Source organism: Schistocerca piceifrons, chromosome 3 (assembly GCF_021461385.2).
Source record: "Schistocerca piceifrons isolate TAMUIC-IGC-003096 chromosome 3, iqSchPice1.1, whole genome shotgun sequence".
NCBI classification, from domain to species: Eukaryota; Metazoa; Arthropoda; class Insecta; order Orthoptera; family Acrididae; genus Schistocerca; species Schistocerca piceifrons.
The window spans coordinates 455631252-455775430 of record NC_060140.1 but is presented as its reverse complement, the minus strand read 5'-3'; positions in this window follow the sequence as shown (position 1 = coordinate 455775430).

The following is a 144179-nucleotide window of genomic DNA, read 5'->3' as shown; positions in this document are numbered from 1 at the left end:
TTGGAATATTTACGTCATAGCAATCAAGAGCGGAGAAATGGGCCTAAGAAAAACATAGCTATGGTATGGGCACTCTTTTTGGCCAACTGCTGCTCAAAATAGTTTGCTTTTGCTTGATTCCTGATCTGCGTGTAAAAATAGTCCTTCACAGCTATCTATCGCTCCTGAAAAGTGTGAGACATTGCAGTTCATCTCACTTAGAAACACTGAACAAATTCAGCCTCTGGATGTTAGTTTTATCCATGCCTATATAACATATTATGGCACTATCTACAGCTTAAAGAAACAATTTTCTTTTCAGATGTTTGTCAACAGCATCGATATACTTGGAGAAATATATTTTACAGGCTTTGCTGCCTTACAATACACTTCTCCACTACCGGTTTCAGTCAAGGAACATCTCCACTATGGTGATGGTCGATGATCGAAACAATTAGTGAATAAATATGTTGTTAGACAAAAAAGTATGTAACATGCATTTTTTCAAGTACGCCTTAAAGGACAGCCAGTTTCACGGTAAGCTCCACGACAGACTGTATCGCAGTCGGGTGCATGCCATCACTTTCCATTAATTTTCATAGGCAGGTAACACAAATATGATTCTACATTCATTCTTTATGAGTTGATACCAAGCCGAACGTCCTGCGAGGTTTTGTAACTCCGAAAGAGTTCGCCTCGATCTTACTGGTGTGAACGTTTGTGATCATTGTGGCGCATCATTTTTCGTTCTGTGCTCATGCTGTAGGTTAGTGATTTCTTAAATGTCGTCAATGTCCATTTTGAGATGTGTAGGACATACATCCCATAGAAGCCTGATCTCTGGATCACCCGAACACTCATTTCCTGTCGCCATCGTGAGGCACATGGTGATTCATTAGCAATTAATGTTTTTCATATTTGTCAACACATTACTTTCAAATAAGCCTTACTAAAGATTGAACTTTCGATCTTGTACTCGAGGTGTTCCTTGTAAGAATCAGCAAAGACTAAACTCTGTCGTCAGGTTGGTTAAAATAACAATTTATTAACCATATTTAAATTACTGTTCTTCAGTAGTGAAGTTTCAAGACCACTTCATGTCAGAATAGTACTTTTCCCCCGTTAAGTGTCAAGATGTAATCAGCCTCATTCTTTACACTGTCGTTGCTGTGAACAAATTATTACATCAAGATACTTGACGTTTGAGGCGCCCTTTCACGGATTGCGCGTCCCCTCCCGCCGCAGGTTCGAGTCGTTCCGCGGGCATGGGCGTGTGTGTTGTTCTTAGCATAAGTTAGGTTAAATTAGTTTAAGTAGCTTGTAAGTCTAGGGTCCCTAGGAACTCACACACATTTGAAGTTCAATACAGCAGTTAGTTTGTTTACTGTACACTTGTTGGACATTACTTTTGTCTGATCGGGCTGTGGTCGCCTTTGATTTACATGACCACAAATTTTATTTTTAAACAATAAACCGTTGCTTCAACTTCGGTTCAAATAACTTTGCACTCTTTCAATACGTAACACTTCAGGTGACGAGCAAAGACTAAACTCCGATTATTTTTCAATAGCGTACTTATTCATGGTCAAACACCAACTTCTGTGAAAGAAATAGAATCTTAGGGGGGATTATTGTTCCTCCGTAGTGTAGTTTCAGATCGCTGGAATACTGTGTGTCATATTAAAGAGGAAGATAATGCGCCATGTTAAAGAGAAAGATAAGATGATTGTGCTGGTGTGCTTATTTGCTCCGAAATTAGCGGGTGAGAGAAGATACGGCGCCGAGACTTCTTTAAAAGAGATCCAGTAAATAATTAATAAATTTTGTTACTCCACAAAAGAGATCAAGGTATCAATTCTTATTGCCCACAAATGCGCATCGACTGAGTTTTTCACATGTTTCATAATGTAATTAGTTAAACTGGGAGGCAATTTTTAATCGAACTTTGAATTTAGTCATCGTATCATTTATACTAATAGCCAGCCAGTAGTGTTGGCACACATGATTACACACCAATAACACTTTTTAGTGTCTCCAGTTTTATTTTTAATTATAAAATTTTAAGTATGGTTAATTAACTCTCACAGTTTTACCTATAATTCTGAGCATGTTTTTAGAAAGAGGGGTAAAATTCCTGTAAGGAAGACGAGCCTTACACGTTAGTACTGCAACACTGAATGCACTGTGGTACTTTGCAGGGCGTTTCAAAAAGGACTTTACAACTTTAAAAATTCATAAAAATTTAATTAACGAGGATACATAGCTGAGTTTAGTGTTATTTTGTAGGAAAATATATAAAGTTTTCTATTTTAAACTAGAGGTGTTGTATGCGGCTTCCGTTGGTTATATGCACACACCCCATCGGAAGTCAGTTTCTTGCCAAATTCGCTGTAACCGGTGTAGCTTGCTCAGTGGCGGCGTTAATTCTTGCTTTAAGTTCAGATAGAGAAGCCGGCATATGAGATACTATCGCGATATCCTTGATGAATCCCCCCCCCCCCCAAAAAAAAAAAAAAATAAAAAAAAATAAAAAAAAAAGAGTGGTGTCAGGTCTGGGAAATGTGGGAGCGAAGCCGTTGGCGTATCACGGCTAATCCATTGACCTGGAAAGCTGTCACTGAGAATATCCTGGACGTCAGCCAGGTAGTGGGGGTGTTGCATCTTACATGAAGTAAACATTGCGTTCTTGGTCATCCTCATCGATCTTTGGCAACATCGTATCAATTATTGTTGTAGCATATCCAGGTACACTATTCCGATGATGGTTCTCTCACGGAAAAAAATAGACAGGACACTTTTTTCTTGCTCAATGCACAAAAACGTTCAGATTAGGGCTATGTGGATTTTCACTGCCTGAAATCCTACAGTTATGTGTGTCAACATTGCCACTTAAGTGAAAGGTCGACGCGTCAGAAAATATGATTTTGCACCAGGAATGTTCATCCTCATGTAATCGATGTAATATATCCGTACAGAAGCTCTTGCGAGCAATTTCATTGCTGGCACGATCGGCAATCTGTAGTTTCAAATGCAAACGGTTTTTCAGCACACGCTAACAGTTGTATGTGGGATCTGCCGTTCGCGAGATGCACGCTAGGTCGATTTCGTAGTGTTGTTGACAAAACGTTGTCTCACTCGCTCAACGACGTCGTCAGATGTGCTTGGACGGCCTGATGATTTGCCATATCTTACCGAGCACCCTGTTTCTGTAAAACGTTTATGCCACTCATAAACTGTAGACCTACGAGGATCTTTAGCGTACTTGATACGGAAATTACGCTGAACTGTCGGCGCCAACTGCGATTCTTCAAACCACACCACACAGCTAGCACGCTCAGGTCCAGAGAAGGCAACCATCTTTAACGCAACTGCCGCTAGCTCTCCTTACGGAGCAATTCTTCACTAGCGAACTATGCGAGACAAAACTTGCTGTATTTTCCTACAAATTGACACTACAATCACCTCTAGAGGTACTATGAATTAATTTATATGAATGTTCAAAGTTGTAAAGTCCTTTTTGAAATACCGTATACTATTCTCATTATTACTCCTAAAATCTTCTACTCATTTAAAATTAATTTGTAGATTTACAACCACATGTAGAACGAAGTATGAACGTCAGTTTTATTTAGATTTCTTGGGAAAATCTAATGAGGCAAATATTTTTAATTGTATTTGTATGTAGAAAGTTGTTCATTATGTCATTAAGTGACGTAGCGGGTCGGGGTTTCGGTGGAGAGGAAAGCTGATAGCTTAAATGAGCTGTGGCAGTGTTTGGGACGGAGTTCGAGGTCAAGACCGATGCTGATCTGAACGGTGATCCAGCTGAACGTGTTTCTGTGGTAGAAGTTCTTTGCGTCTTCAGCCGAGACAGTTCGAAAAATTTCTCTTCAGTTCATTAGGGACTTAGAGATATTTTGTAGTTGTCAGAACGCTGAATTATTTCAACCGACTGTTGAGCACAAATGGTAGGAGGGCGCGCTGAAAAATAATGCTTCCGAAATTCTTACGTGAAAACTCTTAAAGCTTTTAAATAAAATCTTCATTATTAACATTCTATATCTTTATGCTTTACGTCTACATATTTACTTCTCAACATAGTCACCCTGGAGATGAACACATTCTCCCAACAATAGATCAGTTTGCTGACACCGTCACTGTAGAAAGATTGATTTTGTTGACAGAGCTACACTTCACCTCTGCTTGCACCACTTCGTCACTATCAAAGTGAAGTTCTCGAAGATGTTTTAAAGTTTTACATACAGATGAAAATCGGATGCCGCTTACTAGGTTCTGTGCGGAGGATGATCGATAACAGTGAACCCAAGTTGTCGGGTCGTTGCAGATATCGCAGCGATCATGTTTTGTTGTCTGGCATTATCGTGCTAAGAGAGAGTTTGCTCCATTTGGGGACGAACTCTTCGAATTCGAAATTCAATAGCACCACTCTGTTCCTCACACACCGCCATGCTAGACGCTACAGTTCGGAGCCTTGTAGTAACAGAGGGCTCCAAATAAGTAGACACAAAGAACAAAGATGCAGAATGTTAATGAGGAAGATTTTATTAAAAAAAAAAGCCTTATGGGTTTTCACGGAAGAAATTCGGGGGCATTACTTTTCAGCGCGTCCTCGATTTTGCTTGTGGAACAGAACTGGTCTGTGAGTTAGTCACACTGAGTCTTATTTTTAACTCAGACTGCTAGGGCGGGCTATCAGTATTTTTCGCTATTGATCGGTACTCACGCTTAAAACAGCGTGTGTCGATTGGACTTCCATTTACTTGTAACAGTGCAGAGTTCGACTTAGACTGGTTTTTAGCTGTCAACACTGTCTGTGTTTACTAGCTATTTTCATTTTGTTTTATTTTTATAGTGTGTTTTCCAGCAACTGTATAGGGTATCGTGTGAATTTCAGTTCACTTAATTGCATAGCATTTTGTCACCATCCTTCTAGTTTTTGTGTGACGTTATGAACCACGAAATTCAGTTTTTAAAATTTTTCAGTTGTAATTGGAGTTTATTTAGATTTGCCGGACCAATGATCAGCCTAACGTCGCTTTGTGTCTGATTAGTACGTCAGACGTAATTTCAATATTTTCATTATTTTTTATTTAAAGAGACAGTAACTGGATAAGTCCACTCATCCCCACGATAGGCAACGAAGGAGTGGACTTCTGTCCAACTGTTATTGTGGCAGTGCCATGCAGTTTAAGACAACAAACTGATTAGACTAGATGTCAACTGGACGGATCAGTCGTTTTTCTCCGTTTCCTTACATAACACATAGTGAATGCAGGGATAGTTCCCGTGAAAAGACGACAACACATTGCCTCCTCATCTTTGTCCAATCTGATCTTATTCACGGTCTCTAATAATAAAGCTGTTAATGAAACTTCGCACCCTAATCAGAGATCCTGTACATGATGATTCAACAGCATTACAGTACTGATACTTGAGAGAAACTTAAACTGCTAACGGTAATACTCGTTGAAGTAGCTGAACACTCAAGTAAAGTGTCAGTGAACTAATAAATTCAGGTGAACTCATTTTATTTGTAACCAAAGGCATACGTCACATATATTTGTATAGCGCGCTGAGCGTGTGGCAGATTGTTAGGACTGTGATGGAATCATACATATTCGGCTTACAGATATCGAGCAAGCCCGTGCGTTGTTTTCCGTATGTGGGAGGCCCTGCAGTAATAGATTCACTAACGTCTTTCCTTTATTAATGAGAACACTGATTCGAACACAACGACTAATTCTACGTAGAATTAATGGTAATGTTTGTTGCGTAGATTTGCTTATGCAACGACAAATCATCGGATTACTCCACGTCGCTGCACATCTGACATGTCGCAATCGTATTTTAAGCAATGCGGAACACTGGTCTGAAACATTATCACCAAGTTGCTAATTGATGTGTTGCGGTTTATCGTGAGTAAATCACTATTAATGGGACCACCTGGTGTTCCACAAGCTGTGCTGCTGTACAACATGAATATCTCACGCATAATGTCAATGATGTTTCATACAGCAGATACGCCTCATGATAACAGAACGAGTAGTGAACTATGCTGTTAGCAGTCATATACATAAACCAATAGTAGCAAACAGATTTCTAAGTCAACAGCCATGTTAAAAGAAAAATCACCTCCAGCAAAAAATGTGAAGATGATGTGGTACTCATCTGCTAGCAGCTAGTGGCTATAACGTTGATGAAAACACAGAGTTTGATGTGGAGTATAAGGCCAATAACTTCTTTCATTTAAAAATTAGTAGTATTGATTAGGATACCTTTTAAAATTAATAGACAGCCAACATCCAATGAAGGGAATATTAAGAACTGAGACGGCGAGTCGTACATAGTGTCTTAGTAGATCATTGGCAACGAAAGGTAAGATTTGGGATAGGACTGTCTGTCTGACAAAGTTTTAATCTGCCAGAAAATATCAACAGCGCATATTGCCACCGAAACCAGCGTAAGACAACATGCGTTAGATACTTTTTCAATCGACCACGTGTAATTGCAGCGAACAAAAAAAAAATCGCCTACAATAGTTAAAATGATAGGTACAAGCAATGGAGTGATGGGCTGTCGAACAAAGTGAAAGCTAGGTTATCTTACTCCTAGCACATTACGGACATAAATTAATACACATTCACAATGTTTTAAGTACTCGTATTCGTAGCTATTTTTCAGTATTTGACGCTGTACAGTCGCATTAACGTGTCCATCGCATATGTCAGCGTGCAATAACCACTCAGAGACTGCAGTTGCCAGCACTAGCACTGAATGGTATACAAAGTGAGAGGACAGTGCAGTCGTTGTCGTAATGTGCAAACGGAACGCTATCCAAAACCGGTGCCGAGGCAATTAGTGCACTACAGGACATAGATGACAGGTGTATGCGGAAATGTGTACTGGGAACAGACGTACAACTCTTAAGCAAATGACCACCCAAATAAACAAAGGGGCTACCCATAATGTCTACTCAACGACAATCAGCGAACGTTGCTGCATGTGGGCCGCCGCAGCAGGCGCCTGATTCGTGCGCCCAAGCTGACTGCCAATCATCGCCGACGGAGGCTGGAATTTGCACACTTAAAACTTTTATCTCAATATCTATAAAAATAACTGTACAAGTAATGTTTGCAGTATAATACGAAGATGTTTCTCACGATTGTAACTACAAAAACGCAGAGAAAAACTTTTTACATATTTTTTATTATGATCATGTTCATGATTATCCTCATCATGACCCATTTGGCGTTCGGTACTATATAAATGCCTCCTCCAGACAATTTCCTGCTTTTCAGTAGTGTTTTGCATATCTGGATGCTTTTCCTTGTTGTTCTTTCATGTACTAGCCAGTTGGGTTAACATCACTGTCATTTCTTATTTCGTCTATCCCAATTTCACTTTAACTACAGTCATAATTATGTTCCCTATTCCAGTCTCCCAAATTTTATTCAATGTTTGCTAAGTATGACGAGTAGTTTTAATGATTTTCGCATTTACAGTCCATCTCTCATTGCTAAAATAAAAACCGATAGTATACGCTGATTGCAAATTTTCCTTGTGAAACAAGGCGAATGACTGATTTACACAAATCAGTTTTACTCACTGTTTATTTCTCTCTCTCTCTCTCCACTGTGTCGTTGCATTGATCATCACGAAATATAAAATCTCAACTACCAGTTTTGTGTCTTCACAGCTAACTTGCACTCTTTTGTTTTCAATATGATAATTACGCATTATACTTGTTATATCAAACTGATTTTGCTGTATATTTCCAATCTTGTTCTGTCAAACTTTCTCAATCTTTGTTGAGATTTATAACATTAGAGGAGACACCATCAATATCGTCCTCACAACCCTTGTGGCACGAGTACTTTCCTTCTTTTTTACAATTTTATGTGTCTTAAAACTTTCTCAATGTGGCTGCTAAAAAATTTAGTGAATAGCTGAAACATTACGAAGAGAAAGGCCATAGGTCGATTTAGTTATATATCTTCTCCGTCTACTTTAATTTTCAGTAAATAAAATGTATAAGTTGTTATCATTACATAGAGGTACTGACCCAACGTATTATTAACATTCTACCTATACGATCACCGTGAGGATTTGAGAGGTGCTGAGGAATAATCCCTGGCGGGAAAGCAGCCTACAGTCGTGATTCGTGCTTCTGCGTGAGCAGAACTCACACGCAGTTACTGAGGACACAGACCCTTCTTTGGAGTCGTCGAGGCGTGCTCGAACTCATTGAAGGACGTGGAGCAGCCTCCTGTTTCATTTCATAGTAAGAAAATAAACCGGTGTCGCTGAAAATGTTGTTAGCGTCTCAAACGAGGTAGCGTGGGCAACGTAATTCAACCCTCCTGCCCCCCCCCCCCCCCCTTTCATCACCGGCTAAAGTTTCGGCGTTATAATATGGATAGAACACATACGTCTCTGAGTAACATATTCTTAGGGACTGCTTTGCCTTTCTCATTAGTCATCATTGTGCAAAGGTGTATGCGTGCGGAATGCCAGTCTTTGTGTGGCCTCATACATGTACAGCTTTTGAATCACAGAGGAGGAACGTCGGTTGGTTTTAGTAATAATTCCGACGTAACGCATATCAACTATAGGTATAACTATCGCAGAATCAATACCGAATTTTCGACGTAATTTCTGCATAAGATAATTCACTTGTCATCATACCTGTAAAAAATGTAACTATTCTAGTGTCTGTCCTGGCTGCAGTACACCACCGATCATAGCACCTTTAACCACAGTAGCTCCAAGTATCTCGTCTTCAACAGTTCTAAAGTAATTTTTAACGTTCGTCTGAAGTTAAAATGGGTTACAAACAGTGAGTAGCTCCATTCCGAATGTATAGATTAATCCACGGTGGTTCATTACTGTTCATATTTTTAGTAAGAAATAAACCAAGTGTTCACAAATTATTCACTTTAAGTAGCAGAACGAATGGCTGACACCAGTGACCACGTAATAGGACATTTGTCCGAGTTCAATAAAAGCAACGTACGAGCGCCGGGCAAACCGCTGCTGATTTAAGACAACAGATTTACCGCCGGCTGCTGCAAGTGAGTAATGGCACACTGCGGAGCCGTAATTCTCAGATGCGGTGCTCGCCGCAGCCTCCCGGTTCCAACCAGCGGTATGAGAACGATCTGCGGTCAAGAGGGACCTACCACACGCTACATATGTGAACGAGCGGTTCTTTCGGGTGCCCTAAAGTCACGTCACGAATTCTATGGGACTAAACAATAATATTTACATTGCCTGGGTACACATTTCGGAAAACCCATTATTGATAATATGTTCTCATTGCACCGATTTCGGGAAAAGTAGTTAATATCAACGATCTGTAACAGTTTTGTTGACGTAGTCTTTACAAAGAAATACAACGCACTGTGTCTGCAACAGTGTTTCCTTGGACAATTTCAGGATTATCTGTGGTGACAAACAAGACTCCCTTCTTGTCCAAACCTTTCTTACGGGATGTTTCACTGATATAGTAAAGTGCTAACAGGGAGAATTGAAATGATGCTTCCCCTTATGTTTGTGACCATAGACGCTCTCCAGGAAGCTCGGATCAGGAGTTCTGTTGTAAGGAGGGGGTTGTAGGAGGGAGGGAGTTATAGCTTTTACGTTCTGTGCACCTTCCTTCCCAACCCAACAAATAAAATTTACCATCAACTCCACTTTTAACGTGCAACACATTCCTACCATTTGAATAAAATATGAATCAAATATACGTAAATGTTTTAATAATGTGACATTAAATTGTTCTGTTTCAAATATATACAAAAATGTTTTAATATGGGAATCACAATTTATTTAAATCAGACCTTGGTACATTATCTTTGCATGACGTATCATACACTGCAATTCAGAGACCTGTAGCATTTGAAATGCATTTGTTATTATTAGACACACTTGTTCTAAAGGTGGAAAACACCACTGGAGAGTTTCGTTTTTTAAGGATGGCAACGCGTTGATTATCCATTTTCGATAAAATGAAATTTTTCTTCTTTGTGTACAGTTCACTGTTGTGTTGTCTAACAATAGGTTCCAAAGCTAACAATATTTCCTGATAATGGCGCATTTAAAGGTCCCAGATAGATTTTAAAAATGGATTACAGGCGAAGGCAAGTACGGATATGCCCTAAATAAAACTATTATCTCTCGTGTAGGATATTTAGACCCATGAATCAAACAAATAATGCTATTTTACTGCAGGTAATTTCTAGTCAATGAATACTTATTTTTTGCACACCTTTTGGTATCACGGTGATAACAAAAGGAACTCGGTCTGAAAGAGCACTCATTACAGGTGAAAAATATGTAAAAAATGTATAAAGCAACGTGGCTTACATGTTGTGGGGATGTGGACCCTGCCTGTTATAATTGCTGAGAATTGTATTATATCAGAAAATCACACGTCAGGTAGAATGAAGGACTACAACTCTGCCTGCTCCCTCAACACTAACACCTACCTTTTCTGCTAAAATATCACCCGCACAACTTACACTATGATATTTACAATACACTACTATATCTACAATATCTGAAAAGGAAAGTTGTTACTCACCGTACAGCGCAGATGCTAAGTTGCAGATTCGCGCAAAAAAAAAAGACTTATAATTGTGACAGTCTTTTTGTTATGCCTATCTGCCACTCGGCATCTCCGCTATGGGGTGAGTAGCAACTTTCCTTTTCACAATATTATTACATTCCATTCTGGATTTTCCGCTATGATATTTACAGTAGTTAATGTTAATCTTGATATTGATTGCAGTGAAAACTCCATTAAAATTAACTAATTGCTCATTGCAAGTAATAAGTTTCGCACCGAATTATCGGGTGCTAAACTTTGAGTGCAAGTCAGGATATACCACTATAAATACGTGTGTGTGTGTGTGTGTGTGTGTGTGTGTGTGAAATCTTATGGTACTTAACTGCTAAGGTCATCAGTCCCTAATCTTACACACCCGAGGGAGGACTCGAACCTCCGCCGCGACCAGCCGCACGGTCCATGACTGCAGCGCCTTAGACCGCACGGCTAATCCCGCGTGGCTATGAATACGAGACAACACCCTTCTGACTGGTTTGATGCGGCCCACCACGAATTCCTCGCCTGCGCTAAGCTATTCACAGAGTAACAGTTGCACGCTATGTCTTCAATTATTTGCTGGATGTATTCCAATCCCTGTCCTCCTCTGCAGTTTTTACTCTCTACAGCGCCCTCTACTGGCATGGAAGTTACCCTCTGATACCTTTCTTAACAGATGTCCTATCATTCTACCCCTTCTTCTTATCAGTGGTTTCTGTACGTTCCTTTCCTTACCGATTCTGAGGACAACATCCACAATCCTTACATTACCCGCCCACCTAATTTTCAACATTCTTCAATAACACCATATCTCAAAGGCTTCGACTCTCTTCTGTTCAGACTTTTCCACAGTCCATGTTTCACTAACATACAATGATGTGCACCAAACGTATATTTTCAGAAATTTCTTTCTCAAATTAAGGCCTATTTTTGATAGTAGCAGACTTCTCCTGGCCAGGAATACCTTCTTTGCCCGTGGTGTGCATTTTGTGTTCTCCTTGCCCTTTTCCTCACAGGTTATTCTACTGCCCAAGTAGCAGAATTCCGTAACTTCGTTTACTTCGTGATCAGGAATTTTTGATGTTATGTTCCTCGCTTTTCTCATTTCTGCTACTTCTCATTACTTTCGTCCTTCTTCAATTTACTTATTAGACTGTTCATTCCATACAATGTCGTGTGATTAGGGCCTCCCGTCGGGTAGACCGTTCGCCGGGTGCAAGTCTTTTGATTTGACGCCACTTCGGCGACTTGCTCGTCAATGGGGATGAAATGATGATGATTATGACAACACAACACCCAGTCCCTGAGCGGAGAAAATCTCCGACCCAGCCGGGAATCGAACCAGGGCCCTTAGGATTGACGTTCTGTCGCGCTGACCACTCAGCTGCCGGGGTTGGACACTGCATTCAATACATCCTGTAATTGTTCCTTGTCACCGCATGGAGTGGCCGCCCTGTTTGAGGCACCATGTCACGGATTGTGCGGCCCCTCCCGAGTTCTCTTGCGGGCATTGGTTGTGTGTGTTGTTATTAGAATAAGTTAGTTTAAGTTAGTTTCAGTACTTTGTAAGTCTAGGGACCGATGACCACAGCAGTTTGGTCCCTTAGGAGTTCACACACATTTGAACATATTTGTTCTTCGTCGTCGCTGAGGATAGCAATATCATCAGCGCATCTTATCATTGAAATTCTTTCACTTCTTCGATGTACAGATTGAACAGTAGATGAGAAAGACTACATCCCATCTTACACCCTTTTTAATTCGAGCACTTCGTTCTTAGTCTTCCGGTCTTATTGTTCTCTTTTCGTTCTTGTACATACTCTGTATTACCCGCCAACCCCTATAGCTTGTCCCTGTCTTTTTCAGAATTTCAAACATGTTGCACCATTTGACATTATCGAACGCTTTTTACGGCCGACAAATCTTATGAACCTGTCGTGATTTTTCTTCAGTCTTTCTTCCATTATTAACTGCAACGTCAGAACAGCCCCTCTGCAAATTTTGTAAAAAATTGCAGCTTGACTAGTATGATAGGTAACACAACGTTTTTATAAACAGATTGAAAATAAATTAAAAAAAGCGTTGTGGTAATGTAGAAAATGTTTGACTGCCATTTTTAACTGTCAGTTTTGGGGGAAAATGTAGCCACTACTAATTTTCCTCAGTGAATCAAATTATTGAGCCGTTACGCTTGGAACGACCAAATTTCTACTACTATGCCTAAATCCTCTTAAAAGATATTAACATTATAGCAATAATCATACATATACAAATAGCAGTTATAAGAACTCTATACAATTCTTTGATTTCCTAGTTCATTTCACACTGGTTAACATTCACTGAATATCTGCCTCAGTTTCAGAAGAATTATTGATTTCCAGTAGCAAAGAAGAAGGTTCTAATGTTGGTACCCCCACACAGAGTGCGCTTCTCAATGTAATTAGCATCCGCCCCGCCCTGTCCTTCTGTCTAGCATTCGTTGTACTTCGAAATCTTCGAAACGTGCGAGAATCAGCCACTGCAGCTCACTGGTCCATGTTCCCTCTCGCATTCACAAAGTCGGAAAAGCTTATTTCTAGACGAAGAGCGCTCTTATTTATGCATAACATTGCAGATTCCAGAACGTGATTCTATTAAATTAATAAGGTCATAAAATCTACTAGAAAACCTGAAAATGAGAAAAAGAAAAAAAAAATGCTGAAACCAGGATGTGAATCGCCGACCTTTCTGTTCACAGTCTATGTCGCTATACACTAAACCACTTGTTTTATAAAGCATTTCATTCTTTGTACTCAGAAGAGCTATATCGATGTATAATTGTTGATAGCAAATTTAACCATTATCAGCACATCATTCACATTATTTGCATTGCAAAAAAGGGACACATCACACATTTGATCTTACGATGTCCTAAATGCTTTGACCACCGATATGTCTTCACGAGACTTTTAATTACAACGAATCTTAACAACCGATTTCGTAGCACACAAACTATGCTAAAAGCGCCAGACACGGAAAGCTTTTAATCACCAGTTGTTTCCCGTCATTTTATTTTAACCATATCGTACCAACAAAGGCGTAATTTGTAGAGAGATCTTCAGCGTATCGGTGCTTTCAAACAGTATGCATTCGCAGCGCACAGGCTATAATACAAAAACCGGCTAATACGGGCTTTAAGTGAAAGCTCATTGTTATATGCGACACGATCCAGAACTCCATCATCAAAAGACTGTTCATTGCAAAATTTAAGAAGGCACAATGCGCATTTGAAACTATAACATATATCGATTATCAAAAGTGTTATGCATGTCTTCAAGTGATCACTATTACCATTTAGAGAGCAACAGCAAGAGCTTTAATTCTTTTCGTGTGAAAGTTGTCGATTTGTTAGACCTAAATTTTCACATATTAAAATTTTATACTCTTGTAGTATAACACAACCTTTCGAGTACATCACAAAACAGTTTGAAATTACCTTTCATTGCATAGTAATTGTTTTATATCTTTTTATCAGTTGTTATAACGATTTATAACTCTTCGTCTTTGTTTCCTTTGTAGAAATTATACCTAATGCAGCTATGATTTGAAAGGTGACGCTTATTCACTTTCACGAAATGTATCATTGGTGCGTCACGCTGGTGACTCTGTATTGAGCGTGCCACTGAAATGTTTGCATCGGGGTGGGGGTGATGGTGGTGGTGGGCGGCTCCAAAAGCCTTCTGGAAGAAAGATAGAATACGTAAGTATTTTATTTCACATAATGTGCTTTAATTCTCACCCAATGGGTGACTGCAGTTGGGTGGATGCATGGGTGAGTAGAATTTGACGCATTATGGAGGCAGAGGAAGGAAAAAATACAATAAGGGCGGAAACGACGGTTTGATTTTCCACACAGAAACTTTAAGTTACTTTGGGCGTGACAAAGACTCGTCTATCTTGAGGAAGACGGCAATCTTTAACGAAAATCTCTCCCCACCACCTGAATACTTTGAGAGTGAGAGAGAGGCCTTGGACGAGGGAGATTACAAAACATGTAATTGCTAAAAAGGTAATCATTGGCATGTTGGAACTCCCCACCACTCGGTAGCGAGATCAGTTTTTGGAAATATTAGGAGAAATTCGTGTCCAGTACGGGTCTCTGTTGATGTGTTTCATGTCCACCGATCGCCTTTCCCCCCTCTACCTGCGTCTCAGTGCTGTTATGGAAACGATGAGAAAGGCTAAATGTGGGAGATTTGTAAGACTTACAGTGATTGGAGGTTTGAAAATCTAACGAGTTTTACTCTTTCCCTATGGATGGGAGAGAAACACTACCAAAAGGGTGGGGATGCCGAACAAGGAAGCTAAGTAATGATCTGGACGAGGACAGAAAACGTTTCATCAACAGGGAACAGGTTTATAAAGCAGTTATTACGAACTGTCCCAGTTGCAGTACATACATTTTGACGACCGAAATTGGCAATACAAACATAACTTATTGACGGTAGATAAACGTCACACTACGCAAATGCTCGCTGTACAAGTCACTGTATGATGTATGTACTGCCAATTTTAGATGGTTTTAATTAAGATTAGCACTTTCAGTGCATCCTTCAGTAGTTGAGGCTTAAGAAATGATCCGGTCGGTTCGAAACTAGTCGCCAAAATACACTGAGTCTTGGGAGAGCAATATGCAAATATACAGACGGATGGCGGTAGTATCGCCTACGCAAGGTATAAAAGGGTTTCGTATTGGCCCAGTGTTAACACAGTACTACCTCTCAACACAGACAACACAGTGGCCGACAGCCTTCTCTTAACTATTGACAGCAGCTGCATTTGCATCAGTGCTAACAGGGGGCAAAACTGCGTCGAATAATCGCAGAAATCAATGTGGGCGTACGACGAACGTATCCGTTAGAACAGTACATCGAAATTTGGCGTTAATAGGCTAAGGTAGCAGACGAATCGAGTGCCTTTGATAACAGCACGATATCGCTTGCCGCACTCTCCTGGGCTATAACCATATCGATCGGACTCTAAAGGACTATAAAACCGTGTCCTGGTCAGATGAGTCCCAATTTCAATTGGTAGGAGGTGTTGGGCAATGGATCCATGTGGTAAACAAGGCACTGTGGAAACTGGTGATGGTTCCATAATGGTGTGGGCTTTTTTTCGTGGAATGGACTGGGTCCTCTGGTCCATCTAATCCGATCATTGTCTGGGAAAGGCTGTGTTCGGCTAGCTGGAGACCATTTGCATCCATTCATTGACTTCAGGCCCCCAAAAACTGTATCATGTCACTGGGCCGCAATCGTTGGCAATTGGTTCGAGGAATATTCTGGACAGTTCGAGCGAATGATTGGTCATTCAGATCCCCCGACATGAATCCCATCAAACACTTATGAGACTTAACTGAGAAGTCACCTCGTGCACAAAACGAACAACTTTCGCAATTATGGTCAGCTTTAGAGGCAGTATTTCTGCAGGTGATTTCCAACGATTTGCTGAGTCCATGCTACGTCGAGTTGCTGCACCATACCAGCCAAAATATTATGTTCGACTACTTGAAACCCATTTGCAGCCATTCATGGACTCCATGTTCCCAAACAACGATATATCATCGGGCCACAATTGTTCGCCAGTGATTTTCTACAAGACGGAGAGTGGGCTTTATGTGTAGTGTGCAGCAACTACGGAGCGCTGCCGACGGCCGACATGAGAGACGGAGTATGACGACTTACGGCTTTGATGAGAGTGGCTTCTCGAGAGAATCAAGTCCTCTGTTGCTCTCCGAAATCGGTATTAAGCCACGTTAGTAGCATTCAGTAGCTTTCCCGTGTTGTGGACCTGATTCAGTCAAATGTTGGCTGCAATCTGGGTATTATTTAGTCTTAAACGACGTTGTGCTCAACAAAAGCAATCCCTCAGCGCCGTATTTATTCCTTACTCTGTCACCAATGTCTGAAATAATAGTCGGTAGATAACAGAGGTGCATGATTCTCGGGTGTGTCTGCAAGTTATGTGAGAGAACCACCAGTACTCCTTCCCATAGAAACGACATTACCCTCACATGAGTGTAATCCCGTAACTTTACAAATTAAATAAGTTAGAGAGATTACAACTAGCTGTATAACTGTTCACTAACCGTTCATTAGTGGGATTACAACTAGCTGCATAGCTATTCACTAACCATTCATTGCCCGTGATCTTTTGCTGAGGTTGTTCATGAGTTGTCAAATAAAATACCATTTGTTATGCTAAAACAATCATTCTCCTTCAAGCCTTCTGCCTCCACCAGCATGCGAGGATGCGTATCCCAGGATTTCGATGCTTACTATTTGGGCTGTGATTTAATAGCTCTTCCTAATATACAAAGCAGCAGCAGCTGGAGCATCGTACAGAAGTTAATGTTCCATTTACGTTATCCCATAGGAAACTATTGAAACCCATTAGTTGCTTCACATAAGTGTTTTCGGTTTAGTTTTTCTACTAGGATGGATATTAAAGGTGACATCCTAAAGAAGCTTCAAACACTATCCACCATATCTTTAAGTATATATTGTCCACGCGTGGCACTAGAGCACTTCCTTGGGGTATTACCATTTAACGATGCCGTCCCAATAAGAATGACACGTTGTAATATATTATAAAAACGTTATGATATTTTTCTTTTTGTCAGAGTAGCTGTTGTATCAGAAGTGGCAACGTCCATCGTCGGTCGTCTATGGTTCAATTTTCAATTTTATACAGTTATATTGTTCTGGAATTGTAATGAAAAAGGAGATGATTCTAAGAGATTCACTATGGTCTTGCAGATGGTTGTAGTAAGCCGCGTGTTTTTATTAGATACGATAATCACTATTTTGTCTGTACGCATTTCATTACTGATCGATTTAATTATTAAGGAAAACAATAAATGTCATCATATTGTGAACTAGAAATACATAAACATTAGTACTCGTATTGATTACCACCCTGGATATTAATCTTTTGATTCTTAAAGTTACTTACTGCTGGCACAATGTGAGAACTACTACAGCGTGCATCTTTGGAAACAAGTTCATGAACTGCTATTTCTGTTTGGGAATTATCATCGCCAACCATTATCTGAACAAGCATTGCAATACGCGTATCTCTATACGCCTAGTGCAAAGGAAAAGAGACAAACAAGTAATTTGATCTCCTTGAAATTAATAATAGTGCGAGAACCTCACTAAAAAAATAATATTTGAACATTGGGTTCTCGCTGCAAGGAATTCCTGAATGCAGTTACAAGAGAGTCTAACGCTCTGTAGGGTCGTATTTTGTTCACTAACCCACAGTACTTAACTGTATCGAAAGCCTTCCAGATGGAGGAACGTGTTAAATTTTGCGCTTTCTGCGGCGCTCTGATCTCATGGACGTACGGGACGAGTTTTCACAAACTGATCCTCGGAGAATCTACGTTCATTTCTGTAAAGAAGCTAACACCAAGCGGCCACATCACGGCTACAACTTACCGTCCTTACGTGTTCAGTCATCAGTTCTAACGTAATATCTCCAGCTACAGCAGCGATGTTTGGTCACTAAAAGGCATTTGACGTTCTGATGGAGTAGAGCCGTTAATATTTGTCTCATTTTTGAACCAAAAATTGGTCATAACACCCCGTTAAACAGTCACTAAGGAGTGAGCAAGTAATCCTGTATATCTGGCTGCATCATTGCCTTACGTAGAAACTGTGCTATCATAGTCCGGGCAACGAAGGAAAATTCGGGAAAAAATTGGTGTAGCCGCAAATACAGTATTTTTAGAATGGTCGGCGTGAGTGAGATGAACAGCATACAAAAATCCCCACCTGTGGTGTGGGGCCGTTGTGACGGAGAGGGATGAGGGACTTTCAAAAGTCATTGTAATTGGTTTTTCTTGAATAATTCTAAAACCGCGGCCTCTAGTGAAAATGTTTCCCGTTACAAAATTAAACTGCATTAAATTTCCTACATAATGAGTCATTTTTATTTTCTCTCTAGCTCTAATTGTTTCCGCGTTGCAGACGATAGAAAAATCGCAATTATTAAAAATAGTATGAGTAGTACGCAAAATGCTGAACAGGTCGCCGAGAAAAATTTCGTTGACTCGAAGCAAGAGGACTTTATTATCCCAACATTATGCGTTTCGGACATAACCATTACTAAATATCTGTTAAAAATAAAATAAAAATACATAACTAATACGAAATAAATTACGTCACAAAACCACCATAATCGGACACTCAAAATTATTACAAATCATTAGAACATCCACACCCTGGAACATCATGTCACACGTTGACATAAAAATTACGTGTTGTAGCGGTAACTATCATAAGCCGACTGATACAAGATTGCTAGCTGGAATATAAGGATACGAATTTTCAGCATCTGACGACGTTGATGCGCTGTGTACACGCCGTCGGGTGTTGCTATGCAGCACCTTAGTACGAATTTTGCTAAACTTAATAACCAAATATAGTAAAATAATTAGCAACAAAGTAAATATGGCATAAAACGGAAAATTTATTACAATATAAAATGAAAAATGAATTACTTAACAATTTCCGAATGAAACGTGGTCTCAAAAAGTGCCAGTGCAGCTACATGGACTATGGGCACAATTAATTAAAAGGTTTTGTACATTTAGTGCAAACATATTGGCACATGATAGTAAAACAAATAGTTCTTGCACAACCGCGTACAGATGAAAAGGTGAAGTGCGCAGTGGTAACTAGTATTATAATTAAAATAGTCAGTACATAAGATTTTATCTGTAGGAAAAAAATGATAGTGAAAATGACTTCAGGTCAGTAGTCAAATCGTAAGGTAGCACCACAAAAACAACCATTAGCTCTTATAAAGGTAGACATGCAAACTGTAAAAAATGTAAAAAGAGAGAGGGGTGGAAAGTGGAAAGGGGGAGCGTAGGTTATCAGCGTAACAGTTTAGATGCCTAATTTTATATACACCTGGTATCAAGAATTTATCTAACTTTCAGTATATCGACGTTTGTAAAAAGCAGTTAAATATCTTCCGTGTTCGGAAGACGATTTACATTTTAGATTTTGTAGCTATTTGTTCACGAAATTCTTTACCATGTAGTGTCAACGCACACTGTGAAAAGTAAACAGGGTCTGGGCATTTCTGTTTCATAAAGAGCGCTGCCGAGAGTCGATATAACTTTGTTGAACATCCTATAGTAGCTTCTTGTAGTGGGTTAGATGGAGTGAGGAATCAACTTCTTGCTCTTCAGTTTGCAGACCTATGATCGAGGGAAGTGTTTGACCACAATCCGCCGACCTACCTAACATCGCGCTTCTACCTTCCAGCTCCACCCGCTCCACCCTGTTACATCCCCAGAACATAATTTATTCCTTAATACGGCTCTACTGCATTTAGACTTGGTACACGCATTTAATAGTTGATCTAAACACACTTCATATACCAGTAAACATTTGTTTCATAATTTTTATTAAAGCAGTATTTACATAATCTGCTGTTTGTCTGTCGCATACAACGTGGAAGCTATAAGTTCTAGAGAAAAAATAGGAATCGATTTTGTAGGATGTTTAACGTAGTTTATTTATGTATTGAGATACATTTTCGCTAGAGGCCACGGATTTCGTGTTATTCAAGAGAAAAGTAAAAAAAGTGACCTTCAAACAACCCGCTCCCGCAGCGCTCACACACCATAGGCGGGGATCCTTAGTACGTCCTTCATGGTACTTTCTCCTACTACTCTACAAAAATATGAGACACGAATTTTTCCCCTATTCACCAAAAGTATGTGTGAAACCTTATGGGACTTAAATGCTAAGGTCATCAGTCCCTAAGCTTACACACTGCTTAACCTAAATTATCCTAAGGACAAACACTCACACCCATGCCCGAGGGAGGACTCGAACCTCCGCCGAGACCAGCCGCACAGTCCATGACTGCAGCGCCTTACACCGCTCCGCTAATCCCGCGCGGCCCCTGTTCACCCTATTTTGGTAATCGTTGACTGGGCTATGATGTTCAGAAATATTCCAACGAGCTGAATTGATTTCCCCTGATTTACTTGCAGTCTTCATAACGTCAGATTATTTTTTATTATAAAATATTTTCTGATCACGATGTTGATATTGATGGAACATAGAGCTCCTGACGTTCTTAGTTGTGGCTTTTCTTGCTTTGCAATATCGTGGTATTAATTTACATATGGGCCGATTGCTACACATAGCACAGTTCTCTAGTGATCTTATGAACTAAGTATTTTGTATAGTCGAATGACTATACCGAAAAGTTATTAAGGAACTTAAAGAAAATTACGTTATGTGGGCTGCATACAAATCAGGCGGAATGCCATTCTGTTCGTTGGGATACTTCTGAGCGTGATAGTTGATACCCAGAGATCACCAGAGCAGCGTGTTTCAGACTCAGATATCCACATACTTGAAGAGGAGTCCGCCATTCGAGAGCGCTGCGTTCCCAGCCCTGTCGTGGGACGCAGGCAGCGGCAGCGTTGGCCGTCGATGTCCGCACCACCGCACTGGACGGATCCCCGGCTCATTAAGTCAGGGTTTCCTCTCGCTCCACCGACTGCAGAATGGCTGTGCCGCGGCGGACAGCCAGCTCGCGAAATGCTGGACCCAGGTTGTGGTAACAATGAATATTTTTGCCTGATTTGACTCAGTTACGTCTCATTGGAAACGCTACAGTTCCGATTACGTGCTTCACAGTTGCGTAGTTTCTTTTTTCCTGAACGTTTTTGCCCATTGCACGCACTTAGGCCGTCACAATGCACGCATTATCAGTAAACGACTAGATAGAGCTGCCATCACACAAATGTGTAAAATTAAAGAATTTAAACGTTTCTGAAAGTAGTGAATGAGATCTAGGCACGGAAATAAATGATCTCGAAACACAGTTTTCAGTTAACTCAGCAGATCTTCTGGTCTCATTAGAGAGTAAAATACTGACTACATTTTCGAGTAGTTTTTAATTATCAAGCAGCGTGAAATTAGAAATTTAAGGAACTGAAAGTACTAATTTATGCTCTTACCGTAAACTAAGAAGCAATAAAGATCAACAGTGTGTACGAAGTACATACCTCGGACATGAGGCGCATCCAGATTCAACTTATTCAGTTTATAATGGAATGACAACGAAAGTTTGTGCTGAACCGGGAGTCGAACCTGAATTTACCGCTTATTGCGAGCGGTCGCCTTAACCTCTTTGCTTATCCGAGCACGACTCACGGCCAGACACAAACTTCTATGTCGTCAACCATGCGTCTACGATCTGGACTCTTACATCCATTATGTATATTCCAGTACAGTGGTGACATTTTAATTGAAAGTTGGCAGAGAAATACGATAGTGCAGTTCCTGTTTTGTTCACAAGTACGATGCAATGTTCCTTCTTGTGTGTATCGGCCGGTGTAACATCGTTCTTGCCTAACGTAGTTTGTTGTTAGTTTCTCTGGTGGCGCCGTTCTCTGCATGCGCCATGATGTCTACCGAGTTTCCCAAGAATATTCCTCGTGGGGGTACCGTCGTTTCAGTGTTAATAAGAGTACGCGGCATGTTCAACAAGTCTCTCCTAAAGTCACGATTAGCTGATTGATGCCATTAGTGTTACATATGATCTGGCAGGTACTGTTCATTCTAAGTCTGAATTGCACGAGTTTTTTTGTGAAGTTTCAAATTGTAAGTAGACCGGCTTCTCTCTCCTGCTGGTTCTCGGGTGAAGCGTCGTTAATCTAGTCGTTCTTGGCTGGTTAGAGTTTATAATTTTATACCCGAATTGGACGATTCATTTCCTACGTAATAAAAGTGGCCATTTCAGATCCAATTACCCGCTCTATATTCGGTTTTAAAGTCGTCCTATGAAAAATGTTGTCCGTTGACGTTATCTGAACTAGTTTGTTTGCAATCTACTGCCAGTACCTCTCCAGCCTTAGAGGCCGTTGGGGAGACATTGCTTCCCACTCCGCGCGACTTCCCGCCATTACCAGTACGTTCAGATGCGGCCCTTGATACGGTTAAAGCTCCGGCACTGGTAGCAGAATGTAAACACCATCCGACTCACTTGTCCGAGAGAGAGGCAGTGGTGTTTCGAACACTGACCTTAACTGCATTTTTTATTTCGCAAAGGATGACGAGGCTAGTTCCGTTAATGTTGGAATGACTGTTGCACCTGTGTCCTCTCTTAGACCCATAGGAACGGTTGTTCCTGTCGCTTCCGTTAAGTTAACAGAGAGGTCGTCTGCTGCTCTGGCATTGCAATGTTCTAGTGCAGTGCCATTCCTTCCTGATACGATAGACCAACAGGTTACCGCGGATTCTCTTCCCCGTAGTCAGATGATGCAGATAGCTTCAGACGCTGCATTTGCTGTCCCTTCTGTCTCTGATTATGATTTCCATTCTTCCCGGTTGTGTTTCTCGTGTTCCATATACTGCAGTGGGGATGCCTCCCACCTCCCACAGCGGACCTTGATGACCCCCAAACCTTCCGCGTCAAGAAGTCATGATGTTATGGACGGATGTGGAACAAAAAAGAAGGTAGGGATTCAAACCCTGTACCCTCGACTCCGGCGTCTGCCGATGTTGTGGAGTGCGGGACGTGCTACATACTTTCTTTTCCAATTCTACTTTCATGCTTTACATCTGTTAATAATGCAGACATATACGTTTATTACCCTGAATGTTAATAGGATAAGCTCTCCATTAAGCTGAAGCTGTGTGTTAGCAAAAAATGTTATTTGATGAGATTAATCTCCTGGGTATTCATCCCCATTACGGTCGGAGGAAGGCAATGGCAAACCACCTCCACTAGGACCTTGCCTAGCAAGGCGGCGCGGTTCTCCCTCGTCGCTCCCCTACGCTCTGTAAAGAAGTATGGGACTCATCATCATCATCATCATTCTATGTATTTAATGTTGGGCAGGGAAGTTCCACTGGCATGGCAGTGGTTTGTGGCATGGCAGTGGTTTGTACTTCTTTCGTTTTCTAGTGCTCCTTTTTTTAAAGAAAGTAGATCATAAAATTGTCCTTTAATGGATCTGTAGACAGAAAATATTTACATTAGTACACCTACTAAATTTTATTTGAATCAATGCTGCAGCGCTGCTAGAAAAAATATATATATATATATATATATATATATATACATACATTTATATATATATATATATATATATATATATATATATATATATAAAGCAAGGCATGAAACATGATTCACTGTCCATATGGTATTTCATAAGGCACTTAAAAATCTCTCAACTAGAAAGACAGTAATCAGGTGCGTAGGGTAAAAAAATTCTCATCATTTTGTAGGCATTTCAGTAAATAGAAAGTATTGGCTGCAAAATATAATCATATGTTTTTAAGTTTGAGCGTGTCATGTTTGCATTGCTTTCCACAAAGAAATGTCAATAACGAGGTTAATGGCCTCATTTTCTACATCTGTCCCTCTGAAAGGCATATACTAATGATTTTTTTTTCAGGCAATTGACGCACAGCCGGGCACCCACAGCACACCATGTCAAGGTCACTTACCTTCTTTACCGAAATATTTATGACGACAGTTCTGCTACAGTGACAGTCTCATATAAATAATAAGAATTCACAGGTTGAAAATTTACATTAGAAATGTGTAGAAACAAAATCTCATAAATAACAGCGTCCAAAAATTTCCATTGACATTGTGGCACTTACAATCATGCACACACTTACCCTTCATAATGATTACAACCACACCTCAACATCACAATACACATCGTTGTCGCAATAATAATATCATAACACCTTAATCAAATCTCAAAAATGTAGTAGCTTTCTTCAATAATTTCAAAGTCTCTAAAAAAAATACACTTATAACATCACGGTGGTTTCTAAAGTAAATATGAACAGTTCCCAAAATGCAGATAAAATACAATTTCATCAGTGTGAAGTTATCCAACTGTGTAATTACGTAAATATGTGTCACTGATGTAGTAAAAAAAAAAAAATGTTTGTCTTTCTCAGTTCAATGATCAGGTAGCTGTGTATTATGTGTTAAGAGAAATATGGTACTGATGGGTAAAACTGAATAAGCAAATGCCGTATTAGCTAGGACTCCTTGCACTTACCACATGCATAGTACACAAAGTAAGCATGTACTCCCCTGAGGCTATATGCAATTATGCCCTCAGATGATGAAATATATCACTAAAAACTTTCACTGTATCATTGTAAATCAAGAATCTTTCTAAAAATGTTCCAAGCACAAAAATTAATCACTCAAATGTGTGTCCTGTAGCTCTAATCTGTGCCTCTTGCTGTAAGATAGTTTCTGTCATTACTTAACGGTAAAAACGTGCCCATCTGTCGTAGTTATCTTCGTCCATAAGCAAAGTACTACAGAAGTCAATGTACTTACCTTGTCATAAACAAAAGTGAAATGCTATGTGTATAGATGTGGTAGTTATTACTCTCATTGCTGTAATCAAGAAAGTACTGTACTGCAACATATTGTTGTGTTACGGAAAAGCCTGTCTCATTATAACTATACCACAAAGGTTAGTGCTAAAACATGTTTTACTTTTTAGAAGAATGTAGAAAAACTGTGCAGACATAAAACAAATACAGCACAAAAGTAATAATGTAAATTGTGTCAGTCATTAGTAGCCTCATGACATAATAGTGTAGCTGTCAAACAAACCAAATGCTATGTCATCTGTAATATCTCGGAAAGTACTTTAAATACAAAATGTATTTTTAAGTAAACCAAAATTTTGCATTAAAATTTCATTAACAGTATATCTACCAAATATGTAAGCACTATAGTCATTACATAATCCTGCAACCAACAAACAAAAATGTACACCACTGTGTCGCCTGTACACTATAACAATGCATTCGTAATTACTGTCTGAATAAGTTCCCTAGGTTCTTGACTGGATAGTTGACTTTACCACAACGTTGCATGTTAACAGTTTCTCAGTGTGACAAAGCGTAATAGTGACATGAAGTAGAAATCTTAAAACAACAACTAAGTCAGAAAGCAAATTATCTCTCAATAAATGGTTTTACTTGAGAAATGTGGTGTAGCCCTTTACTTTTCCTAGTACGCAGCGTTTCAACTTTAACGCAATTATCATGTGGTATACGTGGGTAAACAATACTGAAATTTTTCTCATGGTTAGCTTATGTTACTTTTCTCAAGTCCATCCGGCTCACGTGGCCGCCTGCGGTGCAAGTCATCGTCTGTTAACTCTTTTTTGTCGCATGTCGTTTCTGAAATGGATATACTGTGTGGCTAGGGCCTCCCGTCGGGTAGACCGTTCGTCTGGTGCAAGTCTTTCGAGTTGACGCCACTTCGGCGACTTGCGTGTCGATGGGGATGAAATGATGATGAAAGACACACAACACCCAGTCGTCACGAGGCAGAGAAAATCCCTGGCCCCGCCGGGAATCGAACCCGCGACCCCGTGCGCTAGAAGCGAGAACGCTACCGCAAGACCACGAGCTGCGGACATGTCGTTTCTGGAATTTGGAGATTTAACTTCTACAAATGCAGCTTGTCGAGAGGGCACTGCCCTGTTTGAATCACGCCAATTTTGGTTAAATTCTGGACTATTGTTAAGTTATAACGTCTGTCCTCTTGTCAGTAGTTTCTATTGTTCCTTTCTTGTCGGTAACGTGGTGGACTGTTGCGTCTGAAGTCATTTTGTCCCCATTGATAACAATTGTTCTGGTTGTCATATTGCCTATTTCTACAGCTGTCACTGTCATATTCATTACTATGGAAATGCGATCTTTCTCTGTAACTATTATTACTTTGCCAATGGTTGTCATACGGTTGGTGTCTGCTTTGGTCACGATGTGTGTTATGAAAGTAGTCTTGTCGTCTCCAGTTATTATATCTGTATTCATGAAATTGTGACAGATACGACCTGTAATTGTTGTATTCATGTTTTCGCATTCCGCGACTGTAATTGTAAATTTCCAATTCTTGCAATAGTCCCTGAAAAGCTTCGATGTCGTCTTTGCAACGCCCTGCCAAAATAATATGTCGTAAATGTTCAGGCAATTTAATTAAGCAAGCCCGAATGACTTCTGAGGGACTGTACGGATTTGTCAAATACTGATTTTTGTGCACCATGCCTTCAAAATATTTCACCAGACTGGAAAATTCAGACTGTTCAAAATACTTCATCATTATGATGCTATGTTTTACTCGATGTTGAGTAGCTTTAGACTAATATGCTGAGAGGAAGGCATGATAAAATTCTTCTTCACTATGACAATCGCGAATGACCGATCGCGTTCTTACAGCTGGTTCATTCTCTAAGTAGCCACACATAAATTCTAATCTGTGTTCAAATGACCAGTTCGGATGAAAACAATGAGAGAATTGATGAAGCCACGCTTGCGGATGAATGTCATTACCAGAATTCTTAAATGCTTAGAATTTACGTGTAGTAATGAACAGCTTATAGCCAAAATCATCGTGTCGGCGGGTCGCAAAACGGTCATTGTTAAGTCGTGTCGACAGTTCCATCCCAAAATTCGGTGCACTTTGCCAATTTCTTTCATAATTTCCGAAATGCCCAGTGTTTGTGGCTTTTCCGTATTTCTAAATCCTTCTTCACATATCGGAGCGCGAGTCTCCTCTGAAATATGTAATTCTTGTATTACCTGTGCCAACTGATTTTGCACTTCTCGGATTTCTCTTTTGTGTTGCATATTAATTTGGTTCTGATTTTGTTAGGATTTCCTAATTTTCTCGTACTCTTCTGCATCGGTCTCATGTCATTCAGATCGTCATCTACCTTTGTAGATAAGTTCGGCTACGTTCTGCGATAATGAATTGATTTCCTCCGTGTGTTTTTCTGAACCAAATTTCAGAGTGTCTATCTGTGTCGAAAGCGTATCTACTGTGTCCTTTAGGTTTACCTGAGTTTTTGCAAGTTGGGTAACTGAGTCAGTTTTGGCTTGCAAGGTGTCGTGATTTTCATGAACAACAGATTGCAGTTATTTTATGGCTGCTTCGTGATTCTGTAATGCATTTTCATGGCGCGAAAAAATAGGTTGAAAATGCTCACAAATTTGTGTTTTTACGTCATTACAGCCTTTTTGACACTTAGATTCGACTTTAAGTAACTCAGCAGTTAAATCTTCATGTGTTTGTTCAAGCGTTTGTTCCAGTGAGTCTAGCTTTTGAAGCTGTTGCTGTGATTGTTTTGGACTTTATTCAAGCGTTGTGTCTAACTTTTGAAGCCTTTGTCCCATTTGTTTATGATTTTGCTCCATTCGATGCATGAATTGCAATAACAATATGTTAGTGTCTACAACATGTGCCTCTATGGTTTTCGGCAGTGCATTTGCACCGGAACATTCGCATTTTGAAAAGCAGGAAATGTGTCTTGACTTAACTGGGAAAGGACGCAAAACCTGAATGTACGGCATTTGCAAGATTTTGTCCTGTCATTTCCGATTCCTGAGGCGAGCTCTTGTCGACAGATCGATCGACAATACTTCCCTGTTCACAAATTGTTTCACTGTTCACATCATTATTTACTGTCTGGTCCAATCCCCGTCATCACTGTCATTTCTTAATTTACTTTGCAGCCTAGTGTTACGTTTTCACACGCAATAATTGTCAAAATATTTCACACGATAACACAGACGAGCTCAATTTGAAGAGCAAAATAAGAAAACACATTAAAATAGCAATGGAAATAATATCATATTAATTGCAAGCGCGGCTGCGAGATACTTGGTGCAAATCTACATGCATGTCACAACTGTTTTACTGTACAACAATGAAAAACTACAACTACAAAAGAAATTCTCTCTACAGTTTTTCCGTCAGAAAAAGGAAATCTGTAAATTTCCTTTTTCTGACAGACACACGTCCAGATCGTCCGCTCATATTAAAACTCATATTAACTTCTCAGAACTGTGGCATCTCTCTCCCCACATCCTCCACTGCTCGAGGCTCACCTCCAACTGCCCAACGCTACGAGCTGTTCACATCCCACTGCCAAACACTAGACGCGAAAAACTTCCAACAACGAGTCCAACAGCCACAGACTGCACACAGCACAGTCAGCGATTTTAATAGAGAGCACTACGTGGCGTTACTTACATAAAAACCTAAACAGCGTACTTACAAATTGGCCTTTCTTGCCAGGACGACGGAAGCGGCAATCTCCAGTGAGATTCGTGTCTCGGTTCAACCTTCTTTCCCAGAACTAAGAACAATACAGTTATGTGGCCTGCTGGGTATTATGTTCTTTACTTGGTGGGAGGCGGGTATGACTTGAGCCCTTATGCCTTTTACCAGTATATGGTTACGGCCCACTGGACATGGAAAAGGATACCACAGCATAGTGAGCTTTTTGCGAATGTGCTGTGACTGCTATTTAACCGTCAAGGTTCAAATGGTTCAAATGGCTCCGAGCACTAAGGAACTTAACTTCTAAGGTCATCAGTCCCCTAGAACTCAGAACTACTTAAACCTAACTAACCTAAGGACATCACACACATCCATGTCCGAGGCAGGATTCGAACCTGCGAGCGTAGCGGTCGTGCGTTTCCAGACTGCAGCACCTAGAACCGCTCGGCAGCCATGGCCGGCAAAACCGTCAAGGACTTGAATGAAGTGTAGAATCCCTTTTCTGTCCGAGCGTTTCTTTTCCGTTACCTTGGTTTTGGTAAACTTGACAAGAAATATAATAGCTTTTGAGTTAACCTGTCCTCTAGGTATTTTCCCATTTCAGGTGTATCCTTACAGAATTTCTTTCAATTCTGAGGCCCTGTTTGCCTTGTTTTTTGTTTAATTAATGAAAAGATAAAAAAAATCGATGCCGCCCACGACTGGAAATGATTTTCCTTTTCTTTTTTTAAGTGGCGGAAACCATGCACAATTAACTCCGATTTAGGGTTTTTGGGGATTAGTTGTAAGGTTTCCACAAAAAATGAATAAATGAAAATAAAAAAGCGCACCACCAAGTGTGGGACCAGCACAGTGGCATGTCTCCCTCCAGCTAGAAGCTGACTGTATCCGTTCCTTTCTGACGATACAAACAACATAAAAAAAAACAAAAAAGCCGTAAAGGGCTTGCCCGGAATAAAAAATAAAAGGAGGCTAAGGTGATTGCTCGCGATAAGCGGGAAATACGGATGAGTCTCAGTCCGGCATAAATCTTCGTAAATCCATTGTAGAGATGATGGTTCTCCATTTTCGCAACGGCGAACACATTCCATGTGTGGATTATGACGAGCTGCGCGACTACTGTATCGCATTCCATTTAACTGCCTGCGCACAGTCATTGTGCTCTGCTAGATTGACTGCTGGTGGCGCTTTGGAGCACACGAGTGATTCCTTCATCCGATTTCATGTGACCTTTTTTTACAACCAATGTTTCCGCCGTGCTCGACGATTCCTGTCGGTCACCTCATCTTCGTTTTTTTTGTGACTGTCAACAGCATTAATGTACTTGGAGAAATGGATGGTAAACACTGTGTTGTCTTACAGTATACTTATTCACAACCGGCTTCGATCATTGATCATCTTCACAGTGGAAAAATATTGTGACAACTTCGCATGTCATACACGCTATTCAACTAGAAAAGATGCCGTAGTTGACTTTCAAACTTCAGGAAAAGGTACTTAACTCCATAATACCGGGTTAAGCAAACACAAAACATTGAAAATCGAAACCATGTGACAGTGTAAGTGCACAGGACATTTGCTCATGTGTTTGTGCCTGAGGAATGATGATAGGCCGCAAAAGTACAACATTTATCTCGTGTGCGTTTTCTTCCTAGCATCTTTGGCGGTTTCAGCAACAGGAGAATTGAGTCGTGGATGGGTATGGCCAAATATTTTCTTGGAAAATTCTTTAGATTTCTGTAGAGGAACTACAAAGTGAGGTAACACTTCCGTCAGTCAATAATTACCTTTCAAAGTCCATCAACCACAAAAACGTTCTGTTGCGAACACTGTAAATTTATGCAGAATGTGGAGACACAGTACGTGAAAAAATCCCATTGCTGAGGCTAGGACCTTTTTTTTAATTGGTAAGTGAAAGGCGTTGCAGTTATTCCTAAATAACAAATCCTTAATTTTTTTTACAATAAACAGGAACGAAACGGTTAGACTGTTCTTGTTGTTCCTAAAGCACAACAGGAAGAACTACGACGCCTAAGAAAGAAAAAAGAAGGACAAATCCATCATCGAATTTTGTAAGCGCTAAGCAGGATAGTGGACGCTGTTCTCGGTACCTTCTCACTGTGCTCACAAACTCATAGAAAAACTAAGTGACGCTCTGTAATTCGCCGTTGCTCGAATGAACTTCAGTCTGTATGAATGCGCTGTAAGGTCTCTCATTAAACCACCTCAGACAATTCATAGCATGACCGCAACGTGTGCCTGGACATGCAGTGGCCGCTGGTGATCAGAGTCGATGTGATCACTCATCTTTACTGTGCATATTAATACGATCCATATTCACTTCAGGATAGACATAACGGTTTCATTCAGGGCTTCATTTCAAGAATGATTTTCTTACCGCAAAGACTCAAGTGCCTCGAGGGAGTTGATAGTCACTACTTAGGCAAGACACACATTAATGAGAAAATAATCAAATGCTTGCCCACACGGGTTGGTTATTGCTCTAGAAAACTACTGAGCCGTTGTCATCATACTGAACTCCTATCCGGAATGACGGCGGTCCAGTCCCCGGCTGGCCATCCAAATTTATGAATGTTGGGCTCCGTAAGGTTCTTTTTCTGTGCAGCGACCGTGGAACATAAAATTATAAAGAATGTATCAATCAGTCGCGGAAATATAATTTATTTATCTTGTTGCAAATCGATTTCGACTGATATCAGTCATCATCGGTGCATTTTTCTAACCGATACATGCCATAAGTAGAAGTACTATCCTTGGCAGATTTCTATCATTTCTAACATTTCATAATAGAAATCTGCCAAGGTCAGTACTTCTACTTATGGCATGTATCGGTTAGAAAAATGCACCGATGATGACTGATATCAGTCGAAATCGATTTGCAACAAGATAAATAAACTATATTTCCGCGACTGGTTGCTACATTCTTTATAATTTCATCCAAATTTAGGTTTTACAAGTTTTTCTTAAAGCACTTAAGGCAAATTCTGAGATGGTTCCTTGGAAAGGGTATGGTCGATTTCCTCTAGCTTTCTCTAATCCGAGCTTATGCTCCATCTCCAGTGACGAGGTTGTCGACGAGGTATTAAACATTAATCTTCCTGTTCCTTTTTTTTTCTAGGAACCTCACACGGCTTCCTAATGATCTCCATGCTGCACTTGTCGTACATAGCAAATCTGAAATTTGGCTATTCGCTTGGATCGTGGACTTTGGCTTGTCGTTCACAAAGGACGAGACAGTAATTGAAATCATCATCTAATACACTGCGTAAGAAAAGAAAGAAAAAATATCCTCCTTCAGCAATGTTTATTATTACTAATAATATTTTAATTTTCAATTGCATAGTACGTTTCGAGCCGTTAGAGAGTCGTTCCGTATTTAATTCTACAGAGCACTGGCAACTACTCTGTTTCTGGTGTCAGCTGCAAGTACTTTAAACACAGATAATTTTATTTCCAAAACAGAGTTTTACACATTCCACAGGCTTCATTACACTTGTTAACATTTTGATACCAACATCTAGATGAACTTTCTGTGCCGACATGTTGTTTTTGTGATGTTCCCGTTCAACTTATGTCATTCGCATTCGGCCATCGTCATAACTGTATATTAATCCAGTTCCCATAAAACAAATAACCATCGATCAGTTATTAAAGCAGTAGAATAACTTGCTATTAACAGAATAAGCTTTTTTTTTGGCTTCAAATGGCTCTGAGCACTATGGGACTTAACATATGTGGTAATCAGTCCCCTAGAACTTACAACTACTTAAACGTAACTAACCTAAGGACATCACACACATAATGCCCGAGGCAGGATTCGAACCTGTGACCGTAGGTGTCACGCGATTCCAGACCGAAGCGCCTAGAACCGCACGGCCACACCGGCTGGCTTTTTTTTTCTATCTTGGAACGTGTTCTCTCGTTATACGAAAAAATATCAGTGTATCTACGTCTATGTTTACTACACCTACATCTACGTGATTACTCCGCTATTCGCAATAAAGTGCCTGGCAGAGGGTTCAATGAACTACCTTCATGCTGTCTCTCTACCGTTCCACTCTCGAACGGCACGAGGGAAAAATGAACACTTAAATTTTTCTGAGCGAGCCCTGATTTCTCTTATTTTATCGTGATGATCATTTCTCCCTATGTTGCTGGGTGCCAACAGAATGTTTTCGCAATCGGAGGAGAAAACTGGTGATTGAAATTTCATGAGAAGATCCCTTCGCAAAGAAAATCACCTTTGTTTTAATGATTGCCACTCTAATTCACATATCATATCTGTGACACTATCTCCTCTATTTCGCAGTAATACAAAACGAGCTGCCCTTCCTTGTACTTTTTCGATGTCATCCGTCAGTCCCACCTGATACGGATCCCACACCGCACAGCAATACTCCAGAACAGGACGGACAAGCGTAGTGCAAGCAGTCTCTTTGGTAGACCTGTTGCACCTTCTAAGTGTTCTGCCAATGAGTCGCAGTCTTTGATTTTCTCTACCCGCAATATTATCTGTGTGATCGATCCAATTTACGTTATTTGTAATTGTAATCCCTAAGTATTTAGTTGAATTTACAGCCCTCAGATTTGTATGACTTATCGTGTAATCAAAATTTAGCTGATTTCTTTTAGTACTCATGTGAATAACTTCACACTTTTCTTTATTCGGGGTCAATTGCCACTTTTCGCACCGTACAGATATCTTACCTAAATCATTTTGCAAGTCGTTTTGATCATATGATGACTTTACAAGACGGTAAATTAAAGCATCATCTGCAAACAATCTAAGACGACTACTCAGATTGTCTCCTATTTCGTTAATATAGATCAGGAACAATAGAGGGCCTATAACACTTCCTTAGTGAACGCCGGATATTACTTTTGTTTTATTCGATGACTTTCCGCCTATTACTACGAACTGTGACCTTTCTGGCAGAAAATCACGAATCCAGTTGCACAACTGAGGCGGTACTCCGTAGGCACGCAGTTTAATTAGAAGACGCTTGTGAGGAACGGTGCGGAAAGCCTTCTGGAAATATAAAAATATGGAATCAATTTGACATCTCCTATCGATAGCACTTATTACTTCATGAGTATAAAGTGCTAGTTGTGTTTCACAAGAACGATATTTTCTGAATCCGTGCTGACTATATGTCAAAAAATCGCTTTCTTCGAGGTACTTCACAATGTTCGAATACAGTATATGTTCTAAAACCCTACTGGAAATCGACGTTAGTGATATAGGCCGGTAATCCAGCGGATTACTCCTACTTCCCTTTTTGGGTATTGGTGTGACTTGAGCAATTTTCCAGTCTTTAGGTACGGATCTTTTGGTGAGCGAGTGGTTGTATATAATTGCTAAATATGGAGCTATTTTATCAGCGTATTCTGAGAGGAACCTGACTGGTATACAATCTGAACCGGAGGCCTTGCCTTTATTATTAAAAATTTTTAACGGTGCTTGGCACTATAAGATAGTAATTACAGAACGAAACAACTTACTGCAATTTTACAAATTTGTTTGAATTTTTCAAAAATTAGTATTTGCCTCTCAGACTTACCACTGGTATCTCCGACCATTACAGACCTAATAAGAATAACAGTAGGCAAAGGAGGGTGCTCACGTAATGGAGAAGTTATGAGAGATAAAGTGATTGTAAATGCAAGTCCTATAAAGAGTTATTGAATATACAAAAAATATTAATCTAATTGTCCAATTTTTTAGCATAACTGCAGGAATGAAAGTTAACTGAAAAGAAGGTGAGCAGGTGTAGAAGGTGAAGGAACTAATGGGAGTGGTAAGTGAAAGGAGGTAGTTTTGGCGTAGCCTCCCCATCAACTGTTGTTCAGTTGGACAATCCAGAGCACATACTGAATAAGCACTCACCGAGAAAATCAGCGCTCTGAGTAACAAAATCACATTATTAAGGAGTGTAAAGAATCCGGAGGGCATGCAGTAAAAGCAACAACAAAATAACACAGTGCTAAGGAAAACCAAATAAGACTTATGATTTAATACAGGCAAAGCACTTTTAACTGAACTGCTCCGATCAAATCAGTCATAGTTACAATAAAGGAGTGCAAATGGATATACATATTAACAGCACAGAAGTAGGGCAGGAATAAGGGACAGCCAACCAGTTGCAAAAAATGGTGGTTTTCAAATAACCTTCACCGCGGTTTCGACGGATCTAAACCCGTCTTTTCAGAAGGACAGACAACTTCGGATTAGCAATTCGCTCAGTAAAAGTTGTCTCCACATGGCATTTATCATCAACGATCCGTATGTCCATACCTAAAGGTTAAGGCTCCTAGAATCAAGGGCTTCTCACATCAGTAAAACCAATCACTTAGAATATGAGACCATGTTAGTAGCTACATGGCGACTCGAGTCTGAATAAAACTCAAAATTTTAAAGTACTTTTTTTTGGAATTAAACACTTTGGTCATTGATATGCTTTAAATCATCATCATCATCATCAGCCATTTCAATCATTAGATGATGTGGCCTCTTCGAGTCGTGGATTCAGGTAGGCTTTCAGAAGTCTTCTCCAAGTGGGACGGTCTTGGGTAGTTCTCTGCCAGGTGTTACCAGCGATCTTCTTGATGTCTTTGTCCCACCTGTCTGGGGGTCTTCCTCTAGGCCTCCGGTGCTCTCTCGGACTCCACTCCAGTACTAACTTCGTCCATCTGTTGTCTTTTCTTCTTGCGACGTGGCCAGCCCACTGCCATTTCGAGGAACCTACTCTCTCTAAGATGTCATTAACCTTCGTCACAGACCGGATGTCATCTGCCCTTTTCCTGTCCTTTCTTGAATAGCCCAGCATTGATCTCTCCATGGCTCTCTGTGCTGTCCTAAGTTTCCCTTTTGTGAATGAGTTCAGTGTCCATGTCTCGCATCCGTACGTCATCACAGGAAGAATGCATTGATCAAATACTGCTTTCTTCAGATTTACTGGCATTTTTGATCTGAATACTTTTGAATTCTTCCCAAATGCTTGCCAGCCAAGCTTGATGCGTCGATAGATTTCTGGTCTTGTGTCTCCCTTCATATTTATAATCTGGCCAAGGTAGACATATTCACTGACCTCTTCTAGTAGACTGTCCTTGACTTTCACATCTCCAGCTGGGACCCATTTGTTGGATATTACTTTTGTTTTGGAAAGGTTCATGTTCAAGCCAACCAGCTGACATTCCGATGCAAGATCTGTAACTAAGTTTTGGAGCTCTGCGAAGTCTTTGGCCAGTAAGGCAATATTATCAGCAAATCTCAAGTTGGTAAGCCTTCTTCCATTAATTCTAATTCCCTTACCTTCCCAGCTCAGCTTTGACATAGCCATTTCCAATACAGCAGAGAACAGTTTTGGGGAGATGGGATCGCCTTGCTTGACACCCCTCATGATGCGGAATTCTTGAGTTGATTCGCCGATGTTAACATAAGCTGAAGAATTCTCGTAGATTTTGCTGAGCACTTCAATGTATGCTGCTCCCACTCCTTGCTCACTCAAAGCTTGGAGGACAGCTACATGGCTAACGGAGTCAAATGCCTTTTCAAAGTCAACAAAGGCAATGCAGAGAGGCAGTTGGTATTCATTCGCTCTGCTTATCACCTAACGGTCAGAATGTGGTCAATAGTGCTAAAATTGCTTCGGAATCCAGCTTGTTCTATAGGTTGGGCTGAGTCTAGGGTGGAACTAATTCGGTTTAACAAGATCTTTGTAAAAATTTTGTACAAAATTGAGAGCAAGCTGATAGGACGGTAGTTTTTAATATTGTGAATACTTCCTTTCTTGTGTATCAAAATAATCTTAGCCTTGTTCCACGATAGTGGGATTGAAGCATAGTGCAGGCAGGAAGTAAATACTTTTGCCAAGTGATTTATTGTTACCTCTCCTGCCAGTTTGAGGATGTCAACGCTGAGCTCATCATCACCTGGCACTGTTCCCTTCTTCATGCTATCTAGAGCACACTTGACTTCCGATGGGAGTATATCTGGAACACTAGATATATCATTTAAATTACTCTCAAATTTTCCCCTGGATTGCTATACAAATTGCTATAAAAGTCTCTGATGAACTTCAAAACCGCCTCCTTTTCAGTGATTCGACTGTCATTTCCATCGAGTGCAATAATCTGCTTTTTACCTATTGTGAGTTTGCGTTTGGCTGACTTTAAACTTGTCTTGTTCTCCAAGTTTGCTCGTAAGGTGTCTTCATTGAATTTCTGTATGTCAGTTTTCATTTCTCTTCGCACTGCCTTACATAGTTCGGAATACGCCACCATGTCACGATCGGTTTGGATTTTCATTTCTCTCCTCTGTTGTAAAAGGGTTTCAGTTTTGGCACTGAATTTCTTTGGTTGTTTATTTTTTTGGCATAGGCCACCGACTTCTTGTGCACTTGAAACAATCATTTCCGCCAAATCACAATCTTTAGTTACGTGGAACTTGCTTTGGAGGACTTCTTGGAATTTCGAGGAATGTTCTTCCAGGTTTTTGAGGTTGATTACCCTTCTCTTCCCTTTCATAAGTTTACTCCTTTCATTTCTTACATTGAGTTCGACCCTTGCTCTCACAAGACGGTGATCACTGCCAGTGTTGAACTGATATGCTTTAAATACCTACGTGTAATTTTCCAGAACGATGTACAATTGGTGGATTACGTAACTTTATCCGACAGAGATTTATTGGTACCATACCAAATAACTCATTTCATTGAAGAAGTATTTTCAGTTCACCTGTACGACCGATTCTCAAGTATTTTGATCGGTGATGCACCAGTTAGATTTATTGACGAAGTGAAGAATGTTTAAACAATGAAGGTCCTTACAATCAGTTTCTTAGCACGCTGTACGTTCTACGCTCAAGGCATGAAAATTGTTACGTCATATATCGGGGCGTGAGCGTGTGTGCACACCCTACTGCACACCCTAACCTCGGACAAGGAAAGAATATAGTAAGAATAAAAAAAAAAATAAAGCAGTCTTATGAACGACTTCAGGCCCTTTCACAATGAACAACTCATTTGTGTGTCTATTTTCTGACATAAATTTTATTTCTAGTTCCTTTAATTTTCAGTTGTGGTCCGTTCAATAAAAATCCCGGGAGAAATGTTTTTTTACTGCAATTGTTCCTGAAGTAATTAGGACCTGCTAGTGGAAGCATAGGAACACAGAAGGGACCACTTATCTAAAATTTGGCACTGAGCCACTATGTGAAACTCCTATAGGCAAAAGACATGGTCAGTTCCCTGTGTCACTGGAGTTAGACTTTTCTCCATGTTCCTCGACGGATTTTTTGGGTGGCGCCTATTGAGTCTAACTGCAGCGAGTCTCCCTAGCCCCATTCAGTTACAGCTTCGGTAGCAACCAACAGATGCAACTTAGTCTCCGTGGCGGACGCGTTTCGCTATAGGCATTTGCAATGTTGCACTTTGTAACGGGTTATCTTGAACATAACATGGCAATTTCGCCCTCTTACGCTCACCACTTTGTTCGCATGGCGAGCGCGACCGCCTACAGCCACGGACTAAGTGCGCCATCCATGCTGTGAGATAAGCTTCGACATTCTCCATCTAGCAGAGCACCGTCCTTTGTATAGCTCAACTAAATTTGCATCAGCAAAGTAGTTTCTGTGAACTTCATCTGAGTTTCCTATTCATGTAATTTTCTTTAGTAATGTTTAGCGTTAGTGAAGGCTGCTCACATCTGTATACTGTGAACCTAGAATCTCTGAATACATCCGGTTTCTTCCGTACTAAGGACCCCCTGCAACTAGAAACTTATCTGAAGTCTTAGATGGACAGAAACTGAACAGACGATCGTTATTTGAACCCCGGCGGCCTTTGGTCTTTACCGTGTCTGCATTCTGGGGCACGTTTTCATATTACCCGTTAGGTGTGGCAGAGCTCTTAACATAATGAATTTTTCCGTGGGCATATCATCCAATGCCAGGACATAAGCATATAACATTCGGGGACGTCAACTACATATAGTAATCTCGAGGCAGAAATTAAGAGGAGCGTATGATCCAGTACGTGGCCAGAAACATGTTACATATTGACGACGAAATGAAAGGGATTGAAACCTACATGAGAGCGTGCCTCCAGAGTAGTCCTGCCTACCGACAAAATATAATAGTAAATGGGATAAATAATGTTGGCGCAACAAGTACCTCACGTCATAATCTACATGACAACTAGAGAAGCAGTTACGTAGATACAAGTGAAAAACCGGCCAAGTGCGAATTTAAATCAAATTTTTTCCCGAATCAGGGTTTCAGCTCCAGTGAACCCTAGTTGGTATCAGAGGTGGTATACATTGTGAGTCTCCCTCTGCTCTTCCCCTTAGTCATTGGATCTAACACTGAAGGCAGCTTACAGCAAGAACACGTCTCGAAGCCTGGTTTCAAATTTCCTCGACATGGTTAAGTATTTTTTGACTTGTCGACCTGTGTTGCTCGTAATTTTATGTTGATTTCTGTTATTTTAGATCCATCTAATCACAACTCATTAAAACCGATTTTTCTCGCCATACGTGTTTCGCCTTTATTATTTGCAAAGCATCTTCAGTTGCCTGGAATAAAATGGCTCTGAGCACTATGCGACTTAACTTCTGAGGTCATCAGTCGCCTAGAACTTAGAACTAATTAAACCTAACTAACCTAAGGACATCACACACATCCGTGCCCGAGGCAGGATTCGAACCTGCGACCGTAGCGGTCGCCCGGCTCCAGACTGCAGCGCCTAGACCCACACGGCCACTCCGGCCGGCAGCCTGGAATATGTACATATTTGTGTTTTAACTATTTTGCTTCACATTTGGATATTATGTAAATTCTGCTACTTTCTGCTTATCTGAATGTACCGGCACTACAAATTTGCATTTAAAATTTCTTAGATGAGAGCCTACTTCTCTTTTTCCTGTTTTTCAGCTGTGCTTCTTATGCTTTCTACCATGCGAAACTTCATTTTCACAGTACTAGGAAATGAACGGTTGTTTGCATGGTGATAGAGGATTGCACTGAATGCTGTTAGCAGCACGTGAAAATATCTTTATGTCTTTTTGAAGTCAGTGATTTATGCCTGTCTGTCTCTCTCACTCTCTCTCTCTCTCTGTGTGTGTGTGTGTGTTGTAATTTTTACTATGATTAAATGATAAGTAATTATGCAAACCTTAATTTGAAGTGTGTGTGTGTGTGTGTGTGTGTGTGTGGTGTGTGTGTGTGTGTGTGTGTGGGTGTGTACGCATTGTTTTAACATGGTTGTATTTATTTTCTTAATAAGGTAGTTTGTATGCAAGGTGGTTTGTATGCAAGGTGGTATGTATGTGATACGTAGCAGAAGGTCTGGGTCGATCTGTGTCTGCTCATTTATCAAATTTTATTCTTTGGTTTGGTTCCCTGGATATGATACTGTTCCTGTATAAGGCATTTAGTGTGGGTGATATCCTAATCATTTTTATATCTTGTTGTTACTTGGTAGGATGGTCGTTTAACCGTGTCGGCTCGTTCTACGTTTTTACACCTTCGCCCACTGTCGTGATCCGTCCCTCTCTAGTCACCGGCTGGCGCTTCGGTCCCCTGGTAGCTAATTTTTTTTTTGTAGTTCTTTGGAGCTGGTGGTTGATGACGGGGGCAGGCATTCGGTCGCAGTCAGGGAGAGCGAAAGAGGCCCATGTGACCTACGGTGAGCTGTTCACGGAGCTTAGGGGCGCACGATTGTCTCAGCGGTGGGTGGTCGGCAGAGTTGCGTTGATCGGCATTACCTGGGCCTAATGCCGACGCATCCGGTTTACCCTGGATTCAGGAGGCATAGCTGCTGATGTGGGTGTTGGAGTGCTGTTCATTTTCTGGTGCTGTCTGTTCTACCCTATTGGGATGTAACGAACTATAAAATTGCCTACGACCGTGGTAAGCGAACGATAGCGGCCCAGTGAATCTTGGCTGTTTGGGTAATTAAGTTCCATTATTATGATGAGACTTCGCCTCGTTTAAAAAACTTAATATTTATTGTTCTAAATATAATTACTATTATAGTTGTTTCAGTGTTGGCCCTCAAGATTTGCCTTTTACCTTTTAAGTCACTTAAATTGATGTGTTGAATACACTGTGATTTCTTAGTTACTATATTGTCTAGTTGTTATATTTTATTGTTTGGTTAAACGGTTAATCCCTTTAGTAATTCTCATTGTAACATTCTTGTTGTAAAGCGTAAGGTTTGGTTTTTGCTTAGGGTCACGCTCGAATTGAGTTTCTTGTCTTGGTATGAGCATTTTCACATGTTATATGGTTATTATGCATGAATTATCCGTTTGTCTGTATGTTCTTGGCTTTCCGAGGTGTTCATAGCGTTTGGAGGCGCTGCGCCGGTCTGTTACATGTTACCCACCGGTTCATAGGACGTAGCCTGTCTGCCTCGGCTGTGTACGTGCGCGAGAGCGGAGCACCTCTTTCCTCTGAGACGTTGCGACCTCCTGGCTTGCTACGGCATCCCTCTAAGTTGAGTTTCTATCTCGCAGCAATCGGGCGTCAATTTAACTCCAAATGCCCGTTATTCTAAACCATCTTACTCAGACCTGTTCGGCTGTAATTGCCCCTTCCATGTTTTCCCTCTTTGAAGTTGGGTTTTAACGTAATAGTTTTAATATTGGTGCAATGCTCAATTTATCAAATAGTAATTTATTATTTTCTTACGTCAGTATCTTCATTATTCCAAAGGTGCTTCTCTGGTTAATCAAATACTGAATATTTGCGTTGCATCAAACATCAGTACCGAGCGAGATGGCGCAGTGGTTAGCACACTGGACTCGCATTCGGGAGGACGACACTTCAATCCCGCGTCCGGCCATCCTGATTTAGGTTTTCCGTGATTTCCCTAAATCACTCCAGGCAAATGCCGGGATGGTTCATTTGAAATGGCATGGCCCACTTCCTTTCCAGTCCTTCCCTGATCCTATGAGACTGATGACCTCGCTGTCTGGTCTCCTCACCCAAAAACAACCCAACAACCAAATCAAATGGTTCAAATGTCTCTGAGCACAATGGGACTTAACATCTGAGGTCATCAGTCTCCTAGAACTTAGATCTACTTAAACCTAACTAACCTGAGGACATCACACACATCCATGCCAGAGGCAGGATTCGAACCTGCGACCGTAGCGTTCGCGCGGATGACGGTGGCTTTCAAATAGTTTGTGAACAGGTTTATCAAACCTCATCACAGATGTCGGACGTCGTTGTCTGGGCAGACTGCGAACTTTGGCGGAATTGACATCAGACTTTAATGCTGGGCAGAGTACAAGTGTGCCTGAACACACAGTGCACAGAAAATTCTTAACAGTTGGCCTCCTCGGCTTACGACCCATATAAGTAGCAATGTTAACACCACGATATCGGCAACTAAGACTGAAATGGGCACGTGACCATCGGCACTGGACGTTGCCGCTGTGGCAGTGAACTGTATGCCGATGGGAGGGCGCGAATCCGTCGTCTTCCAGGGGAGCAACTGCTTGATTCCTGCACAGCGGGTCGGATACAAGCTGGCAGCGGCTCAGTTATGCTCTGGGTAACATTCACCTGGACATCCAGAGGTACTCGTGCAAGGCACCATGATGGCCAAGGAGTATTTTTCACTCTTTGCAGATCACGTAAACCCCTTCATGACGACCATGTTTTCCGACGGCAGTGGCATATTTCAGCAAGATAATGCCCCATGTCACAAGCACAAGAGTGTGATGGAGTAGTTTGAAGAAAACAATAACGAATTCCAGTTTATGTTGAAAGCATCATACCTGAATCCAACCGAACATATCTGGGATGTGGTGTCAGAAATCATCGCCCACCACCTCTAAATTTACAGGAATTAGGTGAACAGTGTGTGTGGATGTGGTGCCAACTTCCTCCAGCGACCTACCAAGGCCGCACTGTTTCCATGCCACGAAGCGTCACCACTGTTACCCCCGCCAAAGGTGAACATACTGGCTATTAGGTAGGTGGTCGTAATGTTTTGGCTGAGGGTGTAAAAATAGAACTAACTGAGAGTAAGTAGGAAAAGAAACAAAAGCATAAACAAAAACATTATAAACACAATGAGAACAACCAGAAAGAAGTATCTCCCATTAAAATATTGAAACAAAAGTTGAAACATCAGCATAACAGTGACTAAAATTTAGCAACTTTGGGTAATTCATCTTTTTCTTTAAATTGCGGATAATATTGCAAATACAATGAAAACAAAACACAATTTAAATAATTTACACGAGATGGGAAGAACATCAACAATAATACATTATGTTTCATGAAAAGGGGCACAGTTCTTTAAGCTGCAGTGGTTCACTCATAGGGCAAAAATTAATGACAGGGAGAAAAAAACTAGGCTTAGAATTGCTTTTATAAAAATGAAAAAAAGTGGACAGGACTCTTTACATTTACTGTTCCCATCTAAACACGTCAGTCGATGTTTAGACATTGTCTTAGATGTCCACCAGATCCAGCACCAAGTGCTAGCGCAGTAGCTACACATAATTGTACAGCTGAAACCGCTTGTCGTGCATATAGACTTATTTTCACCAACAAATTTATAGTTGTAGGATATAATGTGAAGTACTTGCTCCGGTGCTGGTTCGTCTTTAATCGGCAGCGCTATGAGCTGACTGGCCTGCATGCCCCAACCCCATTATTTATCCGGAAAGTGATTTTCCATCCATACCTGAACAGAAAGATAATGATGCAAATCAATTGAAGATGCTAGGATTTGTGTTTCTATTAGACGAAATCAACGAAGTTAATGGCTTCCTAATCTGGTGGTAAACTCGATACGAATCCTGTTTAACACACCGGATGTTGGTGTAACTGTGGCCAAACCAAATGTTGTTTGACTCATTGCATCGGAACAGTCCTGCAGCAAGGCCGACGTCTAGCGCTGTTTATATTATCTTCAGCATCATAGGCATACGAAATTTCGAATAAAAGAAAATGTTCTGCACCTGCTACTATTTCCTAGTGTATAACATCCGGTTTGTTGTAGACAGAAACTCTTTCCCTTAAACTTCCACAGGCGTCTTATTTGATCTTCTTGAACGACCTCTTTTCTTTTTTCTGAATGGAACAGAAGTTCTGTCGCATCCAGTAGCACCACTGAGTAAGAGAAGATTATTATAACATATATATATATATATATATATATATATATATATATATATATATATATATACAAGTGGAATATGAACGTGTGGATAATATTCATTCAATTATATAATTATTTCTTAAAAAGATGATTATTATGTAAAACAGAGACAATATTTGTCTCACATTATTTGTTAATCTATGTCATTCTTTTCTATTGTTTTGTACCTTTTTGTCGTCTTCTTCTGACGTACATCGCCGACGCAAGACGCGAATCGATTTGAGGTCTGTTAAATGAAAAACATTTAATGTAAAATTATTGTACTTTTATGTTCATTTGCTGGTAAAAAGAAATAGAGCCAAATGCGTTAGAACCATTTATGATTAATTATTGAAAATTCACTTCCTCTTTTTGTGGTGTCACCGCCAGACACCACACTTGCTAGGTGGTAGATTAAATCGGCCGCGGTCCATTTAGTACATGTCGGACCCGCGTGTCGCCACTGTGTGATCGCAGACCTAGCGCCACAACAAGGCAGGTCTAGATGTACGAAGAAGCACTCGCCCCAGTTGTACGGACGACCTAGCTAGCGACTAGATGTACGAAGCCTTTCTCTCTCATTAGCCGAGAGACAGAATAGCCTTCAGCTAAGTTAATGGCTACGAACTAGCAAGGCGCCATTAGCCTTACAGTGATTGTAATTAAAGTCTCCTGTGTATAGTCAAGAGCGATGTACCACAATGATTGATTAAAGATAAGTATTAATCCAGCTACGTACTTTTCTTCATAGCATTAATTACGTAGCCTGTTCCAGTACTTCACGCCCGTCTGCGTTAGTCTAGCGTGCATTTTCAGCCATCTCGATCTACAAGGTGTTGGCCCAGCTGCCGACACATCACTTTTAATTATAATTTTGTATCAATTGTTTTATCATAGCTGCAAGAAGCGCAGCCAATGTTAGTTGCGAGTATATAGCAACTTCATCTGTACTTCTAGTTGAAAATAGCATGGGTTTGTGTTAAACTAATTTGTAAAACAATTTGATAAGTTTTTTATTGGTGACATCAATTTAAATGATTAACTATTTATTGTGAAAAGGAAAATCCTAATTAAAAAAGAAATCTTCTATCTTTTGTTGGCCGCCATCTTAACTTTTATTACAGCGGCAAATTTAAATTAATTGAAACTGCAAACAATATTCTAATGTGTAAGAAATAAATGTGCACCGGTGGTACTGAACTCTGTTTATAAAAGAAACAAAAAATTAATCGAATCAGACTGCATTTTCTAAGAACAGTGCTGATGATATTTATTGAGCAAGATTTAATTGCTGATGTATGAGGCCAAAATTATACTACAAAATTATACGAATCACGCAGAAAAATATTTCTTGGTAGCATACGGCAGTGTTGTGTGCGGGTGGTATTCTGTGGTTCCTTTTCATGATCAATTTGCTAAGAATAATTAAATCCATCGAAGACAAAAAAATTATAAAAGCTCTGATTTACGATCTGTAATTTTAGTGATACGAACACAGCTTACAGTCAACATTGTTACACAACGTCAGGTGGATTTCTCGTGCAATTTGAACTACAACTTCTCCCGAATAATTATAATTATCCGGGAGAAGTTGTAGTTTGAATAATGCATTATACATGTGTATAATATTGTCAGTATCATTTACAAAATCAAATCAATGCAACTGCTAAAAAACAGAGTGAATTCAAACCGCAGAATACCATAGAGTATCCTATCATCCATATTCATTGCACTTGTACATGTTGATGATACACAATAACCGCCACATTATTACTAATACGATGATATCCAAGGGTCGTGACGAGCTCTTTATTGCTGAAAACCCGGGGTTTGGCATTTTTGTTTCCTGGTGTCTGCATTCGGAAGTCACTTCGAGGGGTGGATGTAGCGGCCATTAAGACGAGACTGTCGGTGTCGTCGCCAACTACCACTGACGCTGCATCATTGTTGACATTATGTTTAGCAGTTTCACCAACACAATATCGACATCCCCGGGAGCGTCAATTACCTCCATCACAGCTCGTGTTCGGTGTCTTGGCGAAAATGGTTCTAATGGCTCTGAGCACTATGGGACTTAACTTCTGAGGTCATCAGTCCCACTTAAACCTAACTAACCTAAGAACATCACACACATCCATGCCCGAGGCAGGATTCGAACCTGCGACCATAGCGGTCCCGCGGTTCCAGACTGTAGCGCCTAGAACCGCTCGGCCACACCGACCGGCACCAATTTCGAGCCGTCCCAAGAGGCATCGCTTCTTTGGTATGTACTTCACAAATCTCTCGAACTCTTTTTGTTGCTTTCGCATCTCTCTGAAATGTAAAAAATAGGAGGTGTCGACTATGATCGTTTGTTCCGCCTTAACAATCCATTTTAATGACCTGAGAATAACAGAAAGTATATTAGCGTGAGAAACTGAGCACACTATTTTGTAGAGCAAAAATTTCTCTATCGAACAATATAAAACTCATTGTCAAAACATTTTATTTTTATATAGGAATTTCTTTTATTAAAAAAATGAAAAAAAGCCTCCCATGACCTATGGGGCCAGCCCAATAATTAAACTAAACTCGATATTAGCGTACTAAACGTAACTGAAATACAGCTAGGGTAGTTTCTATGAACATTTTCATTCAATCAATGTTGATTTATGAAGTTTAATTAATTAGATTAAAGCGTCTTCTGAAGAAACAATCAAGAAAATTTATGGTAGCGCGACAGCAAATTCTGCCGTTTTTGAGAGATCAGTCATTTGCTCAGGAAGAGGTACTTGTTTCCTGCATAATTTCTGCCTATGAAGAATCTGTGTACATATGTGTGCTCCATGCTTTTTCATATTTTTATAGGAGACAAGAAACACTTGAAGTATGTCATTTCAAACTTTGGTTTGGAATTGCTGAATTACAAGCCAAAGATTATATGGCATCATTACTGTGTGGAGAAGAAGCAGAGGTGTAAATCACGCCTGAGAGGTTCTAACTGCATGATCTTAGCTTCCATATAATCTCGGCTTACTGATTCAAATGGCTCTGAGCACTATGGGACTTAACATCGGAGGTCATCAGTCCCCTAGAACTTAAAACTACTTAAACCTAACTATCCTAAGGACATCACACACGTTCATGCCCGAGGCAGGATTCGAACCTGCGACCGTAGGTGTCGCGCGGTTCCAGAGTGAAACGCCTTAGAACCGCTCGGCCACTCCGGCCGGCTCGGATTACTGTTCTTCGGAATAATCTCATGTGATTTTACATTTAGTAACACCAAAAATGCATAGTGCAGACAAAAAATTATCTGTCGTGTCAAGCAGTATTTAACAGATTTGAAATATTAAGGAATAGGAGAAAGAAAGATACTCTTTGCACCCAATTTACTGATCTCAGAAGGAATTAGATATGGCAAAGCTTATGATCTTTTATTAAAAACTTATCAGTGCATCTCGTTTTCGTTCCCTTTATAAACAGTAAATTAGTGAACCAGAACTGGAGTTTTCTAGAGCACTAGCTTTTAAGGAATCTAGGTTACACTGTCTACAAGTTTTCACACTGAGGCCTATATTGAATTCAGGACGGTAGCATTTCAAATCGCTTTTGACACTCACTTTATTGGCTGGCGGTGAAAACGCGTAAATACAAACTCAGAGACTTTTTCTTTCATTCTAGTGCCTGCTTCTTCGTGACGTAAAGCTCTCGCCAGCTTATCGGAAGAATGTGCATTTGCATTCAAATGAAATCTATAAAGCATAACATGCTAGCGCGATATCCATCACATTGTTCCCGAAAGCCATTGAAAAACGATAAAGAATATCAGCCACTGCCTCGTTACTGGAACTTATTCCATATTCAGTTTATACTTTTCAATGACACAGTCTAATTTCAACTGCCATTTTTTGCATGCGATATTATCAACTGAAGTTGCGTAAAACATACTCGACTGTAGCGTTTCCACAAACGGCAACTGCCAACATATAGGTCTCTCAACTGATTCGTATGGTATGGACGGCTATAGTGACCAGGATCGTTAAAGTGGTCACTTCGTTTTAGTATCTTTCAGACTCTTGGCGCCTAGTGCTTATCGTTTAAAACTTTTTCGCGGAGTTTCGTGGCGACAGCTGCCCGCGTTCATCTCCCGTGAATTAAGTTGTTTTCCCCACACCTGACGTAAAACAAGTGACAAATTCATTTGCGTTTAATAAATAAATACATATTCTGTGAGAGTTATTTGCTAAAATTCTGGTAAAACATTGTATTTTAACCTTCGAAACCAAGGTTACGTAATTTCTTATTTAGACAATATTTAGCGTAATGTCGTCTAGGTGGCCAGGTGACTAATCACTGTAATTTATCATGTATCAGGACAACTTAATTCATAATGAGATAAGAATATTTCGTAAAATGTGAATACTAAGTCATCAGTGCATAACAACTTCGTCAAAAGTTATGTTCTCTCATCATAGGCGGGTGTTAAGATTCCACCAAATTATTTACGAAAATCACGTCGACAATCAGGGGATTCCCAAGCCATGTTATAGGCACTGGATGCAGTAACGGAAGAAAAGATACTGCAGCCAAACTATATGCGTCTCAAGGAACAGAAGAGTTAGAAAAAACCGTGTTGCTACTGAAGACAAGAAGATTCTGGGGAACTTCCGATGTGTATTCAACCAAGAGAAATAACGATAACTCTTAAAAAAAAAAATTACCGTGGAATAAGAATACTGAAGTGACGTAAGTCATATGATAGCAACTTGCACATGTACAAATGGCGGTAGTATCGTGCGCACAAGGTATAAAAGAGCGGTACATCGATGGAAGTGTGATTTGTTCTCAGGTGATTCTTGTGAAAAGGTTTCTGACGTAATTATAGCCGCACGACGAGAATTAACAGATACTGAACACGGAATGGTAGAAGGAGCTAGACGCGTGGGACGTTACAGTTCTGAAATCGTTAGGGAATTGAGTACTATGTTCCGCGATCCACAGTGTGAAGAGTGTATCGAGAATAGCAAATTTCAAGCGTTACGTCTCATCACGAACAAGGCAGTGGCCGATGACCTTCACTCAACGACCGAGAGCAGCGCCGTTCAGAAAGAATTTTTAGTGCTAGGAGACAAGCAACCCTTCATGAAATAACCTCAGAAATCAATGTGGGACGTACGAAGAGCGTATCCGTTAGAACAACGCACTTGACAGTCCCCTCCCGGAGATCAGAATGTGGGACTATTCCGGAATATTTTGCCGATGGAGAGATGAATACGACACTTTTGCCATTATAGGCCACACGTCCTGTGGGTACACATTAGGCATCTTCATGGCGTTGATCATTGCTGATTTTTCCGCCATCAAGGGAGTTCCTTACCCCAAAGGCAAGAAATTGCCCTGAACCTATGTCCGCTCCTCCCCTCTTTGACAAGGCTGTCGGCTGAATGAGGGTGACTTCCTACGCCGGAAATCTTCGGCCGACATTTGTGATGATTTTTATTCGAAAATTAAGTGAGGGCGGATTTCGAACCCGAAACGGAGGAGGTATTGATTACTAATCAAAGATACTACCAATAGACCACGGGTGCACCAGACTCTTCCTAACTCTTCTGAAACCTGGCGTAGTTGCTTTGTACGCATTACAAAATCACACTTGTTTTGGGGATCTCGCTTTCAACATGAAATAATCTGTGTAGGAGTCAGGATGGAAGAAAAGGCTTATTACCTCTAAACACAGATTTCTAGCCAAGCATGGCAATGTAGAAACGGGTCTTAAGCTGCAAGACAGATTTAAATTTAATAATTGTAAACAAAACAATAAATAAAAAATGTGTACCACATACAGATTCGTCAGTTAAAAACATTGCAAACAACTGTTCTTCACGATTATGAACTTTACTTACATGCACGCAGCAGCAAACTACACTAAAATGGACAGAGAAAAGAGGAAGTCGAACATAAAAGATCAAGTACCAAGAAAAATGACAGCAGGTATCAACCGTATGTTCAACAGAAGATTCCCAAAAGCGGAATCAACTACAAATGACTGTTATTCCACGAACGGAAAGAAGTAACGTTTTCGTCTGGACCGCATGAGATCCTTTAAGAGTGACGAAGATGATGGAGACGGTTAAGAAAATCATTAATTTCATAATGCAGAAGAGGAACTTGGAATTAGGTATATGCTAATCAGAGTTTGAGGTGACACTGCAAATACATCAAAGCATCATTAACTCTAGGAAAGCAACAGTTCAACACATTCCTGTTACTAATCACTCTCGCAACACAGGTCCTTTACTAACCATTCTCGCAGCCACGTTTAGTCAGTACAATGTTGAATCTGTAAGCGACGTTTATTGCGGAAGCTTTACTTGCCAAAGATGTGCTTTTTTTTCATTACAAATCTGGTGAATATTTTCGTTTACTGTGGGGCCGTGCGCATGCATAAATGCAGCAGATCGGCTTCTGTTGAGTAAGTAGTTATTCATAAACACGATTCATCCGTCTGTACGCTGTGAAATTCGATGCAGATGTTGCTTGGAAGTACTTTTACCTTGAGGGATGGTACTTACCCTGGTAACACGAATTTCGCTAACGACGGAAGATGATATCGCACAGCATTATACCATATGATAGTGTGGAGGTCCTTAAATACTTCAGGATGGCGCAAATGTTTCAGCATCGTCAGAAACATTTTGTTTCAAAAGGAATCCTTGGAAGTAAAATATTTAATGTGTGTAAGACGTAAACTGTAACTGTGTGTAGCCTAAGTCAATACAAATGAGACCGTGACGATTTCCGAGTGTGTATGACAAGGACCATACATTCAACAAAGTATTTATGGATCAGCCTAGATTTTCTATACATCTTGCACAGACTGTTGCATCTACGATGATTTGTGGTGCAACTAGTCCACGTTACTGCATGAAAAGAATGTATTAGATTATAGCCGCGCAGGTTAGCTGTGCGGTCTGAGGCGCCTCGTCACGGTTCGAGCGGATCCCCACGTTGGAGGTTCAAGTCCTCCCTCAGGCATGGGTGTGTGTGTTGTCTTTAGCGTAAGTTAGATTAAGTAGTGTGTAAGCTTAGTGACTGATGACCTTAGCACTTTGGCCCCATAGTATTTTATCACAAATTTCCAATTTTATTAGATTATAAAGGCAGTGTACCCAGTGAACGAAATGACTTATCATTTTTTTAGCATTTGTAAGTTAATTTTCGTAGCATATACTATGAAAATTAGCTTGCAGGATGTCTTAGAACGTTTTTCCGAACGTCTAGTCATGGGGGTCAATTGTTGTTGAAATTTAAAATATCGTGTTCACTCCTCTACGAGGGGAGATGGTCATTGTCGCTAAGAAGTTTGATAAATTTCTCAAGAAGAAAAGGAAGTTGTTGAGTTCACTTTTATTTTTATTAAGATGCCGTGATGAAGGTATTGTTCCAAAATTTTCTAAATTTTCTCACTTTATTGGTACTAGAATGGCAAAAAGGATCAAGAAACGTGCTAGTTTGGCGTTAGTACAGGAGAGAATTGGTGCACACGTCAACAGTTGGATCTGATATCCAAAGAATTGTATTTCTTGCATTTAGAACTTTCTTCTCGTCTGTCTCCCGCATCCTGGAAGTGGGTTGATGAAGCTTCGTGGGTCTATTCGGATTCTACGCAGAACAACACTATTAAGGAACTATCTTCGAAACTTCTTCGACTTCGCCAGCAGCCATCCACATCCGATGACATTACTCGTCGTCGGACTGTTATTAATTTAACCGACAAGGAATTGGATGATGCTACTTTGTCGGTTTTGGAGAAAAGTATGAACTTTGTTCCTACACCAAGGAACCAGCCTGCTAATGATTTTATTAGCGCTGTTGAGCAGTCCGTTGCTCGCTTTCTTGAAGATGTGGTAGAGGAAATTAGACAGAAAGTTTCTTGAAACTTCCTGGCAGATCAAAACTGTGCGCCGAACCGAGACTCAAACTCGGGACCTTTCTCTTTCACATGTAAGTGTTCTACCATCTGAGCTACCCAAGCACGACTCACGCCCCGTCCTCACAGCTTTACTTCTGCCAGTGCCTCATCTCGTACCTTCCAAACTTGACAGAAGCTCTCCTGTGAACCTTGCGGAACTAGCACTCCTGAAAGAAAGGATATTGCGGAGACATGGCTTAGCCACAGCCTGGGAGATGTTTCCAGAATGAGATTTCACTGTGCAGCGGAGTGTGCGCGGATATGAAACTTCCTGGCAAATTAATACTGTGTGCACTTTCCCGCGAAAGGCAAAGGACCGGCACACAGTTTTAATCTGCCAGGAAGTTTCGTATCCGCGCACACTCCGCTGCACAGTGAAAATCTCGTTCTGGAAACATCTCCCAGGCTGTGGCTAAGCCGTGTCTCCGTCCTCAGCCCTTATGTTGGGAAATGTGAACATCATTTATCAAACTCGACATTTTATTGAACGGGTGAACTCTTTTGTGCATTGGAACTTCTGACCTTTTAGTTAGTTTTGATATGGTTTCCCGTTTTACCCAGGTACCTCTGGAAGAGTCCCTGTTGTTAATTGGTCAACTTTTGGGTGATAAAACTACTGAGCTGTGTCGCCAAGTGTTGACATCGACATTTTTTTATTTAAGTACGTATTTTTGAATAAACCGACCTCTTTCCCCTATTGTCGCCAATCTTTTTATGGAAGATTTTGAAGATATCGCACTCAGGACTTCTTCTCTTCAACCTACATGTTTTTGGAGATGCGTGGATTATATTTTCATTGTTTTGCGACATGGAATGAAAGCTCTTAATCGGTTTTTAGATCATTTTAACTGTCTTCATCCACGCATCAAATTTTCGATAGGAATGGAAAAAGATGGCAAATTACCTCTTTTGTATGTTTCAGTACACAAAAAATAAAATGGTTCCTTGGGACATCGTGTGTATTATAAACCTACATGTAAGGACCGCTATCTTTATTCTACGAGCTGTTATCCAGCACATCAGCGCATGGGAGATCTACGAACATTGGTCAAGAGAGCTTATGCCATTTCTGATTCAGAAAATTTTAGATAGGAACTGGATCATCTTAAGACTGTCTTGAAGCTCAACGGATATACCGATCATCAAATTAATCGTGCTTTTCAGTTTTGACCATCAAGTGAACCAGCACCGGATACTAGAAAATCAGTTGGTTTTCTGCCCTTTGCTCGAAGTATTTCTTCAAAAATTCCTAGAATTCTCAGTAAATATGATATTAAAAGTGTATTTTTGCCTTTGGCCAAGATCGTAGCCCTGTTAGGATTTGTTAAAGATGATTTGCGATTGAAAAAGCCTGGAGTTTATAAAATTCCATGTCGTTGTGGAAATGCCTATATTGGAGAGACTATTCGCACTATTCATGACCGATGTGTGGAACATCAGCGTCAAATTGCACCAGCCTGAAAAATCTGCCGTAGCCGAACATTGTCTCAACGATGAGCATAACATGTCGTTTAAAGAGGCGCAAATTGTTGCTACGGCTTCTCGTTACTGGGATTGTGCACTCAAGGAATCCATCGAAATACGAGTATCCGATGAGATTTTTTATAGAGACAGAGATTTCCCTTTAAGCAAGATACGGAACCCTATTTTAGCTGATATAAAACAACAACGGTCTGGTTATCGACCCGCTACATTTTAATTTGCGAATTATCACTTTCGCCAGTTTCTACCGCCTGCAGCACTGCAAATCTTTGCTTCGCAGGGGCAGTTCCTCCGCTTCTCGCGCAGGCGCAGTGAGCTGTGCCCGGCATATAACGGAGATGCATGTCTTCACGCCATTCGGCGTCTCTGGGCTAATAGTGACTAGGGTGCTCAGAGTTGAAGTCACGCGAATTCCATTAGGACGATCGAAGAAAACATTTCAGCTGCACTGTCCTTCAGAATCGACAAGAGAAGACGCCAAGGGAGTGGCACAAAGTGCGAGAATTTAAACTCTCGTTTCCTTGCGTCATTGATTCCCATACATTTTGCGTTGAAAAACGACAGCTTGCAATGCCACGAGTAACAAAATGACGTTCGTAACAACGTATAACACTGTTGTCTCACCCTCGACAATATAACCCTTATCTAAGGGCAACCCGCAATTTTTCCTCTGGTTTACAGCATGGAATCACTAATGCCCTCTGAAAACCATTGGACCATTTTTAACGTGGCCAGAAGCAGTAAACGGTGCTTATGATTTGTCAGATTTCGTGCTTCGCACCCTCCTGTGACGTGGTCATGAAGATGGGTGGGGGGGGGGGGGGGGGGGGGGGAGGCGGCGACTACGATATTGACACATATGTGACCAGAATGTCAAATGTTCCCCCAAGACCAGCCAGTTCGTCATCAGCCTCCGTTCCACCAAGTCACAAGTTTTGAGCATTTTAAAAGTGCAGCTGTACAGAGGTCTTGGCGTCCGTAGACAAGTTGCACTGTGGCTCTGTCCTATGCCAGCGGAATCGGAAGGATGGAGCGTACTGCTTGCCTGCAGGTGCCTGGAATTTTATCACAGATCGTCTGTGCAGGTGCATTTTTATGGTGTCAACAAAGGTGAACAAATGACTCCGAGGATGTTGACGAACTCGAAGATCTTAGAGGGAACATTTTCCGTTTTATTAACACACGTGTCAATATCTGAATTATCGCCACCCCCCCCCCCCCCCCCTCCCCCTATGTGATTCCTCCAGGGGATGAAGTGAAATAGGAGGGCAGTAACATCAAATGCTACTTTTGATCGCATTCCATTTTTTCCGAATGGTTTTGAATGATTCCCAGTTGTCCCACCCAATACACCAGGGCAATACTCCAAAGGGGTGCAATCACATTCACTGGGGTTGCAGATTGCAGATTCATAATGTCCTTGGAGGAGGGATGAAGAGTCCAGGGATGTCAGCAGAGCCAGAGTTTGTCACGAACATCGGCGTGTTGGTCATCAGAACTGTCGTTTTAGAGTGTGAAATGTGTATGAGTAAACAATCAGAGGAAATGGGTGGTTCCATTAAAGCCCCTGAGTTCCTTTAATGTCGATACTGAGCGATGATGTTTGTGAACTGTTTCCCTCAGCCATCCATAAGACAATCGCGTGGTTTAAATGTAGGGCGTCGAGATTTCGACTTGGAAGGGGTGAAATGTGGGTAAAGGGGTGTGTAACGACCTTCCCAAAATGGGAAAGTCAGAACTGCAATGCCCAGCGCTTAAATCACGTGGTTTCCTTATGGCTGGCTGGGAAAAACATTTCAGACATATTGCCGCTCTGAATCGACATGAAAATACACTCCTGGAAATGGAAAAAAGAACACATTGACACCGGTGTGTCAGACCCAGCATTTGTGCACCGCCGCCGTCAGTGTCAGCCAGTTTGCCGTGGCATACGGAGCTCCATCGCAGTCTTTAACACTGGTAGCATGCCGCGACAGCGTGGACGTGAACCGTATGTGCAGTTGACGGACTTTGAGCGAGGGCGTATAGTGGGCATGCGGGAGGCCGGGTCGACGTACCGCCAAATTGCTCAACACGTGGGGCGTGAGGTCTCCACAGTACATCGATGTTGTCGCCAGTGGTCGGCGGAAGGTGCACGTGCCCGTCGACCTGGGACCGGACCGCAGCGACGCACGGATGCACGCCAAGACCGTAGGATCCTACGCAGTGCCGTAGGGGACCGCACCGCCACTTCCCAGCAAATTAGGGACACTGTTGCTCCTGGGGTATCGGCGAGGACCATTCGCAACCGTCTCCATGAAGCTGGGCTACGGTCCCGCACACCGTTAGGCCGTCTTCCGCTCACGCCCCAACATCGTGCAGCCCGCCTCCAGTGGTGTCGCGACAGGCGTGAATGGAGGGACGAATGGAGACGTGTCGTCTTCAGCGATGAGAGTCGCTTCTGTCTTGGTGCCAATGATGGTCGTATGCGTGTTTGGCGCCGTGCAGGTGAGCGCCACAATCAGGACTGCATACGACCGAGGCACACAGGGCCAACACCCGGCATCATGGTGTGGGGAGCGATCTCCTACACTGGCCGTACACCACTGGTGATCGTCGAGGGGACACTGAATAGTGCACGGTACATCCAAACCGTCATCGAACCCATCGTTCTACCATTCCTAGACCGGCAAGGGAACTTGCTGTTCCAACAGGACAATGCACGTCCGCATGTATCCCGTGCCACCCAACGTGCTCTAGAAGGTGTAAGTCAACTACCCTGGCCAGCAAGATCTCCGGATCTGTCCCCCATTGAGCATGTTTGGGACTGGATGAAGCGTCGTCTCACGCGGTCTGCACGTCCAGCATGAACGGTGGTCCAACTGAGGCGCCAGGTGGAAATGGCATGGCAAGCCGTTCCACAGGACTACATCCAGCATCTCTACGATCGTCTCCATGGGAGAATAGCAGCCTGCATTGCTGCGAAAGGTGGATATACACTGTACTAGTGCCGACATTGTGCATGCTCTGTTGCCTGTGTCTATGTGCCTGTGGTTCTGTCAGTGTGATCATGTGATGTATCTGACCCCAGGAATGTGTCAATAAAGTTTCCCCTTCCTGGGACAATGAATTCGCGGTGTTCTTATTTCAATTTCCAGGAGTGTACCTCAAGGGTTACAGTGGAACCGTTTTCCTCGGGGTGATGATTCCCGCACATTTTCCGCAGAGCGATGAGCAACAGGCGACGTTCATGAGAACCTTTGACTCAGCTGCCACCCCTGGATGATTCATGCCTTCTCTAAGGATATCATGAGGCTGCCGCCTCTCAGTGTGATCGCACCCCTTTGGAGTATAGTGTGATCACAGTTTTTGCCCTGATGTGCAAGGTGAAAGAACTAGGGACCATTAAAGCTCATTCGGAGAAAGCTTAATATCCTACTCCAATTAAACTTTTTGAGAGAGAAATCTGAAATATGAGTGCATCTAAACGCAGAAAGTTCTTTTAGGGTCAGGAACTTTAATTGTGTCCTTCCACACAAAGCATGCTACTGGGTTACAGAGATCATACATTGCTGGGAAGCGTCAGCGATCATTTTATACCTAGCAGACGCCTCCCTCCATGACGTGGCCCATCACTACTAAACGTTTCATTGAAAGACTTTGAAATAGAAAGTGTCATTCCGTAATGATACTACAAACCTCTACGGATGGTAGCGAAGGGTACGCTTCTGTATTTGAGATAATGGAACCTATTCCACAAACGAACGAGTCCACAAGAGAAAATATAATCAACTTCTTTCCAAGCTTCGGACAATGATCTAACTAAAGGCCCCATCTCCCGAATCCTGATCAAGACGAAGAGAATTCTTGCTCATTTACTCCACGGCGCACTAAATTGATGTCAGAAATACTGAAAATCGTTCCGGCCATCTGGGTAGAGTGTATCTGACATATATTCCACTTTCAGAGATATAATTATTTTTACTGATAACTTTCGACTCAGTCGTTTCCGGGTGTAGTACCTCATTACCGACACTTATATGTAATTATATACTTATGCCGTCTGAACGAAATCGGTACGGACTTCGTACTACTAATACAGATCACACTTGCACCTATTCTTACTTGTAGGAAAATGTAACACAAAAAACACAAAACTTTTTGGTAAAGGACTTTCAGTAAAGGCTGTAATGAAAAGACAAAGATGTAGAAATCTACTTTTTCATTTTTAATCCAACAATATTTCCCTCTCAAAGCGAAAATGTCAATTATTATACAGACGCTGCTATCCATGGCCGACGGTATGATATAATCGTATAATGGAAAGGCTATTTAATACATATAATCACGGACAACCATGAAGGCACGGCAATACTCCAACGCATCTGAAACATGAGAGAGAGAGAGAGAGAGAGAGGTTACATGAACTCGCTGTGGGCTGCCGAGAGCAAAAAATTAGATGAGCGTTGAAAGTAATTGAAATTGGGCGTCGATAAAAATCTGAGTCGGTATCTTTCTACTTGCGGCCTATTCCTTATTGTCGTTGGCCGCTACTGGAAAAAGTGTATTCATAAGAATGTTCAGGGGGGAGAGTATACTACACAGACCAGTATCCCCCACCTCAAATTAATACATTTAGCATTCTCCGTCACTCCTGGTAGTTTCTGTAACATCATGACGGAATCACCCTGAATATCAATTGAACCTGAGATTTGTTGTTGCTTTGAAAATTGATGCTGTTTATACGAAAACGCAGCTATTCACTACACTATACAGTGGGGATACTGCTTAGGGATTACGTGTTTGCACTGACAGCATCTTCTCTTCCTGGAGTAATACTCACTTGCTGCACTTCGAGTTGTTCAGGGTGCAACACGGTGAGAAGTTATTCTCACCAAAAACGACAACTCGTTCCCAACATGCCAATTCAATATGTTTCTCCATGTCTCTTACCTCTTTCGAGCCAATGAACGGAACAAAAGAGATAAAAGTAGTACATCGAAATTCTCTTACAGAAAGCTGTTTGCGTCGCATGGCGAAACAAACATTTTCACAACAGCTTTCATTGTACACAACTAAACGTGTTGTATGTGGAAAACATGTTGTCAAAGCAAATTTATAAAATGCAACTTAATTTTTCCTCAACAAAAACTAATTTCATTTTGCTTCGTTAATGTTTTTCGTATTAGTATCAAAATGAAGTCTGTTTATTGAAGTAGGTGAGAGGCAGCAGGTTAATGTTTTTTTTTTATTATTATTGGATGGAGAAACTTTTAAACTACGAAAGGTTCATTCTATAATACAGCACAGACGGAAAATTCCTCATACCCCGTATTTCGATAACCCATTTTTCGTTTCGTTAAACAGGGAGAAATCTGTTTTTATTGACCAGTAGCTGCAGTTAACCATGATTTTTGAAGAATATTGTTTACACAGACATTTCCTTAATTAGACGTCAACTAGGACACAAATGCCTTCTTTCTGTTGTGTATGACTTCATACACAACGGCAAGGAGAGGTAGACTATAGAGTGATTTGGCTACTGTCATCGTAGGAATGCTGGACAGGAGCAGGAATGTTTAATAAAGAAATTAACACAGTAAACAGAAGATTTACTTAACTTGTCATTCTTCAAGCATAGTAAGACTCATTACAGAAAACGCAGCAAGAAACAGAGTCTAGTTATAAGTGTCAACTTTGATGAGGCTCCCAGAAGTAACGGTAGCGTCGTAGCGAAGAGGCTGCAAGTGGCTGCCACCGACCGCTGTGTGTTGTGGCGGCAGAGGGCGCTCGTGGTACTAAGCAACTGGAGGCATGTATCGGCAGGCGTGTACCATTGAGTCTGCAAGTTCCCGCGTGACCACTATCGGTTACTGACGGAAATTTTCAATTATACTGCCAACTTTGCGACGCGCGTAGGGTAGTATCGATACTTTATACAACAGTTCTAGTAATACATACTCCACTAGAAACAATAAATTGATGTAGATGCAAATATAACGTATTTTCCAATTCCATTCGTATATGGTAACATTCAGTTTTACGTGCTACACATCATTATCAGAAATTACAAACATTACTATGGAAAATTAAAGTTTTTCCAAATGTGAAGACTTGTACTTAAGAACAAACATTCAATGAAAATTTGAAAGCGTTGCATTCGAGAGAAGCTTGTCAGTACTCCCTGTATGTAATAGGCTTTCTGTTACATTATTACTCTAAAACATACCAAAAATCAGTAATTGAAATCAGTTTAAGAAGAAGTGTTATAAAAAACCAGTTACAAGCTCTCTGATGAAGTGATAGAAGAGGGAACAGGAGTCGACATAGGAGAGATAGAGGATCCAGTATTAGAGATATAACTTGAAACAGCTTTAGAAAACATAAAATGAAATGCAGTTGGAGGGATAGATAACATTCCATCTGAATTTCTAAACTGATGTGTGTAGACTGTATGGTATTGACGATATGCCATCAGACTTTCGTAAAAATACATTTTTTAAGACATAAAATTGTTAAGACATTAAAGAAACTCAGTATCACATGTTTCATGATAAAAGACGTTCTTCTGTTTCAGGGTACAAGGTAGTTCACTACTGAATAAAAGTATAGCTTAACATTCCATGTGTTATATAAACAGCTTTAATAACGTAAAGAATTTTAAGCACCGTAAAATAATATACCCGAAAAATTAACAATATATTACAAATAACTTCCATATATTATACAGTACAATACGAAAACATTTGCAAATGCTGCACAAAACAAAATCTCATGTCCAACAACAAAAACTACTGTAGAAAAAGGCGGAAACCGCTTTTTGCGACATTTTGTGCACAAATCTTCACGTGATGCTAAACTTAGTCACTAGACTGAAGAACTGTCCAAAATATGTCATGTGTTCCTAGGTACACTGTCCTCTAGGTACAACACTCTTTCTTTCGTCGGATGAGGAAACCTAACAAAATTCATCCAGTGTGTTCTTATGGAAGCGAGAAGTTGCATTGAAGTCATTGCCTTCGCTGTAATTTCGGAAAACTACAAAAGAAATGAAACTGGGCTGTAATTAGTGGGTCCAGTTATGTACGAAAAGCAAAATGTAGTGATATTGCAGCTGTTCTTTTATTTGCATTTGCCGTAATATTGGTACACACTTACGAAGCTATTAGATACAAAAATTTGGGACTTGTGCTTAGGACCTGTAGAAGTACGGTCCTTAATGTATGTACAATTATTTTAAAGTGTCATGCACCAAGCTATATGGATTGCTGAAGGAGAATAAAATCAGTGACAACACGTAGAGGGCTTTGATTTACTTACAGTGTTGTTCAAAGTGATCTAGATACTTACAAGTGATTGTTTGAGGTAAGCTATTATATGGTTATACGTATAGGAATAACAACTATAGAAATTTTTGTGTCATGATTCACCAAATTTCGGTGTGTCTATTATCCAGTTCGCCCCACAGTCGCATCAAGCGTCCACGACGATGTGACAACTGCCCTGATACGTCCACCTTTACAAACAGATCCTGCTTCCTTAAACCTGTGTCTCCACTCGTAAACGTATTGTCGGATAGGTGGACCCTTGTTAAACGTGGTCCGGAATTTCCAACTGACTGCACTTGCTAATTCGCTCTTGCAGAATTCTACCACTCAAAATGCCTTCTTCATTGGTTGATCTGTAAGCTGTGTTGCTAGAGATCACTAAAAAAATAAAATAAAATTCAAAGCGTCTAGATTATTTTGACTAAACCTGTATTTATATGGATATCATCATACTTTGAAAAGCAAAGTAATTCGCCAGAAGGCAGATAAATTAATATATTATCTGCCATACAAATTTAGTGAAGCGACTGTCAAATATAGCCCTGGGTAAGGGACTGAAGTGGGGTTTAGGCTTGTGGTTGTGCAAATATGAGCTTACACCGAGGTGACAAGTCGAAAGGTAGGCAGTATCGTGTACACAGGGTATAAGAGGGTAGTGCATTAGCGGAGCTGTCATTTGCATTCAGGTGATCCATATGATGAGATTCCCAACGAGATTACGACGGGAATTAACAAATACTGAACGTGGAGTGGTAGATGAAGCTAGACGCATGGCACATGCATTTCTGTAAACGTTAGGGAATTCAATACTGTATCCCGCTTGCAGTTTGTCTGATTATTTTAAGTCCTTCTTCTCTCCGTGTGAGCGTATTTTGCAGTTGCGACTTCACTGTCCTTGTCTTTGCGTGTTTTATTTAGATTCTTTCCTTATGACGTTTACCTTTGGGCTGTACATTTCTACCTCTACGTTTACTGAAGCTGCCTCGCTCTACAGATGAAGATGAAGAGCGACGTCTAGCTCCCACTGCTCTTATGTTACTTCGCATGCATACGTCCCGAGCGGCTTTCCCTTCAGATGGTCTGTACTTATAGTATGACTCACTTTCCTCTTGTTGTGTATACCATCTGATCTGCTCTGAAAGTTGACGATTTAAGGCTGGGACGAGGATTTTTATTTACTGTCAGTTTTCTACTTGACCTTAATCGTGTCGTGTGGATAAATTTATTTGGGAACCTGATAGCAGAAAATTTGCGCCGAAAGTGGAGACATGACTTCATATTGTTATTCCGGCACCGGGTTGAAATCGTGTTTCACGGGGCCACTGGCAACCTTACTATCGGAAGGTGTGTCGGACACATGTTCCTGTGTATCCCTTGTAGGTGACTGTCTCTCTTTGGTAGTGCCGTCCCAGAAACTCGTCCCTTCATATGTTTGTCATCTCTTATTAACTCTCACTGTGGCAACGTTTATAGGGATAGACTGTTCTGCGTCGGGTTTACTTGCCAGCGGCAGAGAATCTTTGTCACATGATAAATCAAAATCTGCTGAATCCCCACTGAACATAGCGAATCTTCGTTACGTGCTTCAATTTTAAGTTACGAAGTCTGCTAAAGTCAATTTCGTCCGTTGCTGCAAAGAGTTTATTTAAAACGAAAACCCGCTTAGGACAGTTTTAACGAAGGTGGCTGCTTTCATTACATGTGAAGCACGCAAAGCCTGAGTACGAAATCTGTCATAGTTTGAGACGGAATACTGACTTTTACACGCATTTTATCGACCGCACGCTACTAAATGCTCACATAATGTTTTTACTGCACCAGCTTTCATTATTAATTTCACCATACTTTGTTACTACTTCTCTCAGATAGCAATTTTATATTACAATACTGGAGGTGAAACACACGAACAATTTTTAAGCAACATTTGCGCTGGAAACAGGAACAATACCTACAGTTTCATCGTGATGAAATTTAGTTTCATTTCCGTGTTTCATCAGTAACCAATCCAATAGCATTGGATTCAGTAGTTTTACGAAAATGCTGTACTGTTCCATCTTATAATAAGCCTTGAGATCTTGATTACTTGTGATATCTATTGTATCTGTAATCCAAGCATTCATTTGAAGTGAACTCGTTTAAACATTTCCAATTCATACTGCGTGGTATGCTTCCTTGGAAACATGGCACAATAAACACTAATAACAGACACACACAAACACACACACACACAGAATGAGAGTGAGAGAGGGAGAGACGAAGTGTAATTGTTGATGACATGAAACTTGTTGACAACGCTAGATGCAGGAATACACAGTACATCCTCACGCTGGCGCATCTCAATCGGAATTACACTCATAGACCAGCTAAGAGGCAATATCTATTTAATTAACCCATATATACGTTTACTACACGTCTTTTTTGTGAGCTGTTTTATAGCAAACTTATTTATTCTAAGTAAGCCTTCTTACTTGCTATATAAATTGAATCGTAATCGTAACATTAAGAAGTAGTCAAAGTGAATACAGCATTACGCAATAAACATTAATTCTGTTAAATAATTACAGAGTTTAGTACTACGTATCAAATTCATTTATTTGTCAGTGCTGACACCCTCGTCCGCTAAATAATACAAATGTTAATTAGGCAACTGTGTTTTGCAAAAGGGTCTGATATATCTTTCCGGATCTTAATACCAGCACGAACTCTAGTCATAAATCACCAGGGAAATGAAATGGGGTGGTAATTCAATTAGCGTTGATTCAGTGCAGGCGCCATGATGAGCAGAACGGGACATTCCATGGGCGATGTGTCCAGCATCGCGATGTTAGTGTCAGGGTGAGAAATTGCAGTGGTCCGTGATACAGAATTACGGGTTACGGAAACGACGCTCTGCAGACCTTCAACATCGGTAGCACAGCATACCATCTACTGACGATGGCCAACTGCGTTCATTTAATCTGGATATTTAGAAACAGACGACCAATTTTTGTGTAGCAAGGGATCGTAAAATTCATACATTTAATGCGGCTCAGCACAATTTCGTTACATATAATGACGAACAAGAAAACTGATTTTTAACCAAACGAGTGCAAATACTTATTCCAGTATTTCATTTATTGAGATTGTCCCATAAAGGTATGGTGAATATTATGAAACACGTATGTAACGCAGCAGCGATGGCGAGGCATTGTAGCATCTGTGACCAGAGAGTATGCGCTTGACCGCGCGAGTGTTGCGAGCGGTTCTCAGTCTGTTTGTCAGTCAGTCGTTGCGAGTCTGTCAGTTCTGTCTAGTTGAGAGGAGTACTCAGTCTGTAGTCGTCATGCAGAGCGGTCGGTCAGTAGTGGCAGCCCAGTGCGGTTGTGTGATGTAGGCGGTCGGCAACACTGGTCAAGATGAGGAATAAGGTATACTGTTAATTAATATAATCATTAGATAATGAAAAATTTTATTTATTGTAATTATTCTCCAACAAGTCTCCCAATAATAATTTTTTATTTCAAAAGCATTTTCTCAAAAATTTAATTTTTTATTGAACTCAAGATCTCGTTGCACTTCCCATTTCATTCCACTTCTTTTGAAGAAAAATTCCAGTAAAATCACAAAAAAAGAGAATATTATTATTTGCAATGCAGTTCCTCCAAGCGGTGCGCAACAACAACAGCAGATATGTGACATTGATTTATTCTGAGGTAAGACTTTAATTCTGATTGTTTTACACAGGGCCAAAGACCGATATTTCGGTTTAATTGAATTTTCTTGTCACTGAACGGACTTTAAATTTTGTGAAGAATTTATATTTGAGTCAGATTGCGTATTTCACATTTTTGTTGCCATTGTCAGTACATTTCATTGTGGGCAGGTTACGCTTAGAGCAATGTCCATTAGCATTCATAATTAAATATTGTCGTGTTTCTTTCTTTCAAATTTTTGTGGGGAGGTTACACTCGGCTCCCATTTCTATTAAGTATTGTCATTTTTATTTTCTTTAAAAATTGCGGTGGGGAGGTTACACTTGGCGACACCCAGTCCAGGATCGTATTTCGTTGAGAGTCTTTTGGACAACAGTCAGATATCTGCTCTTGTTTGCTTAGATATAATTAGGATTTAGCGCAACGCTTTTAATAATATTGTGACTTTCTCTCTACAGGTCAACGGCAATTTGTTGCTTTGTTGTATTTGTGTGTTGCTTTTGCATTGTGTTGAATTGTTTTGTGAAAAATTTTGACTATTGTAAAAATGCCGCGAAAGACTGTGAATAGTGTATCGCGAAGTATTGTGAATGAAATTACCGACTTAAACAACCTGACCGATAGTAATTGTGATACGCAACGTAATGATGACAATCCTGCGTTCACTAACAATCAGTGCATTCCAACCATTAATGATGACTTTTACCTTAATGATGAACTAACGAACCCAATTGTCTCGTCTGTTAATTTGACGACAATTGATGACGCGGGACGCTCTATTGCAATGAGCGCTGCCGAGCTTAACACACCCGATTTGGAAAATTCAAGTAACATACAAACAAATTTTTCGAATGAAAATGGTCAGTGTAGTGAAAGTACGACGGATTTATTTAATTCCGAAATAGGGACTGACAGTGTATGTTTAACTGGCAAACCTTTTTGTAAATTACAGAATGACCAAATGGTCACGCAAAAAGAGACAATTCCAGATCGACCGTTGAACAGCACAGAGAATAGAAATGCTAATTTTGAATCGGATCCAATTATGGCATTTTTGCGGGAAAATTTCAGACAACAGAGTGAAGATTTTAAACAACTTAGGGAACAGAACAAACAAGATAACAAACAACAGAATGAAAACCTCAAGCAACTCAATGAACAGGTCAAACAACTTAGGGAAGATAACAAACACTTAAATGAAAAACTTGATAATAATGACGAAAATTTCAAACAACTTAGTGAACAAATTACAGCCGTTGCCGCGCAGTGCCATGACACTAAGGAACAGTTGCGCGTGGAAATTGAGGCTTGTTCACAAAAAAATAGCGAAGAAATAAAGTCTGTTGCGCAAGAATTAAGGGAAATGCAAACAGCCGCGACAAATACACTCAGAGACGAAATTAGCGGAGTCGCCAAACAGTGCTCTGAAAAAGCTACACAATTACGGGACGAGTTTAGAGCAATGACGGTAGAACTTTCGCGCACTATGGACGCAAAGATAGACACGAAATTCGAACAGCAGAACACTCAGATTAACGAGCGCTTTAATCAGCACATACAGAACAGTGATACGCGTTTCCGCAGATTTATTCAGGATCAAAACAAAGTAAAACGACAAGTCATGGAAACAATCACTGCACAGAGACAAGAGGACAAACGTAAAATATTCGCGAAAGCGAAGACGTATGTAGACAATAATATTACTACAGTGTCCGACAAAATTAATACCATAGAACAATTGAACGCGGAATTACGGGATGAAATTTCTGACCTTAAATCAAAAACAGATACACACACAGTAAATATTCAAACAGTGACAGATAGATTCGAACAGTTAGATCTAACACAGGATTGTGATGTTATCAAAGCTGATGTTAAAAAACTGAGCGAAACTACGCGCAAGTTGCAAAAACAGATTAATGCGTCTGATTCTAAAACCGATGATCAGGTTAAGATATTGACTGAAAAATGTGATGAATTGGCCAGTCGTATTGATGTTATCGAAAATGCTAATGACAATAAATCAGACGATACTGCACCGGTTTCATTTATCCAAACGCCTGAATTTCAAAATTTACAGCAGACTATTAATGAGATCGATTCATCTAACAACACGTTACGTAGGAAATTATCAAATTTACAACAAGAAGTAACAGAAATGAAAAACACTTCTGTTAATAATACACAACAGACGCCACTTTATGAACATGTGTCAGACTCACGCAGCGCGTATAATTTGGGTAATCTGCAGAGAGTACGGGACTTAGATTCCGAACAACCACAGTTCAATAGATACTCTTACGATCCTGAACCTGTTCCATCATGCAGAGATGATAACTTCGACTACAAACATTTTCTGTCAGTGAGAAAGTTTAAGGTTTTCAAAAACGATAGAACGCAGATTCACCCACTGGATTGGATTCAACAGTTTAGTTTTGCTCTTCCACCGACTTGGCCTGTAACACATAAACTTGAATTTATTTGCAGTTTTTTGGAAGGCGAACCGGCAACTCGTATGAGACCGATCGCGAGACAGTGTTACTCGGTAGAGGAATTTCAGAATGCTTTTCTGTCAGCGTACTGGTCGAAGACGACACAGCGCGGAATTAAAGACCAACTAATTAGTTTGCCAAACTATGAAAACTCAAATTTTCCCAGTGTAACGCAATTTTTTGAGCATATGGTACAACAAAACCAGTACCTAAGTGAACCGTACAGTGAATCCGCACTTATACAACTATGCATCTCTAAATTACCACGGTCATTACGAGTGTCACTTCTAACGGGCCAGCAAAAAGAAAACATTTCAGCATTCAGAGATCTTTTACAGCTCTTGGAAGTACAGCAATCTGATTATTCTTTTGTAAACAAAAACTTTTTGAGTAACAACCAAGGTCAACAACAGTACTACAATTATGATCAGGGACGTAATTCCAGTCGGAAAGATAACAGACGTTTTAGGAACGACAATTACCAAAACTTTAATAACAGGCAAAATTCGAATTATCAATACCGTCAAAATTTTCAGCAACAGGAACAACAGTTTAGTAACAATAGAGGTGTTTCACAACAACAACATCAAAACCAGCCGGTTAACATACCTAACCAACAATGGAATACACAAGGTCAACCAGGCTTTAATGTTTCGCCGCGTGGACGTATAGCCCCTGGTACAACAAATAGTAATGTACGTCAGCAAGGAAACAACTACGTACAAAGAAGACAGTATTTCAATTCCTATCGTAATGCACCGTATAGGAATGACTATTACGACAGACGTAAAAATAATGAGGACAATTTTCAGCGAACATCTAACAACAGTCGGTCATACCAGCAGCAAAATCATACGCAAGAACATATTCTCATGAATGAACCCGACAGTAGGTACCATCCAGAGCGTAACACGCCTGGAAGAAGTAATAGGACAGTTCAAATAGTCGAAATGCCACAGAATCCTCCTAATAATAATAACACGCCAGATAGAATCTGACTAAATACTGCACAGGACGCATCTTCTAGTAACACAAGCACTACCTTTGACACGCAAAATGTTGTTCACGAAAATGTAATTACTTTCGACGACATCAGAGACACTCTTTTACAGGAAAGACCAGTTATTCAGAAAACCATTTCACATCCTGTTATCGAAATTAAAATTGGTTCATCGAAATTTTCAGCAGTAATTGATTCCGGATCACCAATATCAGTAATAAATGAGGAGACTTTTAATGAGTGCAACAAAGAGAATACTTATCCGACATTACCATTAGGCAAAACAAAAGTGAAAGGAGCAGTATCGAGTAAAGGTGTAGACGTTAAATTACAGACGCATTTATCATTTTGTATTGGAGGTCATACTTTTCACTCTAATTTTTGGATTGTGCCTTTATTGACAACAGACGTTATTTTAGGTACGAATTTTCTGGTACAACACGACGCAGTTATCGACTTTCAGAATTCTTATTTAATGTTAAAGGATGAAAATGTACAATTGGCTTTAGAATTTCAGCACTCTTTATCTGCGGAAGAACAAACAATTAACCGCACAGAGGTCATTTCCGCAACACGTGACATAGACTGTAATCCCACATTGTTAACGGATACGTACGTACACAACTATAATACTCCAGATGAAGCTGACTACGACGTTATGCAGTTAATTTCTGATAAGGTTAAAGAGAGCAGTGCAACTACAGACGACGAACGAACGCAATTACACAAAATTCTTTTACAGCAAGCTCCAGTTTTTGACAACATTCCTGGTACTATGTCCGGATTTATGTATGAATTTCAAGTCAAACAGCACGATACATTTAAAGCAAAGCATTATCCCATCCCATATATTCACAGAGAACAGGTTAAAAAGGAATTGCAGGATATGCTTGACCAAGGAATTATAGAACCAGCAGTTAGTCCGTACATAAACCCACTACATATTGTTAAGAAAAAAGATGGCTCACTTCGCCTTGTACTTGATTCACGTCACATTAATGACATTATTATTAATGAAACAGACCGACCACAGACATTAGAGGAACTTTTACAGAAATTTCATGGTACAGCTATTTATTCTACATTAGATTTGAAATCGGGATTTTGGCAAATTCAACTTCATCCGAACTGCAGAAAATATACAGCTTTTCTCTGTTTCGGCGACTGTTATCAATTTTGCAAATTACCGTTCGGCTTAACTATTTCTTCTGCAGCTTTTATTCGCGGTTTGAACACAATACTTCCGACAGAACTTAAGGACAGAATTACGACGTACGTAGACGATATTCTTATCGCAGAAGCTAACTGGTATGAACACAATCTGATTCTTGAACAACTGCTGCAAACTTTTCATGCACAAGGACTTACAGTTAACCTCAGTAAATCGCATTTTGGCAAAACTTCCATAAAATTTCTTGGACACGTAATTTCAGCAGAAGGCATTGCGCCTGATCCAGAAAAACTTCAGGCTCTACGTGACATTAGTGTTCCTACGACGAAGAAGCAATTACGCAGTTTTTTGGGCTTAATTAACTTTTTTCGTAAATTTATTCATCACTCTGCTTTAGACACACCCAGATTATGCCATTTAACAGGTAAAAACAGTATTTGGTCTTGGGATAAGCAAGCACACTCTGAATTCATGAACCTGAAACATGCTTTGTTGAATGCACCACTTTTATCGCACCCTGATCTTACTAGAAATTTTTCCATTGCCACCGACAGTTCCAACACCGCTTTAGGCGTACATATTTTCCAGGAAATAGAAGAAGATGGTTCAACAGTTATTAAAAACGTCGCATTTGCAAGCCGCATTTTGTCACCTGCTGAGCGAAATTATTCCGTTACAGAACTTGAAACATTATGTGTTGTATGGGCTTTCACGAGATTTAGGCATTTTCTTTATGGCAGACATACCACAGTTTACACAGACCACAGAGCAATACAATTTTTACTTTCAGCTAAATTTACTCACGACAGATTAAGCAGATGGAAACTTTATTTGCAAGAATTTAATTTTACGATTGTTCACATTCCCGGCACACAAAATGTTATAGCAGACGCACTATCGCGTTCTCTCGGCAACAATCAGCAAGACGTAGCAACCAACTTCTGTAAAACAAATTTCAGTGTCATGTACATTCAGCAAGTTGCATTTGAAAATTTTATTTCATCGTCATTACAGGACATAGCGCAAGAACAAAACAAAGACAATGTGTGGAAAGAAATTAAACAGCTTTGGCAAGATAAGAATAATGTTACGATTAGAAACCACTACACTGTACGCAATGACATTCTGTTTCGCCGCTCTCATCCTGACAGCAACATTTGGTTATTATGCATTCCTGACGAACTGGTTAACAAACTAATTTGGTACACTCATTTAAGTTACGCACATTACGGAGCACGAAAATGTTTTCTTATACTGAGACAGAACTGTTATTTTGCCAACATGGAGAAACGTATACGACGAGTTTTAGCGTCTTGTAAAATTTGCCAGAAAGCTAAATCAGACACCACTTCACATATTCCTCCATTATATCCCATTATACCTGTTAAATTAAGACACATGGCTGCAGTAGATATTTTTGGTCCGATTCCGAGAACTAACAGAGGTTTTTGCTACATTTTTGTCGCAGTTGAGCTCACTTCAAAATTTGTTACTTTCACTCCATTACGCAAAGCTACTGCTAAAACTGTTTCGAAAGCATTCGTAAAACATTTTCTATCTCATGTAGGGCATGTAATGAAAGTAATTTCTGACAATGGATCCCAATTTCGTAGTAGCGTATGGACACGCATGTTACGGGCCAGAAACATTTCTCCGATCTATATATCCAAGTACCACGCTTCTTCGAACCCTTGTGAAAGATTAATGAAGGAAATTGGTAAACTGTGTAGAATATACTGCCACAAAAGACATATTGATTGGGATACACACATACTCTCATTCCAAGATGTAATTAATTCCATTCCAAATGAATCCACTATGCTATCTCCGACTGTTATACTGAAAAACGTTGAACCACCGAACAAAATTAAAGAATTAATAGAATTTCCCAAAAGTCGTCGCCTACGACACCACGAAATAATTGACATTGCGCTGAAGAACATCAAACGTGCCGCAGAGCGCCTGAGAAGACAGCAAAAACAGGTTTGTAAACGCCGAGACTTTCACGTTGGACAGAAAATATTAGTGCGTACACACTATTTATCCAGCAAATTAAAAGGTAAGTGCAGTAAATTTGAACTTCTATACGCAGGTCCGTATCGGATTCGCAGCATCCCTCACCCCAATGTTGTACACGTCGAAACTTTGAGAACCAGAAAATCGAAAGGCAATCACCATATCTCAAACATTAAACCGTTTATTGAGTGAAACCACTGTATGATTCAACACACTATGATGCCATTTACTAATGCAATTAATTCACCTGACTAATTACTGATGATTATCGTATTTTTTTCTTGGCAAGTGCCCGGCACGGTAAGGTTAGCAGGTCGCTTTTCTTGTCGTTACACATCAGACCGTGCACATTTTCCACTTTTTTTGTGTATATGATTGTACTCCAGTTTTGTTTGTATGTATTGTGAAATAGTTAAGATATAACACACAACAGTCGACTTTGACATTTTTTTTTTTGCCCTATGACATCTCAACATCGTGACTGTTTTACATTTTTTTTGCTACTGCATTGTATTATTCTGTGTACATTTTTGCATCTGAACACTGTCAACGTCTTTAACATATTACGTTTTCTGTCATGTTATGCTGTATGCTTAATTGCGTCACCATTAACCAGTCATTATTTAGTGGGTATATGATTTAAATGCAAGACATTAATCTTTGTTCATCAATTTCAGAAAGAATAATGCGTGTAAGAGATAAATTCAACAGAAATGGGAATTTCACCTACGGAATAAACGAAAGGAGATGCAATAACTTTATGAGGAAGAGTAAATGGATCAGGATTAACAAACATTAACAAGAATATACTATACTCATCACAGAATAGCAGTCTTAACTAATTTTTTCTTTCAGAATACAAGGTGATTGATGCAGGCTGTCAGAGAGAACTACACATCTTAGTTTTAGTGATGAAATATGCTAGAGATAAGGAATAGTTATGTAATGAGTAATGAAGTGATTTTTTTGCAGATGATAGTGAATACTGATGAATAATGATGAAGGATATGCTGTTATGAATAATGAAGTTTTTCTTTACAGGTGATGATAATAATGAAGTTATGATAATATGGATAATGAAGTGATGGATAATGAAGTTTTTTCTTTACAGATGAGGATAATGTTGAAGTTATGTATTTATGCTATGTAGTTATTTAGGTATTTGTTGCAGTTTGCTTTGACAGCAGGTGTTATATTGCATAGTAGGATGACGGAAAGTTTTGGAAAGGACAGCTATGGAACATATTTTATACATATTTCACTACCTGTTAATTCGAAGTTCACTACTTTTCAGCATAGTGTGCGTTTCTTCTTTCAGGTCAATAATCCGTTTTTGTATTTTTTCCAGGAGAAGTTTTTCATGACACTTACTAAACCTGTTACTTATTATACCTGTTCTAGTACTTGCATTTTTATATTTTTTACCCATTTGTGTCTATCGTTTATAAATGTGATCACATGTACTGCCTTGTTACATAATCTTGCTACAGCTGACTCATGACGAATGACGTTACCTATCCTCATTTGCAGCAATAGGTCAAAAGCAAAAAGTATTATGCCTCAGCAATTAATTATCGATCCCAACGCAATGCATTGCTAACAAAAAACATGTATTACCAGTCCCACATAATGTCACTAATTTATGATAATTCTGAATAATACTGATCAACTCTGAATAGTACGTCACTTGAGTAATGACCTCTTAATGAGACTATATTCAAAATAATGCTTTGTCACTAGCTAATAACTGCCACTGTCTATTATAATGATACTACGTATAATGCCTGTGATTATTAATGATTTGCCTGTAATTAACTGATTTTAATAATGACTTTGTAATGGTCTGAATACTACTGAAGGAGGAACACTGTTTATTGTAATGTTACCACTTATAATGCTTGTGATTACTAATGATTTGACTGTAATTAACTGATTTTAATAATGCCTTTGTAATGATCTGAATACTACTGAATGAGGAACACTGTTTATTGTAATGAGTACTTGTAATGCCCATGATTATTAATGCTATGACTGTAATTAACTGATTTTTAATAATGACTTCGTAATAATCTGAATAATACTGAATGATGATTTTATTCAATACTTGCTGGCCACTGAGTGCCAATAATTAATGTCACTCCACGAATTGTTATTAATTATGCCATTGATTAGCTCTTGTTTCCAATATTGATACTTTGTAATTTGAAATGAATGTGACTGTTTAATAATACTTTGTAATTAGGAGAAGGCTAATAATTCTTAATATATTGGAATTTCAAATGATTAATTAACGATGCCATACTTTGTTGTTGGAAATGAATGTGACTGTTTCATAATGCTTTGTAATTAGGAAAAGACTAATGATTCTTAATAGATTGGAATGACACATAATTAATTAACTATGGTACTGTTTAATAATGCTTTGTAATTAATTAAGGCTACAAATGATTAATTAATTAACTGTAATTAGACAAATGATTAATTAATGACAAATGATTAATTAACTGTAATTATACAAATGATTAATTAACTGTAATTAGACAAATGATTAATTAATGACAAATGATTAATTAACTGTAATTAGACAAATGATTAATTAATGACAAATGATTAATTAACTGTAATTAGGCAAAGGCTAATGATTATTGTAATGACAAATGATTAATTAACTGTAATTAGGAGAAGGTTAATGATTCTTAATTATACTCTGTAACTGAAAAGAATGCAATTATTTCATAATGCTTTGTAACTAGGAAAAGAAGACTACTGATTCTATGTAAAACAATTAATGAACATTTTTCTGTAATACTACATACTTGGTACAGAAATGTTCAATAACTGGGCTATGAATGCCGCACACTACTACTGTAATTGACAATATTATGTGACTTAATGTCCTTCTCCTCATAAGCTAACTACCCTGAATTACTGCAATGTCCATTTGTCCTGTTTATCCTAGTGATCATGGAGCACTATCTTTGGTTTTGCACTAATTCTACGTTGGTGTGCCTTGTAAGAATGTGGTGTTGACACGACATGCTGTCCACCACCATGAGCGATGAAGACATTATTATGGTCCCACTGTTTGGTGTACGTAATGTACTGCCAAAATGAAAACATGGAACATTACTACGACAGTTCAGTGTCTTGGCTACACTGATAAATTCTGATGGGAAAAGAACTTCAAGTTGTGTCACTTGGTGTTGTACTTCTGTGGAAAGATATGGACTTTCAGAGCAGCTGTGTGCAATCTAAAGTGCTACAACCATGATGCAATCCTTCCCTTTCCTATCCTGATTCTTGTCACATAAAGAAAAAATTTTTTTGGTAACATCATTTATGTTCATAGGTTATACATTTTTCGATTCGCTGAACTCCAATGCGAGTACACTTATGTCACTTGTCAACATAATATTTTTTGCCAGTCTGTTTATTTGTTCTGCATATGCTAAAGAATTTTTTCAGTGCCTGTGCACTTTATTATCTGTTAAATAATTTGTATATACTGTTCTGATTTGCTACTATGTTTTGTACTCACATTTTGTCTTTGTCTGATATATTTTGTACTTAGTGCGTGTGCACAACATTTACTTTATGTACTACATCTAATTATTCTTGCCAGTCTGTTTATTTGTTCTGCAAATGCTAAAGAATTTTTTTTTTTCAGTGCCTGTGCACTTTGTTATCTGTCAAATAATTTGTATATACTTTTCTGATTTGCTACTATGTTTTGTACTCACATTTTGTCTTTGTCTGATATATTTTGTACTTAGTGCGTGTGCACAACATTTACTTTATGTACTACATCTAATTATTCTTGCCAGTCTGTTTATTTGTTCTGAATATGCTAAAGAATTTTTTCAGTGCCTGTGCACTTTGTTATCTGTCAAATAATTTGTATATACTTTTCTGATTTGCTACTATGTTTTGTACTCACATTTTGTCTTTGTCTGATATATTTTGTACTTAGTGCGTGTGCACAACATTTACTTTATGTACGACATCTAATTATTCTGTAAATTGTAGAAGTTTATTAGTTAATTAAAAAATTTTGCCGCGATTGGCAAGTCCAAATGACTCACCATCGCTGCCAAATTTTTGCCCCCCCAGTGGAGGGTTATGAAACACGTATGTAACGCAGCAGCGATGGCGAGGCATTGTAGCATCTGTGACCAGAGAGTATGCGCTTGACCGCGCGAGTGTTGCGAGCGGTTCTCAGTCTGTTTGTCAGTCAGTCGTTGCGAGTCTGTCAGTTCTGTCTAGTTGAGAGGAGTACTCAGTCTGTAGTCGTCATGCAGAGCGGTCGGTCAGTAGTGGCAGCCCAGTGCGGTTGTGTGATGTAGGCGGTCGGCAACACTGGTCAAGATGAGGAATAAGGTATACTGTTAATTAATATAATCATTAGATAATGAAAAATTTTATTTATTGTAATTATTCTCCAACAAGTCTCCCAATAATAATTTTTTATTTCAAAAGCATTTTCTCAAAAATTTAATTTTTTATTGAACTCAAGATTTCGTTGCACTTCCCATTTCATTCCACTTCTTTTGAAGAAAAATTCCAGTAAAATCACAAAAAAAGAGAATATTATTATTTGCAATGCAGTTCCTCCAAGCGGTGCGCAACAACAACAGCAGATATGTGACATTGATTTATTCTGAGGTAAGACTTTAATTCTGATTGTTTTACACAGGGCCAAAGACCGATATTTCGGTTTAATTGAATTTTCTTGTCACTGAACGGACTTTAAATTTTGTGAAGAATTTATATTTGAGTCAGATTGCGTATTTCACATTTTTGTTGCCATTGTCAGTACATTTCATTGTGGGCAGGTTACGCTTAGAGCAATGTCCATTAGCATTCATAATTAAATATTGTCGTGTTTCTTTCTTTCAAATTTTTGTGGGGAGGTTACACTCGGCTCCCATTTCTATTAAGTATTGTCATTTTTATTTTCTTTAAAAATTGCGGTGGGGAGGTTACAATTATAATTTTGAAACATGTAGTACCTCTTCATTTCGTGGCAGCACTTGCAACCTACGTCCTCAATGATCTGTTGCATGTAGTCCTATCGCTTTCATATTCCATAGTTTTTACGCTATACTGCTTCCTCCAGTACCATGGAAGTCATACTCTCATATCTTATCCGTCTGTCCCTTATTGTCAGGTAGTTCAATATGTTCCTTTTTTCGCCCATTCCGCGGACAATCCCCTCATTCCTTTTTTAATCAGTCAACTTAATTTTCTACATTATTCTGTAACATCACATCTCAAATGCTTCGATTCTCTTGTGTTCCGGTTTTCCCACAGTCCATGATTCACTGCTAGACAGTGGTGCCCTCCAAACGTACATTCACAGAAATTTCTTCCTCAAATTAAGCGTTATACTTGATACCAGTAGTCTTCTCCTGGCCAGGAATTCCCTCCTTGCCTGTGCTACCCTCCACTTTATGTCCTCCATGCCTTATCCGGCACTGGTTATTTTGCTTCCGAAATAACAGCATTCCTTATTTTTGTGTACTTCGTGAACAACAAATTTGATGTTGACTTCGTCGCTCTTCTCATTTTTCCTACTTTACATTCATTCGTGTTTTTCGGTTTACTCTCAACCCTTATTCTGTACTCATTTCTTTATTCTACGTGCGTAATATCCCGCTTCATATTCACTGTCGATAGCAATGTCATCAGCGATCTTACTATCGATTTCGTTTCATACTGAATTTTAATCCCAGCCCTGAACATCACTTTCGTTTCCATAATTGTTTCTTCGGTGCATAGATTGAACAGAAGGGGTGAACACTGCATCCCTGTCTTACACACTTTTTAATCCGAGTGCTTCGCTCTTGGTATTCTACTCTTACTATTCCCTCTCGGTTCTTGAACATATAGCGTATTATCCGTCTTTCCCTATTACTTACTCCGGTTTTTCTCAGTACTTCTAAAATCTTGCACCATTTTATACTGTCTATTGCTTTTTCCAGGTCGACAAATCCTATGAACTTCTTTTGATTCTTATTCGGTCTTGCTTTCATTATCAAGCAGAGGGGCAGTTCCTACGTTGCGTTTCATAATGGGAGCAAGACCGAATACAAATCAAGACACGCCGATAGGATTTTTCGACCTGGAAAATGCATTCGGCAATGCAAAATGGTGCAAGAAGTTCGAAGCAGATTGATGAGCGAGTGGATACTCCATTGTTCATATTCAGCAGTTCCGTGTATTGACATATCCTTGGTGACGGAAATGGGCTGCGCTTGACCGCAGAATGTTCCATTGTTCCATGGAAATTCACTTACCACTCGATGCGAGCAAGAATTTCTAGATTAGAGGCTTGTTCTATTGGTAAGTCAGCATGTAGCTTCTCCTGGGCAAGGGTAGTTTTGTATGAATAGCAGTGCTACAAGTTTCGCAGAATTTTATGAAGCGTGCTCATAGGCATGTCCAAAGATCAGGCAACTCGTCGTGCAATGCATGTTTGTACACCACTGCTCGACCCCTCCTACAGTGCTTCTACTGACATTGGATCAATCGGTTTCCTCTCTCTACCACATAGCACGTCAAAAGTACCTTTTTTTAAAAATTTCGTAATTATTTTCTCCAGACCCTTAGCGGATGTCGGCCAACACCATTTTTCATGCGCTTGAGTGTAGGAGAGTTTTGAAGATGATGAGAATGACATTTGCTTTGTGGGGCGCTCAACTGCGCGGATATCAGCGCCCGTACGAAGTCTCGACCTGGACACAGTACAATCTTGCCACGTACACGAATGACAATGAAATGATGAGGACAACACAAACACCCAGTCCCCGGGCAGAGAAAATCCCCAACCCGGTCGGGAATCGAACCCGTGATCCAGAGGCAGCAACGCTAGCCACTAGACCACGAGCAGCGGACGAGTTCTGAAGAGCTGCTAGTGCACGGTCACCTTTCATGTACAAGAATTTTACCACCAGCGAGCGATTCTGCATTGATTCAGCCATGGAGAGCGTCTCATACGGAAACTAAGGTGCAGCCGTGTACCCCGTGCCTTTTATTATACGTTCCTTCACTTACAGCACCATCTAGTGGTAAAATTTTCGTTACATTTTTCCCATAACTTTTCCCATTTTCCGGTAATATTCCTTTAAAATTTGACGTTGTTCTGAGCAGTGGTTCGTTTTCTACAGTGTTTTGAAACGGGAATTTTAATTATAATTACCCTGTATATGGATATTGTCTGTAAGTTTTGTTCTATATTCTTCCACTTTCATTCGACCCAAGCGATCGGAATAAATCGCGAAATTAATCCCATAGTTAGTGGAGTCGACAACCCTGTTCAAGGGATAAATGTCTAAAATCACAATAATCTTTTGTAATGGTTCAAATGGCCCTGAGGACTATGAGACTCAACTGCTGAGGTCATCAGTCCCCTAGAACTTAGAACTACTTATACCTAACTAACCTAAGGACATCACACACATCCATGCCCGAGGCAGGATTCGAACCTGCGACCGTAGCGTTCGCGCGGCTCCAGACTGTAGCACCTAGAACCGCACGGTCACCCCGGCCGGCCCTTTTCTAATGTATCCAACGTGACCATCCCTGTTTCCTTCTTGTTCCGCCTCTGGATCGATTCTTACAAAAGTCGTAGGTGTGAGCCCCATCGAAGCCAAATGAGAACTTGCCTCCTTCAATCCGGAATTAAGCCCATGTGTCGGGTAAAATTTCACCCACAGAGCAGAAACCGACCAATTTTGTGCCAGCTTGACTTTCTTCACCCAGGTAAAATACTGAACCCTCTCCTGGATGGAACGTTTCCTAAAAATTTCATTTTCCCAGAATTTGCTACTATGCATGGCTCTTACTCGCCAGTGAGCTCAGGTAACTAGCATATTGTCAGATAAAAATCTTCGTTAAGAAGGCTGAGAGATCTCACGATATCCAAAAGTGCACATATGGGTTCTCCATTAAAATTCTCACACACCAAAGCCATCATTCAACTAGTCGTCGGCATGGGCCTTTTACAAGATATGATCCCAGATTCCATACATGTTTTAAATTTTTGTGTTATCAACTTCTGGACACCAACATCTCTTTATAATTTACGTTGTCAGCAAAAGAAACCCAACTCTTCTGTTCTTTTAAATTTTTATTGTGGTGGCCATAAAGTACCACTAGCTTGATAGTGCGAGTCATTAAAATGTGTTTAAGTTTTGAAGAGTGTGCTAAAGGGTATCTTCAGGTTCTGGGCACTACTCATACATCAGTACCCTTTTAAAAACTATGTTGTTAATAGAAATCAACAACAATTATCGAATTCTCTTTTTTTAATTTTTTAGAGTAGACATCAGGTACCCCCACCAACCCCTCATTAAAGCGTGTTATGGAAAATGTGTTGGTAGTGCTAGAATTAACGTGGCACCTATAACACCTGAAGTTGGGTAAGGGCTTACTCCTTACTCCGTTCCCGACTTGAGTGTCATCAGCATGGAGTACGGACTCCACCTCCGAAATTAATCTTTCCAACTGGTGGATGTTCCTAAATGGCCCACTAAAATTGACTGTATATCTGTCAGTGGGACGCAGTCCCTCGAAAACATTTTAAATAATTTCGTATTGCTGAAAATCTATCTGTATACGTCTAACTTTGTCCATTCTCTTTAAATAATTCTGCAATAACAGATCGTGCCTCTGCGCTCCGAGGTAGTTCTTTTCTATCAACTGATGGTGCACCTGCATTTATAAATAGTTCCCACATACTGTCCGCATAAATACCAAAAAGGGCAAATTACTCACCATGTCCTTCTTCAAAGACTCTTCCAAATACCCCGTGACCATTAGACACAAAATTAGGTAAAACTGTTCATTACTCAAACAAAAAATTTCTCCATGATCGTGCAATTCCAAAAGAAAATACAACCATCGTTGAAACTACTCACTGCACTTAACTGACAGTACTCCCCCTACCCACAGAAATCCAGCTGAATGATTAAGCAGCTTAGTAAATGAGCACACTCATTGGTTCCGCTTATAAGGCGTCTTATCTTCCTCCATCCCGGAGTCACTATGCATTCTCACGACCATCTCGTCAACTAACCCCTGTAACTGTTTAGAATGCTTGTCTTTCGTGTTGGTGGTACGCAAATCACTAACCATGTTTGTATATCGCACCATACGTGCCCTAGTTCTACTAATTTTCGAGAGTGAAATCTCTTCCAATCTGAAAAGCGACACTAAAGTAACAAGCTTCACAAGTTCAGACTGAATGCTGACGATAGGCTCACTTAACGGCTGGTTCCAAGTTAGAAGTGGTCACGGCGCGGTCAGATGCCTCTGTCAGTCCATACACCAGCTCAGTCGCGCTCCCAGAAACGTCGCAACTTCTAATGACAAGTTCATCGGCAATTCGTGCTCTCTCAATTCAACGCCACCGGCTACCTCAATCGTAGACATTCTAAAACAAAATTACCCATAAGAAGTGTCTGTGTGTGTGTGTGAAATCTTATGGGACTTAACTGATAAGGTCATCAAAAAAATGGTTCAAATGGCTCTGAGCACTATGGGACTTAACTTCTGAGGTCATCAGTCCCATAGAACTTAGAACAACTTAAACCTAACTAACCTAAGGACATCACACACATCCATGCCCGAGGCAGGATTCGAACCTGCGACCGTAGCGGGCGCGCGGTTCCAGACTGTAGCGCCTAGAACCGCTCGGCCACCGCGGCCGGCGATAAGGTCACCAGTCCCTAAGCTTACACACTACTTAACCTAAACTATCCTACGGACAAACACACACACACCCATGCCTGAGGGAGGACTCGAACCTCCGCCGGTACCAGCCGCATAGTCCATGACTGCAGCGCCCTAGACCACTCGGCTAATACCGCGCGGCTAAGAAGTGTCTGGAACACGAAAAAAAAAACAACATTACAATCCGGAATATTTATTACATTTGGAACTCAACACCACCGACGCTACTAAATTCCGGTTACGTACACCGCCCACCACAACCAAAATTATGCTCTGCAACCGAAATGTTAGTGGGAGTGATGGTGCCAAGTTGAGAGGTGTGCGCAATAACAGTAATATCAGCTGAAAGACATGCATTTAAAACAAATCCCATTCACGAGAGGGAACTCCAGTTAGCCTTACAATGTCATTACAACAATGTACAACAATTAAAATAAGACTGAGAGCATATATTGGTAAAACATAGAAATTTTTAAGGCATCAGTATCCAAAGCTCTCACATGGAGTATGAGATTCAGGTTGGCATTTACACAAACCAACTCCAGTTCGTGGAAGAAGACTAATTTAATTGGGCATATGAAGATGGTATCTGTTCTTTCGGACATTCCCGAAAGAACAGATACCATCATCATATAGTTAAGGCTAACCGGCCATTGACCTTCTTCTGTGCTGGATACACGTGCATTGCCCGAACTCTTACGGGATTCGGTAAGATTGTCTGCCGCGAATGATGAGTGTAATGGGCAGGGGCACTACGAATGTAGTTTGTAGACGTTAGGTTGGGAATGTGGGTCTCATGGGGAGCGTGCAAAGTATAAATCCCTGCAGTCGCACTATCCTCTGTGCTCTCGGTGGCTCAAATGGATAGCGCGTCTGCCATGTCAGCAGGAGATCCCAGGTTTGAGTGCCGGTCGGAGCACACATGTTTAACTGTTCCCGTTTATGTGTATCAGCACCTGTCGACAGCTTAAGGTCTTGGTTAAATTATCATTTCAATTTAATTGAGGACTCGAAACGCACGATAGACATTAAGGGGTAAGAGGAATGTTTTAATAATTACAATCGTTCTCGAAAGGACTACGGCCACTCAATAGGCCACACAAATAGACAAATCTTGCACTCCGGCTTGACAACGGATAAGAAGTGTCTATACCATAAACAGTCAGCATTTTACCTTGGTGAAACCAAACGAAATTCAACGTCCGTAAATCAGTGCACATTAGTATGAAATAGGTGAGCCGAAAGTCCAATACACCTTAAGCCCATAGGATCAGACGACGGCTCCACGTCATACACAAGTAGTATTTATTGATGGGTCTCACTTGTCGCCGGATCCAGACACATAGAACGCGCCCGTATAGCGAAGGCTGTCGATCAAAAGTCGTCTTGTTGGCCACTCGACAAGAGATACCCCTGAACACGCACCAATTTATCTGCTGACGAATTTGACCAGTTTCTTGGCTTCCTACACAACTTCCGACCGACAGCATTCAGCGGTTACAGCGCCGCCTTGTCGTTAAAGTTAGCTTATCTTAGGCGCGATGGCTTACTTTTTACGAGAGCCGTTTTGATTTTACACAGAAAAAAACGGAGTTTTCCTTGTCTGGTTTAGAAGTAACAAGGCCAAGAAAAGCTGAGAGGAATCTGTGGACAAAGACGTGGTTAATGTAAAGAAAGAAAACAACCCACGCACTCTTACTTAAGGAACTGGGAGCCGATGATTCTCAAAAATATCTAATAATGGATTAAACATGCATTTTGGAGTGTCTGAGCATCGTTAAATCATTCTTAAAGGAGGAGGGTCAGCCACTGAAGAGGCTATAAGCTGCGAAGAGAGGCTGTTAGTAACGTTACTGTTTCTAACTAATGACAGAACATACGAGGCCCTCAAATTCAGCGCTGTTCTATCCCACAATTATTATATAAAATTATTTCTGAACCTTGCAATGTGATTTACAGCTGCCCTAGAAAAATACACAATTGTAACGAAAAAAAAAATAAACAAAAGGTATTCACGTGCACTTCGTTAATCTATTTATGGGTGTAGCAAAAGAGACGCCACTGTAAGTTCAAGGAAATCACTTCGAATGTGATGATGAAAGACGGTGCACATCATCTAATAAATACATAGGAAAAGAAGCTGTTAGGACTGTAAAAATAGTTCTACACTTTGCTCTTCATAACAAAAGTCTTGGATATAAGCTGGAAGTTCTTAACGCATAACAATGAAATAAGCATATTTTATGAATAAACTTCCATTGATAGTCGACATATAGGTTTTACTGGTGCTTCCAATATATATCTTAAATGAAATTTAAGAGCTAATCTGCCTATATTTCGGTTTTTAGATATCGTTTCCGATAAACATCGGAAATAAAACTTAAAAACTGAAATATGGACAGTTGACGATGAGCCGTTGCACTATTCAGTCAGTAGACTGTTCTATCTGGCGCCACTGGATCAGGTCTAGTATCGACTATATCTCTTGCGGCCCCACTGCCAATATATGTGTGGAACATTTGGTATCTGTGGGTTGTGTGCTTAGAAGGTTTTTAGTTGCCGATACATGTATACGGGATTCGCTGGAAGCACGAAGTTCGGAGATTGGCGGTAGCGTCGCGACAAGAGGTGGTCACAAAGTCGGAACGAAGGAAGCCACGAGCTGCGCAAGGAGGGGCTGCGCACAGCGAAGATACCGGAGTACTTCGCCGGGGTCAGCGTCGAATGCAAGCAGCAGGCCCACATCCCTTGGGCTGGTTGTCAACAATAGTGTCGGACGATCGCTCGTGGGCTGGTTGGACCTCTTCTACACGGCTGTCATCGGCACCACTCAGTAAACGCTACGACGCACCGCGGATCCATGGACCTGCTTGTTGAATATGGGGAGTAACATTCTGTAATCCTCGTGGTGATTTGTGTCATAGTTTACCTGCCCTCGATATTATTTTCTGGTTTCTACCCGACCCGCAGAGTTTTACTGGATCGGCTCTTTGATCGTAAATATAGGCCGTAGTATTGTACTAATTGTAAGACACTAGTCGTTTAAAAATTTGTCCCGCTTTTATATTGCCTTTCCTTATTATTTTCTGGTTTGTATCCAACCCTCTTAGTCGGTCGGGACTTTGGTCGTAAATACAGGCAGTAGTATTGTACTAAGACACTAGTTGTCGTTTGAAAATTTGTCACACTGTTGTATTGCCTTTCCTTTCTGGTTCATACCCGAACATTAATGTTCTAATTAATCAGCTCTTGGTTGTAAATGCAGCCGGAACAATTGTACTAAGACACAGCATGCCGTTAAGCGAAAGAGGGGCCTTGTGGTTAGATTTAGCAGTTAACCTGTTCAATTGTTTGATTGTAATTGGATTTCTCAGTCATTAGTTATAATCGGAACCACCTGTTGTACGAAGGCACTTTAAGGGACCTGATAATCAGGTTGATGACGCCCTTAGCAGGATGTTCCAAAAGAACGAGCTTGTTGAGGAAACGCCGGACAGTCACTTAGTATGTACCATCCTTACCAAAGTAGCCCAACTGTTTAATAATCTGAAAACTGAACAAGACCCGTTATGGAGGGGCTTCAAGAAGCAAATACTTGATGGACAGGAGTCCAGTGACTATTGTCTGAAGAACGGCATTCTGTATAACCGCAGGGGTGGGTCTGGGGAACCTTAGTTATTCTGGTCTTCCGGTACTTCCATGACACTCCAAACGGAGGACATTTAGGTCTTTATAAAACCTTAGAGAAGGGAAAGGAGCAGCTGACCTGGCCGATACTTTATAAACAAATTAGAGGTTTAGTCAAACAATGCTGAGACTTTAAGAACGGAAAACCAAGTAACTCCATGGCGAGCGGATTGCTGCAGTAGGAAGGGCAAGAGCATCTGCTGGACAAATTATTTGTTGATTATGTGGGCCCGCTTCCCCTATCGAGAAAGGGAAATTGGTATATTCTCGTAGTGGTGGACGCCTTCTCCGGGTTCGTTTGATTGATACCTAACCGGGGTGTGACTGCTCTTACCACGATCTCTCATCTTAGGTGGTTCGGGCCTCCGCGAGCGTTGGTTGCGGATAATGCTCCTGGCTTCCTGGCAAGGTCGTCTATACTATTCTGTTTTGGCAGTGGGATAAAACATGTTACCACTACACCTTATTATCCTCAGACTTCCTTTGCCGAAAGAATTAACAGCAACTTGAAGTCAGTGTTGATTATTTACCACTAGAAATCGCCCAAGAAGTGGGATACCACCTTGACCTTAGAGTTCAACTTCTCGCGGCTTGAGCATCCCAGGCCACTCCAGCTAGCCTAATGCTCGCATATCCCAAGAACTCGCCGCTCACAAATTTATCGGAGATAAATGATCTTTTACCTCCATCTATCACTCCGGAAGCTCTTAGGGAGAAATGATGGTGAATATTAGGAAAGCTTACGATCGTCAGGTCTGTCGCTATAATAGAAACAAGCGCTCCTTTCAAGAGAAGATATGCGATCTTGTCTGTATCAAGAACGTTCCTGGGCGGACTTCCCGGGATAAACGCTTAGGGAAGCTTGTCCTGCGTTTCCTAGATCCACATCCCATTGTCAAAATTTTAAGCCCGGTCAATCTTTAGGTCAGGAATACGGGAAAGGGGAAGCTCATAAGGGTTCATCTCAGTGAGAATATTCCAACGGAATGAGGGGTTCTTAGTCCAGGGGGAGACTTGTTCAGAGTTGAGAGGAGGAGGTTGAGCCGTGGCGTCATTGAGCTAATAGACTGTTCTGTCTTGCGCCACTGGCTCAGATTTTGTATCGACTATCCCTCTTGCGGCCCCATTGCCAAAATCTTTGAGGAAGAATTGGTATCTGTTGGTTGTGTTCTTATAAGGTCTTTAGTTGCCAATGTATGTAAGGGGCTTCGCTGGCCCGAAGTTTGAGAATTGGCGGTAGCATCGCGACAAGAGATGGTCACGAGGCCCGAGCGGACGAAGCCACGAGCTGCGCAAGGAGGGCCTGCGCACAGAGAAGATACCAGAGTGCTTCACCGGGGTCAGCGTCGACTGCAAGCAGCAGGCCGACACCTCTTCGGCTGGTTGTCAACTTTAGTGTCGGACGATCTCTCGTGGCCTGGTTGCCCTTTTCTACCTGGCTTTCGTGGGCACCATTGAGTAACCGCTGCGACGCACTGGTGACCCATGGAACTGCTTGCTGGTAACGGGGAATAACATTCTGAAATCCTCGTGGTGATATGTTTCATTGTATATCTGCTCTGTCCTCATTATATTCTGTTTTGTACCCGCCCCTCAGAGTTTTACTCGGTCGGCACTTTGGTCGTAAATATTGGTAGTAGTATTGTACTAAGAGATTAGTCGTCGTTAGAAAACTTGTCCCACTGTTACATTGCCTGTCCTTTCTCTTTTGTACCCGATCATTAATGTTCTAATTAATGAACTCTTGGTCGTAAATAGAGCCGGTACAATAGTAATAAACACAGGTTGCTGTCAAAGAAAAGAGGGACGTTTTGGTTAGATGTAGTTGTTAATCAGTTCTATTCTTTGATTGTAATTGCATTTCCCAATTATTAGTTATAATCTAAACAACCTGTTGTACGAAGCTGTTCGTTTCCATGTTTGAAAGACCGGATCATTATTGGTGTATTTTAGCTGGATCGTGTGGTTTCGTCGAGTGAGTTCTCTTGTAATAAGTGTTCACAGGTGATGTTCTAAGACGTTCCTTCAGAGGGGTGTTAATAACTGAAAATCAGTTTAACTTTGGCAATATTAAAAGCGACCTGTCGCCCGGGATTTAGTCAATTGTTAGGAGAGAAGGGTTGAGGTCCAGTCGCACCTTGGTTGTCGATGGAAATTAAGAGGTTGGTTGCTTTGAAGTAAGCCTTATCATGTCATATTGTTTGCTAATCTGTTTAAGCTTTAAGCACAGGTGCGCATCTTAACCCCGAACCTTTCGACACACACACAGCTTTCACATAAAAGTTAAATTTGTTTTGAGTAATTGAACCACTCTTGGCATCAATGGTGCTTATATAGTTTTCATGTGTTGGACAAGGGCATTTAATAAGACGGATTGTGTCCAGTACGGTAGCAAACACCGCTGTGTCATCCGATAACGGGCAGGTTACGGGTCCATCCGTCTTATAATCATTATCATATTGATTGCTGTTTTGCAATACAGCATTTCACATTTCTTTGCAAAGATTAAAGGCATTTCACCTTAGGGTTTAAGATCAAAGGAATTTTGCAAATTTTGTTCATTTTGTTAAAGAAAATTTTATCGTTGAATGCTTCGATTAACCGTAAGGCACGGTTTTAATATCATTAAATAAACCGATTGCGTGAAAGAAAGTTATATTGGTGGGTCCTCCCTTCCACGTTCTCCTTAATTACAGTAGATAGTTACCACGTATTAGATGAAACTTTTATTCATAACATATATATATATATATATATATATATATATATATATATATATATATATATATATATATATATCTTATACTCTCTATGATCCACATAAACTATCATGCATTCGTTAAAAAAATGGAACAAATGTTTCATTTCTTGCATTTCCATTGCTAATATCTTCGCACAACGTGTGGCACATATATCTCCAGTCTGTAAATTTCCTCAAAAATCTCGCTCGCCCCGCACTGTGTGGAACAGCATTTAATCCCGCGAGTAACAACAGACATGAGCACCACTCCGGCAACGCAGGTTGAGTCGCATCCGTTGGAGAGGTATTCAAAGTGGCTCGCGGATGACACAGAATTGAACGGTTACGCTAAAAATCTAATCTAGTGAGGGTGAACGAGGCACACTGTAAACAACAATGTTCTTACCTATCGTATCCCATCCCATCTGACCTGGCCTGTATTAGTACAGTACAAGAATGTGTATAATGCATGTGTACTGTTTTGCAAGACAAGTTATTTTGGATGGCACTAACTTCCAGATTTTTATACAGGATTTATACAGGATTGAAAAGCTTGTAAGAGTGTTGCAGGAGAGGAAGTACTAAGAAATAACTGTTCACAAAAATTCGATACGTATTGCCACTTAGCACTGATTATACAGTGTGTTTCTGCGAGAGCGTGCAAAAGTATAGCAGGACATAGAGAACGCTCCGCTGAACAATTTGAGATAGAGAACCTAGAGTCAGAGAAGCCAGTTTAAGGGGATATGGATGTAAACTTGTCTACAGCTTTCTCTAGCATTATTGTTTTCCAGCTTGTTTACAACTAACAAGCGTACAAGTTTACACCTACTGTGTTGTTTATTTACATGTACTTTCTTCATTTCCTGCAAGTAAACTAGGAAGACGGTCCTGATTACTAGAAAGTCCATCTGGCTGTCTGAATTTCCACCTGTTCTTGAATGCAAAGAGTTCTACCTGAGTTGCTGGAGATCGTACCTTTGGTTGCTAGTGACTGGATATTAATAGAACATGACTGTGCTCCACCTCGCTTCAGTGCACAAGTCCGCAATCATCTCAATGATGTATTTCCTAATTGTTGGATTGGAAGGGGATCTCTTATTCCATGGCTGCGCGATTACTTGACCTGAATCCCCTTGATTATTTCCTGTTGTGATATCTCTAGTCACATGCGTATGAGACCACAGTGGATACGGAGATGGAATTAGTTGCCAGAATTGTAGCTGCCTGTGATGAGATTCGGATCACACCATGAATATTTATCAGAGTGTATAAGAATCTGGTGATCCGATGTCATTCTTGCATTGAGGGTGATGGACGTCAGTTTTAGCACATTTTGTAAGACGCAGTACAAATGGTACGTTCATTGTGTGTCATGGTACTTACAGCTAACTGTAACTAATGTAAATAAAAAAGTACACAGTAATTTGATTGTATTCCTATTATCTCAAAGCTGGCTTCTCAGACCCGAGGTTCCTTACCTCAAATTTTTCAGCGGAGCATCTTCTGTGTCGTGTTAAATTTTTCCACGCTCTCACGAGAACACTCAGTAGACAATCAGGCTGGTGCGCACTCAAATTCAAGTGGCGCGCCAGATACTATTAGTGTCAGTTGTTCTCATATGTTGGTGATAGCACACGGGACCGCTCAGCTTTTGGCTCAGGTTAGATCGTTACTATTGTCCCATGTCCAATTTTTCTATCTCTTTCTTGTTTAGTTTTAGGAAACCAAAGGACACTATTGGCGACACCGTCGCTGGCGGCCAGCTTGATTTTCCACTCTCAACGGCCTGACTGTGTAATGTAAATGATAATAAACTAGGAAACGACGCAAACATACATGTTTAACAATTATTTCAAAGCATAATCTATCCTGAAACTCATTTACAAGCTTTCCAGAATTTTTCTGATGATACTGTATGTTTCTTTGATGAATATATTTTTTTCTGTACGGGTTTTATTAATAACAAAATTCCACATATCTTAATTCCTGCTGGTCTTTTGTGTGTTTGATGGATTTTCATTTGCGACACGAAGATGTATGAAATTTGCAGTCCTGATGGGTTATTTAGGTGTAGACGAGAGTTTTATCCCTAGGTCTTGTAATGATTTGGCAACCGTTTGCGTTAATCGTCGATTGGGCTTGACACACTTGAGTACAACCGACGATACCACCACTCATCAAACCTAAAAGCTTCTAAGTGAAATACGATACGTTTTTCCTAATAGGAAACATATATTTCCTGTTAAGAATACGAAGCACGTGTGCGACAGGTGAAGTGGGCCACATTACCATCATCCGCATTCCCGAGTTTCCCAGTTACCTCTACCAAAAGCTTAATAGTCGTGCCAAGGAGCTGCGTTATACCTCGCCGATGGGTGCTGAGGACGAGAGGGGTGCCGGCCGGTGTGGCTGAGCGGTTCTAGGCGCTTCAGTCTGTAACCGCGCGACCGCTACGGTCGCAGGTTCGAATCCTGCCTCGGGCATGGATGTGTGCGATGTCCTTAGGTTAGTTAGGTTTAAGTAGTTCTAAGTTCTAGGGGACTGATGACCTCAGATGTTAAGTCCCATAGCGCTCAGAGTCATTTGAACCATTTGAACGAGAGGGGTGCTTAAGCCGCAACAGGTGCGTTAGACCTTCAAAAACCCGGCGAGGCAAAATTTAACTGCATTGTTTGCTCCACCCAGCAAGGGTTCCCCCGAGTAAAGTCTGACATGCATGAGTGTTGCCACAAATTTACGAGCACCTGGGGACAATATGAAACGAAGCACATACTTTCCAATTGCAAAAGAGCCGGTCTGATATTCAAGGGCTTACAACTCAGAAATTCAGATAAATATTTGGAGCCACACCCAACAATGTAAAATTCGCTGGGGAGAGTAAAGTTCGCACTGGGAACAGCTACAACAAGGAAGTACGTGAGAAAGAGACAAGAGTTTCCTTACTCGCCAGCCGCCGCAAGATCAGAAATCTGGGCTTTGCAGTGGACTGGGAGGTGTGGTTACGCAGAGTTAATCATTCGTTTGTTATTGTACAAGTGTCAGCCAAGGAAAGATCAGGTGGTGAGTAGTCAGTGAGCAGATGGTCAGTTACAGAGCCAGTCAAGATGCAGTAAAGACACAGAGGTTAGATAATTAAATGATCAGCCGGTAAACAATGTGAAGAAATGGCCAACAAAGCAGACAGCGAACAGACAGCAGCAGGCAAAGATCAGACAGTTTACAGCCAACCAGTAGAGTGATGAGACGGTGAACAGGCAGGCCCAAGGATCAGAAGAGACCGAGATTTTGCCTTGTGGTGGCATGGTATCGCATTGTCGACTCAGTAGTGACATTTTGATTTTATTCCAATGTCATTATCCGTTCAGTATCGAATGGGCTTAGATCTTGAAGCACCCGAACTCGTTTCCTTGACTGATTATATCCTCCAAACCTTATGCTAACACAGGTTCTGTGAGATAAATACTACAGAGTGAACACAAAATAACATCGCCTCAGCTACTGATCGCGGTATATGTAAGGTGATTAAGTCAGCTGGCTAAAAGGACGTTCGGGTTCACCCACCCAGGGCAGTACCACAAGAGAGTGGAACACGGAAGATGTATGTGCCGTGCAGCGGATATCTCGATGGTTTCTTGGTTATCGATATACCCGTGGTTACAAGCTACGAGGGCCTTTTGTGTCAACTTGAGGCCAGAAGGGTTTTGAGGAGAGCGTGAGTGTGGAGAGGGGAGGTGCCGGGCAGTGCCGCTGTAGCTGCTGGAGTGGAAAATGGAAATAATCGTTTGGCGTCATTGGCCGGGAGGCCCCTGACGGGGCAGCTCCGGCAGCTTTGGTGCAGGTCTTCTTATATTCGACGCCACATTGGCAACCTAAGCGCCGGATGGGGATGAAGTAATGATGAACACAACACCTGAGCGCAGAAAAATCCCTGACCCAGCCGGGAATCTAACCTGGGCCCGTAGGACGGCAATCCGTCACGCTGACCACTCAGCTATCGGTGCGGACGGCTGCTGGAGAGACGGCACGGAGTGGAGGCGAAGGGTAATTCTGCCCCTGTCGAACTGCAAGTCTCATGAAAACTCCACTTTTGGAAATATGTGTCAAGCCCGTGACACTGTAGTGAGAATTGCTTAGTTTATGTGCGTCTGCTAGTATGGTTACTGTACCTTTATTACTTGAGTATGTATGGTCAGACATTCTCAGAAACGATTATGTGCATGTAGTGTTAATTAATCTAGGTGAATGAAATATTAGCCCGTGCTTAGCATTTACAGTACCTAAATAATTTGTATTGGGTTTTTCCAGCAAGGCTTTTGTGATTACTGTTTAGTGTTAAAATATTTTGTGAGCGTGTCTAGCTTTCGTTGTAAGTTTCAGGTACCGTTTGTTTAGTTTGGTACGAAAGCGCACGACATTTATGAACCTGTTGTTTTTACGAAGTTTGTTAATCTTCAGATGCACCTGCAGTGAATGTGTTAGCACGGGACTCTGTCCACAGATGTCAATACTTTGTGCTAAGGTGAATGTATTCTGTTTTTTGTATTTTACGTAATTACTATAATTTGATGTGGAGTTCCGTGTACGTGCGAAAGCACAGTTACTAAGTTAACAAGCACCACTGAGCCTGGGCGACGGTTTGTCGTTGGCTTAGTTGTAATTTGTGTATCGTTCTAGCCATTCTACATTACAGTGCGACGTGTTCTCTCGTCGCTGGTATTGATAACTTTAATTAAGGTGCTTGTGTACAGGGCTGTTGAGACTCGGATCCAGCTGATCCGGTGAGTAATTTAGTTCCTTGAATAGCATTATCTTGAGGATTTAATATCTTGTTTTAGGGCTAACAATATTATTTCAGCAGCAGGTGTTGTACCACGCAGTTAAAACTTAACGCCTTAATAGAAACCTGTTCTGATATTTGATTACGCCACCGAAGTAATTGGTATTAAGCCTTTATTGCTAAGGCTCTCTTATGAGAGATTATTAAAAATGGAACGGTGATAGTTAAAAAATTTTATAGATTGCTTTAATATTTGCCCTGTATTTGACATTTGCCGCTGTTTATCTCACAGATATGCTTGGCTGTTACAGATTTCTCGTTCGCCGGCCGGGGTGACCGAGCGGTTCTAGGTGCTACAGTGTGGAACCACGCGACCTCTACGGTCGCAGGTTCGAATCCTGCCTCGGGCATGGATGTGTGTGATGTCCTTAGATTAGTTAGGTTTAAGTAGTTCTACGTTCTAGGGTACTGATGACCTCAGAAGTTAAGTCCCATAATGCTCAGAACCATTTGAACCATTTCTCGTTCCATTCTCTGTCGAGGCGTGGGCGGTGTTACATTGTTTTCCACTCCTGATACGGGTATAAACTGTTGAAACAATAATAAAGGGTGAAGACTTGTCCCCTTTAATGGCACCGCCCCTCACAGTCAGTTAATGTATAATTTGAGATCATTTTCATTAAGGAAAGTCTCTTTCTGTAAACCATAGGTTGACGTACGTCATGTCTAACCTGTATCGTACCCTTTAATTCTGTTTAAGTAGAGTTCTGTTTGCTTAAAAATGATATGCCTCACGTTTAACCACTTGTCTCTTTTGGTTCTGTTTAAGCAATTCCTCTTTCTTAAGAGTGACATATCTCACGTTTGGCTGTTTGGTAACTTAGATTCAGTTTGAGTAAAAATTTGTCTTTCTACGAGGTGAGAAACAGTACTTTTATGATCTTAAAGTAAACATTTTGTCGGGGTAAGTGGCCATTTTGTTTAAGGGACACAAGTGTCCATCTGTGCTTTGGAGTATTTGTATATAGTAAGTTTTGATAGATCTAAGACACTGGTCTGTGATAGGATACTTAATGTTTTACTTAAAACGATCTGTTACTGTTTTATGAAAATTGTTTATATCAAGGAAAAAATATACAAATGAAACTTAAAAAGCTGGAAATTGTTTCTATTTTGTCTGGTGCAAAAACCATCGACACAATCCTCCCGTTACAGAGAAATCCGTTGCTGATAATCCTTGCAGTCGATGTAGGTGATACGGATAGCAGCGGTTGTCATGCAAGATATACATAATCGTACTTTGGCTTATACCATGGTGACGGGCCACCTGCGTGATGCTTGTACTTTGGTTCGTCTCAGTATGCTGTAGAATTCAGGCCTCCCAACCCTGTGTACCAGCAGTGCAATGCCTCCGTGCACGTTCGTCTGTCTGAAAGGACCCCATGATCACACAAACGCCCAAAAATGGCTTGAAATATTGTGTGATGTGGTTGTTGTCAGTGATTGTACTTATTTTCGTATAGCAGTGCTGCCTGTCGACCATATGAAAACACAATCTCGGCTTTTTCCTGTCATGAATAACGGACCATTCTGCTGGTTAAGCACGCTAAGTCAATCACACAGCCTGCAACACACAAGGAACACAAAGCACATGTTCAGAGCAACTTTCATAAGTCAGCGCTATCCACCGTCGCAACGATGCATTCCCGGGCAGATGTTCGTAAGATTTTCTCCATTTCTTGCGAGGAATCCGTCCCTGCAGTTTGTCGGTCAGCCGTGCGCGACTAGTGTTCGTGCCGTGTGTTACTTGACATCTTGTCTTTGCGGTCCCGCCAACCCGTTTCTTATTCGATACACTGGAATTACTAAGTTGCTCTCCTGCCTGCCCGTGAGTGGCAGCAGCAGCAGCGCTATCGATGAAAGCACTGTCGTACTATCTTTGGAGCGACCTCTAGTATTTCCGGGTCGTGTTGTGCGTTGAGTTGAGTCCAGATGGAGCTCCAGCGAGGTCAGGTCAGCCAGTACTCGCCCGATCGCTAGCGACACATGCACTGTCCGACAGAAGGAGACTTGGTTGGTCGTTCGGTCGGTCGTCTCATCGGACTATGCGTATTTGGTCTCTGACCGCTTCTGGGTTCTCCGTGCGTGTGGATTTGTGATTCGTCCTTGTTGTTCCATAGCGACCATTTTAGTATTGTTCGAGTTATTTGTGGAGGTGTTTCGTGCAACCGTGTGTAGCTTGTGTTGTTTTGCCTGAGCAGTTATTTTAATGATGTCTGCGTTCTGGATTTAGTCAGTCGGTTGGGATGGAGCAGCAAGGAAGTCTCCGCGGCTCGGGCCCACGCCGAGACCGCTGGCGGCGTGCATGCACTGTCAAATCATGAAGCACTAGTTGTGAGAGCGACAAGTTCGTTGCCCATTGAACCTGGAGGTGTAGTGCTGTTCGTATTCTCGTCCTCAGCCCATATTTTCCATCGTTGTGCCGTTGGTCGGACAGAAAGCAATTGGTTAAATTGTTGGTCGGTCCTTGGGCCGTCCCTAGTTTGTGTTGCCATCCGATTACCCAACTTCAACTCTTGGCTGCCTGCCTCACCTCACCTTACGTTGAGCTACCTTCCCAGGCCGACCCTTGGAATGCTTCTGAGCATCACTTGTTCTGTTTGTTTTAAATTGTGATTTTCATTTTAGTTGAAGTACTGTGCAAGGCCTTTGGCCGTGTACTAATTCAGTTTTGTTTAAATTTTACATAAAGGCCTTCAGCCGTGTTAAATGGTTCAAATGGCTCTGAGCAGAATGGGACTTAACTGCTGAGGTCATCAGTCCCCTAGAACTTAGAACTACTTAAACCTAACTAACCTAAGGACATCACACACATCCATGCCCGAGGCAGGATTCGAACCTGCGACCGTAGCGGTCGCGCGGCTCCAGACTGTAGCGCCTAGAACCGCTCGGCCACACCGGCCGGCCCAGCCGTGTTGAATTAAAATTTTGAGCATTGATTGTTCCAGGAAAAAAAAATTTATTCATAGAAATTGTTCTATCTGAAATTGTTTGTAATTCAGGCCCTAAGTCGTTAGTTGTACCATGTTATGTGTGGCCTTCAGCCGAGGATTTGCGTGAACCCCATAATGAGGCCTTCAGCGATGTGTATTCTTTACGGGAAAATTTTTTAATATTAAAAACTATTTATCTGACTTATTGTCCACGCCTTTAGCCGTTGTTTCAAATTTGTTTGTGGCCTTCAGCCGTGCAATAAGTTAATATTTCCTTGATGAGGCTCTGGCCGTTCTGTTGTTAGTTCAAAAGGAAATTCCTTGGTTAGAAAAATTGTTTATTAATGTGCTTTAATGATAGTTGTCCTTCAGACGTCTAATGTAGGCCCTCAGCCGCTAATTGTTTTCTTTGCATTTTTTTTTTAATTTTTACCTTCTATTTTTAGCTGCTTTTGATTTCTAAGGCAGGACTTTGCTGTGATTTTGGGGCCTCCAGCCCGGAAAGTATTTCAATTTTTCTTTAACTAGGCCTTCTGCCGTATTGTTTGATTGTGATATTTTAAGCCAATGTGTAAATAAATGGTTCTTAGAAAATAAGTTATTTGTTTGATTGTGCAACCCACAGTAACTGTTCACGGCCCCGTCCACAGCCTAAAATTTATCCTGTGCGCTCTCTGTTTACCTATGAATCAGGTCTCAGTCGGTTTTATTAATGTTCACCCTGGATAAACATTTCCATGTTTCAATCCCTTAAATTAATTTGTTTTATGACGTTGTGGTGGCATGAGTGGGTGTATCTGCATATTAATTTTCTTGAATTTCATATTAGTTAATACGATTCACTACAGTACTTTTTGAAATAAGCATAAAAGCAGCAGTCTCTTGCACTAGTTATTTAAAGAAGTCTTTGAATGTCCAGCACTTCTTGCGAGTATTTCGCAGCAGGGAACGCACCTCTCTAGATGGACAACAATTCGCTACATGATGAATTTTGAATGAATATAAGTGAGCCGTAGCGCAGAAGTTCGATTTAGCTTTGCGTGATTATATTCTTTGCCTCATACACCGGTAGGGGTAAACACTATGGTTGCTACCAGTGCGCGCTCTCTAGAGCTCGTTTGATGAGAGAGAAAAACAAGGGTGGATTGCATTCGTTGGGATGGCGTGAGGTCTGCGCGCTATTACTGCAAGTTGTGCACCTGCTACGGAATGTAGTGTTGAACGGGTGGAGCGCGCCTGTACTGGTTTGGTGTTCTAAAACGAGTCTCGGCGAGAGAGTTCGCTGTCCTGGGGCACAGCGGACAGAAGCTTTTATTGCACGTCCTAGTAGGAGCCACGGCTGTTTTGGTATGGCAGTGCGATGGAGATCTCTCACATGGACCGTCAACACCTGTGGATCAGGCTTGATTTGTTCGCTTGTTGAGGATATTTTCTTCGTTAAATGGTGAGCTGCGACAAATTTACTTGGGAAATTGTTATTTTTAAAGGGAAGCCTACCAGCCTTATCGCAATCTGGTCTTTGGTCTTTGCTAAAAGGAAGAGGGCCTGAGAACGTGTTAAATGTAGTTATCTGGGCTGTCATAAAATCTGAACTGATGCTCGTGAAGTTACTGAAGTCAGATGAGCGCTAGTGTGATAGGTGACTGAGATTGACGCAGAGCTCAAATAATTACCTACTTGTGTAAGACGCTGGTCGAAGCCGTTGACACATTTGAATGATTATTTTGCACCCCTTCCGTAATCAGCAAGATAGATGCTAAAGCTGCAAGTCAGAAAATTTTATTCATTTGTGGAAATCTGAAAGGTTTTCTTTCTTTTAAACTTCGTGTGTTCATTTCTCTCAGCCAGTGCTTGTAATTCTTGCATTTGTTCCAGGTAGCTTCATAAATGTAGTTCTAAATCCTGTAACTTGTACTGATGGTTGACGAGCGTTACATGTTTTATGGCTTAGTGGTCCCTTCTTACCGCTAAGTGTAATTATGGCTTCACTTGATGCCAGGAGTTACGCTCGCTGGTTCTGGGCGTGATGCGTATTAATACTGTGATTCCTGAGACGACGTGCAATCTTACTGATGCGTAAAACTTAATTTTTTAATAGCTTGTAAGGTAATTCGTTTAACAGAATGCTGTGTAAGATTTTAACTTTATTTTTAACTCTGTTAGTGTCTTGCAGTTTTGCTTTGGTCATAAGTAAATTTTGTCACAGTAAGAACTCGTTATCTCGTAGCCGCGGTATTTTCCTAACGTTAATTGAATGTTTCAAGGTTTCAATGAGAATTTGTGGCTGAGTTATCTTCTTTAATGCCGGCTTGTCAAAGTCCATTGAGGACATGATCAACTAAATAATTCAGATCCTGTTTAACCCTGTTTTATCTGTAATATGGGTTTCAAAGTGTTATGTGGTTATCAGCTAAGCCAGCCCCTCACACTCCATATTCTAGCTCCTGGCTCTGGCGACAGTACAGAGGTCAGCTTGTATTTTTTAGGTTGTAAATTGTGGCCATAATTGATAAGAGCCGTGTGTTGGGAATATCTTATTTAAATAAGTCGCAGCTGCAGTACGATTTGGCAATTAGAAATGTGGCTACGGAAGGAAGCCTAGCTAAGTTGCGCCAGAGGTGGCATAGCGCAGTGAACCAACCCTACAGAACAACAACAGCCGGTATTGGCCAGGTGACTGACGCTTGGTCTGCTTATGTTTGGCCTCCGGTGCGCGTGCGAAAGTGGAATTGTTGCAACACAGGGTTCACACTGGTGCTCGAGCTTTTCGAACATTGGCCCAAGTGTCTCATCTAATTTGCCGAATAAAAGATTTATCTAGGGTTAATACGAATTCTAATTTAAAACCGTGTGCCGAAAAATTACGAGAGGATAGTATTCAGTTAGAACTGCAAGAGAATTTACTTAGTGGGGAAGGTAGTACACACAGTCCATCCTACAGAAACGTAACTGATGTGAAATAAAACTAGAGACGTTGGTTTTTATAATATACAATCGCTTTTTTAATTCGGTATGGTTTCCTTGTGAGTCAATACACAACTGGCAGCCTTGGAAAATGGTTCAAAACAATTATGATAGTCAACAATTGGAACACCCTTCAGGATACCAAAAGTCGTGTCGAAACCCCGTCCTTTCATCGCCATTTACAGTTTGGGAAATAGCAAGAAGTCTCACGGAGTTAAATCTGGCGAATAAGGACGGTAGTTAAACGCAACGGTACCTTTTTGAGCCAAGAAATAGCCCTAGATTTTGCTTTTGTGCGCCGGGACATTGTCGTGCAACAAACATGATGTTCCTTGGTTGTCATGTTCTGGTCTGACTGCCGGCCGCGGTGGTCTAGCGGTTCTAGGCGCGCAGTCCGGAACCGCGCGACTGCTACGGTCGCAGGTTCGAATCCTGCCTCGGGCATGGATGTGTGTGATGTCCTTAGGTTAGTTAGGTTTAAGTAGTTCTAAGTTCTAGGGGACTGATGACCACAGATGTTAAGTCCCATAGTGCTCAGAGCCATTTCTGGTCTGACTCTATCAATCCATGTCCATAAACGAGTTAGAACACCCAAGTAATAAGGTGAATTTACCATTTCACCTTCTGCAGTGAATTCTTTATAGATAATACGTTTCTAATCAAAGAAGACTGTGAGCAGTGTCTTGACACGTCTTCCCTGCATTCGCATTTCGGACATTCTGGACTTTTCCATTCCGACTTCTAGCGCTTCGTAAGTGCCTCGTACTGAAAACACCACGTTTGATCACCTATTACGATGCATGACAAGAAGTCTGGGTCCCCATCGGCCGACGTTTCTGCAGTGTTCTACTCTGCAATGTTTCTGATCGTACGTGAGTGAATGTTACACTGCGATGCTCAGTGGTTTCGGGAATTCCAGTGAGCTCCTCAATTAACCTGGTAGATGCACAACGATCGTTTCGAAGAACATCAGCCGCTTTTCGAACTGTCGCTGATGCTCCTGGACGTCGATCCTCTTCAGTTCTCTCTCTGCCATCACGAAATCTTGCATACCACTCAAAAACGTTTTAACGACTCATTGCTTCACTGCCACAAACACACTGTATCATTTCAAAAAATTCTGTGGCACTTTTATCTCCTTTGAAACCCAAATTAATGTTTGCACGTTGCTCTATTGCTCTTTTCACGAACGCAGGTCAAAACATATTGTTACAGTTTTTTCTTTTCTTTAAATTGCAGGTAGTCTAAACACCATGCTACTTTATTCCTGCATCAGATCTCACATGGTAGTAGTGGTTCCGTGAATATTAAAATGTCACATTTTCTAAGGGCTTTGAACCGGTAGTGGGCTCAGTTCCTGCGTAGGGTAGTCAATGCGAAAGGAGGAATCGTTTGGAAATGAATATTAATGAGAGGTGGAAAATGTTCTGGAAACTGCCAATACCACTCTATTCGATGTAGCAAGAGATTGAAAATTTAGACATTGATACTAATGATCAAATAGCACATGTTTTGTAGTTCAAATCAAAAATGGTTCAAATGGCTCTGAGCACTACGGGACTTAACATCTGAGGTCAGCAGACCCCTAGAACTTAGAACTACTTAAACCTAACTAACCTAAGGACATTACACACATTCATGTCCGAGACAGGATTCAAATTTGCGACAGTAGCAGTCGCGCGGTTCCAGACTGAAGCGCGTAGAACCGCTGTGCCACAACGGCCGGCGTTTTGTAGTTCTCCGTGTGATTAGAACAGGCTAGGTCCCTGTGCATCGCCGACTATACAGTGTTTCAAGTTATGTACACCTTGGCGCAAGGGAAATTACGAAGAGTAATTAGTGAATTTTTAAATAAACAGGATTCATTGGATGAATTCCGCAAGTGGATGATCCAATATTTATCAGGTGGGGTAAGGAATGAATTGGAAATCAGTACTGTTCTAGAGCACAAGTTAGAATATCAGATCCAGCTGACTGAAGAGGTTGCCGTGCAGTAGTCACCGTAGACCCTATCGCCGCTCTAAATGCGGAAATTAAGAAAAATACTCGATCAGCAACCGTTTCCCCATAGGAGCCCTGACGACCTGTTGTAGGTTACCGGTTGCAGTAAACAGTTCGTAATGATATCGGTTCCCTTATCTGATCTACGTAATTGTTTACGATGGTTCGCCGGAGTGAAGTATTTTTCCGTCCTGGGCCTAAATCAGGTACCATGGTGGACGAATCGAAGGCGGTGGCAATTTTCAAAACATATTGGAACCAGTTCGAGAACAATCGAGCTCATTTCGCGTTAGTAACAGGTACCCCCGTGCTATCTAGACTGTTGGTTTATATCCTGAGTGATTTCAAATTTAATTGTGTTTATAACTATCTGGACGACATTTTTATTTATTGTCGTTCTCTTCATGAACACCTGAATTATATTCGACAGATCTTGAGGCACTTTCGTGTTACAGGCTTAATTGTGAAGCCCGCGAGAGTGGATCGGACTCGTAACAAGATATACTTCCTGGAGCACATTGTCAGCCGAGGAGAAGTTGATCCTGAGCGTACCCAGGCAATCCATTCTTTTCTGCCATCTAAGGATAAAAAGACGATAGCTGGGCTCATCGGTATAACATCTTTTGGAAAATTCATACCTAATTTCGCCCAGATGGCTGAATCGTTGGATCACTTAAGACTGAAGGGAATATTATTTGAATGGACAGAGATTCAATTGGCAGCATTTAAAGCGCTGAAAAACGCCCTAACCAAAGCGTAAGCTTTGTCGGACGCCGTATTTGAAAGTGGAGTTATTTTACAGACTCGAATACATGGATAGCAACGTCTTGTTACTGGGAAGGAGGGCAAGAGACGACCTGTAGTAGACTCCTCAGGATCACTGTCAGGGTCGAGAGGAAATAATCTGTACATCAGCTCGAGGCGCTTGCCGTTGTGTTTAGTCTGTAAAAGTTCAGGCAGCACTTGGAACACAAGAAGCTTGAATTATAAACTGTTGATTATAATATGGCATGTACCTGGGTACCAACACTTGTCCCAGAAAAACAGATACGACCTCCCGAAGGGCCATGAGAATTTCTGCGTTTAGATTTCAGATGGAGTATCTTAAAGTAGCGGAAAATACTATCGCTGATGCACTTAATCATATGTTCCAAAACGAAGAGAGAAACGAAGAACCCAAGGTGTTGAGTACCTGCAGGTGGTAGGAGATGATGTTCTGATCATTTTGGTATAAATTCCGGAGCTCTTTTGCGACTTGCAAGAAAAGCCGGCTGAGCCAGATTAAGTAATAGATTAAACAAGTAAGTGGGATAGCTGGATATTCACTTAGAAAGGGACTATTTTGTTGCAGAACACACCAGGATAAGGAAGATACATTTGCCGGCGGAGCTGATACTGCTGGTGTTTAAGTACTTTCATAGTTCCAAACGTGGAGACATTTGCGGATACATGCGACTTGAAGCAAAATAAAAGGACATTTTGCCTCGGCTCACCTTCTGTAGTGATGGCAGAACGTTGGTCAATGGGTGTCGAGAAAGCAAGATTCACGAAATAAAATCTTCACTGAACAAAAATTCTCATCGACTATTTGGGTCCTCTGCCTCTCTGTAGACAAGGAAATCGTTATGTGCCTGTTGTCACTGATGCCTTAACTAGGTCTACTTGGTTGGTTTCAAAGAGGTGTTCTACGGCAACTGTAACCGTAAAACATCTAAGTAAGATAATATCTACCTTCGTCGCCCCTAAAACTCTTGTTAGAAATAACACGCCAACATTTGAATAGAGAGAATTTAAAATATTATGTCTGAGGAGGGCAATCTCACATACAATATTACTATCATACCAGTTACCCGTATCCGTCGTTTGCTGAAAAAGTGAATAGGAACCTGAAGTCAGTCCTGATTATATATACTGAAGAGCCAAAGAAACTGATGCTACTGTCTAATATCGTGTAGAGCCCCCGCGACGACGCAGAAGTGCCGCATCACGACGTGGCATGGACTCGACTAATGTCTGAAGTAGTGGTGGAGGGAATTGAAACCATGAATCCTACAGGGCTGTCCATAAATCCGTAAGAGTACGTGGGGTGGAGATATTTTCTGAACTGCACGGTGCAAGGGGTCCCAGATATGCTCAATGATGTTCATATCTGGGGAGTTTCGTGGCCAGTGGAAGTGTTTAAACTCGGAAGAGTGTTCCTGGAGCCACTCAGTAGCAATTATGGACGTGTGGAGTGTCGCATTGTCCTACTGGATTTGCCTAAGTCCGTCGGAATCCACAATGGACATGATTGGATGGAGGTGTTCAGGCAGGATGCTGACATGCAGGGTACATGGATTCATGAGGTTGTCTCCATACCCGTACACGTCCATCCGCTGGATGCAATTTGAAACGAAGCACGTTCGACTAGGCAACGTGTTTCCAGTCATCAACAGTCCAATGTCAGTGTTTATGGGCCCAGGCGAGGCGTAAGGCTCTGTGTCGTGCAGTCAACAAGAGTAGACGAGTGTGCCTTCGGCTCCGAAAGCCCATATTGATGATGTTTCGTTGAATGGTTCGCAGGCTGACACTTGCTGATGACCCACCATTGAAATCTGCAGCAATTTGCGAAAGGGTTGCACTTCTGTCACGTTGAGAGATTGTCTTCAGTCGTTGTTGGTACCGGTCTTGCAGGATCTTTTTCCAGCCGCAGCGATCTCGGAGATTTGATGTTTTACCTGATTCCTGATATTCACGATACTCTCGTGAAATGGTCGTAAAGGAAAATCCCCACTTCATTGCTACCTCGGAAATGCTGTGTCCCATCGCTCGTGTCCCGATTATAACACCACGTTCAAACTCACTTAAATCTTGATAACCTGCCATCGTAGCAGCAGTAACCGATCAAATAACAACTCCACCAGATACTCGCTGTTTCATATAGGCGTTAGCGACTGCAGCACTGTGTTTTGTCTGTTTACATATCTCTGTATTTGAATACGCATGCCTATACATATTTCTTTGGCGCTTCAGTGTATACTGGAAACTCGCAAACGAGGTAGGATGAGACTCTTGACTGGGGTAACTGTGCGCTCAATACGAAAATACATGAGAGTCGTGGCACAACACTTGTTACATTGAAATTAGCCTTTCCCGTCAATTCGCCGCTATCCAATTTGTGGTCAATAATTAATATGTAACCGGAGGATAATAATCCCTATACCATCCCAAGGAATGCTGAAGCTCAGGGTAAATGCATTCGTATAGCGCACCGGAACGTTCGCTGCCCTGGGGCATGAATGACGGAAACTTCTACTACACGTCTTCGGAGGAGCAACGGTTGTTGTGCTAGGGCAGTGCAATGGTGACCTCTAACCTGGATCGTGAACATTCTGTGGATACGACGTGTTTTGCCCTCTTGTTGCGGAGACTTCCTTTGTTTGATGGTGAGCTGTGATAAATTTCTTTGGGAAATTTCCCTCCGGGAAATTTTATGTGTAATAAATGTGCTTTAAAGTATTATGTGTTTATTAGCTAATCTAGCCGCTATCGCGACGTTTCCATAAGACCCAGCAAAGTGCTTGAAATACTAGTATTTCTGAGGAGAACACACACCTCGCTAACGGTTGCATTACCATCGACAAACAGCAACATTTTACGGAACTGACCGCAGTGGAGCTAACGCAAAAATAGAGAATTAACGATGCAGTAATTAGCCAGATATAGTGCAGGAATTTCATGATCGTTACTGGACAGTGTTAAGGTATGCCGGTACGGAACATTTTTAATAAAGGTTCTTCTATGGATTTATCGGGAAAAGTTAATGAGCAAATCGTCTGGTATGATGATCTGAAAATCTCTCCTGTCGAAAATGTCAGACCTAAAGTGCAACATAAAATAGTCTAACAGGAAGGTAAAGCAGACAATGAGTTATTGTGAACAATTCAGTGACAGCATTGTTCTCATCAGAATCGACAGCAAACGAACACCGACAACAATAGTAGAGATATATATGTCGACGTAGCAAGCAGAAGATGAAGAGATACAGAAAGTATATGAGGACAATGAATGGGCAACTAATTACGTAAAGGGACGTGAAAGTACAGGGTGATTTTTTCCTTCGTGTGCAAACTCTAGGGATTGATCGATGAGAGGATACGGAACAAAAAAGGTCTAATGAACTTATGTCCGGAAATGCATGGTTTCCATACTAGAGACCATTTATTCAGTCACATTGTCACAGAAGCTGGTGTCTAATACGAGCTGTAACATGCAGCCACAGTTACAGTACGTATTGAAAATGGTTTCCACGTGTCTCAACACACGCCTGCACGCGCCATAGCATCTTCTGTCTCGCACGTTCGCATCGGCAGGCTGCATCCGAACAGTGTCAAGCGCAGCATGAATAAGCTGCTCTAGTGGGTCCACATATGGAATGGGCTCTGCATACACGACACTTCTGAGACGATCTCATAACCAACAGAAATCGCAGGGTTTGAGATCGACCAGGGAAGACTCGATTGAGATTCGTCCGGACATTAACGACGAAGTGGGCTGGAGCACCATCTTTTAGCAGTCACATAATCCTTCGAATCATCAATGGCACTTCTTTCAGCAGGAGAGGCAAAGTCACCAGCAATAAGCGCCGATAGTTGCGACCTGTTAGGCGACGTGGAAGGAAGATTGGTCTCAAAATACGGTCGCTAATTATCCCGGCCCACACATTCCGGCTGCACCGATGCTGATAATTCGCTGTCGCCATACCATCGAGGTTTTGCATACTATCCCACAGATGATTAACATGAAAGTTGGAGATAGCACTCCGCATGAAGGGGGCCTCATCTGGAAATAGGGTGGATGACACAAATCCCGGAATCGTTGTTTCCTGGTAAAGAAACTAGTGACCAAACTGCTCCTGATGTGGAAAGTCTGTTGCCAGCAAGACCTACACACGCTTTAAGTGATAAGCGAAGTAACAATTATCATAGAGAACATTCCACACGGTCGCCTGTCTTACCCTGTATTGGCGGACCACCTGACTGACACTGACACGGCGGTCGCCTTCCACGGTTTTAATCACATTTCCTTCCAAGACTTGTGTCCGAACATTTCGGGTACGCCCTTCTTTGATTTCCTGCTTCCTGAAACGACCCTGTCTCAAACGGCGAAACATTGTTGCAAACATTGAATGCTGTGGTTGTTGTCGGCGGGGATAGGTCTCCTGATACAACCCTGTTGCCCGCTGCCCATTGCCATTTGCCTCCTTAAGTAAACACCACGTGCGCAAGTTCTCGATTCGAATACGGAACCATTGTGTGCATTGCTATATTACATCCACTAAAAGGAGTGTCAGCAAGAGAAGTCGGACACAACATTACCAATTACTATGGCAGGAGAGGGCGCTAGGACGTGACGTATGAGGAACAGTACCACCCTCTAGGAGGACATCATGGCTGCATGGTACAGCGCGTGTTAGACCACAGTGTGACTGAATAAATGGTCTCTAGCATGGAAACTGTGCTGATATAAGCTGTCACCAGTACACCAGGCGGCAAAGGGATTGCGAGAAGTATTAGGCGCAAGCAACGAGTCTATCAGGAGCGAGGTCAACGACAGACTTAAAAACAACGTGCTGCCAACGCTCTCTCGACCTCCAAACTGGAGGCCCAGTCAGTCATCCAGTGAATCAACCAGTCGAGGCATTAGTTGCAGCCCAGTGGGAGTCGCAGTCGCAGTTAGCTCAGCCTCTGGCTTAGAGTCAGTCAGTGCCTAGCGACGAGACTAATGTACATATCGGACAGCAGTGAGGCTAATGTGGATTATAACAGAGAGCCTGTACCACAGCTCATGGAAGCTTAAGTAGCACTTCGTTTATGCTAATAAAGAACCCTGTTAATACATGCGTGCAGTCCTGTAATAGAAAGAGGATAACGGCCACGAGACAACATCCTCTCCTTGCTTCCTATGGTACTAGTCTACAGTGACAACGAAGCGACACAAAAACTGGCGACGAGTATAATTCAGTGCAGATTCTGCTTGCTTCTGTGGCCTTTTAGCTTGCAGGGGTGCTTATATTAATGTGTTGCTAGATTGTTGTCGAGCAGAACTAATCAGATTTCTCTTTTCAGACCCTTTGCTTGCTTGTTGCTACAAAATATTTGTTTAAACCATAGCTACCCCGCCCCCTCCAAACCCTGCTCCCGCGCCTCGGGAGGAGACGACCACTGTGATGGAGCTAATATAAATTTTTCAGGTTCAGAACCTTCAAGTTGCTGCCTTTCTTACGACGGTACAACAACTAGCTGCACAAGCTGCGTCGGCCGCACAACAACCGACCACCGACCGACCTGCTCAAAAAGTCCCACCGATCAGCATATCAACGTTCCGGCAATTTAACGACACATAAGAAGAATGGCTCGAATACCTGACACATTTCCTACCACATTGTGAAGTTCGTCGAGTTGGAGGTTTTGTAAAGCTACAATACTTTCTTTCAATTGCGGGGTCCCCAGTGTTCAGGTTAATACAAAAACTATTCCCAACCACGTCTCCCGACGAACTCCGCTATGACCAAGTAATCGCTGCATTAACGAAGTACTATGATCTGAAAGTCCAAGAAGCTGCAGCCACATATCGGTTTTTTCGCTTGCAGAATAAGCCGGAAAGACGTACCGTCAGTCGAACACAGAATTTACGGGCATGACTAGGAAGTGCAAATTTAAGTGTAGTTGTATGGGTGGGATCATTTTTATGCAAGATGGCGCCCCTCCGAATATTGCAGATCCAGTTAAGCAGCTGCTGAGGTGCCATTTTGGAAATGCTAGAATTATCAGCCGACATTTCCCTACAGCCTGGCCGTCCCCGATCACCTGATCTTAATCCGCTGGCTGTGGGCCTATCTGAAAGGTGTTGTTTTCAGTGTTCCGATTGCAAACTTAGCTTCACTGAAGACAAACGTAACGCAAGACATTCTGAATGTGACCCAGAGACACTTCGATCGGTTGTGGAACATGCGGTTTCTCGATTTGAGCTTGCTGCATAAAACGGTGGACAGCATACTGAACACGTTTTGCGCCAGTCACACGGAAATTAAGAGTCCGAGTTGATTTTGATTGATGCTTTTTATGCGGTTTTCGGCCTCAGGACAATTAATAACCGATGTTTACCGTCCGATGTGGCATGATCTTGCCTGGTGGATGGGCTTACGTAACTAACAGTATCACACCTGTACACCCATGTGCACTGAGTAGTACACTTTCTTTAACGTCAAACATACTCCTTAGGCAATGTTGTATGATTCACTTGTCACCTGTAGATCATTTTAAACTATGATGCTTACAGCGCCATCTATTGCTACATTTTGTAGCTATTTATTTTTCTTCTGCCATGCGTTTTCTTCCTTCTCCGATAATATTCCGTTGCAATTGAACGTCATTCTGATCACTGGTATTATTTCTACAGCGGTTTGAAAGTTTAACTTTAATTATAATCACCCTATATTTTGAAACCAGGTTTTAAAGATTTCTGTATTAATCCAGTCTTTCTTTTGTTGGGCATAATGTACGAGAAGTGATTCCTCATGATTGCCCTATTGATGTAAGCCTATGCTTATTGTTGCCAGTTGCACTAATGCAAGCCAGTATGACAATTGATTACTTAGTTTTCTTGTAAACTTTTCGAAGCTACCGTCTTCGTAGGTATAATCTTGTGACTGAAGCTACTCTCATCGCAGTCGTACCACTATTCTCCAGAAATTCCCTCCTCGTCAGTTAACTTCCAAAAATACACTCCTGGAAATTGAAATAAGAACACCGTGAATTCATTGTCCCAGGAAGGGGAAACTTTATTGACACATTCCTGGGGTCAGATACATCACATGATCACACTGACACAACCACAGGCACATAGACACAGGCAACAGAGCATGCACAATGTCGGCACTAGTACAGTGTATATCCACCTTTCGCAGCAATGCAGGCTGCTATTCTCCCATGGAGACGATCGTAGAGATGCTGGATGTAGTCCTGTGGAACGGCTTGCCATGCCATTTCCACCTGGCGCCTCAGTTGGACCAGCGTTCGTACTGGACGTGCAGACTGCGTGAGACGACGCTTCATCCAGTCCCAAACATGCTCAATGGGGGACAGATCCGGAGATCTTGCTGGCCAGGGTAGTTGACTTACACCTTCTAGAGCACGTTAGGTGGCACGGGATACATGCGGACGTGCATTGTCCTGTTGGAACAGCAAGTTCCCTTGCCGGTCTAGGAATGGTAGAACGATGGGTTCGATGACGGTTTGGATGTACCGTGCACTATTCAGTGTCCCCTCGACGATCACCAGTGGTGTACGGCCAGTGTAAGAGATCGCTCCCCACACCATGATGCCGGGTGTTGGCCTTGTGTGCCTCGGTCGTATGCAGTCCTGATTGTGGCGCTCACCTGCACAGCGCCAAACACGCATACGACCATCATTGGCACCAAGGCAGAAGCGACTCTCATCGCTGAAGACGACACGTCTCCATTCGTCCCTCCATTCACGCCTGTCGCGACACCACTGGAGGCGGACTGCACGATGTTGGGGCGTGAGCGGAAGACGGCCTAACGGTGTGCGGGACCGTAGCCCAGCTTCATGGAGACGGTTGCGAATGGTCCTCGCCGATACCCCAGGAGCAACAGTGTCCCTAATTTGCTGGGAAGTGGCGGTGCGGTCCCCTACGGCACTGCGTAGGATCCTACGGTCTTGGCGTGCATCCGTACGTCGCTGCGGTCCGGTCCCAGGTCGACGGGCACGTGCACCTTCCGCCGACCACTGGCGACGACATCGATGTACTGTGGAGACCTCACGCCCCACGTGTTGAGCAATTCGGCGGTACGTCCACCCGGCCTCCCGCATGCCCACTATACGCCCTCGCTCAAAGTCCGTCAACTGCACATACGGTTCACGTCCACGCTGTCGCGGCATGCTACCAGTGTTAAAGACTGCGATGGAGCTCCGTATGCCACGGCAAACCGGCTGACACTGACGGCGGCGGTGCACAAATGCTGCGCAGCTAGCGCCATTCGACGGCCAACACCGCGGTTCCTGGTGTGCCCGCTGTGCCGTGCGTGTGATCAATGCTTGTACAGCCCTCTCGCAGTGTCCGGAGCAAGTATGGTGGGTCTGACACACCGGTGTCAATGTGTTCTTTTTTCCATTTCCAGGAGTGTAGTTTTTAACTAATAGCATGGCCTCTTTGTCAGCGATTAAACGTTTCCATTAATGGTAATCTAGCCGGTACAGAATCGTTTTTATCCATTATCGACCGTATAACGAGATAACGTTTTCCTCTTAAATGTTCATGCCCAAAAATACTCTCAGGGGACAAAACTCATGGTATAGCGACATTGCATACACATATGGCGGAAGTGTTGCTTTGCACAAGGTTTAACAGCGTAATGCACTGGCAGAGCTGACATTTGTGATTGACGAGTAATAGGCGTCTGATGTGATTATGGCATTACAGAGATTAACAGACTTGAACACGGAATGGCAGTTGGATCTAGATGCATGGTTATTCTATATCGGATATCGATAAGGAATTCAATATTTCGAGATCCACAGCGTCAAAAGTTTGCCGAGAATACCAAATTTCAGGCATTACATCTCACCGTGGACAACACAGCGGCCGACGGCCTTCGCTTAAAAACGGTGTTTGCGTAGAGTTGTTAGTGCTAACAGACAAGAAACACTGCTTGAAATAACCGTAGAAATCAATGTCTGGCGTAAGACAGTGCGAGAAATTTGGTGCTAATAGACTGTGGCAGCAAAGGACCCACTCAAGTGTCCTTCCAACAGTAAGACATTGCTTGCAGAGCCACTCCTGGGCTCATGACCATATCGGTTGGGCCCTAGACGACTGGAAAACTAGCCTGGTCATATGTATCCCGATTTCAGTTTGTAAGAGCTGAAGGTAGGGTTCGAGTGTGCTGCAGTCCCAACGAAGAGATGGACCCATGTTGTCAACAAGACATTGCGCTAGGTGGTGGTGGTGCCATAATAGTATGGACTGTGTTTGCATGGAATTGACTGGGTCGTCTGGCCCAGCTGAACTGACCATTGACAGGAAATGGTTATGTTCGGCTACTTGAAGAATATTTGCAACCATCCATGGACTTATGTTCTGAAACAATGATGGATTTTTTATTGATGACGATACGCCATGTCACTGGGACACTGTTGTTCTCCATTTGGTTTGAAGAACATTGTACACAATTCGAGCGAATGATTTGACCAACCACGTCGCCTGACATGAATCCCATCGAACGTTTAAAATACGTAATCGAGAGGGCAGCTCGTGCACAAAATCCTGCACCAGCAACACTTTGGCAATTATGGACTGCTGTAGAGGCAGCATGGCTCATTATTTCTGCAGGGGTCCGCCAACGACTTGTCCATGCAACGTCGATCTCCTGCGCTACGCTGTACAAATGAAGGTCCGACACGATATCAGGAGGTATCCCATGACTTTTTGTCTCCTCCGTGTAAAGCATCATCTACTTCCTTATGCTTACATTTCAACCTTGTTTTCTTTCCTTTTATTCCACTTCCGCTATCTTGGGATGCATATCACATTTCAAATTCTACTCAATTTTTCTTCCTGTCTTCAACAGTACATTTACCTTCCAATATCTTCGAATCAGTATAGTTTTGGCTACTACCCTCGAATTCAGTTGTATTACAGCACTACAAATTTTCCTTCGTTTGTCACTCATTTTGGACTCTTTAATTAAAAACACAGAGCATCATCGCACAAAACAATTCATGCGCTTTGGTTGTCTGATACACAACTAAAGAAACAAAGAACACACGTTTGCCAACAGAGCTGCTCTCTATGTGTGTTCATTTTTGTTTGTGAGCACAGGAAGAGGGCTCAGGCGTACGGTATCGTTTGAGTGGTGATTTATTCAATAATAACAATACGGTATCTACGTTGTAACTGTGTCTCGAGATGTGCCTTAAACACAAAAGACGCATACAAAAGTTTGAAAAGCGACACAGCATTGTAGCCGCCGCAAGCTTGCTATTTCTTTGAAAATGTGCAAAACGTCAAATAAATCAATACTCATTTTATCAAGGGAATTACCATCATAATATTAAGTAAGCCGGATTAATTAGTCCGCCCTAAACAGGTCGGACAGTCACAACCCGGACAGCCAAGTGTCTACTATAGAAGATTTCGTCGAATTAGATTCTCAAGCGTCCATTGTTCGGCTGTGGACAGTAAGTGTTCTTCACCAGCCGACAAGTCACGAACACTCCACGCTGTAAGCCATTCGCAGTGCGACCGAGCCGCCACAATAGGCTTCGCACGCCGGAATCGTGTGCTAAATGTTTCCTGGAACTAATCCTTTTTCCGCCAAGCAGATTGCCGACATTGTCGTGAAATTGGACACATTCAGCAAGTATGCATACAGAAGCTCAGTGAAGTGAAATCAGTTCTATGTAGACTTTTATTGCACAAAGTGGAAATAAACATAATTTCACAGTCAGAATTCAAAGGGACTCCTTCAAGCAGAATTCACGAAAGAGAAATCGCACCACGGAGCGGAAAATTAAACGCACACAGCAAAACTTCACCTTTGAAAAATCATATCAGCTCTTTACAAACACACCAAAATCACACTATGCACTCCACCACGATTCAAAACCCACCCGTGTTCCTGGAAAGAGTGTCAGCACTCAAAATCAAAGGGACACCAGCAAATTATTGACTGCATAAAAGATGTTGCCGCAGCGAAAAACTGTTTTAATGATTGTCACTCCAGTGGCTCTCTCTCCCATACTTAGCGATTGTACAATTTTTTTCTACGTCTATCAATCACATCCGATACTACTCCAGAACAGGTTGCACCAACTTTAAGTGGGCTACCTCTTTAGAAGATTTGTAACATCTTATTTTTGTGCCAGTAAAATTCAGTCTTTGTTTCACCTCCTCAACATTATTTTCTATAAGATGTGGAACTTAGATGGCTCGGTGGAGGATTATAAAATGTATTAATAAATTCTACCTGAGTATCTTTGTACGGTAGAACGCACATATGTTTGAATCATATCGGTTGGATGCCTGTGACAGTTACTTGACTGCACAGGTGCCATTCTTTTCATTTACCAGAGCGGCCAGTTGCCAACTGCCATCTCAGGAACTCCGGTACTTCACGACTTCCTCGAAAAGGCACCCAAGGATAGCCCTGTTAATCCGCTCTCGTAGGTAGACACCGTAATTATCCAAATTATAAACAAGTTGAGGTGGCCTTGGAGGATTTTTTTAATGTCATCAGTGTTCTGACTGGTTTCACGCAACTCGCCACAAATTCCTGCAAATTCCTCTCCTGCGCTAACCGGTTCATCTCAGAACAGCACTTGCATCCCATTTCAACATTTATTTGTTGAAAGCATTCAATTCTCTGTCTTCTACTACAGTTTTTACCCTCTCCCGCTCCATCTAGTACCATGGAAGTTATTCTCGGCGTCTTACCATCCTGTCCCTTTTCTTTTCACTGTTTTCCATATATTCTTTCCTCGCCGAACCAACGGAGGACCTCCTCATTCCTTACCTTATCACTCCACCTTCGTTTCAACGTTCTTCTGTAGCATCACATATCAGATGTTTCGATTCTCTTCTGTCCCGGATTTTCCCACAGTCCATGTTGCACTACAATACAATGCTGTGCTGTTCTCAGAAATTTCTTCCTCAAATTAAGGCCTATGTTTTACACCTGGTGGACTTCTCATGGCCCGGAATTCCCTTTTTGCCAAAATTAGTCTGCTTTTAATATCCTCCTTGCTCTGACCGTCGTGGCTTATTTTGATGCAAGGGTAGCAGAATTCCATAATTTTACCTACTTTCTGATCATCAAACCTGATATTGAGTTCATCGATGTTCTCATTTTTACTGTTTCTCATTACTTTCATGTTTCTTCGATTTACTCTCTATCCACATTCTTTACTCATCAGTCCATTGTTTCCATTCAACACATCTTGTAATTCTTCTCCACTTTCACTGAGGATAGCATTGTCATCGACTACTCTTACCACTGATATCCTTTTACCTTGAATTTCTAATTTCACTCTTGAACCTTTTCTTTATTTCCGTCATTGCTTCTTCGACGTATAGGTTGAAGAGTGGAGGTGAAAGACTACATCCCTGTCTTACACCCCTTATAATCCGACCAATTCGTTCTCGATCTTCCAGCCTTATTATTCCCTCTTGGCTCTTATACATATTGCACATTACTCGTTTATCTCTATAGCTTACCCCTATTTTTCTCAGGATTTCGATCATCTTGGAGCTTTTGACATTGTCGAACTCTTTTTTCCAGGTCGACAAATCCTATGAATATGTCTCGAATTTCCTTTAGTCTTGCTTCCATTATCAACCGCAACGTCAGAACTGCCTCTCTGGTGCCATTACCTTTACTAAAGCCAAGCGGATCGTCATCTAACACACCCTTAATTTCCTTTTCCATTCTTCTGTGTATTATTCTTGTCAGCAACTTGGACGCCTGAGCTGTTAAGCCGATTGTGCCATAATTCTCACAATTCTCAACTCCTGAAATCTTGGAAACTGTGTGGATGATGGTTATCCGAAAGCCAGATGGTATATCGTCAGACCCATACATTCTAAACACCGATGTGAGTAGTCGTTTTGCTGTCACTTACACAAATGATTTTGGAAATTCTTAAAGGATGCTGTCTACCGCTTTTACCTTATTCGATCTCAACTCATCCAAGGGACTTTTAAATATTTATAGTGATCCTCCGTCCCTTGTCTGTTTTATATTAACTCGTGTATCTTCTTCTATCACGTCATCAGACAAAACTTCACTCTCACAGAGGCCTTCAATGTACTCCATCCACCCATCCGCTTTCTGATCTGCATGTAATAGTGGAATTACCATTGCACTCTTAATATTAATACTCCTGCCTTATTTTAAACTAAGATTGTTTCAGCTTTTCGGAATGCTGTGTCAGTCCTTCCAACAGTCATTTATTATTCGTTTTTTTTTCACATTCTTTATTCAGCCGTTTCTCCTTCGCTTCCCTGAACTTCCTACTTACTTCACTGCTAACTGACATATATTTCTGTATTCCAGAATGTCCCTGAACACTTTTGTTTTTCCTTCTGCCTCGATGATCTGGGTGGTTAGTCACGAATAGAAGTGTCAGTACGGCAGTAACTCTCAAATGTAAGTGATAGGCACCTTATGCTCTGGCAAACAGCAGTTTCAATCGCAATTGATGCAGTTGTATTTGTCTCCTATCGTTTAAGACGATAGCACACGAAAGACACCGTATTCGGTGAACGTATTCCCTTCGTGCCTTACATCATACCTCCTCAGCATGTTAAATACACCGAAGAGCCAAAGAAACTGATACACCTGCCTAATACGGTGTAGGTCCACCGCGTGCACGCAGAAGTGCCGCAACATGACTTGGGATTGATTCGACTAATGTCTGAAGTAGTGCTGGAGGAAACTGACACCATGAATCTTGTAGGGCTGTCCATAAATCCGTAAGAGTACGAGGGGATGGAGATCTCTTCTTAATAGCACGTTGCAAAGCATTCCAGCTATGCTCAAGTGGAAGTGTTTAAACTCAGAAGAGTGTTCCTGGAGCCACTCCGTAGCACTTCTGGACGTGCGGGGTGTCGCATTGTCCTGCTGGGATTGCCCAAGTCCATCGGAATGCCCAATGGACATAAATGGATGGTGGTCAGACAGGATGCTTACGTACGTGTGACCTGTCAGAATCGTATCTAGACGTAACAGGGGACCCATATCACTCAAACAGCACACGCCTCACACCACTGCAGACCCTCCAGCAGCTTCACAAGTCCCTGCTGACATGAATGGCCCATGGATTCATGAGGTTGTCTTCATACCCGTGCACGTCCATCCGATCGATAGAATTTGAAACGAAACTCGTCCGACCAGGGAACATGATTGCAGTCATTAGCGGTCCAGTGTCGGTGTTGACGGGCCCAGGCGAGGCGGAAAGCTTTGTACTGTGCAGTCATCAAGGGTAAACAAGTGGGCCTTCGGCTCCAATAGCTCATATCGATGATGTTTCACTGAATGGTTGGGACACTGACACCAGCATTGGAATCTGCAGCAGTTTGCGGAAGGGTTGCACTTCTGACAGGTAGAAAGATTCTCTTCAGTCGTCGTTGTTCCTACTGTTGCAGATTCTTTCTCTGGTCGTAGCGATGTCGGAGATTTGATATTCACGGTACACTCGTGAAATGGAGTTAGGGAGAACCCCTACTTCATTGCTATCTCGGAGATGCTGTGTCTTGTGATAATCTTTCGTTGCGGCAGCAGTAACCGATCTCACAACTGCGCCAGACGTTTGTTGTCTTATATAGGCGTTACCGACCGAAGCGTCGTATTCTGTCTGTTTACGTATCTCTAATTTGGATATGCTTGTCTTCACAGTTTCTTTGGCGCTTCAGCGTATAATTCTTCTCATAAATCACGTACTTACTATGAAGAGATTCCTTACTCGCGTTAGTTATTTCTAGCGTTCCCCATCCTATCCCAGGTACTTGGTAGTTGAGTACAGTTACAACACGGAAATACAGTATGTAAGGAAACTCTCACTCCCATTAATCAACTTTGCACCGCCGTGCAGTTTGTCAGTAACTATACTCTTGCTCGTCTCTACATAATAATCGGAATAAAGCATCAGGATTCAGTACTTCCATCATGAGGCCAGTCGGCCATCTGTGTGGTTAAACCTTACCCGATACAACCATCAGAAACCTCGCAGCGCTAAGCCATGCGCTGAAATCACTTAACCATCATTTTGAGGCAGTATAGTGACTTGAGAGCGAGGTCCTACCGTCGTTCTAATAATTGTCACAGTTGGAAATGAGACTTACACATACATTTAGTCACTTCCTGCTCGTACACGTTACTTAGTGTAATATTTGTGGAAAAACCCGTCGCTACTCAGACGCTGTTCCGTACACTCGGAGTAGTGTCCGAAAAGTGGTAGTACTCCGAAAGTACTATATTAAATCAGAAAAGAACATTTTTTCCGAACGTTCCTTAACGTGACCTTTGTCTCAGGAAGCCCTTTGGCGACCTTTTCCTTTCGAGCGCGCCAACACCTTAGCTACTGCGCCCTGTACTGAACATATACTTCCTCACTAGTGACTCACAGTGGATTCACGCATCCGCAGTCGTGATTCACAGTACAGGTACCCACTTTAAAAAATTAATGAGAACATATGAACTGAAACAGACGAATCTAACCCATTCGGCATCATTATATATTAACTTCTTTGGACCAAAATTAAAACAAACAGTTATTAACCTGAACGGCACACCTGGTGTAGGTGTATCGACTTTGACTCCTTATCAAAACGTCGTCGGTCCCCGGTTCGAATCCAGCCTTTGTTTAAATTTTGATTTATAATCAGCATTGGCGGCAGAAGACTTCCGGCATAAGAAGTCACCCTCATTCTGCCAAAGGGCTTGTTAAAGAGGGCGGGCGAGAGAACAGAGGTTCAGGGCACTCTCTTGTCCTAGGGAAGGGAAACTGCCCCTAAAGGCGGGAGAATCAGCAATGATCAACGGCATGCGGATGCTGAAGGCAATGGAAACCACTGCATTAAAGACACGTAACGTGCATCCACAGGACATGTGGCCTATAACTGAAGAAGTGTCATGATGATCTCTCCATTGGCAAAAGATTCCGCAATAGTCAGTCCCCCTATCAGATCTCCGGGGGGGGGGGGGGGGGGGGGGGGACTGCCAAGGTGAGGTCGCTATGAGAAAAAGACTGAATAATCAACGAAAGGATAACGTTCTCCGAGTAGGGGCGTGGAATGTCAGAGGCTTGAACGTAGTGGGGAAACTAGAAAGTATGGAAAGAGAAATGCAAATTCTTAATCTAGATATATTAGGGGTCAGTGAAGTGAAGTGGAGAGAAGACAAGGATTTCTGGTCAGATGAGTATATGGTAATATAACAGCAGCAGAAAATGATATAACGGGAGTAGCATTCTTTATGAATAGGAAGGCAAGGCAGAGAGTTTGTTACTGTGAACAGTTCAGTGACAAGGTTGTTCTTATAACAATCGACACCAAACCAACACCGACAACGGTATTTCAGGTATACATGCCGACGCCGCAAGCTGCAGATGAAGAGATAGACAAAGTGTATGAGGATATTGAAAGGGTAATACAGTATGTAATGAGGGATGAAAATCTAATAGTCATGGGGGACTGGAATGCAGTTGTAGGGGAAAGAATAGAAGAAAAAAAAGGTTACAGGAGAATATGGGCTTGGGACAAGGAATGACAGTGGAGAAAGACTGAGTTCTGTAACAATTTTCAGCTAGTAATAGCGAATACTCTGTTCAGGGAACACAAGAGCAGGAGGTATACTTGGAAAAGGCCGGGTGATACGGAAAGACTTCAGTTAGATTACATCATGGTCAGACAGAGATTCCGAAATCAGATACTGGACGGTAAGGGGTACCCAGGAGCAGATATAGACTCAGATTACAATGTAGTAGTGATGAAGAGTAGGCTAAAGTTTAAGACATTAGTCAGGAAGAATCAATACGCAAAGAAGAGGAATACCGAACTACTAAGGAACGACGAGGTACGGTTGAAGTTCTCTAAGGCTATAGATACAGCAATAAGGGATAGCTCAATAAGCAGTACAGTAGAAGAGGAATGGACATCTCTAAAAAGGGCCATCACAGAAGTTGGGAAGGAAAACATAGGTACAAAGAAGGTAACTGCGAAGAAACCATGGGTAACAGAAGAAATACTTCAGTTGATTGATGAAAGGAGGAAGTACAAACATGTTCCGGGAAAATTAGGAATACAGAAATACAAGTTGCTGAGAAATGAAATAAATGGAAAATACAGGAAGCTAAGACGAAATGGCTGCAGGATAAATGTGAAGACATAGAAAGGAAATGTCTATCGGAAGGATAGACTCAGCATACAGGAAAGTCAGAACAACCTTTGGTGACATTAAAAGCAACGGTGGTAACATTAAGAGTGCAACGGGAATTCCACTGTTAAATGCAGAGGAGAGAGCGGATAGGTGGAAAGTATACATTGAAAGCTTCTATGAGGGGGAAGATTTGTCTGATGTGATAGAACAAGGACAGGATTTAGAAAAGATAGGGGATCCAGTATTAGGATCAGAATTTATAAGATCTTTGGAGGGCTTAAGATGAAATAAGGCAGAAGGGATTGATAACATACCATCAGAATTTCTATAATCAATGGGGGAAGTGGCAACAAAACAACTATTCACGTTGGTGTGTAGAATGTACAAGCATCAGCCACATAATTCCTAAGACGACAAGAGCTGAAAAGTGCGAGAATTATCGTACAACCAGCTTAACTTCTCACGCATCCAAGTTGCTTACAAGAATAATATACAGAAAAATGGAATATAAAATTGAGGATGCGCTAGATGTCGATCAGTTTGGCTTTAGGAAATGTAAAGGCACGAGAGAGGCAATTCTGACGCTGCGGCTAACAAGTGAAGTAAGACTAAAGAAAAATTAAGTAACGTTCGTAGGATTTGTCGACCTGGAAAAAGCGTTCGACAGTGTAAAATGGTGCAATATGTTCGAAATTCTGAGAAAAATAGGGGTAAGATACAGGGAGAGACGGGTCATGTACAATATGTACAACAGCCAAGAGGGAATAATAAGAGTGGACAACCAAGAACGAAGTCGACCTGGAAAAAGAGTTTGACAATGTAAAATGGTGCAAGATGTTCGAGATTCTGAAAAAAGTAGGGGTAAGCTATATGGAGAGGCGGGTCATATACAATATGTACAACAGCCAAGAGTGGACGACCAAGACCGAAACGCCCGGATTAAAAAGGGTGTAAGACAAGGATTTAGCCTTTCGCTCCTGCTATTCAGTATGTACATCGAGGAAACAATGATGGAAATAAAAGAAAGGTTCAGGAGTGGAATGAATATTCAATGAGAAAGGATATCAATGATACGATTCGCTGATGACATTGCTATCCTGAGAGAAAGTGAGGAAGAATTATATGATGTGCTGAACGGAATGAACAAACTAATGAGTAGAGTATGGACTGAGGGTAAATCGAAGAAACACGAGGGTAACGGGAAGTAGTAGAAATGAGAACAGCTAGAAACTCAATATCAGGATCGGTGGGCACGAAGTAGAGGCAGTTAAGGAATTCTGCTACCTAGGAAGTAAAATAACGAGTGACGGGCGCAGCAAGCTGGACATCAAAAGCAGACTAGCACTGGCAAAAAAGGGCATTCCTGGCCTTGAGAAGTATTGTAATATCAAATATAGGCCTTAATTTTAGGAAGAAATTTCTGAGAATGTACGTCTGGAGTACAGCATTGTATGGTAGTGAAACATAGTCTTATTGTAACAGAAGGGAATCGAAGTATTTAAGATGTGGTGCTACAGACGAATGTTGAAAATCAGGAGGATTGGTAAGGTAAGGAATGAGGAGGCTCTACGCAGAATCGGAGAGGAAAGGAATATGTGGAAAACACTGATAAGGAGAAGGGACAGGATGATAGGACATCTGTTGAGACATGAGGGAATGACTTCCATGGTACTAGAAGGAGCTGTAGAGGGCAACAACTATAAAGGAAGACAGAGATTGGAATACATCCAGCAAATGATAGAGGACGTAGGTTGCTACTCTGAGATGAAGAGGTTAGCACAGGAGAGGAATCCGTGGCGGGCTGCACCAAACCAGTCAGAAGACTGATGATATATATAACCTGAACGTTTAAGAACTCCTGGAACTATTTGATGTTTTTGTGCCATTTCTCGAGCTATTGCATAAAAGAACGGTAAGGGTGTTTCCCTTCAGCATAGCCATTGCGCTTGCTTTTAAGCTGATGGAAAGTCTACGCGATAATCATTCTAGAACAGTCGAGACCCTTCCTGTGTTATCGGGCGAAAGCCACCCGTATAGCTTGCGGTGACTTCATTCACGCCTTCCCGCTCTAACAAAGGAAACTCCCCTTTGTACCCACCCAGATGTAGCTGTAATATGGGCCAGAGGATAGCCCGTCAAAAATTAAACACAGATCAAGCGTGAAATCAGGACGAAGGTGTACTGAACTGTAAAAACAGAAGAAAAATAGAAAGAGTGAACGGTCCAAGCTCGAGATGTGCAACATCGATCGAATTGTAAGAACCACGTGATGGTGGTTTTGTGGTTACGGTGTTGGCCTGCACAGCAGAAGACACGTGTTCAAATCGTCTGTGTGTCCCATTTCTTTTTCACAAATTCATTAGCCGTCATTGACATATCTGCTCTCTTTCTGTAGTCTTGGCAACTGTAGTACTATCCAATGGTTACAGAATATGAATCATGTTACATCGCAAGTAAATACGATGAATAGAGAGAGCAAGCGATATGCTTTGTAGATCCCTCTCAGAACATAAAACAAGTAAACGGGGTGTGAGCTTAGTAATAACAAAGGACTGATGAGTCAAAACTTCCAAAACGGAGTGCAAGAGTCATTAACATGTGGTACTTGTGTAGAACAAATAGGAGGTACGTACTTCAGGAGGTCCCTTCGTTACACTTCGCCGTTCTGAACGGACGTTACACCACGACACAGACAAAAATCTGAATACAGCGAACAGACAAGTCAATGAACAGACGGACAGTTCATAATTTTGAGAAAAACAAATGTGAGATATGAGGAAAATTCAAACACGGGCCTTCCCGTTCTCAGTTAAACATCGTGACCACATACCTACAACGCCATCGCTATTCAAATTCACTCGATTGCACATACCTTGAGCTTGGACCTTTCGCTGTTTCTGTTGGCTTCTTTTTGAACGGTTCGGTACCCCTTCTTTTTTTTGTCATTCTTGGTCTGTGTTCTGTTTTTAACAGGCTGTGCTCTGGTCCATCTTACCATATAGTCTTAGGAGGTTGCGTTGGGGCGTTTCCCTTGTAAACAACTCACCGCTTAACATATGTAACGTTGTCGTCTGCCTGCATAGTACGATTTAAAGTGCCCTCTTCTACATCAATTGAACTACGAAGCAGCTAGTTTATTACACGTTGCTGTATGTTTTGGTGAAGACTTCAGTTATTAATATTATTATTAAATAAAGTAAAAGGAAAAAAAAAGAGGAGGATACACTTACACACTACTACGTAACGTGGTTGCTGCGTTACAGATGGTATCGGTTTAAGTTCGTAAATGATATCCCGAGGTATTTAGCTGAACGGACAACCTTTATATTTGCGTGATTTATATTATAACCAAAATTGAAAGCAATTTTTTTAATATTTGTATGCAGGTCTTAACGTTGTCTTGTTTATGGTCAGTTTCTGTTTTCGCATGATGCAGACTTCATGTCTAAATCATTTTCAAATTCGTTTTCATTTTCTGACGACTGCATCATCTGCAGACAGTTTAAATATTAGAAACCGGACTCTATATAGAATAATTGATGAAATTACATGAAAAAGGAAAGAGACTTTTCCATCCTTCACCCCATCCCACTCACCCCCCCCCCCCCCGCCCGCCCCCCCCCTCCGCAATTCATAGTTTAATTTCACTTCTCGCTCCTCACCTTTTTCTCTAACTCACACTCCATCACACTGCTGCTATATACACTAATGACAGTTTCCCCCTCCTCCCCCAAAAAAAATCCCTCTATCGCTGTTACTTCTCTACTCTTACACAGTATATAAATAGACAGACGCATAATAAAATACTATTACACACATACAATAACCTAATTTTTTCAAAAGTAAAGAAAAAAAGGTGCAGGTCAAAGACAAAGTAGTGGATTGGTTATGTTGGTAACACTACAAAACACAAACAACGACACATACTTGAAGTACAAAAACAAACAGAATACAGTGGTGTGCATAAAAGTGTGTTGTGAAAAAAATAAGAAATGCATTGTGCTGCAGAACATCTAAAAATTAGACCAAAATTATAAATATCAAACACAGAAAGTAACGCTGTTCTAGCAGACACTATTTGCCGATGTAAGCGAGAAATCAGCCGAAAAATAACCGTAAGTAAGAATCAACCTATTCTTAACGAACTGTTTTTCGATCTAAAAGCAAATCAAAATGTGAATAACTTAATTACAGACCACTGATGATGCTTTACCTCAACAAAGCGAAACGCGTCCTGGTGAAAAAAATCACGCATTTTTGTAGTTGCAACGACAGCACAAAAGTACCCTCAACAATTTAAAAGTGTTGCTCAAATTGTCTCCTACAATCTTTTATATGGATTAAGAATAGGCGAGAGTCTACAAAACTTCCCTGTGGAATTCCAGATATCACTTTTGTTCCTACCAATGACTTCCCATCAGCTGTTACGATCTGTAATGTTTCTGACAGGTAATCCTGAATTCTGTCGCACAGTTGAGACGATAATTATTAAACTGACGGTGTTTCGTGTGCTGCAGTGCGGGCTGTATACATCGTAGGTTATTGAAACCGCGTTGGTACGTTAATTATTTCGTATTCTAGCGGATTATCCTAAAAACAGAAGATCCCCTTCCTGCCTCCAGTTGAAAATATGGCGCTGTACTGTTTTGACATCATTATACTGTTTGTCACTTGACGACGCATGCTGATTTCCTTCGTGACGTAATTGCTGGGGTGAAGAGTTAATATGGTTGAATTTTTTGTATACAAAAAGTGATGACTATTGCGAAGAAAGACCGTTCACTGCTCGTAAAGTTATTTTACCACAACGGCAACAAGAGCAGTGCTGCATTGCGGGAACAATGTCGACACGAACATCTGTGAAGAAGCCCAATGTCAAAAATGGGCTAAAGAAATGATCAAGAAACTTTAACGAACAGGTGATTTGGGTGGTGAACTAGGGAGAGAAAGGCGGCAAATTCCCGTGGCAGCTGTGGTTGAAGTTTCTGTAGTTAAAGCCTACCGTGCAGCGTCAAGAACTGCAGCCAGTGCTCGAGCTGTGTCTTGGGAATTGTCTCTCCCCTGGTCAAGAGTGACGCACTTTACACTGGTATCCTTACAAAATTCAGAACGTACACCAAATGAAGCCTCAAGATAAGATACAACGTCGTGAGTTGTCCTTCATTTTTTGCACGCATGGAAATAGGTGACATGTACAGAATTGTCGCATGTAGGGTTCTCCTCTGCCACATTTTGTGCAGTAATATCTACGGCACTCAGCTTATGTGATTGTGAGATGTGTTTTTCTTCTTCATTCTCAGTCCGGTTTCCTTCAGGGCGAGGACGCCTTGCGGGCCTGTTAGGTGTACTGCGACATGAGTACTTAGGACTGCCTTGTGGAATGCGTGTTTCCTGGTTTTGCGTGAACGCAGTTGTGTCTACACCACTTTTTTCGTACACCACATGACGCATTTCAAGTGAATATCGGTCTATCAGGGATGTATTCGGACTCTTTCTGCCTGCAGGCTAGCATACGCCAACGTATTGCTCTGATTACACCGGATATGCTGCGAACAACTCACAATCATGCAGTGTTACGGATGCAGCATGCTGCTGAGATGGGGGACCATATTGAACATATGTTGTAACTTATGACCTTATCCTAACAAACGTGCTAGAATCACCGTTATCATAAGTTTGCTAGTTCCATTTTCCTGCTCTCACACCACAAACAGCGCCCCATTTCCACCTGGTGGTAGAAAATGGAACTATTTTTTTCAGCATTCAAGCGAATGGCTTAATGAACATAAGTATGATGTTTCAGCGCCCTGCGACGAATACAACCCACACTGCAGTACTCGTCGGAATACCGCCAATTAATTATAACCACTCATTATATAAATGATCCGACAGACAGGGTGAGCAACAATTTACGCTGTTCTCTGATGAAAATATGGTGTGCGGGAAGGGGTCATCATTGCGTGACTGTAGAAGGATACAAGACGACTGAAAGAATTTCTAGTTGGCATGATGAATGACAGCTTCTTCTATATATGGATTAGAAGGAAAAACAAATCAGTAACGTTCGAATGATATCGGTAAAGTACTGATAGACCCAGTCATATTAGTTAAATACCTAGGCGTAACATTGCAAAGCGATTTGAAATGCAATGAGCGCGTTAGGCTGGTAGTAGGGAAGGCTAATACTCGACTTCGTCTTATCGGAAGAAGTTTGGAAAGTATAGCTCATCTATAAAAGAAACGATTTATAGAACGCTAATGTGACCCCTTTTTTTAGTAGCGCTGGAGTGTTTGAGATTCTCACCAGATCGGGTTAAAGAAGACATGGAAATAATTCAGATACGTACTGCCGTTGCGGAATTTTAGGCCGACTGCAGAACGATGCTACTGCCGGCAGCGTACATGTAACGTAAGGACCACGAAGATAAGGTTAGAGAAATTAGGGGTTATAAGGGAGGCATATAGATCCACACTCTGTTGTGAGTGGAACAGGGAAGGAAATGACTAGTATTAGTTAATGGTACCGTCCGCCATACACCGTATCGTGGCTTGCGGAGTATGTACGTAGATGAAGATGCAGACGTACATACTTCATAGACACCCAATGTGATTAGAAGCTGCTGGTGAGAAACGGTGTCGAAAGCCTCGAAATATATAGAAATCCAGTTTCAACTTGAGATCTTTTGTCTATGGTACACATTACTTCGTGTGAATGAATTCTCCTGATCCGTTGTGCGTACCATACGGGTTCTATATCGCAGTAATGATGTATAATGAATCCGAGTTACTCATGTGGTCGATAGACTGTTTTTTTCGAAGTATTTCTCAATATTAGAAGACAGTACATGTTTCAAAATCCAACTACAAATCGATGTCAATGACGTAGATCTATAATTCAGTGCATTTGTTCTGTTTTATTTGTTGTGTACTGGTGTGACCTTTTGTAAAACTTTCTAGTTTTTAGTCGTCTTTCCTCAAGCCAGTGGCAGTGTGTAATTGCTAAAAATAAGTGTATTCTGTCAACATACTTCGCAATGAATCTGACTGGTATGCTATCTGTACCTGAAGATGTACAGTCCCGTCCTGAAGGCTAGCCTTCATTACGTGAATTAGGTCGCTTTGCTACACCAAGGCTACACTTCCATATTATTCATCTTGACAGCTGTTCTTGGTTCGAATTCTGAAATATTTTCTGCAATTTGTTTGGTGAAGGAATGTATGAAATCCATGCATTCGCGGCGCTATCGTTGGTAACATTCCCATTGCTATCACGCAATGAAGTGATTGTCTCTTGCCGCTGCTATACCTCACGTAAGAGGAGATTAGTTTTTCTGCCAGATTTCGAGATTCAGTTTAGTCATGGTAACTACTAAAACATCTCGCACTGAAGTCATCGACAAGTTACTAGCATTTGTTAACCATTGCACTGAAGAAGATACTGCGTTTTTAAATCAGCCATGTTTTCTTCCCTTGCTTCTGTAACAGTCTCCTGACCTGTTTTCTGTATCATAGCGGACCTTTTTCGCGTATCCGAAATTTCTCTGAATTTAGGCTACATTATGTCGAAAGTGACATAGTTAATATAGAAGAAATGGGGACTCTTAGGAAGACGTTAAACGAATTCAAAATTTTTTTAAAGTTATATTTTGCGTTTGTTTTTGGTTGACTTGGATGGTACGATACTCAGTCTCTCTACTATGACCTTGTGCTTAGTGACCCCTGTGTCAATAACGATACTTTTGATTTGCTCAGGACTGTTTGTTTCTAAGCAGCGAACATGTTCTCGCAGTCATATTTATAGTGGGCTGAAGAAGTACGAATATTTGGTCATTGGCATTATATTGATCAAAGTTTCTTTTGGTCGCTGATCTGAATCTCAATTTTCGCAACCCGCTGAGACTAATGTACAGTTAATGTGAACTGAAACGATTCCTACATATATATATATATATATATATATATATATATATGATATATATATATATATATATATATATTTCTGTTTAACTTATTTTCGCTAGTACGTCGAGAGTAAAGTAGAGGAACTGTAGAGGACAACAAGTGGTATCTGTACACATAGGCTTTCTGGGCATAAAACATTTATGGTATTGCTTGATTAAACAGAAAACCTATAATGTTTGCAAAAAACACTTTTAATAGATCAAGTACGCAGTAGAAGTACGGTTTTAATGCTACGTTTTGGAGCTTTCCTTCTCCGTACCTATGAGCACGAATGTAGACATGCATTCGGAGTCAAATCCTAGCTATGACTAAGCTTGATGTCTTTTCCAGTGTGGAGGCTTAAATTGCTCGCCACAAAAGCAGTTAAAGTATAAAGCGTATTTGGGACGCTACAGATTTGTAAACTGAATATTACCCACCGAGTGACGGCAATGCGTTTGATGACAACCAATTACAAGGCGTAGGACGGAGTGAAGAACCGCATGTATACTGTACTAGGTTAATGCCTACGTCATGCGGTAAACACGCTGTTAATTGATACCGTCAGCACGGGAGCTTGCACACGCAACCTGTGACGTAGACTGTTTGCGTGCAGTAAACGTGGGTCAGCACCAGCCTAATATGAGGCTCTGGTGCAACAGAGCGGGCCTGCCGCTGAGGAAACAGCCAACAGCACGGCGAACACTGCGCGCGTGGGTGGAAAATCAGGAAGCTGAATCAGCGATCACCGCCACAGGTGGCTCAGCGCCAAGCCACAGTGTCCAGACCCAGAGCCAGCCTAAACTTTTGGTTCTGCCTCATTGGCAAGCATCGTACGTCAGTATCCAGCATATTATTCATCGGCCGGACGGTGGCAGCATGTGTGGGTCTGTGAGATGACGATCGGTATTTCTTTGGTGCCGTCACATGTAGTTGTTTATTTCTTCAAACCACTACATGTTATGAAAAATCACTGTAGGATTCCTCATAAAATAGGATCTATCACAGAAAAAATCTCAGGTGTTACGAGTGAAGAGAATTTCAACCTTTCGCTGTCTCCCGGTAACAAGCTTGATTCTCTGCATGAATAAGGAATGGAAGTGATTTGTATGCGTTACCCGCACAGTGGTCTTTTCTGCCGTTCCACGACAGTTCAGAGATATCGAGTAAAAGTTCTTAGATTCTCCTCAACATATGAAAATTAAGTTGAAAATTTTCTTCTTGATAACTAACTAGTACAAATTACACATAAACCTGCAATGCTAGTTTGTCCTCGCCGGCTACATTATACTGATACACCAATGGCTTAAAGAGTTGTATTGGGTGGAGAGGGGGAGCCACGAAAGGAGTTGGAGGGAAGTGTGCGTCTCATCTGTTTTCCCGGTAAGTAGATATGAGAGCACTGAGAAAAGAGATGTTGCTTTGCAGACACGGGCTGTTGTGAAAACTACTTCTTCGTTCTGCTCTTCCATCTACTTACACACAAGTAGTGGTACTTCATAGGACTGCGTGACATTGGAAGACGCCATGGTACTGAGAATCATTTGTTGTTCGCTGTTGACGAGGTGCGCACTACTAACATGACTTTACCATTGGCGGTGAGGCCAGAGTTCGTTGACTTGAGTATTGCCATTTCAGACAGAGGAGGGACTGCAGTTATACACAGTTCCAAAATATTGTTAACACTGGGTATCTAAGTGAAGGTCTCACATGCTTGTATATGGGAAGCATAAATTTACTAGTGAACCCAGCAGTTATTCGCAGTTGCTCAAATACGGAAATTATGTATGCATCCCAATCTCCTTCGCCCCCCTCCCTCTATCCATCTCCTTCTTCACGTCTCATCGTCCACCTCCTCCTCTTCTTCATTTGTCCATCTCCTCCTACTTCCCTCTCTCACTGTCCAACTCCTCCACCCCCCAAATCTTCTCCGTCTCCTGTAGTGTATGTCCATCTGAATGTTAGTATAGTATCATGAAACAGATGAAAAAGGGTCAAGAGTATATCTAGATTTTTGTTAACCACCGTTTCCTGTTTTTTTTTATATATATATATATATATATATATATATATATATATATATATATATATGTTAAAAATATGTAGACTATGTTCATCTGAACGTTTATTGGAAAATAGTGTAGAAATTTTAAGTAAATCGGTCACGAACTTTTGGCAAACAACATTTCCATGGTAAGTATTGTACTTTCTTTGGGAGGGGGGAGGGGAGGTCATCAGTCTTCTGCCTGGTTTGACTCGGCCGGCCACGAATTCCTCTCCTGTGCTAACCTCTTCATCCCAGAGTAGCACTTCCAACCTACGCCCTCTATTATTTGCTGGATGTATTCCAATCTCTGTCTTCCTCTACAGTTTTTGCCCTCTACAGCTCCTTCTAGTACAATGGAAGCCATTCCACATGTCTTAACAGATGTCCTATCATCCTGTCCCTTCTTCGTATCAATGTTTTCCACGTATTCCTTTCCTCTCCGATTCTGCACAGAACCTCCTCATTCCTTACCTCATCAATCCACCTAATTTTCAACATTAGTCTGTAGCACCACATCTCAAATGCTTCGATTCTCATCTGTTCCGGTTTTCCCGCAGTCCATGTTTCACTACCGTAAAATGCTGTACAGATGTACATTCTCAAGAATTTCTTCCTCAAATTAAATCCGATATTTCATGTTACTAGACTTCTCCTGGCCAGGAATGCCCTTTTTGCCATTGCTAGTCTCCTTTTCATGTCCTCCTTGCTCCGTCCGTCACTCGTTGTTTTACTTCCTAGGTAGCAGAATTCCTTAACTCTCTCTACTTCGTGCCCCCCGATCCTGATACTGCGTTTCTCGCTGTTCTCATTTCTACTACTTCCCATTACCTTCGTATTTCTTCGATTTACTCTCAATCCATACTCTGCACTCATTAGTTTGTTCATTCCATTCAGCAGATCATTTGATTCTTCCTCACTTTCACTCAGGATAGCAATTGTCATCAGCGAATCGTATCATTGATATCCTTTCAGCTTTAATTTTAATTCCACTCCTGAACCTTTTCTTTTGTTTCCCTCATTGCTTCCTCGATGTACATACTGAACAATAGGGGCGAAAGACTACATCCTTGTCTTTAACACGAGCACATCATTCTTTGTCGTCACTCTTATTATTCCCTCTTGGCTGTTATACATGTTGTATATGACCCATCTGTCCCTATAGCTGACCCATACTTTTCTCAGAATTTCGAAAATCTTGCACCATTTTACACTGTCGAACGCTTCTTCCAGGTCGACAGATCCTATGAACGTGTCCTGGTTTTACATTACTCTTGTTTCCTTTATTAACCGCAACGTCAGAATTGCCTCTCTCGTGCCTTTACCTTTCCTAAAGCCAAACTGATCGTCATCTAACGCATCCTCGATTTTATTTTCCATTCTTCCATTATTCTTGTAAGAAACTTGGATGCATGAGCTGTTAAGCTGATTTTGCGATAATTCTCGCACTTGTCAGCTCTTGCTGTCTTCGGAATTGGGTTGATGATGTTTTTCCGAAAGTCAGATGGTATGTCGCCAGACTCATACATTCTACACACAAACGTGAATAGTAGTTTTGTTTCCACTTCCCCAACGATTTTAGAAATTCTGATGGAATGTTATCTAGCCCTTCTGCGTTATTTGATCTTAAGTCCTCCAAAGCTCTTTTAAATTATGATTGTAATACCAGGTCCCCTATGTTTTGTAAATCGACTCCTATTTCTTCCTCTGTCACATCAGAGGCTTTCAGTTTATGCTTTCCACCTATACGCTCTCTCGTCTGCATTTATCAGGGGAATTCCCTTTGCACTCTTTCCCTTGCTTTTAATGTCACCGAAGGTTGTTTTGACCTTGCTGTATGCTGAATCTGTTTGAAAGGCCCGCTAAACCCGCTGGGGAAGAACAGGTGATTAGGATTGTGGAAAGGGCTAAATAAGGTGTCTGTCAGATTCACTCAGAATTGTAATTTATTGTAATTTAATAACACCTTTAAACCAAAACGGCACATAGCCGAACCTTTAGAACTACGAGTTTCAAAAATGCAATTATTTTCGATATATACTCCGCAAGCCACCCAACGGTGTGTGGCGGAGGGCACTTTACGTGCCACTGTCATTACCTTCCTTTCCTGTTCCAGCCGCATATGGTTCGCGGGAAGAACGACTGTCTGAAAGCCTCCGTGCGCGCTCTAATCTCTCTAATTTTACATTCGTGATCTCCTCGGGAGGTATAAGTAGGGGGAAGCAATATATTCGATACCTCATCCGGAAACGCACCCTCTCGAAACCTGGCGAGGAAGCTACACCGCGATGCAGAGCGCCTCTCTTGCAGAGTCTGCCAATTGAGTTTATTAAACATCTCCGTAACACTATCACGGTTACCAAATAACCCTGTGACGAAACGCGCCGCTCTTTTTTGGATCTTCTCTATCTCGTCCGTCAACCCGATCTGGTACGGATCCCACACTAATGAGCAATAATCAAGTATAGGTCGAACGAGTGTTTTGTAAGCCACGTCTTTTGTTGATGGACTACATTTTCTAAGGACTCTCCGATTGAATCTCAACCTGGTACCCGCCTTACCAACAATTAATTTTATATGATCATTCCACTTCAAATCGTTCTGCACGCATACTCCCAGATATTTTACAGAAGTAACTGCTACCAGTGTTTGTTCCGCTATCCTGTAATCATACAATAAAGGATCCTTCTTTCTATGTATTCGCAATACATTACATTTGTCTACGTTAAGGGTCAGTTGCCACTCCCTGCACCAAGTGCCTATCCGCTGCAGATCTTCCTGCATTTCGCTACAATTTTCTAAGGCTGCAACTTCTCTGTCTACTACAGCATCATCCGCGAAAAGTCGCATGGAACTTACGACACTATCTCCTAGGTCATTTATATACATTGTGAAAAGCAATGCTCCCATAACACTCCCCTGTGGCATGCCAGAGGTTACTTTAACATCTGTAGACGTCTCTCCATTCATAACAACATGCTGTGTTCTGTTTGCTAAAAATTCTTCAATCTAGCCACACAGCTGGTCTGATATTCCGTAGGCTCTTACTTTGTTTATCAGGCGACAGTGCGGAACTGTATCGAACGCCTTCCGGAAGTTAAGGAAAATAGCATCTACCTGGGCGCCTGTATCTAATATGTTTTGGGTCTCATGAACAAATAAAGCGAGTTGGGTCTCACACGATCGCTGTTTCCGGAATCCATGTTGATTCCTACAGAGTAGATTCTGGGTTTCCAAAAACGACATGATACTCGAGCAAAAAACATGTTCTAAAATTCTATAACAGCTCGACGTCAGAGATATGGGTCTATAGTTTTGCGCATCTGCCCCACGACCCTTCTTGAAGACTAGGACTACCTGTGCTCTTTTCCAATGATTTGGAACCTTTCGTTCCTCTAGAGACTTGCGGTACACGGCTGTTAGAAGGGGGGCAAGTTCTTTTGCGTACTCCATGTAGAATCGAATTGGTATCCCGTTAGGTCCAGTGGACTTTCCTCTGTTGAGTGACTCCAGTTGCTTTTCTATTCCTTGGACACTTATGTCGATGCCAGGATTCAGAGAAGGAACTGCAGTGCGGTCTTCCTCCGTGAAACAGCTTTGGAAAAAGGTGTTTAGTATTTCAGCTTTACGCGTGTCATCCTCTGTTTCAATGCCATCATCATCCCGGAGTGTCTGGATATGCTGTTTCGAGCCACTTACTGATTTAACGTAAGACCAGAACTTCCTAGGATTTTCTGTCAAGTCGGTACATAGCATTTTACTTTCGAATTCACTGAACTCTTCACGCATAGCCCTCCTCACGCTAACTTTGACATCGTTTAGCTTTTGTTTGTCCGAGAGGTTTTGGCTGCGTTTAAACTTATAGTGAAGCTCTCTTTGCTTTCGCAGTAGTTTAAGATTGCCTTGAACTTTTTCCATAAACGCCTAACATTGTCAGTGTCGGAACAGAAATTTTAGTTTTGATCTGTTAGGTAGTCTGAAATCTGCCTTCTATTACTCTTTCTAAACAGATAAACCTTCCTACCTTTTTTTATATTCCTATTAACTTCCATATTCAGGGGTGCTGCAACGGCCTTATGATCACTGATTCCCTGTTCTGCACTTACAGAGTCGAAAATTTCGGGTCTGTTTGTTATCAGTAGGTCCAAGATGTTATCTCCACGAGTCGGTTCTCTGTTTAATTGCTCGAGGTAATTTTCGGATAGTGCACTCAGTATAATGTCACTCGATGCTCTGTCCCTACCACCCGTCCTAAACATCTGAGTGTCCCAGTCTATATCTGGTAAATTGAAAGCTCCACCTAAGACTATAACATGCTGAGAAAATTTATGTGAAATGTATTCCAAATTTTCTCTCAGTTCTGCCACTAAAGCTGTTGATTCGGGAGGTCGGTAAAAGGAGCCAATTATCAACCTAGCTCGGTTGTTGAGTGTAACCTCCACCCATAATAATTCACAGGAACTATCCACTTCTACTTCACTACAGGATAAACTACTATTAACAGCGACAAACACGCCACCACCGGTCGCATGCAATCTATCCTCTGTAAACACCGTCTGTGCCTTTGTAAAAATTTCGGCAGAATTTATCTCTGGTTTCAGCCAGCTTTCTGTACCTATAACGATTTCAGCTTCGGTGCTTTCTATCAGCGCTTGAAGTTCCGGTACTTTACCAATGCAGCTTCGACATTTTACAATACCGATTGCTGCTTGGTCCTCACATGTTCTGACTTTGCCCCGCACCTTTTGAGGCTGTTGCCCTTTCTGTACTTGCCCGAGGCCATCTAACCTAAAAAACCGCCCAGTCCACGCCACAAAACCCCGGAAGGACCCTTTCCACATCTGGAATGACTCCCCCTGGTATGCACACGGAGTGCACATTGCTTTCTTCCCCTCTCTTGCTGCCATATCCCTAAGGGGCCCCATTACGCGCCTGACGTTGGAGCTCCCAACTACCAGTAAGCCCACCCTCTGCGACCGCCCGGATCTTGCAGACTGAGGGGCAACCTCTGGGACAGGACAAGCAGCCATGTCCGGCCGAAGATCAGTATAAGCCTGAGACAGAGCCGGAACTGGAGAGGCCTTCCGTTCAGCCCTCCGGAATGTCTTTCGCCCGCTGCCACACCTCGAGACGACCTCCCACTCTACCACAGGCGAGGGATCAGCCTCAATGTGGGCAGTATCCCGGGCAGCCACAGTCGTAGTCCGATCGGGGGATGCGTGGGACGAACTGGCCGTCCCCGACAAACCCCCATCCAGACACCCACAGTGATGCCCATTGGCAACAGCCTCAAGCTGTGTGACCGAAGCCAACACTGCCTGAAGCTGGGAGCGAATGGATGCTAACTCAGCCTGCATCCGAACACAGCAGTTGCAGTCCCTATCCATGCTAAAAACTGTTGTGCAAAGAACGTCTGAACTAATCTACAGAGAGCACAAACAAATAGACACAAAATTTACACGGTTATTAAAATACAGTATTGCCTAGTAAATTTAGTAATGCTGCTACTTGCGCACTGCTGACACACTGCTCGGCGGCGGAGGGAGACTACGCGATTTTACACTATTCAGGAACTAAAACGCGATGCTACTACTCTCAAATACTATAATACGCCCGAAATTTATGAATTAAACAATGCAAGTACCAAAAACACGCAAAGAAATTAAGAATTAAACTATGTAACAAATAAGTGAGCTAGGAGTATACGACTTTCTGCTGGCAGCTGCTTATCCAACGGTGGCAGGGACCACACTTATATATATATATATATATATATATATATATATATATATATATATATATAACATCTTGTTTATGTTTGTCTATTGATCCTATACACATATATATATATATATATATATATATATATATATATATATATATATATATATATATATATAGGATGAATAGACAAACATAAACAAGACGTAATACAAACGGCTGAAGGCTCACAGTAAAATTTTCAAGATTTTATAATAAGTTTCCATAACCTTTCAAAAGCAGAAGGTCGCAATGTTTTTTTTAGAATCAGGATTTAAGTGGCTGAAGGCCCACAATTGATTTTCCAAAATTCAAAAGTACATAAATTCCAGTAAAAGTAAGAATTTTTTAAATCATTGGCTATGATAGATTATATACAGACAATGAAACCCTGGTGAGTGGGACAATAAAGAAAACGGCACTCAGAACCCTCCAGGGAGGTCGGTCTGCCCTCGTTCACGTAGGTGAGACAGGTGGTGAGCCGAACTACACTTGATCCGTCGGAGCCCAAACAGGGGACAGCCACGGACCGACCGACAAAACGACTTGCTTACCACCAATCGGTACATGAGAGCTCAAACACAAAATGTTGCGGTCGTGATTATCCACAATGAAACATTTATAAAGCTGTCAAAACTACATACCATGTTGGATAGCGACAGTAGGTGAGTAAAGGACGCTGCCTGAAATTACGTGAGTGGCTAGGGCAGGTAACCGGAACACTAACGGCCACAAGGCAGAAAAATTCCTCTGGTACACTTGAACTTGAAATACGGTAATGTAGTTAACTTCCTCCAGAAGGAACACTGCCTGAATTTACGTCAGTGGCCAGGGCAGGTAACTAATACACTAGCGGCCACAAGGCAGAAAATTCCGCTAGTGCACTTGAATTGTAGTCAACCAACGTAGTTAATTGCACCGCATGGCTGCTAAATTTCAGCAATAGAAACACTCGGTGTTGCTGACAGGGAAACCAACTCAACAGCGAACCACTGCTTATTATGAGGTCTGGGGATGTGTGGTGCATGTGGAAAGGTGGTGGAGGGCTGATCGAGAGTCCAGGTGCAACACTGGAAGCAGAAGTTCAAAACCTTAATTCGAAGTCACTAACAATGGAGAGAGATTCCAATGCAAGAAGATCAGGAAGACCATCAACTTCGAGGACACCAGAAGAATTTGACAGAGTTCGTGAAATGTTTACGAGGAGCATTAAGAAATCACTGCATCAAGGATCTCTGAAAGTGGTCTTGCACGTTATGCAGATGCCACTTTTCTATAGAAAGAGATCACTTCTACGCTGTGGAGGCCACATTACGTGCAGGAATTGTTTCCTGATGACTGTAACAGAAGAATGGCGTTCGGAAAAATTTTCTTTGGTTCGAATGATGATGGGCCTAAACTTTTTGAGAACAGTCTGTGGACTGATGAGGTTGTTTCTCACACTGGAGTATTTGTGAACAGATATAACTGCCATTATTGTGGAGCTGTAAACCCACACGAATGTGCTGAAAAATCACACGGGCGTCCGAGGGAGACAGTGTGGTATGGTATCATATCATCCAAAGCTGTTGCTCCTTTCTTTCTGCGGAACACAGTGAATGGCGACAGATACGTGGGAATACTGCAAGATCATCCATGGTCGGCAATTTCACAGTGTAACAACCCACAGCTTCACTTCGTGTGGGGCGGAGCACCGACACATTTTGCGAATGATGGCCGTGAATGGGTACATGATTATTTCCCAGGTAGTTGGATAGGTAGACGTGATGCACATGAATGACCTGCCTGCAGCATTGATTCAGCCCTTTGAGATTTGTTTCTCTGGAGGGGGGCTGGCGAATTTGCTTACAAGAGAAAACCACGGAATTTGGATGAATTGGAAGCAGAAATATCTGAGTGAAGACGGTATATGTCCGAAAGAACAGACACCAGATGTTGCAGCTCTCGAAGAATGAAATTACAATGAAATCTAGACATTTAGCTGCGTACAGGCTTTGATAAATATCAACGGGGACAGTTGAAAATGTGTGCCCCAACAGGGACTCGAACTCGGGATCTCCTGCTTACATGGCAGACCCTCTATCCGACTGAGCCTTGAGGACACAGAGGATAGGGCGAATGCTGGGTCTTATCTCTGGCACGTTCCCCATGAGACCCACACTTCCAACTTATTGCCCACACACTACAATTGCAGTGCCCCTGTCCACTATACTCATTACTCGCGGCAGTCAATCTACCGATTCCCATAAGATTTCGGACAATGTGAGTGCATCCGCACTGAAGAAGATCATTGGTCAGTAAGCTTTATCTATATTAAGACGGTATCTGTTCTTTCAGAGTACATTTTCAAGTGTCCCCGTTGATATTCATCAACGCCAGTAAGCAACTAAAGGTCTGGATTTCGTTGTAATTTCATTCTTCGGGAACTGCAAGATCACCAATGGTATCTGTTCTTTCGAACATGTCCGAAATAGCAGATACACCATGCATACAAAAATATGTAGCTTATGTCTGTACAAACGTTCATCATATCATCGTGTAAATAGTTAGACTAAATCGGTGACGTACCTTCCGAGATTTTTGCTAACGACATAACGCTGTTATATGATACATATATATTTACATACAACAAAATACATAGTCTATGTCTGTCAAAATGCCTGTCCAAATGTTAATTTGAGAAATTTGTAAAAAAATTCAAGAAAATAGATCAAGAAATTTCCGAGATTTTATCTGAAGAGGCTTCCCCTTTATATAGTATGTAGGCGTTTGTATACCACATGTATTAAAAAAATACGTAACCTATGTCCGACTGAACGTTTTGTATGGTGCTGTCTAAGAATTTGAATTATGTCGGTCAAGAACTTTTCGAAAAATTTTTTAAGAACGTTAAACGCCGACTCGTCTTAATAAAGTAATATAGATTTGATATATCTACATTTTTTTATCATACATAGTAAAAATATGTAGTCTATGTCCGTCGGAACATTTATTATAGTATCATGTAATACCCTGAAGAAAACTGGTGAAGAATTTTTCAAGGTTATTACTAAAAACCTTTCCACGTAGCCTATGTCCATCCCAACGTTTATTAGCATTTCGTTTAATAAACTGAAGTAGATCTGTGAAAAGCTTGCCGGCCGCTGTGGGCGAGTGGTTCTAGGTGCTTCAGTCTGGAACCGCGCGACCGCTACGGTCGCATGTTCGAATCCTGCCTTGGGCATGGATGTGTGTGATGTCCTTAGGTTAGTTAGGTTTAAGTAGTTCTAAGTTCTAGGGGACTGGTGACCTCAGATGTTGAGTCCCATAGTGCTCAGAGCCATTTTTTGTGAAAATCTTTTAGTGAATGTTGGTAACAACGCTAAACAACAACTTGTCTCCTTTTACAGTGCCGTATATTACTCACCTTTCCCTAAAGCTTGCCCGTATTTTTCTCAGCATTTTGAACATCATGCACCATTTTACATTGTCGAACGCTTTTCACAGACCGACGAATCCTATGAACGTGTCTTGAATTTTCTTCAGTCTTGCTTGCTTTATCAACTGGAACGTCGGAATCATCTGTCTGGTGGCTTTACCTTTCATAAAGCCGAACTCATCTTCATACAAGATATCCTCAATTTTCTTTTCCATCATTCCGGAAATGTGTAGACGATATTTTTTCGAAACTCCGATGGTACATCACCGGTCTCATAGATTCTACACACCATGAGTATTCTTTTTGTTGCTATTCCCGACAATGAATATAGAAATTCCAGTAGAATATTATTTACCCTTTTACCTTATTTGATGTTAAGTCATGCAAAGGCTTTGAATTGTGATCCTAGTAACGGATCCCTTATGTCTTATCTGTCGACCCCTGTTTCTGTGACTGTCACTTCCAGTCACGGGCTCCACCAACATAGAGGTGTTTGGTGTGCTCTTTCCACCTATCCGCTCTCTCCTCTTAATTTAACAGTAGAATTCATATTCCACCATTCATGTTACCGCCCTTATTTCAGTTTTACCTAAGATTTTTTTGACTTTTCTGTATGCTGAGCCAGTCCTTCCAACAATCATTTCTTTTTCAGTTTCATTACATGTTTAATGTAGCCATTTCGCCTTAGCTTCCCTCCACTTATTGATTTCATTCCGAAGTGACTTTTTCTTCTCTGTTCCCAAATTTCCGTGAACATCTTTCTACTTCTTTTGTCGAGCAATAGAAGTATGTCTTCTGTTACTCACGGTTCCTTCATAAGTAGGTTTCTTGTACAAATGTTTTTATTTCCAGCTTCTGTGACTGCCCTTTCTAGAGATGCTCATTCCTCTTCAACGGAGATGCCTACCGAGCTATTCACTATCTCAGTATATGTAGCCATAGAGATCTTCAAGCGTATCTCTTCATTCCTTAGACTCTTAAACTTCAGCCCACTCTTCATCACTACTAAATTGTGATCGGAGACCGTATAGCCTGTATCAGGTACTGGGTACACCTTAGAATCCAGAATCAGATTTCGGAGATGCCTACAGCGACCTAATCTATCTGAAATCTTCCTGTATCTCCCGGTGTTTTCCAAGTATATATTATCCTTGCGTGGTTCTTGAACGGAATGTTCTCTATTACTAGACTAAATTTTTTGCAGAACTCATTCTTTCTCCTCCCTAATTTCTATTACCATGCAGCTACGGATAATGAACTCCAGCCACAACTACTAAATTCAGCACAGCAGCCAGCACAGATGGGTAGTCCAGAGTTCTATCAACACGCCAGGACAGAAGTTGCCGTAAAACTCCAGCATTGCACGATTCTGATCGCCTATCGCACTGGCTGGCCAGGTTCTGTATTCAGCACGACAAAGTTTATTGTTTTTTTAGTTTTCTTGATTATCGTTTTAGGGTGCAAAACTGCTACGGTCATAAGAGCCCATCCTGTGGCTTAGTGAAGGGCAAAAAACCGAAATTTAAATTAGCAGCAATGGGAGCCAACTTCAAGAAGGAGGGAAACTAAAAACGAAATGAAATCTTAGAAAACTGCTATTGAAGGGAAGGGGGTTGTTTGCCCGAAAGGAGCTACAAAGGACCAATGTCATCTCACTAACACTTATGCACTCAACGACACGATCGGCTGAGCGCGTCATCTGCTAAAAGGGAAGATATATCCGGCGACAGCTGTAAACGTGCGCGTAGCGGATTAAAACAGGGGCACTGAAGTAAATAGTGTCTCACCGTCCACGATTGAGACAATTGGACGATTGGATTGCCACTTACGAGATGTCGATGGCTAAAAAGACAGTGCCCAGTCCAGAGTCAAGTTAAAATTAGCTCCTCCCGACGACGAGGTCAGGAGGAAGAGGTCCAAGCACAGGGAAGAGGTTTTATGTCCCGTAATATATTATCGGGAAGTGTAGACCTATGTGTGGGCCATAAAAGAGCAACACGACGATATAATGCACTCTGTAGATCGGCAAAGGGAACCATGCGAACGGTGGGTCAAGGACGAGAGACAGCAACCTTTCCCACTACATCGGCCGCCTCGTTTCCGCGTATACCAACATGCCCTGGGATCCAGAAGAATGCCACAGAGATGCCCCCTAAGTTGAGAATGTGAAGGCAGTCCTGAATCCAGTGAATCAGAGGGTTAACGGGTAAAGAGCTTGGAGGTTGAGAAGAGAGCTGAGCGAATCCTTGCATATAATATACCGTATCCGTTGATCGCGACGAATGTATTGGGCAGCCCGGAGAACAGCGTAAAGCTCCGCAGTAAAGGCCGAACACTGGTCGGAAAGCCGAAATCTAATTGCGGTATCGCCAACAATATAGGCACTCGCGACACCAAAGGTGGCCATGGATCCATTAGTGTAAATAAATATGGCATCCTCCATTTGTGCACATAGAGCAGCAAATGCCCGATAATAAACTACAGAGGGGGGGGGGGGGGGAGGGGATGGATTTGCTACCCTTGAGAAGCTGACAAAGTTACGGAGAAGCCAGGCCCGTAGCGTCTTACTCCCATTTCTCAAGAAAGTTTTAGCAAATTCGATAGGAAAGGGAATGTATTAGTTGACGGAAGCGGACTCCCAGCGGTAGTAGAGAGGAAGAGCGGCCTGAATACCCTAAATCCAAAGAGTCGTCGAAAAAACGGGCATGGGTCGGATGAGTAGGCATGGAAGACAGATGACTAGCGTAGCGGATCAGAAGGACAGCTCGCCGATTGAACAGCGGAGGTTTAGCAGTCTCATCGATAAAGGCTCTCCAAGGGGCTGGTGCAAAAAGCTCCAGAAGCTAAAAGCAATCCACAGTGGTGGACAGAGTCTAGACACCGAAGAACAGACGGCCGTGCAGAGGTGTAAACTACGCTTCCATAGCGTGATATAAGTGGAGGTGGACCACTCTCTCCGCTCCCCAGGAGGTACCACTCAGAACATGGAGGGTGTTGAGGGATCACAGACAGCGAGCCGAGATATATGGAACGTGGGAAGACCAGCACAGTTTTCTGTAGAAACGTAAGTCCCAAGAATTTGGCGACGTCCGCAAACGGAAGGGCAACAAGGCCTAGATGAAGGGAAGTCAGATAAAACTCCGTACGACGTCAAAAATTTACACAGACTGTCTTACTGGGAGAAAATCGGAAGCCGTTTTCGATCCTCCATGGGTGGAGGTGATCGAGACAATCTTGAGGACTTCGTTCAAGAAGGCTGCTCCGTTGAGATCTATAGTAGATCGCAAAATCGTCGACAAATAGAGAGCACGAGACATCGGGAAGGAGATTATCTAGTACAACACTTAGCATGGGAGCCCTGGGGCACCCCGATTTCTTGGGAGAAGGTACGGGATAGGGCTGTGTTCACCTTCACCTTAAATGTGCGCTCGGTCATGAATTCAAGGATGAAAAGGGGTAGCCGACCTCGCAAGCCCCAAGCGAACGGTGTGCGGACAACAGGTATCGTATGCCGTCTCCAGATCAAAAAATATAGCTACCATTTGGCATTTCATGAGAGAATTGTTCATGATATAAGTGGAGCGACCAACGAGATGGTAAACTGCGGAACTATGCTTTCGGAAACCGCATTTGGCAGTTGTTAAAGGGTTTCAGGACTCCAGCCACCAGCCTAAATGGCTCCAAAACCTTCCATACAATATTTGTGAGCGATGTTGGGACCGATGGAGGGGAGGGGTTTGTCCTTTCCATATTTCGGAACAGGAATGAAGATAGCTACCCCAAAAGGTGAAACCAAGAGATTCTTGATGAAGTTTCGTGGACCATACCAGGTAGTGGAGATGACTTCACTGATCAATGTGAAACTGCAATTAGTGACGAAATCATGGTCGTGCATGTTATTTGAGTTAAACCTTTTAAGTGTGTAGATGATGTGTAGTAAATTTAAATTCTTGTTACCAATGCTTCACGGTTAATACTTATCTGATCAAGTGGAAAGTTATCGAAAACAGGGTAAAAAGGCGAACTATTGACGTGTCAAAACAAAGAGATACATTTGATGGTAAATCAGTAGGAGACTTTACAGTTGTGTCAAGGAGGTGTTTACCATTTGTTCAGAGCTGACAAGTGATCACGTGAAAGTGATGGCTCTGAGCACTATGGGACTTAACAGCTGTGGTCATCAGTCCCCTAGAACTTAGAACTACTTAAACCTAACTAACCGAAGGACATCACACACATCCATGCCCGAGGCAGGATTCGAACCTGCGACCGTATCAGTCGCACGGTTCCGGACTGCGCGCCTAGAACCGCGAGACCACCGCGGCCGGCCAGTCACGTGAAAGTCAATTATGCCTCGGAAATATGGAAGCACCAGGCTGTAATACAGTAGTATCTGTTGTGGTTGGCAGGAGAGCCAACACCGTGTTACTAGAAGGAGGCCGAAAGGCACGCGTTTTAGCTCACGCAGGCTGGCGTGAGGTCTGGAACAGGACAAGGAAATTAGAATTTAGAAAAACGGACGTAGCTGGTGGAATACTTAACTTTAATCCGTTAATAAGGAACGTCGGTCTTGCCGGTACATGATTCACAATATCAATGGTAACTGATAATGGCGCCTTGCTATGTCGCAGCAAATGACGTAGCTGAAGGCTATGTTAAACTATCGTCTCGACAAATGAGAGCGTATTTTGTCAGTGAACCATCGCTAGCAAAGTCGTTTGTACAACTGGGGCGAGTGTTAGGAATTCTCTCTAGACCTGCCGTGTGGCGGCGCTCGGTCTGCAATCACTGATAGTGACGCCGGCCGAAGTGGCCGTGCGGTTAAAGGCGCTGCAGTCTGGAACCGCGAGACCGCTACGGTCGCAGGTTCGAATCCTGCCTCGGGCATGGATGTTTGTGATGTCCTTAGGTTAGTTAGGTTTAACTAGTTCTAACTTCTAGGGGACTAATGACCTCAGCAGTTGAGTCCCATAGTGCTCAGAGCCATTTGAACTGATAGTGACGACACGCGGGTCCGACGTATACTAACGGACCGCGGCTGATTTAAAGGCTACCACCTAGCAAGTGTGGTGTCTGGCAGTGACACCACAGTATCAATGTGCAACCATATTTTCTGCATATTGGCAGGCACTAATTAAATTCTATCTTTTCGCCAGATACAGTAAAAGTGAAAAGTTAAAACAAGCAGATTGTTAGTAAATGGAACCAAGTGTGATGGAGCCGAAACGAAGCTCCACCTTGCTGTTACGGTTACAGGTGCTACTATAGGTATGGAAACTCGTCCAATGTTGTATTGATTACAGAAACCCTTTAGGGTTTTAATGATGCAAAATCGAACTTTCCTGAATAAAAATTTTGATCCCTTTTTACTACGGGCAATAGTTGAATTGGACATTGAAGAAGAAGGACAAATTTTGGAAGGTCAGATGTTACATCATGTGCGGAAAAATCCAGAGAACCGCAAACATAATATCATTATAATCAGTGTATGAACTTCAACTGTTCTGGTGTCACTAGCTTTTATTTTTGCAATCCACTTTTGTCTCAGAAAGAGAATAAATCGTGCAAGGGAACAAACAGCCATGAAATTTCTTTGGCATTTATTCGTGCTAGTAAGTAGGGGATTTTAGAGAAATATATGAAAATAAACAAGCAAAACGAAACCAATGTTGAGCTGGGATTAGATTTCCTTATTGCTTAAAGAAACAAAAGGTTCAAAATAAGTGTAAATAAGTAAGATAGTTAAGTAACAGATGGAAAAGAGTAAATTTCAAGATGAGTTCTATTAAAGTGAAGGGAAATGTTATGCGACATATCAGTAAGGAAACAAGAGAGTAAAATTTTCTAATGTCGAACAGCCGACGTCACTCACTAACAGAGAAGTATCAACAACGGCCTCCAGCCGGGAAAAGTAAACATATCAACATCATTATATGGTCAGTGAGACATCAACCTCGAGTCTTTAGAGCAGACTGCCAACGATGTCAGCAGAAAGTCGTTAGAAGACAGCAGACCATACAGCCTTCCTAATGTTTATACTAGAAGGACGCAACATGGCTTAGCAGGGTTTCGACTAAGCAGTAAAGACACTAAAATTCACCAAGTAAACTTAGTGGAACTGAAGACTACTAACGACAAAAGATAAGCAGAAACGGTTCAGTCATTAAACATGATGTCGTAAGTTAGAGCGTCTCCTCGAAGATATAAATACCCTTCAACTACTAGCCTAGAGCTCTCGATTAGTAGGATAAATGGTGTTCACGTCGTTCACACTCTATTGACTGTTTATGGTTTTTGTGTCATACTGTTCTAGTGTTGGTCTTACACTTGCTGTCTTAAGAGGAGATGGACGTTTCTGTATCCATGCATAATGAAGTTCGTCATCCAGTACTGGAGGAAGTACAGCAGCCAGGAGTCTGGGGATCTAACAACACGGTTCCAGTCCATGGTAGAAGCTGCTCTAAGACTGCAGCCTCACACGAGTCTGACGTTGTACCGTACTGGCGGGCCAGGTTCCACATGCAGCATGACTTCTTGGCATCCGATATTACGATCCACTTAATGGGACAACGCGGGCAGTGCGCTGGGAGGAACTGAGTACTCTCCAAAACTGTTACCCCCACCTCCAAGCAGGGCTACCGCCTGGGTGTGCCTACGTCGCCAGTGGGCGGCTATCCTCCGCACCAGGGCGTCATCGACTTGCAACCCGAGCTAATGCAGCGTCCTCAGCAGCCTTGAGTCCGCTGTTAGATTCACTGATTTTGCCTCAGGGTTGCAGAGGACATGGCACTGATCTGCATTCTGAGCAATAAATGGATAATCTAGACTGCTCGTTTATCGTGTCTGATGTTGCCACAACGGTTGTCGGCCTGCATTCTGACAAGACGGTAGGGGTTTCCCGCCCAGCAGTGGGTGGCCCCTACATATCTTATTTTTATTTCGGTTTATTGTTTGAACATACAAATAACTTTCCAAATGTGCTGAGAACATTATCCTCACTGATAATTAAAGAGAAGCCTTACAGACAGGAATTTACACATTACGGCTGAAAGCCAAAATTTTAAAACAAACACGGCTGAAGGTCTAAATACAGAGCAAACAACAATTTTAAATAAAACGCTGCTGAAGGCTTAATCTTAAAATA